General features: G+C 42.5%; 3 protein-coding genes across 14 annotated transcripts in view; 1 reads left to right on the top strand and 2 right to left on the bottom strand.

Annotated features, from left to right (window-relative positions):
* jagn1a (jagunal homolog 1a) overlaps nt 1–2,871 on the bottom strand; it is a 6,692-nt gene extending 3,821 nt beyond the window's left edge. The window contains exons 1-2 of one of the 4 annotated variants that reach the window (XM_042334638.1): nt 2,764–2,871; nt 936–1,046 (exon numbers count right to left, since the gene is read on the bottom strand). In XM_042334638.1, the coding sequence (XP_042190572.1) occupies nt 936–1,024 (89 nt within the window). In that variant the 5' untranslated portion in view covers nt 1,025–1,046; nt 2,764–2,871. Of the gene's footprint in view, nt 1–935; nt 1,047–2,103; nt 2,166–2,691; nt 2,713–2,763 lie in introns of those variants that run through there. The other 3 variants (XM_042334637.1, XM_042334639.1, XM_042334640.1) reach the window with 3 other exon arrangements.
* Nucleotides 2,872–16,271: 13,400 nt separating this feature from the next.
* LOC103180110 (type 2 lactosamine alpha-2,3-sialyltransferase) lies at nt 16,272–48,744 on the top strand. 7 transcript variants are annotated; one of them, XM_042334477.1, is made up of 11 exons: nt 16,272–16,642; nt 17,591–17,697; nt 32,801–32,910; nt 37,999–38,107; nt 40,753–40,865; nt 41,617–41,680; nt 42,756–42,851; nt 44,371–44,557; nt 45,354–45,491; nt 46,562–46,714; nt 47,429–48,744. In XM_042334477.1, exons 3-11 carry the CDS (start codon nt 32,856–32,858, stop codon nt 47,516–47,518), a joined length of 1,005 nt encoding a protein of 334 aa, XP_042190411.1. In that variant the 5' UTR covers nt 16,272–16,642; nt 17,591–17,697; nt 32,801–32,855; the 3' UTR covers nt 47,519–48,744. The 7 variants fall into 7 exon arrangements, with proteins under 7 accessions (XP_042190411.1, XP_042190413.1, XP_042190412.1 ...); XM_042334479.1 differs by lacking the exon at nt 17,591–17,697 and having other exon boundaries at nt 32,804–32,910; XM_042334478.1 differs by lacking the exon at nt 17,591–17,697.
* A 4,371-nt stretch (nt 48,745–53,115) lies between these two features.
* Nucleotides 53,116–113,825, bottom strand: col8a1a (collagen, type VIII, alpha 1a). Of its 3 annotated transcripts, XM_042334452.1 has the most exons (6): nt 113,615–113,825; nt 88,550–88,687; nt 78,836–78,910; nt 69,112–69,207; nt 62,519–62,834; nt 53,116–57,083 (listed from the first exon to the last, which is right to left on the bottom strand). In XM_042334452.1, the coding sequence occupies exons 5-6, from the start codon at nt 62,829–62,831 to the stop codon at nt 55,147–55,149; spliced, it is 2,250 nt and encodes a 749-aa protein (XP_042190386.1). In that variant the 5' UTR covers nt 62,832–62,834; nt 69,112–69,207; nt 78,836–78,910; nt 88,550–88,687; nt 113,615–113,825; the 3' UTR covers nt 53,116–55,146. The 3 variants fall into 3 exon arrangements, with proteins under 3 accessions (XP_042190386.1, XP_042190385.1, XP_042190387.1); XM_042334451.1 differs by lacking the exon at nt 78,836–78,910; XM_042334453.1 differs by lacking the exons at nt 78,836–78,910; nt 88,550–88,687.
* Nucleotides 113,826–144,179: the final 30,354 nt, after the last annotated feature.

Here is a 144,179-nt window from a genome sequence, read left to right as displayed (position 1 = left end):
TCAATATATAAATTGATTTTGCAGTGTATCAGTACATGCCAATATCTGTGCTATTAAGTATTACCAAATTCAGTTTCAAGAATGACACTTCAGTGAACTCTGGGGATGGGTTGCACTGTTTTTCATTTCTAGACTGGCTGGAAGAAGTTGTAAACAACAATAACTTCTCCATAACTTTCCAAGCAAAAAGAGAAAATGATTTGGGATGGCACTGGGCTATTTTAGAAGGTGGGGCTCAAGGTTTCTAAATCATGTCAGATAGGTAGACACAAAGATAGACGTCATGCATATGTTAGTGTCTGGAAAGAAATCTGTGATATTCAAGAAATTTGCCTTTACGAAGAGGAAGTCAACCAGGAATACCAGTCTGATGTAACACTACTATTATGACATGTGGAAAACCTCACATGCTGAAGCAAACATATTAACTAAAATAAATATTTTGGACTATACCAAGTTACACCATTGAAGCTTTAATAAAGCTAATAAAAGGGAAACATTTCCAGGGAACAGTGCCTGAGAACAGGAGGCAACACATTAAGGTTACAGTATACACCAGGCCTTATATTCATAGATTGGGAAAGGTAACATAAACAAGTATAACAGAAACATCTCAATAAAGCTATGTATTAATCCACCTATATGTTATTTGTACTTGAAATTGGATTGATTACCTGATTGAATGGAGAAATAGTTATGTTCCAAAAGTAGATTTTGACTATCTCTGTCATTGTACTAACTCTGGGCATGGTTTAGAAATTCGGTTCTTAAATCCCAAATGGTCAAAAGAAACCTTTGGGTAATACTAAGTATGTATTTGATACGGAAAACTAACTACAATTGTTTTATTTTCTTAGGTCTTCAATCCAAACATGAGGCATGTTTTTGAGGGCTAATCTGGTTAGATACGTTAAAACAAAATCAATAAAACTTACCTCATTTGATAATGTGAAGCTACCCTCTCTCTGTGCTGGAAGTCACTGCCATCAGTTCCTGTTGCCCTGGGACCAGCACGGGATGCCATGGTGAATAATCTATTTCAGAACCTAAGGGATAATAAAGGAGCATTTGACAGGTGCTATGGTTCATAAGTATTAAAGTGAAAAAAAATGTTAAGTATGTTTTTGCGTTTACAGTGCACCTGCCTACTTATGGCAGTCCCACAAAATAAATTGACAAGGTGTTCTTTCTCTCTTTCTTCTCTTTACACCAGTGGCTGCTCTGTGGCTCTCTCATAGGACCTTCAGCTGCTATGAAGCAGCACCAATTTTACCTCGGGGTTGAGGGGGTTGTTAGCCAGGACACCAGGAGAAACTCCCTTCTTTTTTCGAATAATAATAATCCTTGCATTTGATATAGCATCTTTGAGATGTCTCAAAACACGGCAGCCAATTGCGCACAGCAGTGTCCCAAGAACAATCGTGTGACCAATTGATTTTTTTTTTTTTTTTGAACGAATTATTGCCCCTCCGGAAAAGCGATCCGCCAATCGTCCGAAAACCAGGTTCCTACTTACTGACGAGGTAAACAGAGACGTGTGGAGTAAGGAAACTTGCCCAACGTTTCGCCCTGACCTGCCCGGGAGTCGAACCCAAGTCTCTCGCTTCCGAGGCGAGTGCTCTAACCAATGAGCGACGGGACTCCGGGGAGTGCCACGGGATCTCTAACGTCTAACGCCCGCCCGAACTGGCAGGGGACGGGCTCTCCGTTCAGCATCCCACCCGAGGGATGGCGCCTCCGACAACGCGGCACGCCACGCGCTACCCTGTGGCCTGTGTGGGTCAGGCGAGGGAGAGGACGATAGAGATGGAAAGCCGCAAACGAGTGGGGGTGCGGGTGGCTGTGCGGGTGGGGGGTTCTTGACTGAACTCACAACCTGCCGACCCTGGAGGTCAGAGTACCCGCTTGCCCTCCCTCCCCCCCCCCCCCAAAAAAAAAAACATCCCTTTAAAATCCTGTCGAGTCCTTTCAAGGAGCCGAGGAACTACCGGCGAAACGGCGGCCGTCCCCTATTTCTGCCCGTCCTGCGAAGCGCTGCTGAGACTGGGGTCTAGACGGAAGACGTGAATGAGGCGCTACATCAAACGCAAGGATTATTATTACCATTATTATTAATGATTATTATTATTTTCCTTTCCAAATAAAACACCGGCAAAGAGAAGTCAAGAGGGCGGTTCCCGCTCTGGGTGGGGGGGGGGGGGGGAGGAGAGGGGGGGGGGGAGGGTGGGGAGGAGGAGTGGGGGGGGTGGGGAGGAGGAGTGGGGGGGTGGGGGAGGAGGAGTGGGGGGGGTGGGGGAGGAGGAGTGGGGGGGGGGGGTGGGGGAGGAGGAGTGGGGGGGTGGGGGAGGAGGAGTGGGGGAGTGGGGGAGGAGGAGGGAGGGAGGGAGGGAGGGGGTGGGGTGCAGTTTGAGGCGCCCGCCCGCCGCCGCCGCCAGATACTGCGCCGGGGTAGGAGAGAGGGGCGGAGGGCGGGCGGGCGGGCGGGGCCGGACCGGGCCTTGACGCAACGTCACCTCGCTGCCAAATAGTGCGCCGGGTGGGGTGGGGTGAGGTGAGTGGGCGGTTGGCGGAGAGCGAGAGAGACGACCGACCCACCCTCCCTCCCTCCCTCCCTCCTGAACACGAGAGTCCGGTGGGCGCTTCTTTCAGGAGGGAATTGATGGTCGAACAAATAACGGTCAATATCCTCACAGAAGTCGTCGTCGTCGTCGGAGAGAGAGAGAGACAGAGAGAGACAGAGGAGAGAGCGCGCGAGCGACCAACCGACTAACCGGCGTCCCCTCTCTGTCCTGATCGAGCAGCCGGGCGAGACCCAGCATGCTCCGCGCGAGACCAGCATGCTCCGCGCCGCCGCCGCCGCCGCGCGCCGCCCACTCCTCCCCCCCCACCTCCCTCCCGCGCAGGCGCATCAAATACACACGCGCGCGCACACTCTCTTCCCCCTCCCCGCTCCCTCCCTCCCTCCCCCCCCCCACCCGCCGCCACCCCCTTACACTCCCACAGCGCCACCTGCAGGCACCAGGTGTTAGCACTGAACCCAATGCGACCGTGTGTCCTCCCCACAGCCTTGACCATTGGGTTGCAGAGTAGGGTCGGGAGGAAGCGAGGTGCCAGGATTGGAGGAGGGGACAGGGGACTGGGACGCAAGGAGAGAGGGCCGGGTGTGAGGGCGGGGGGGCGGGGGGCCGGGCCTTCCACGGGTTACGGGCGTAGGGCCTGAGTCCCGTGGCTCGCTCGGCGGTCCTCGGGGCACTCGCCTGGCGAGCGAGAGGACCCGGGTTCCATTCCCGGCAGGGCAAAAGGTTGGGCGCGTCTCCTTGCTCCGCACGCCTCTGTTGACCGAGCGTAGCAGTAAGTGGGAACCCGGTTGTTAGTCGATTGGAGGATCGCTTGTCCGGGGGGGGGGGGTGGGTGGGTGGGGGGGAGGGGGGTAAACGGTTCCTTCCAAAAAAAAGAATAAATTGGTCGCTCAGTCCACGACTCTGTCTGGAACGCTGCTGTGCGCAATCGGCTGCTGCCGCTTTTCACCCACAAAATACGCGGTGTATTCACTCTGGTCTATCCTGCGAAGCGCTTTGAGACGTCTCGGAGACGCGGTAAATCGCGAGAGATCAAATGCAAGAATTTCTTTTTTTTGATGATGGAGAGGGTGGGAATTGCACAACAACCCCGAGTAAGGCGAATGGAGGAGGCGAGAGGAGGAGGAGCATTTGCAAACCTAAAAACAATATTTTTAGGTTTGCAAATGCAGATGGCAATTTCAGACAGACACGAGGAAACACTCCTTTACTCAGAGGGTAATTTACGACGAGTAGGTTACCGGAAGGGGTGGTTGAAGCCAGGATGCTGCATTCATTTAGAAAACAGCAGATGCTGTGATGAGAAGATGCAAGTTTGTAGGGTTTGACATAATAGAATCATAGAATCTTACAGCACAAAAAGAGGCCATTCGGCCCATCGAGTCTGTGCCGGCTCTTTGAAAAGAGCAATGCCATGTCAATCCCACTCCCCAGCCCTTTCCCATAACCCTGCAAACTCGTCCTCCTCAAATACCCATCCACTGCGTTTTTAAAAGTTGTTATCGAATCGGCCTCCACCACCCTTTCAGGCAATGCATTCCAGATTCGAACAACTCGCTGTATGAAAATATTTCTTCTCACCTCCCCTCTGCTTCTTTTAGAAACTATTTTAAATCTGTGACCTTGAGTCACCAACACATCCACCAGTGGAAACAGTTTTTCCCTTTCTAATCTATCAAATCTCCTCATGATTTTGAAAACCTCTATTAAGTCTTCTCGTAACCTTCTCTGCTCCAATGAGAATAATCCCAGCCTCTCTAGCCTTTCCTCATAATCAAGGTCCCTCATTCCTGGTACCAGCCTTGTAAATCTCCTCTGCACCCTTTCCAATGCCTTAACATCCTTCCTATAGTGTGGTGCCCAGAACTGGGCGCAGTATTCTCACTGAGGCATAACCAGTGTTTTATATAGGTTAATCATAACCTCTTGACTCTTGTACTCTATGCCCCTATTTATAAAGCCTAGTATCCCATATGCCCTTTTTCCAGCTTTATCTACCTGCCACCTTCAAGGATTCATTTACCTGAACCCCCAGGTCTCTCTGTTCCTTCACCCCCCTTAAGATTGTATTACCAGCCTGTATTGCCTCCCTTCATTCTTTCTTCCAAAATGCATTACCTCACATTTCTCCACATTGAAACTCATCTGCCATGTGTCCGCCCATTTTACCATTCTGTCTATATCTACCTGCAGTTGGCTGCTATCCTTCTCACTGTTTACTATCCTACCTAATTTTGTGTCGTCCACAAACTTGGAAATGGTACTTGCTATACCCAAGTCCAGACCATTTATATATCTTAAGAAGAGCAGTGGTCCCAATACCAATCCCTGGGGGACGCCACTGTACACTTCCCTCCAGTCAGAAAAGCAGCCGTTCACCACAACTCTCTGCTTTCTGGCTCCCAGCCAGTTCTGGATCCATGCTGCCACTCTCCCTTTTATACTATCTTTCTTACAAGTCTTTCATGTGGCACTTTGTCAAATGCCTTTTGAAAGTCCATATAAACTATATCTACTGCACTACCTTCACCCACCCTCTCCATTACCTCATCGAAAAATTCTATTAGATTTGTTAGACAAGATTTGCCTTTAACAAATCCGTGCTGGCTGCCCCTAATTAACCCATATTCTTCTAAGTGAAGATGTATTCTGTCCCAGATTATAGTCTCCAGGAGTTTCCCCACTACTGATGTTAGGCTGACTGGCCTGTAGTTCCCAGGTTTGTCCTTCTGCCCATTTTTGCACAGGGGAGTAACATTAGCCACTCTCCAGTCCTTTGGCACCACCCCTGTTTCCAACGAAGATTGAAAAATTTTAGCCAAAGCCTCCGCTATTTGTACCCGTGCCTCCCATAGTACCCTGGGCCGCATCCCGGCCGGACCGGGCGACTTATCTACCTTGAGCCCAGTCAACCTTTTCGTAATTGCTCTCTGTTTATACTTATCCTATCCATTTCCTCTACCCTCTCCTCCGTGGCATTTGGTGCATCCACTTCTTTTGTGAAGACAGATGCAAAGTACTCATTCAGTACATCAGCCATGCCCTCTGCCTCCACAATAAGATTTCCGCCTTGGTCCTTAATTGGCCCCACCCTACCTTTGACTAACCTTTTTTTCTTGATATGTTTGTAAAAAAAAATTAGGATTCCCTTTAATGTTACCTGCTAACCATTTTTTGTATATTCTTTTTTGCCCCTCTTATTTCCTTTTTCAGTTCTCTTCTGTACTTCCTATACTCTATTTGTTTGTCTTTTGTATCTTGTGTTTGACATTTGTCATATGCCTCCTTTTTTTGCTTCATTCTAGACACAATTACCTTCGTCATCCTGGGGTTATTGGAGGTATTTTCCCTTGAATGAGAGGACATTCCAGAGGTTTGGATGCCCTACTTTTCCCTTTTGTCGGAATGTATTTGTTCTGTCCCCGAGCTATCTCATCCTTGAAGACTTTCCACTGCTCTTTAGTTGTTTTACCTGCCAACCTTTCTTTCCAATTCACCTTGGCTAGGTCCCTTTTTAACTCACTGAAATTTGCCCTCTTCCAGTTGATATCTTCGTCTTTGATGGTTCCTTGTCCTTTTTCATATGCACTCTGAATCTAATGATATTGTGATCACTATTGCCTGGATGCTCTCCCACTAAAACCTGCTTCATTTGCCCTACTTCATTCCCTAGAACTAGATCCAGCACTGCTTCCTTCCTTGTTGGACTGGAAACGTACTGATCAAGAAAGTTGTCCTGTATGCACTTTAGGAATCTTTCCCCCTCCTTGCCCTTTGCGCTGTTGTTTTGCCAGTCTATGTTGGGATAATTGAAGTCCCCCATTATCATTAGACACTAACAGACATTGGGTGCAAATCTTGCTCTTCCCTCACCTTCACAGAGCTGTTGAAAGTTGAACAAATTCCAGGAATTAAATGAAATAAAAGTCTCTTTACGTTGCAAAGTGAGATGTTTCAAAATGTTAGACTATTTTCATTAAATACTGGTTATGATTGTATTTCACCGCAGAGGACTGAGGATTGATGCTTCGGCGTTCAGATTAACCAGCCTGTCATTAGCTGTTCCATCGACATATTTGTTCGCACATAAAGAGTAGAAAAACACTCCCTCTAGACTTCTGTTCTCAGACATCTACTATATCTGCTCATACATTCCAAATCCCGAAAGAAAAATGTTCGTAACTTACTGCACATGGTCAAGTGTATGGTTGTAGCCTTGCAGTGTTGAATGTTTGACAATAGAGGGCATTGCAGCACAAAAAATATTTTAGACCCGACAAGCTATTTTGGTTTTCTGTAGTCAAACAGAAATTGAATCATTTACTCCAAAATGACTACATTTCCGCATCCTAAATTGATGCCAGTATAAAGCAAACAGAAGTGAGCAACAGGTCTGATGATAGAATAATTGGCTCCCATTGCTATTTAGCTCAGTGGTAGTACCTTCATCCGAGTTAGAAGGTTGTGGATTCAAGCCCCGTGTCCGGATTTTGAACTCATATAGGCTGACACTCCAATAGAGTCCTGGGGGTATTGGAGGTATTTTTCCTTGAATGAGAGGACGTTCCCATTTGTGCCTGTTAAAGGTGGGCATTAAAGATCTGTGGCACTATGCAAAAAGAGAAGGGAGTTTCCTCCCGGTGTCCTAACAACACTGCCCCAAAATTGGCCATTCGCTTAATGGGTTGTTTGTTGAACATTGCTAGATTCAAATTGGCTGTTACGTTCACCTAGGGAATACATAGTCACTACATTTTACAGTAAAATCCTGTGAACAACAACAGCAAAATTATATTAAGTGCTTGAGACGTCTCAAAGGTGTTATATCAAATGTAATTATTTAGCGGTCTCAACATTCTATTCCTGTTTATGTATCAATCTGGCTCAAGTGGTAGGGTTCTCACCACTAGGTTAGATGGTTGCAGGTTTAAGTCCCACATTGGGACTTTGAGCTCACAGTCTAAGATCAAACTCAAACAATTCAGTACATTGAAGTGTCCAGAACTGGCGATGAGACAAGTAGTCGAAATGCTGCAGCCAATAGCGCACAGCAATGTCCCATAAAGTCATACATTAGAATACATTAGAATATACAGCACAGAAACAGGCCATTCGGCCCAACTGGTCTATGCTGGTGTTTATGTTCCACATGAGCCTCCACCTGCCCTTCCTCAACTAAGCTTTCAGGTAGGGGGGAGCAAGGCTGTGGAGGGCTACATCATTATGGCATAATTTATGGAATGCTGAATTCCTCCACACTATACCAAACTATCTTCCAATGTCATCCAAATAGAAGCAATTGCCTTTCTGTTTGAGAACAATTCAACTTAGGTCTTATCGCCAGATCCATTTAGGACTATATCTCCAGATATAATTTAGATTAGATCCAAAGTCCATTTACCCATCTGCACCTCAATACTATTTGAGGGCAGTGGGTAGGGTGAGTGGAGCCACCACCCATTGGCTTCTATTTTCTTCCATTGAGCGGTGAATTTTGCTTTGTATAACAACAACAACAACAAAATGACAATTGTATAGCGTCTTTCACATCAGGAGAATGTCCCAAGATGCTGGACAGACAGAATTAGGACCCGAGCTGGGGGTCGGGGTGGGGGAGGGTGGAGGGGAGGTGGGGAAGCAAGGAGATCGAAAGCACGGTCGAAGAGGAGGGTCTTGAGGAGGGTCTTGAAGATGACGAGGGAGGGCGAGATGGAGTTCCAGAGGGTGGGGACTGATAATGGGGTGAGCAAGGCGGGGGACGTGAAGCAGGCTGGAGCCAGCTGAGTGGAGGGAGCAAACAGGGTGGTAGGGGGTTAGGAGGATGGAGAGATAGGGGGGAGCAAGACTGTGGAGGGTTTTGAAGGTGAGGACCAGGATTTGAACTGTATCCTCTGTGTGACAGGAAGCCAGTGGAGTTGGCAAGGATGGGGGTTATAGGAGCCTAGTGTGGGAGGGATCATGGGCTGCAGAATTCTGGATGATCAGCAGCCTGTGAAGGGAGAAGTTCGGGAGGCCGACAAGCAGTGAGTTTGCATGGTCGAGCTTTGATGTAATGAAGGTGTGTATGAGGGTTTTGGCGGCCTGCAGTGTGAATGAGTGTCGGAGCCGGGCGACATTGCAGAGGTGCGGGAAGGCAGAACGGGTCATAGTGCAGATGTGGGGTAGAAAGGATAGTTGAGGATCAAATAAGGTTCTGGACTGGCTTAGCAAGGTGGAGTGTGCAACCATGGATGGTGATGCTGTCAGCGCTTAAGGTGAGGAGGCGCTGACAGGAGCCAATCAGGAGAGCCTCGGTCTTGTTGACGTTCAACTGAAGAAAGTTAACTTTCATCCAGGACTTGATGTCTGACAGAGGGGTAAAGTCAAGTGATAGAGACAGATGATTTGGTCGATGCAAAACCCTCATTGAATGACATTTACTCTTTACTCAATACAATTTGCTTGCTCATTTATTACTTTTCTACATTATTGTAATCAGTGGAAGCTCTGTGGGACACATCTTTCAGCGGAAAAAAATAGAACAACAGAAAAGGGCAGAAGAGACTAAACAAGTAGCTTTTTCATGGTCTCAGTCTGTGCTGTGCTTCCTATAAACTTTTTCAACTGTGACTGAGAGTCCTCTTGTCTCACTGTACACTAATATACTTTGTAATATACTAAGTGCCTTGGTCCTTTAAGACATGAAGTTTCTCACAGAGTTTATACCAGAGCTTTTTGAGTTGCAGTGGCAGCACAATAATAAATAATAATCCTTGTATTTGATATAGCGCCTTATCATGTTGTTGAGACTTCTCAAAGCGCTTCACAGAATATATTGTAAAATGGATTGACTGTGTATTTTATGGCTGTGGCAGCCAATAGCGCACAGCAATGTCCCACAAACAGTCATACATTAGAATACATTAGCATATACAGCACAGAAACAGCCCATTCGGCCCAACTGGTATACGCTGGTGTTTATGCTTCACATGAGCCTCCTCCTGCCCTTCCTCAACTAAGTCTTCTAGCATAACCTTCTATTCCTTTCTCCCTCATGTACCTATCTAGCTTTCCCTTAAATATATCTATGCTATTTGCCTCAACAACTCCTTGTGGTAGCATGTTCCACATTCCCACTTCTCTCTGTCTGAAGAAGAGTCAAAGCATGTTCAGCCTTTCCTGATAGGTATAACCTCTCAGTTCTGGGATCATCCTTGTCAATCTCCTTTCCACCTTCTCCAGTGCCTCCACATCTCTTCTATAATGTGGGGACCAGAACTGCATACAATATTGTAAGTGTGGTCTAACCAAGGTTCTATAGAGGTTTACTATAACTTCCCTGTTTTTCATTTCTATCCCTCCAGAAAGCTACAGTGGAGTCCTGTAGCTCAGTGGTTAGAGCACTCGCTTTGCAAGTGAGAGACCTGAGTTCAATTCCAGGCAGGGCGAAACCTTGGGCAAGTTTCCTTACTCCACACGCCTAATAATAATCCCTCCAAAAAACCAAAAACAATAATTAAATTGGTCATTTTCAATCTACGACTGTTTGTGGGACATTGCTGTGCGCAATTGGCTGCCGCGTTCGCCCACAAATATACAGTCAATTCACTTTACAGTGTGTTCTGTGAAGCGCTTTGGGACGTCCTCCTGACGTGAAAAGCGCTATATCAAATGCAAGGATTATTATTATTATTATTATTATAAACCCCAATGCCTTTTTTATGGCCTTATTAACCTGGGTTGCTACTTTTAATGAATTGTGTATGTGTACCCCTAGAACACTTTGCTCCTCTACTCTATTTAGGTTTTTATTTTCTAGGATTTTCATGGATTGAGTGACCATTGGATTGAGTGGATTGAATTTTTTCTGTGTTTTGTTTTGAGATTATTACCCACAGAAAGCGATTTACCAATTGACTAACAATCAGGTTCCTACTTACTGCTTGGAAAACAGAGTGTGTGGAGTGAGAAAACGTGTCTAAAGTTTTGTCCCGCCCAGGAATCAAATCCAGGTCCTCTCGCATGCGAGGTGAATTCTACGGGACTCCATCCACTATGCTACGGGGCTTCCCAATTGATATTACATTAATGCTGTCCTTTATGTACTGCCACAAACTCATGTACTGCGCAAACTCCCTGCTTGTCGGCCTCCCCAAATCCTCCCTCTATAGGCTGCATATTATCCAGAAATCTGCAGCCCGTATCCTCTCCACTGGCTTCCCATCACACAGAGGATACATCACAAAATCCTGGTCCTCACTTTCAAAGCCCTCCACCCCTTACTCTCCCCTACTTCTGTGACTTCCTAACCCCTTACCAACCTGCCCACTCCCTCTGCTCAGCGGGTTCCTGCCTGCTTCATGTCCCCCAACTCGCCTGCCCCACCATTGGTGGGTGGGCTTTCAGCCACTCTGCCTCCACCCTCTGGAACTCCATCCAGTGCCTCTGCCTCGCCCTCTCCCTTGCCTCCTTCAAGCCCCGTCTCAAGACCCTCCTCTTCGACTGTGCCTTCAGTCACCCTCCTTTCCCCCCCTGCCCTCCACCCTCCCCGATCCCAACCCTCAGTTCGGTTCCGAAACACTGATTGTCCAGCACCTTGGGGTGTCCTCCCAATGGGAAAGGCGCTATACAAATGTAATTTTGTTGTTGTTGTTGTTGCCACAGTTGCCACTTTCTTTGGATTTTGGAGGGGAGAGAGAAGCAGGCTGACTTCACCCATCAACAAAAGTACGTTGCCTCGATCAACCAGAATCTGAAATGACTTGGACAAAGTTGCTGCTAAATCACATGCCTTTAAAATTCCACATTCAATTATTCACAAACTTTGCTCAGTGGTTCATTAGTTGCTAGAGAAGCATGAAGTACTCATGGTTGCAGGTGTGTTGTCTTTGGCTCCCACATCTTGTTAATACAAGCAAGAATGCTGGGCACTATTGCAATTCTATGAACATTTTGTTAAAAAAAATAAAAAAAACTTTACTCCTAATTTTAGTTAAAATAGGAATTGTAGGTACATTTTTTAATCATACATTCTTGAAACCGTTGGTCTTGTTTTCATTCTTTTCAAATGTTGAAACAGAAGCTAACATGTTATGCAATATTTATGGAACTCCTTTCTGATGTTTCCACCCATTGTGCTTTAATACTGTAACACTAAACAGTGTTCTTAAGAAAATTTTAAAATATTAAATTTCTGGGTTATAAAGAGGATCTCTCAGGAGAAACTCTCTGTTCATTTAATGCCACTCACATAAAATAATGGTTCTATTGTGTGTTAACCTATTGAAACATTGTATTATCATGCAATATTGGTGGACATAGTGGAATTATATTTTAGCTTCAATGAAATAAGTGCTCACATCTGATAGCATAAGAACGGCTCTTGTTAGTTTGACAAGAAACCTGATGCTTTGAAAAATGCTTAACATTATCTGCAGTGTAGATTCCTAATTCAATCTGTCCTGAAGTCTTTTGAGCTCCATTTTACACCTGTTTTAATATAACTTTCTGCAAGCATCTTTTCAAATGTTCAAAACAGAAAGAGCTGGGAAAACTCAGCAGTTTAGGCAGCATCTATGGAGAAAGGAAAGTGAGTCAACGTTTCGGGTCCACGACCCTTCGTCAGAACACGCCTCTTGTTTTGTTTTGTTTATTCAAATGTTTAAATTGTTTCAGTGCCGTCCATTTTAATCTACAGACAAACATTGGATGAACACAAGAAAAAAGGATAGGAAGTATTGGTTAAAGTCTTGTTTGCACAATAGGCGAATCTCGCTTTAATAATAATAATAATAATAATCCTTGCATTTGATATAGCGCTTTTCACGTCGGGAGGACATCCCAAAGCGCTTCACAGAACACACTGTAAAGTGAATTGACTGTATATTTGTGGGCGAACGCGGCAGCCAATTGCGCACAGCAATGTCCCACAGACAGTCGTAGATTGAAAATGACCAATTTATTATTGTTTTGTTTTGGAGGGATTATTATTAGGCGTGTGGAGTAAGGAAACTTGCCCAAGGTTTCACCCTCTGCCTGGAATTGATATGATAAGTTGCTATATCCTGTAGCTTAGTGTTTAGAGCACTCGCTTTGCAAGCGAGAGACCAGAGTTCAATTCCAGGCAGGGCGAAACCTTGGGCAAGTTTCCTTACTCCACACAGAGCCTAATAATAATCCCTCCAAAAAAACAAAAACAATAATAAATTGGTCATTTTCAATCTACGACTGTTTGTGGGACATTGCTGTGCGCAATTGGCTGCCGCGTTCGCCCACAAATATACAGTCAATTCACTTTACAGTGTGTTCCGTGAAGCGCTTTGGGACGTCCTCCCGACGTGAAAAGCGCTATATCAAATACAAGGATTATTATTATTATTATTATTATTATTATTATCCTGTAGTTTCGGTGTGAATGTAAATTATCTGTAATATTAAAATTTGTATGTGTGATAAAAAGTTGGTTAAGTTAATTAATCACTTTCGCTTTCTCTCTCTATCTCTCTCACACATACACACACGTATGTTTCTATTAAATAGTTACTTATCTCTCTGACATGTCATTTTAGCTCAAACAGTATCATCATGGCACTGTTCGAAAGATAGGAGATTTTCAAAATGTGCTGGTTATCATTTCCTCAAAGAAATTAGTGGTGGCTATTTGTGAGATAGATTGAAAAAGAATTAGTCATGCCTTATGAATTTACCAGAATTCGTTGAGAAATTAAACTAGCGAAGGAGCAAATTGGGCAATTTGGTTGCAGCTTTTGTCCACAATTGCACAGTCACGTCTCTTGACAACGATTGCCTGTGAAGCGCTTTGAAATTTTTCAACATTATAGACACTACATCAAATGCATGGATTACTTATGTATTTCAGTGCCTTGAGATGATCTCCTAATGTGAAAGGCGTTATACAAAAATAATGTGATGTTGTTGTATTTAGAAAGCACATTTTGAAATCCTTCCGATGTGAAAGGCACTATATCAACGTAAATTGTATCGTATCTACAGGATAGCCCTCCATCCTGAGTTTATTTTCTCAATGAATTCCAGTAAATTCATGAGGCCTGACCGATTTTTTTCAGTCAATCCACATGGGCTGCACCTTTACACCATCTGTGCCTTAACATGAGCATCAATAGAATCTTGTAATATGTTCACAATCATTTCCCCATATTACAGTAGTTTTGATGGGGGATATGAGAGCATCATTGAAGTTGATCATTACTCTAAATTCTATTCTAAATGGTGTAAATTCTATCAGTAGCAGTTAAAAAGCAAAAATAGATTTAGAAATTTAGGTTATGCCTAATGAATCTGTTGGAATTTTTCTGTGGGTAATTGCATCTACCTTATTGCTTTTGGATTCCAAGCTGAAAAATGATTCTTTTAAAAAATATATAAAGAGGGTAAAGGATAGAGTAGTTTTGAATCTGGGGTGAAAGGATAGGGTAGTTTTTAATTCTGGGTTTCTAAAGGAAAATCAGGCATGGGGCATTTTTAGTGATGTTTTAGAATGCAGGAGTGAAGAGTGATTCTGGTTTCCATTACTCAATAAGATGGGCAGAAGCATATCCGTTAGGGATGTAATAATAATAATAATCCTTGCATTTGATATAGCGCTTTTCGCGTCGGGAGGACGTGCCAAAGCGCTTCACAGAATATACTGTAAAGTGAATTGACTGTATATTTGTGGGCGAATGCGGCAGCCAATTGCGCACAGCAATGTCCCACAAACAGTCGTGAATTGAAAATGACTAATTTTATTATTGTTTTTGGTTTTGGAGGGATTATTATTAGGCGTGTGGAGTAAGGAGTAAGGAAACTTGCCCAAGGTTTCGCCCTTCCTGGAATTGAACTCAGGTCTCTCGCTTACAAAGCGAGTGCTCTAACCACTGAGCTACAGGAAACCGCAGATAGCAAAATCGACCCCAAGTTACAGCTTCAATCTCCAACTGCTGTGTGCAATTGGTGCCACAGTTCACCCACAAATAAGTCAATCCACGTTACAATATATTCAGTGAAGTGGTTTGAGACATCTCAACAATGTGATAAGGTGTTATATCAAATGCAAGGATTATTATTATCACTGCCTGTGAGGGATGGTCCACTTCTAATATAGCCTATTAGCCTCTTATACGATCTGTTCGGGATGCTAACTGGAATGAACCAAAACACATTTCCAGGTGCCTCTGATATCTGTTATGTATCAACATAAGATTACCATTTAATGGATATATAGTCATTAGAATCAGTCCAGAGAATGTACACATCAGAGTCTTTAGATGCCTTTAGCATGTGAGCCATGTGCAAACTCTGCATGAATGCATGTCTGCGGTGTGCATTGGACAAACCATGTGCAAATTCACCAGAATGATACCAGGGCTTAAAGGGTTAAATTACAAGGACAGCTTGCGTTCACTTGGTCTCTATTTCCTTGAGTTTAGAAGGTTGAGGGGTGATCTGACTGAGGTTTTTAAAATAATAAAGGGATTTGATAGGGTAATATTAATAATCCTTACATTTGATATAGCACCTTATGCTGTCAAGGCATCTCAAAGTGTTTCAAAGAATATACTACAAAGTGAATTGCCTGTATATTTTGTGGGCATGCAGAAAAATGATTTCCTTTGATAACTGGAATCCAGAACAAGGGGGCATAATCTTAAAATTAGAGCTAGGTCTATTTAGGAGTGAAATTGAAACAGTTTTTCACCCAAAGAGTGGTGGAAATCTGAAACTCTCTCCCCCAAAAGGCTGCAAATGTTGGATCCATTACACATTTTCAAGACCGAGGTGGATAGATATTTGTTAGGTCAGGGTATTGAGGAATAATGGGGCAAGGGCGTGGAATTGGACTTGAGGTACAGACCAGCCCCCATCTCATGGCATGGCATGAGTCCTGTAGCTCAGTGGTTAGAGCACTCGCTTTGCAAGCGAGAGACCCGAGTTCAATTCCAAGCAGAGGGCGAAACCTTGGGCAAGTTTCCTTACTCCACACAGAGCCTAATAATAATCCCTCCAAAAACCAAAAACAATAATAAATTGGTCATTTTCAATCTACGACTGTTTGTGGGACATTGCTGCGCGCAATTGGCTGCCGCGTCCGCCCACGAATATACAGTCAATTCACTTTACAGCGCTTTGGGACGTCCTCCCGACGTGAAAAGCGCGATATCAAACGCAAGGATTATTATTATTATTATTATTATTATTATTATTATGGCATGGCGGAACAGGCTGGAGGGGCTGAACGACCTACTCCTGTTTCTACAACCCGTGCTTGTTCCAGAGGGAATAAGGGCAAGTGCTGTCCACTGCGCGCTCACCGATGTATTCCTTTCAATGATTAATGACACCGTTCAAAGGGCGCCTGGACTTGGACTGCAATAAAGAGCACAGGAGACCCTGGCGTGGGATGGATGGTATTGGGTTTACCAGCCCTGAAGGGTCTTCCTTGAGCTTTTATTGCATTGCACGACTTTTATATGTGCGTCGGTCTCCCCTCGTCCTTCCTTCCTCTCCAAAAAAAAAAGTGCACACACACACACACACACACACATACACTGACAAGGAAGCATTTTTGCCTTTATAAAAGGCTGGTCAACAGGTCAGTCAGTCAGTCAGCAGCTGTGTTAAATGATCTGTGGGGCAAACTGTTGAACGTCACACCTTTTCTCTCCCCCTCTCTCCCCCCCTCTCTCTCCCCATCTCCACCCCCTTTTTTTTCTCTCTCTCTCTCCTTTACAGAGCAACGTTTAGTGGTTCTGGAGACACACACACATACATATGTATACAGACGCACAGAGAGAGGTTGTTTCCTCCCCACACGCACACTTTTTACCAGGAACGCAGAAGAAAAAGCACAACTGTGTGTGTCTCTGTGTGTGTGTCATCTTTGGGGGAAAAACTGTTGAACGTCACACGTTTTCTCCCCCATCTCCATCCCCCCCCCTTTTTTTTTTCCCCCTCCTTCACAGAGCAACGTTTAGTGGGTCTGGACACACACACACGTACATATGTGTGTGTGTCTGTCTGTGTGTGTGGTCCAACCGTTATCACAGCGAGAGTCAAAGAATAAGGTGAGAAAATAATTATACGTATAATAAATTAAATAGTGTGGGGGGAGGAGGAAACTCCCCATCAGAAAGGGGGTTGCTTTTTAAATCCGTTTAAAGAAAGATTATGACTGTACTTGTGCTCTCTCTGCCCTCTCCCCTGCCATCCCCTGCCCTGCCCTCCTCTCCCTTCCCTCTCCCCTGCCATCTGCCCTCTCCTCTGCCCTCTCCCCTGCCCTCCCCTCTGCCCTCTCCCCTGCCATCTACCCTCTCCCCTGCCCTCCCCTCTGCCCCCCCCTGCCCTGCCCTCCCTCTCCCCCTCCCCTGCCCTCTCCCCTCCCCCTCTCCCCTCTCCCCTGCCCTCCCTCTCCTCTCCCCTCCCCCGCCCTCCCCTCTCCTCTCCCCCCCTCCCCTCTCTCCTGCCCTCCCCCTTCCCCTCTCCCCTGCCCTCTCCCCTCCCCCTCTCCCCTGCCCCTCTGCCCCCCCCCTGCCCTGCCCTCCCCCCTCTCTCCCCTGCCCTCTCCCCTGCCCTCCCTCTCCCCTCTCCCCCTCCCCCCTGCCCCCTCCCCTCTCCCCTCTCCCCTCCCCTGCCCTCCCCCTGCCCTCCCCCTCTCCCCTGCCCTCCCCTCCTCTGCCCTGTTTACTGTGTGATGCGTGTGTGCGCTTCCTCCAAAAGGCGCACAGACGCAACTCACTGCTCAATGTGTTAAACTTTCCCATATCTCTCTCTCTCTCTGTGTATTGTGTAACTCTTTAGGTTTAAAGTCAGTGAAAAGCAACGGGCGGATCTCTCTCTCTCTCTCTCTCTCTTGTGTGGGGTTTTTTTGTTGTTTGTTTGTTAGCCTCAGATTTGCTAATGGTTTGGACAGAAAACGAGCCCCTGCGTTAAAATGTGCTGAGAACTTGTTATCCTCCCCAGTAGCTCGAACTCACTCAGTGCAAGACTGCTGTCTATGATTTGCCTGTCTTCAGTTTTTATTCAGGAGAATGGGAAAACGACCCCCTACATGAACTGGTGTCCTTGGATGAAAATCTCTTGTAAGATCCTTGATCACTAATCCAGGGCTTTGGGGCTAAAGGTTAGTCCTTTTTCTCCCCACCCTCCACCCTCCTCCCATCCTCTGTTGCAATGTTTTCTTACACTCTAACTGACTGTTAGTGTCTGCTAAAGACAAGGAAGTGTCGAGAGGGCATTACCGTTTTAGAATTATACAGCACAGAAGGAGGCCATTTGGTCCATCCTATCTGCACCGGCTCTTTGAAAAGAGCTATCCAAATTCAATCCCACTCCCCCGCTCTCTCCCCATAGCCCCGCAAACTTGTCCTCCCCAAATAATTATTCGCCATCTTAACTCTGGAGTCGCTTCAAGCTGCGAGAGCTACGGTTGGCGGCCTTTTAATCCGTTGATTCACCTAGTTATAGGTTAATAGTTAATATATAGGTTCATTCGTCACTCATTTTGTGGTAGCTTGTGGGACCTTTCTGTAAGCAAATGTTTGATTACAAAAATGTCTCGACAATGGTTATTGTGATCAGTGGTGCGATGCTTTGATGTGATCAGCCACTGAACAATGCAACTTATTTTTTCCATTTAGCTCTATAGCAAAACTATTGGGGGTATTCCAATCTTTTGTATTCTAAAGTAGGTGGCAAGAGTGAACTTTTGCTATAGCTGTACCAAACATTTTAAGCAAAAAGTCGTAGAGGAACTTGCATTGCTCATCGTTTTGGATGTTATACGCCCATGCTGACATTTGCACTATACACTCCTCCCACTAGAATGTGGAAATTAGTTTAAAAAGACATAATCCTAACATGGAGATCAGTGTAAAAACCCTAAAGTGCCTTTTAACAAATTTTTGGCCATTGAGTTCCTAAATATTAGGAATGGTACTTGGTGCCTAGAAACCTCCTAAGTGCCATTAAAAATTGATCACAGAATCACTTATGGCACATTCTGTTTTTAGAACCCATTATCTAAAAATTTAAGCCGTGAAGGGAGATTTGAAAGCATTTTCTGGAGGACTACAATCGGAAAAGTTGCCTTTGAAACAAAATGTTTGTAGTTGGTTTGAGAGTGAGTATGCCTTCCTCATCTGAAAATGCCTTTTGGATGTGATGGAGTCAATGTGTCATGACCATTTCTCAGGCGCATTGTATCGTAGAGAGTGAACTACATCTGATAGAGAAATTACATTTCTGAAATTCACCTGAGGCTTTTGATCCATTTATGATTTTGAAATTGTTCACTGACATTGTTGCTTTTAAACCACTTGTTACATTTGCTTTCAGCTGCTGCAGTGCTCCTGTTTTGTAATCATTAAATGATGGGTGATATTTTTATTCACGGATTGCTTTTGAACTGTTTTGTGCAATATTATTACTACAGGTTAACAGAAATCTTATTCAGTTGTTTTCAAGAAACTACAGTATTCATCATAATAATAATCATCCTTGCATTTTATATAATGCCTTGTGTCTTCGAGATGACTTAAACCATTTCAGGGAATTTACTATAAAGTGAATTGACTCTATTTTGTGGGTGATTAGCACAACAGCGTTCAACAAACTTGCAAGGCAAGTGGTTTAACCAATATGCTACAGGTTCCACAAAATGTATTATTGCTTTACAAATGCACAGCTAAAGGCAATGACACTTCAAGAATTTATATTTAAAAGCATGAATGAATTAATGGTGATCTTGTCAATGATAGTGAAAACAGTTTAGTCATAAGCACAGTCTTGGAGAGTTTATAATGGAGTCTCCATGTCCATTGCATTAAAGATGCAAGTTATTGTACAGTTGAACAGTAGACTAGGTTTCTGTCTATTTGCTGCTTAAACTCCACACATCCAATTGGTGGAACCATCGCTCAATGGGAAGGGATGTGTGCCCGAGCTGCGGAAAGAAAGACGATGGCAATGCTCTCAACCATTTCAACAACAAGATTACATTTGTATAGCGCCTTTCACGTCAGGAGGACGGGCCAAGGCATTTCGTGCTGAGATGCATTGCCACTGGGAGTTCCTTGTATCTATCATCCACCTAGTCAGGGCTCAAACCGGTTCTTTTCAGATGTTGAATGACCAACTAGTGACTATCCTCCTTGAGAGGGAGGTAAGCGGGGTTTCCTTGGAGGTGAACTGGCTCCAAAATTCCATGCCTGGCAATGGAATATTGGAATCGAGCCAGCCCTCTGTGGCAGTCTCGGTAGTCCAGTTCCTGAGCCAGGTGGGTCCATAGTATTCCAGGCACTGCTAATGACAGCAGAGCTCATTGTCAGGACCTGGATGGGCAGACCAGTCACTGGGGGGCAGGGAGTCATTCCACTCAGCTCCTGTTAACCCTGCAAGCCAAAGTCCTAACGGGTAGGGTGGTCCAAGCAGCGGGAAAGCTTGCTGGACAGCAATATCAATGACAAGCTATGTGGTCTTAGCTGGGTAGACCCCAGCAGTACCCCAACGCGCACTCTGGGGTCACCGAGCCTTGGCTCGTGACAACCTGTGCCTAATATTTTCTGGAATTAGGTAAGCAGAACACATCCCCCCAGGAGAGAATGCGCATTCCATTTCAACAATATACCTCTGGGATTTCCATGTGTAGGTCGGATACATGGAAATCTCAGCTTGGTTTGGATACTTTGAAGCATGGTAATGGGTTTCTGCATGTGTCAGACATCGGCTGACCACAAAAAATTAATTCAATGTACTTCAGAATGTTTGTTTCCTGTTTTGCATGGTATTATATAAAATATCAAGCTCTGTGACAGACTGACTGATTGCTATCAGAGAGAAGTAAACTTTTCTCTGTGACTAAAAAAAGGAAGAGACAAAATGGTGGTATGTATATTGAATCATTTGCAATGAGATTTTGTAATAATTCAACCAGTATCCTGCAAGTTTTTTAATATAGATATAAATGTTTTGATAGGGTAGACATAGGGAAGATGTTTCCATTTGTGGGAGAGCGCAAAACCAGGGGCCATCAATATAAAATAGTCACAAATAGATCAAATAGGGAAGTGAGAAGAAATTTCTTCACATTAAAGTAATGAGGATGTGGAACATGCTACCACAAGGAGTTGTTGAAGCAAATAGCATAGATGTATTTAAGGGAAAGCTAGATAGGTACATGAGGGAGAAAGGAATAGAAGGTTAATCCTGAAGGCTTAGTTGAGGAAGGGCAAGATGAGGCTCATAGGGAGCATAAACACCGGCATAGACCAATTAGGCCGAATGGCCTGTTTCTGTGCTGTATATTCTAATGTATTCTAATGTATAAGGTATGGACTGCCAAGGACAACTGGTTCAGGATTAGGAAACAGACAGTACCTACAGGACATTGAAATCCTAGCTGGATTCCTGTGAAATTCAATCCAGGAGCATTTGTAAAGCAGCAGGAGGTTGTAGAAATAGATGACCAGTTTGAACAAATCTATGTGACATAGAAGCTGAAATCCAATAACTGACTGACCTTTTTTTCATAGGATGCAATGCAAAGTGCAATGATTGCATTTTGTAGCTGAAATTTGCAGTCAGTTTGCACACATCGTTTCCCCGCCAAAAATCTACAGTCAACTCACTATATTCAACTAGCTCAATGAAATGTATTTGAAACGGGTCAATCAGTTATTGAATTTCAGCTTCTATGTCACATAGATTTGTTTTAATTGGTCATCTATTTCTACAACTTCCTGCTGTTTTACAAATGCTCCTGAATTGACCTTTGCAAGAATCCAGCTAGGATTTCACTGTCCTGTGTCCACTGTCTGTTTCCTAATCCTGAACCAGTCAACTCATATTCTTTGAAGCCTTTTGAGATGTCTCGAAGATGTGATAAGGTGCTATATTAATTGCAAGAATTATTATTATGGATGCCCTACAAATAGCCATGAAGTGAATAACTACTTTTATTTGCAGAATTGCTGGCCAGGACACTGGGAGAAACTCCCTTCATTTTCCGAATAGTGTCATGGGATTTTTAATGCCTATCTGAACTGTCAGACAGGATCTCGGTTTAATATCTTGTGTATAAGTGTATATTTATAATAATGAATAATGTATTATATGTACCAGCACTATTAAACGCCTTGGGAAGTCCTCTTAATGTGGAAGGAGCTATGTACAATTGTATTGTGCCCCATAATCTCTACGGCTGACCTTTACAGAAATCTCTTCAACATGAAAAGGCATGAATTCATAGCCACCTCTTCCGTTATTGTGAAAACCTGATGCAAAACTGCCCAGACTAAATATGCAACCATATTACTAGATGGGAAAGTTGTAGAGTTGGTTCCTGGTTTCATTATCAACAACAGTTTCATATCTTTAGTCAGCCAGCTGTCTGACGCACTTAAAAAAAACATCAACATGCTTAAGAATATCCAAACAGACTGAGAATTCATGAAATGAAAATTTCCCTGTGTCTGAAAAGGAATGAACAATCTCTCTCAGCTCATCTAATTTGTGGACATGGTGCTCCAGATTATGTGTTGTGATCCAACTATGCAGTTTTAATCAGCTAAAACTGTATAGCTTGCCTTTGAAAGCACAGATTAGCAAACTTCCTGCTTCCTGTCCATTTTAGCAGAGCAGCATTCATACAGGCTGCAGCTACTGTTTTATCATTTAGCAAAGTGATAAAGTGAGAGGTCCGCTGCCTCCCAGCGGACTCGATCTTCTCAACCCCCTCTCACTGATTCTTCCACCCTCTATGCAGATGAATCTTTGCTACGACTACAGTAGAACCATCATGAACGTGTTTCTTTTTAATGCTGGCGTCAATAATTCTCCAGATAAATTCTACTTAAGTGTGGAATGCAACTCATTCACTTTACAAACTGAAGGATTGTGAATTCAGATGATTCTGTCCTTTTTTCTTAAAGGAGGAGGACTCATTCTCAGAGGTTTCACTTATGCAGGGCCCAACCACTCCACAGAGCACACAGTATTAATCCCCACTCCATTGATGCAGCGTTCAAGCCCTGTGTCAGATCTTTGAGATCACAATTTAGGCTAACACACGCAATGCAGTGCTGGGGAATCTCTGCTGCATTGTGTGCTCCTTCTGCTGAGATGTTAAATCGAGGTCCCATCTGTCTCCTCAGTAGGATGTTAAAAGATCCCAAGGCACAATTGGAAAAGATGAGGGAGTTTCTTCTGGTGTCCTGGCCAACAATCCTGCAGATAAAATTGGTCCTTTCCCTTATGGCTGTTTTTGGTACATTGATGTATGTACATTGTATGCTGTGTTGTAAATTGTGTGCTGTACTTTACAGTACATCCCGTGAAGCACTTTGAGGTGTCCTCCCAATCTGAAAAATGCGATACCAAAAGGAAGGATTATTTAAGAACAGGATGGGATTAAGATGTAAAATTTCAAAACTGTAAAAGCAACAGGATTGTTGGATTGTTCTCATCTTTAAAACTTCAAGCTGCGCAATCGAACAGGAACATCGTAGTGCAGTGAGCAGTATTTAGTGATCATTATTGGACGAATTCTATTCTGAATCGGATCTCTTTGTAATGCAGGTCCTTTGTGTGTTTACAATATATATCAGATAAGTGTGCAGGTCATTTTCAACCTGTTGAATGTTATGCTTATAACAGAATAGTAGTCCATAGTTACTGCTGTGTTAAGATTTATTAGTCTTTCTTTGTTTTCACAATAATATGATTAATGAGTTTCAGTTCCCAGTCATTAAGCATTGAGTGCAAGTTCATTTGGCCTGTATTTTTGTGTCCTGACACACTGTGTAGAAATAGGTCTGAGGAAGCACAGTATGCTTTTTTTTGGGGGGGGGGATTAATGTTTATTGACACAATGCTTCGTAAAGCATTTGCTAGTTGAAATGTTTGTACCAGGCACTGTGTTTTGAAATGGAGTATTTCCTTATCTTGTTGACAGGCAAATGTTTTAGTCCAAACCACAACACGAACAACAAGATTACATTTGTATAGTGGCTTTCACGTCGGGAGGACGTCCCAAGGTTCTGGACAGTGTACAGCATTTCAGACTTGAGCTGGGGTCAGGGGGGAGAAGGTTGAGGAGAGGAAGGGGGGTGACTGATGGCATGGTCGAAGAGGAGGATTTTAAAGCAGGACTTGAAGGAGGTTAAGAAGGGGACGAGGCGGAGTGATTGGGGGGTGGAATTCCAGAGGTTGGGGGCTCTCCCACCATTGGTGGGGTGGGTGGGTCGGGAGACGTGGAGCAGGCCGGAGCCGGCTGAGCGGATGGGTTGGTAGGGGATTAGGAGGTCACAGAGGTAAGGTTGGGCGAGGCCATTGAGGGCCTCGTAGGTGAGGACCAGGATTTTGAACTAGACCCTCTGAAGGATAGGGAGCCAATGGAGTCCGGCGAGAATGGGGGGGATGAGGTCACGGAGTTTGGTGCAGGAGAGGCCAGGGGCTGCAGAGTTTTGGATTATCTGCAGTCTGTAGAGGGAGGAGTTGGGAAGGCCGAAAAGCAGGGCGTTTGCATAGTTGACCCTGGAGGTGATGAAGGCATGAACAAGAGTTTCAGCGGCCTGAGGGGTGAGGTAGTGGCGGAGTCGGGCGATGTTATGGAGTTGAGGGAAGGCAGAGGGGGTCATGGCTTGGATGTGGGGAAGAAAAGACAGTTGAGGGTCGACCAAGACACCGAGGTTCCTGACTGGCTTGATGAGTTGTAGTGTGCAATCATGGAGGTTGATGCTGCCAGAGCCTGAGGTGCAGAGGCGCTGGCGCGAGCCAATCAGGGGGACTTCAGTCTTGTTCACATTCAACTGTAGGAAATTTGCCCTCATCCAGGACTTGATGTCCGACAGGCAGTCTGTCAGGACAGCAGTGGTCCCGGAATTGAGGGTGGAGGCAGAAAGATGGAGTTGAGTGTCATCCGCATACATGTGGAAGTTGACCCCATGTCTGCGGTTGATGTCACCAAGGGGGAGCATGTAGATATTAAAGAGGAGAGGGCCAAGGACAAAGCCCTGGGGGACACCAGACGTGACAGTGCGGGGACTGGAGGAGAAACCGTGAGAGGCTACAAAGTGGAGACAGTGAGAGAGATAGGAATCGAACTAGGCAAGGGCAGGTCTGCGAAGATTAAGTAAAGAGGAGAGGCGGTGTATGAGGATGGAGTGGTCGACAGTGTCGAATGTGGCAGAGAGGTTGAGGAGGACAAGGAGGCAGAGGGAGCCCTGATCACAGATGTTCAGAATGTCATTAGTGACTTTGACCGGGGCTGTTTCCGTGCTGTGGGCAGGTCGGAAGCTGGATTGGAGGGGTTCAAAGAGGGAATGGCGAGAAAGAAAGGAGCGGAGCTGGGACATGATGATTCTTTCCAGGACCTTGGAGAGGAATGGGAGATTAGAGATGGGGCGGTAGCTGGAGAGTAGGGATGGGTCCAGGGAAGGTTTTTTCAGGATGGGGGTGATGATGGCCATTTTTAGGGGGTGGGAACTGAACCGATGGACAAGGAGAGGTTGATGACATCGGACAGGAGAAGGGCCAGAAGGTGGAGCTGGGAGATGAGGAGAGAAGTGGGGATGGGATCGAGGGATCAGTTAGTGGGTTTGAGTTTGCGAACAATCGCGGTGAGGGAGGAGGGAGAGATAGGACCGAAGGAGTATTGTGGAGTGGGTCATGAGGGAGAGGTGATGTGGGGGTGGATGGAACATAGGTGGCTGAATGTATCCCCTTGATTTTGGTTTTGAGGAAGTCCAGCATCTCCTCACAGTTGGAGTTTGAGGAGAGGATGGGTGAGGCGTGGGAAGGTGGATGGAAGAGACGGTTTGTAGTGGAAAAGAGAAGCCTGGGGTTGTTCTTTGCCTCCAAGATAACCTTGGAGTAGAAGGCGGATTTGGCATCGGCAGGAGCACAGCGGTAGGTCTTGGTGTGGTGAAGCCAAATCTGCTGATGGACCAGTAGTTTGGATTTGGTCCAGATTTGGTCCAGCTCACACTTGTGCCTTGAGGGAACGGAGATTGCTGGTGTACCAGGGGGATTTATGGGAGTATGAGGCAATTTGGGAGGTGAGGGGGACAAGGGAGTCCAGAATGGAGGAGAGGGAGTTGTGGAGAAAAGAGAGTGAGGAGGGGAGATCGGTCAGGGAGGGCCAGAGGTGTAGGAGTTCAGATGACTCCAGGGTGAAGGAGAGGAAGGAAATTTTTTTCCACTAACCATATGTGATGGTGGAGGGTTGAGAAAGGGGAAGGGGTACTGAGATGTTGAGGGAGATGAAGTGGTGTTCCGAGATGGCTTTATCGATGATGGTGATGTCCGCGACGGTGAGGACCCTGGTGATCACCAGATCAAGGGGGTTGCCACGGTTATGTGTGGGAGGGTGGATGAGGAGAGAGAGGTTAAGGGAAGAGAGGAGGGAGGAGAAGTCGGCAGAGGTAGAGCAGGAGGGGGTGAAGTGGAGGTTGAAGTCACCTGAGATTGGAGGCATTCAGAGCAGAGGGATAGGGAAGATAGGAGGGAGGAGATGTCTGCGTTGAAGGTGGGGGAAGGCTTGGGGGGACGGTAAACAAGGAGGATTTTGAGGGAAAGCCTGGAAGGGTGGTAGAGGGTAAGGTGTTCAAAGCAGGGGAAGGTTCCGGAGGAGTGAGGGGAAAGGCCAAGGGGGGACTGGGAGATGAGAGCCACACCACCGCCACGGCAATTAGGCTGTGGGGTTTGGTGAAAGGTGTAACCTGGAGGTATGGCCTCAACAAGCGGGAAAGTGTTGCCTGGGGTGACCCAAGTTTCGGTGAGTATGTCAATGTTTTCCTGGACGGTGAGGTCATGGATTGTGAAGGACTTGTTGGTTAGTGAGTGGACGTTCTGCAGACCGATGGGGAGGGGACAGTTAGTGGTGGGAGTGTGGGGGAGATGAGTGTGGTGGGCACGCGGGTTGGATGGGGATGTGGGTGAGGAAGGAAAGGTTGGCTCCCATGGGTGAGGGCTGGTGGGCCTTGCAGTGAGAGTGGGGGAAGGGGCAGTCAGGGTGGGTGCTGTAGGACAGCCGACGGCGTCTACCATGGTTGGCACGACGGTGAATGTGAAGGGAGGAGCAGAGGGAGGCCGTGGGGGTGTCGAGGAGGGATAGGGGCAGGCAGAGGGAGAGGAGGGTTGAGTGGGAGTAGTGAAGGGAAGGGGACGGGGTCGCGAATATCTTGGGGAAACAGCTCGGTTCAACTGCAGTAACCAATGTGCGCACACTGAGACTTGGAGCGGACAGGAGTGTTCAGCGAGCCATGGTTAGCCCACTGGGCTGGTGAGGCTCAGTGAGGAGATGGGGGCAGTGATGTCTTCCCAGTGAGTCCTGGCCTGGAGATTCAACTAGGTCTGTGAGGATATTGCTCACTTTTGTTGCCTTTGCTTCAATTTGTCAAACGTCCTGTGGCCTTTTTTTGCACGTCTCCATATAATTTATCAGCTTGTAATTCTGTTTATCAAAGGTGTCCATGTGATTCTCATTGTAAGGCTCTCCATTTGCTGACTCAATGAGTTGTAGTTTCAAATTGTTTTTGCAATAAAATAATTTAGCTAGGTTATTGTCTAAATCACCAGTAACCCTTTATTTGTTTCCTTTAACGACGATTTTTGTTTGTATTCGCTTTCAATTTGAACTCAAATATTCTAGGCTGAAACTCCAAAGTAGTTGTGAGCGTCATTGTCGGAGGTACTGTCCTTCATTTAACATGTTACACACCTCAACAACTTGTACTTATATAGTGCCCTCCACGCAGGGTAGGGTCTCAGAGCGCTTAACCATGGTGATACCTGACTCCGAGCCGGGTGGGGAAGGGGGGCTGTAGGTGGGGAGGTGGCCATAATCACGATCGAAGAGGAAGGTTTTCAGGTGGGACTTGAAAAAGGTGAGAGAGGGCACAAGACTGAAGGTTTGAGGCAGAGTGTTCCAGAGTTTTGGGGTATAATGGCTAAAAGCCCGACCTCCAATGGTGGGAAAGAGGGTGCGAGTGATGAGAGGGAGGCTGGTGCCATTTGAGCAGAGGCGCTGGTGAAGAGAGTGAAGGGATTTGAACACAAGTGTGAGGATCAGGAAGATGATCCGTTTGGTGATGTGGAGCCTGGCCAGAACTGGTGAGATGTGGTACGGAGTTTGGTCTGGGTAAGACCTCTACAAGGTCTTTCAAGACCGAAGACCCACAATTTGTCTAATTGTTGCTCAGCTCATTCCTATAACACTGTAAATCATCCTTGATGTCTCCTCTGGACTGCCTTTGTGGCCTGGGCAGCGCAGTTATGTCATGGTGGCCAGAACGGAATAAAGTACTCTAGATGAGGCCTGACATCTAGGGATCTAAACTCAACTGATTTAGCCCTTTTTTGTTGTTAGCTGGGTGTCTGACTTGTGGAAATCCATCACCATGCTTAAGAGTATCCAAACCAAACAGAGTTCTATGGCCCTTTCCTGCCTGATTACACACGACTCCCTTCCTCTGTTATCTGTAAGTTTTCAACAAACTTGCTATTTAACCAGAGGAATAGGAGGCCCAGTACAAACCCTTGATATCCCATTTTGATTCATAGTCTTATCTTCACCACAACATCGCACTCACCACAATGTCTGGTATGGTTTACTGCTTCAATTCTGTTCACTTTGCCAATGTGGTTGGTGCATTTTTATCTTCATTGAGCAACTGTGTGGCATTTCTATTATTAAATGGTACTTTTTTCAAGGGGCTGCGGCATGTCTCAGCACAGCTATTGCAAAAATAATAATAATGGAAGATGAGTGCACTCTGGTTTTAAACATCAATAAAATGGCTGTGCCCAGAGGAAATAACAGGGAAGTGATGATGAAATACTATGCTGGTATGTTAAGCAGAAATATCCTGTGTAAGCTGAGATCAGTGTGATTATTCTTTGTGTCTATTTATATTTTGGCTGCTGTACTACATTGCTTTCTGCAGAGTTTGGGGGATGCAAGTGTAGCATTATGAGTTGATGGAGTGCCAGACAGAGGCAATTTATGTTTCTTTAATGTTTGTAAATGCATAAGATCTCAAAGAGCTTCACAGTAGCTATCAAGTGTAGGAAAGCTTGGCAGCAATTTTGTGCACAGCAAAATCCTACAAATGGTGATAAGGGCATTAACCAATTTAGCTGCCAGATTGATGGCCAGGACATTGCACTATGTTGAATAGTTTGTACCCTCTGGAACTCCATCCTGAAGTCCCTCCGCCTCGCCCCCTTCCTTGCCTCTTTCAGTACCCATCTCAAGACCCTCTTCTTCGACCGCGCTTTCGATCACCCTGCTTCCCCAATCCCGACCCCCAGCTTGGGTCTGAAACACTGACTGTCCAGCAACTTGGGACATCCTCTTGACGTGAAAGGCACTATACAAATATAATTGTGTTGTTGTAGAGAGAATTGCTTCCTCTTGTTCCTTCTCCTGGGTTTCCATCATGGCACCACTCTTGATACCATCTTAAACTTGGACGCACTACAATGGGAGCTACTCTTGGAATTCAGCATTGCGTGGAAACCAAACTAGTAAATTGTGTCTGACTTGCCAGGCATTGCATTGAGAATCGTTATTGTGAATCATTGCATTACAGACCATGTATAAATGAATAGGCATTACATTTCAGGTCCTATATAAATTACTGGCTGTTGCGTCGAGGGTTGTGTATAAATTCCTGGCTGTGACATTGAGCTGCCAAATGCACACAGGAAGAATGATTATTTGGATGAGATATTGCAAGGTGCTTATTGAGCCTTACCCCTTTAGAAAACTTTCAGGGAAAAGAGCCGGATTTTTTTTAACGTATTGATTTATAAAGAAAAATCTGTGCTTTTATACCAACAGCATATAAACCCTGGAATTGCCAGATAATTATAACTGAAACAAATCTGCAAACATCACTAAGAACAACGCCAACAACAAATTGTATTTATATAGCACCTTTCCCATCAGGAGGATGTCCTAACGTGTTGATATGTCCCAAGGTATAACCCCTACCCTTCACCCCTCCTGATCCCAACCACCAGCTCGGGTGTGGATCCCGACTGTCCAGCAGCTTGGAATGTCCTCCTGACGTGAAAGGTGTTATACAAATGCAATTTGTTGATAACGTCATTGCTTTTAGACTATAATTATTAACCAGCAGTACTTTGTGAAGATGTTAATCTACTGTATGTTTTCTGAAATAAAAACAATTTGCTGGGAACTATTGGCAGGTCAGGCAGCATCAATGGAGAGAGGAAAGGGAGTTAATGTTTCAGTTCATCAACCTAAAACGTTATGGAAAATGTATGCTCCAGTTGCTTTCAATGCAATTTTAATTGGGACACAGGATTGATGGTCAGGTTGGGTAACTTTACCAAGCAACCAAAGCAGCTGAATGTTGGCAAACTCAACAAATCTTGAATCCAAAGTCCTTTTCGAGCCAAATAAAAATAAGAGGTCAGGGCAGTTTAAGAATAGGTGCAACAAATTGTATCTCTCGCTCTCTCGCGCACACTCTCTCTTCCTGCTAGGTATTTGAAGTTCTGCTCGGATACAAACATTTGATATTGTTACATCTGTGGAAAAGCTCAACTGGACCTGGTCTTGATCTCTTCCAATAGGTTAATGGCAAGTAAGTGAAGCGATCACTTTGACTTTTTAAAAAAAAACATGGAGATGCAATTCAGATCCACCATAAAGAACAGCATTTGGGGAACAATCTGTTCTGTACAAACAGCGTGCATGGAGTGCACAGCCACCTTATTGTGTTCCAGCCTGCTTCATGTCCCCTGCCCCACTAGTCTGGCTTTCAACCCATCTCCACCCATTCCCTAGGATAACATCCTGGAGTCGCTCCCACCCGCCCCCTTCCTCGCCTCGTACAAGATCCGTTTCAAGATCTTCCACTTTGACCACTCCTTTGGTCATCTTCCCTTCCCACCCGCAGCTTGGGTACCAAGCCAGGACTGTGAGGGACCTTGAGATGTACGCCCAATGCGAAAGGCACTATATTAATGCAAATTTGTATAATATGTGACATTTGAATTTGTTTCTGAGGAAAACAAAATGGTTCAAATCCCTTTTTTTCATAGAATCATAGAATGTTACGGCACAGAAGGAGGCCATTCGGCCCATTGAGTCTGTGCCGGCTCTTTGATAGAGCAAGTCACTTTCACTAACCCCAATCACCAGCTTTCTCCCCATAACCCTGCAAACCTGTCTTCCCCAGATACCTACCTTTGAGTTACTTGGTGCCCAGATTAGCAGTCATAGAAAACTCGCAACACTAAAGAAGCATTCACTTCCCCAGCCAAAGAATGAACCAGCCAAAGTTTCTACCAACTTGTGTTTCTTTCACATTTTGTATTGATATCGGTTTACCATGCTTTCAATATTGAATAGATTAATACAGTATTGGGTTGCTTTCTTTTATTAAAAAAATTGTGTGTTCATTTTGCTGTACTGACTCAGAACTGCTCCACAACACAACCCATTGACTTTAATGAAGTGCTTGAACTTAAAATAGACTGACAAGGAATCAAATATTTATAAAGGCACTGTTACTTCCCTGGGCTTCCTCTGTTTCTTTTTCAGTAAGACCATGATCTTTCTAAAACTTTTGTTTAGACTTAGCAATGTTGGAGACCGTTAACATTAGAAATTAGTGTGCTCGCCTTGCAACTGAGAGGACCTGAGTTTGATTTACGGGGCGGGGCAAAACCTCAGATAAGTTTCCTTACTCCACACGCCTCTGTTTACCTAGCAGTAAGTAGGAGCCTGGTTATTAAGTCGATTGTAGGATCACTTTCCATGGGTAATAAGCCCTCCAAAAAAAATGGTCACTCAATCCACCACTGTTTGTGGTCACTGCTGTGCGCAATTGGCTGCCATGTTTCACCCACACAATGTACAGTCTCACATTGTATATTTATATATTTATATATATTTATATATTCCAGGCAGGGCGAAACCTTGGGCAAGTTTCCTTACTCCACACGCCTAATAATAATCCCTTCAAAAACCAAAAACAATAATTAATTGGTCATTTTCAATCTACGACTGTTTGTGGACATTGCTGTGCGCAATTGGCTGCCGCGTTCGCCCACAAATATACAGTCAATTCACTTTGCAGTATGTTCTGTGAAGCGCTTTGGGACGTCCTCCCGACGTAAAAAGCGCTATATCAAATGCAAGGATTATTATTATTATTATATGGCGAGCAATAAGTCCACTAACACTCCTCCCCTTTTGGCTCCCAACTTGGCAAGTTGCTAGAGTACATGCACCTCCTAATCTGACATCCTATGCCTGAAGGTTAATGGTGTTTATTGTGCAGATGGTATTTGTTCACTGTTCTGGCAATGTATTCCTCGCTCATGTTTTTCTACAGACTGAATACATATTAAATTCAATGCATGTATAGGTTGGGATGTGTGCAATTGGCTGCCCCACAAAATCAATTTGAAGTCAATTCATGTTACAATATATTCTGTGAAATGCTTTGAGACATTTCATTGTGATGAGGCATTATATCAAATGCAAGTATTATTATTATGTAATCCTGTTGTATTATGTTTGTGGATGGAAAGGACGCAGAATAGGCTTGTATCAGATTTCATCGTATGGCTTACCAGTGATACATTTCAATAAATTTTTTATCACATTTAAAAAAAATCTTTTAAAAGATCTCTCCCATTGAAGATATCAGCGCATGAGAGCTAATTGGCACCAGTGTCTGAAGTAAAAGGAAATTGGTGAACACACCTTTTGCCTGCTGTAACACTAGGGCATCCATGAAAGAGGCAGGGAGGTGTATTTGTAGTTCTCCGTAAACATTGAATAAGAACTGTAAATTTCCACACATTGTACTTCATTCAGTCTGTGGCATCACCAGATGCCTGGCCATTTCTAAAGTGTGAAATGTCTGCTTTAAAAATGAAGAGAAAACTCGGTTCTGTTTTATTTCAGAATTGTATTTGTCTGAGATCTCTCTCTCTCACACAGTGTATTTAAATTTCTTCTTGCCGTTATCACAATGATAGTTAAGAGTCACAGGTGCAGCAGGCTTTTTCTGACCCAAATAAGTTTGTAACTTGAGTATGCATGGCATTTGACTGGTTGAAGGAGCTCTTTCTAAAAGGTTGCCGAATATGTTTATAGTTCCATTTCCCTGGAGGCAGTAACTATGTGAGTCATTGCCAAAGGTATTAACTAACTGAATAAACCTATTTCATTAATTTAGAAGGATCCAGAGTTGAGTGAGCAGAAAGAAAACTGCGGATGTGTGTTTGCTAACCATGATGTATTCCTTGCATAACACCTGCAGACGAACAATTGGAAAAATAAAATCAAGTGAGTATTTTATTGAAAAAAAATGATTTGCAAATTAATCATTGTGATGTGATATGGAATTGAAATATAATTTTCCCCCAACAAATTAATAGCATTAACTATTTTATTGGCATAAGTATTGCAAGAAGTAAATGTGTTACGTACTCCTGAACCATTCAAAGGTTTTGGAGACATCTGGTTAGTTCACTTTTTAAGGGTTCGATTCCCACCAGGGCAAAACCTTGGGTAAGTTTCCTTACTCCACATGCCTGATACTGATCCCTCAAGAAAAAAACCCAATAATAAATTGGTCACTTCAATCCATGAGCATTTTGCCCACAAATATGCAGTCAATTCACTTTACAGTATATTCTGTGAAAAGCTTTGAGACGTCTAGAAGATGTGAAAAAGCGCTATAACGAATGCAAGGATTAAGTGAGATATTACATTATGAAAAGCTCTGGTGTGTGTGAGAGAAAAATCCGCTCCTTGGTTGAAAAACTTCATACAATTTACAGTAATTGCTATCGAGTGTTTTGAGGAGTTTCAATGTGATAAAGTGCCACAAAAAGATTTTTGTGTATATTATATATTACATTCAACAAGAAAACAGTACAGTACGTCTTATGAGGAATGAGCGGAGGCCTGAAATGCTCACAATCTTAGCTTGAAAAACATTGTCTTAAGGTCAAGCAGATGCTTGGATAATTCTTAAATCAGTAAGCCTGGCTCAATTGGTAGCACTCTCTCTTTTGAATTAGAAGGCTGTGGGTTCAAGCCTCACATCGGGACTTTGACTCAGTCTGGGTTGACACTCCAGTGCAGTGCTGGGGATGCGCTTCTTTGTTGGAGGTGCCTTCCTTTCATCACTTGCTTCATGGCTATTGCTGTCCGCAAAATTGGTTGCTATGTTTGCCTACGAATGCAAACTCACTACACTTCCCAGTAAAATCCTGTGAAGTGCTTTTTGGAAGTCTCAACAACCATGTTAAGGTGCTGTATCAAACGCAAGGATTGTTCATTTTGAAAGGCATTTCTGTGTGTTTTCTTTTTACAAAGAACCACGGAAGACATGGCTTCCAAACTGAATATCTATTAAGAATTTTCCGAAAGGCTGCAAGTATAATTCATTTCAAATATATTGTAATTCATTGTGTAGCAACCCAGAGAGTCTCCTCTGGTATTCTGCTCAACAATTTCTCAATAAAACTCGTTATTCACTTCATCGCTGGTTGTGGGATGTTGCTATGCTCAAATTGTCTACTGCATTCATTTGTAATAACAGAGTCACAGGATCGGGGATAAATTTAGATTTCTATGGTGAATCCGCGACCAGACAGCCTTGCTACTGGAGGAGGGCGAGCTTCAGTTGGTGAAGATGGGAGCAAGTTTCCTTTCACCTTTATCCGGATTTTGTTTTGTAAAATAGAATGGCCCTGATATTGTTCTTCCTTTGGGATGTCCTCCTGACGTGAAGGTGCAATACAAATGCTTATTGTTGTTTTCGATTTCAAGATCCTCACCCTCGTATTCAAGTCCCTGCACCCCTCTGCCTCTCTGACCTCCTCTCTCCTCAAAACAGTACCCATTGCCTTTGTTCCTCCGGGTCTGGCCTCCTCCTCGTCCCCCGAGTCCTTCGCTCCACCCTCGGCGGCCGTGCCTTCAGCCACTATGCCCCGAGGCTCTGGAACTGCCTTCCTCACTCCCTTCGTCTCGCTCCCTCCCTTCCCATTTTCAGGTCTCTGCTGAAGACCTTTCTTTTCGACCGCACCTTTGGTCACCTTCCTCCCCCTCCCCCTGGCTCGGTCCCGGGATCCGTTACTGTAAAGCGCTCTGAGACGCTGTCCGGTGTGGGGGGGGGCGCTATATAAATCCTTGTTGTTATTCCTGGACTGAATAGACTGGGCAAGTGGATATTTCTATAGAGGAAAAAAAAGTGTTGAATGTGGGGGGCAGTGGAGGGGGAATAGGTCCATCACAATTTGCGCATTGATTAACCAAGCAAACTTCTAATTATGTTAATTAATCCGGTAGCGTATTGGTTATCGTGTTCGCTTCGCAAGTGAGAGTACCTGGGTTTGATTACCAGGCAGAGCGAAACCTTAGGCAAGTTTCTTTACTCCGCATGTCTCTGTTTACCTAGCAGTAACTTGAAACCCGGTTGTTAGTCAATTGGCGGATCGCTTTGCCGGGGGTAAGAATCCCTTCAAAAAAAATAAATAATATGGTCACTCAATCCACAGTTATTTGAGGGACACTGCTGTGTGCAATTGGCTGTCGCGTTTCACCCACAAAAGATACATCAATTCACTTCACAGTGTATTCTGTGAAACGCTCTGAGACATCTCGAAGATGTGATACGGAGCAAAATCAAATGCAAGGATTATTAGTAGGATTCTCACCCATACCTGTTAATTCTCAATATCAGAAAAGTGTAGTGAACACTCTTCCAGTCCTGTAGAGGGCACAAGTGTTTGCACTCCCTGCAAAACAGAGCATCTCCAAGGGCTTGCCCAGCATCCTTGTGCATTTAGGGACCCAGCACCTTTTGTCCAGACCTTGGGCTAGTTGCAGGAGACAATTTATAACACGGACGCCAGCTCTCTAATAATGAAACTCAACAGCCTGCTTGGGAAGTTCACCTTTAAATGTTACGAGCCCTATACTGACCCTGCCTGCTCGAAGGCCGGCCCTGGCGTAGACTGGTAAAATATCGCCGTAAGTGAACTTTAGCACTGGCTTTGTCTGGGATATAAAATGCTATTCATGCAAGAAAAACGCTAGGATTGCAGTGGGTGTGTGCAGCCTGGCTCAGTCATTCATTGACCGACCGACCTACTTGCCTATCATCCAGTCATTGGGACTCTACGTTCGCCTAAAACACAGTCACTACCCGTTCAGGTAAATCCTGCGAAGCGCTTTGAGATACCTCTCCAGTATGAAAAGCGCTATGTCATATTATAAGGAATGTTGTTATTTATTGCAAGTATCGGTCCCTGGGTAAGGGTGTGTGTGTGTGTGTGTCCGAGCTGAGGGGCAGGAAGATGGGTGCCAATGCTCTCAGTGTGTTTCAGGCTGAGCTGTGCTGCTCACAGGCAGTTCCTGAGATCGGGTCGGCTGGACTTGGTGGGGTAGAACAATCACTGGGAGCAGGAATTCTTCCCACTCAGCTCCGGTTAAGCTTGCAAGCCCAAACTAACCAACCAGTACAAGGGTTGGTTCCAGCTGGACGAGCAGCGGGAAGCTCGCAGACAGTGGAATTGAGTAAACGCATCTCTCCGGGGGAAGAATCCACACACTATTCTAGACGCAGGGAAATGTCCGTGTGTGGGTGGCATACATATGTGGACCTCTCAGTCTGGTTTGGTTACTCTAAGCATTGTTATGGTTTCCACATGTGTCGGATACCCAGTTGATTTAAAAAAAAATCGGTCAGGGCAGGGGGAGGCCATTCAGCTCACTGAGCCTGTTTCACCAGTTTATTAGACTTTGGCAGATCTTTTAATCCCAGTATCTCACCCCATTTGCCATACCAGAGTCCTGTAGCTCAGTGGTTGGAGCACTCGCCTCGCAAGCCACAGAACCTGGGTCCATTTCCTGGCAGAGCAAAACGTAGGCCAAGTTTCCTTACTCCACACACCTCTGTTTACCTAGCAGTAAATAGGAACCCAGTTGTTAGTCGATTGATGGATTGCTTTCCCGGGGATAATAATCCCTCCAAAAAAAAAAAAAAAAATTTGCTCACTGAATCCACGACTATTTATGGGACACTGCTGTGCGCATTTGGCTGCCGGGTTTCACCCACAAAACAGACATCTTGAAGACGTGATGATGCGCTATATCAAATACAAGGATTATTATTATTACTTGTACCCCTGCGACTCAAAGTATTTGTTTATCTCTCTCGTTGAAACATCCCTACTGATTCTGCCTCAATATTTTGTTGAGGAAGAACATTTCATAACTTCACAAACCTTTGCGTGAAGAATTGCTTCCTGACCTCAGGTCTAACTGTCTTTAGTTCTGATTTTAAGAGTATGCCCCCTTTTTAATAGATCCCTCTACCTGAAGGTTGTAGGTTCAACCGTGGAGACTTTGAGCTCAGTCTAGGCTGATACTCCAATACAGTGCTGAGGATCCATTACAGTGATTGAAGGTCCTATGGGTCAACCGTCAGATACCGTCAGGCAGTGGAACAGCCATCTAGGTACTTTTAAAAGAGTACAATAGAATCTTTTGAGTGTTAGTGGATCATGGGCACCTTTGACTAAATGCATTGTGCATCTCGATCACGCCCTCAGGGTGCCGCCTTGTATTTGTTAAATAAACTGGTGTCATGATTTTCTTTGTTTCTCTGTTGTTAGCTTTAACAAACGGGGTGCAGGGCGGAGGTAACCACTTTCAGTGACACCCTCGGGCGTTCATCCCTACCTGAGCTTGGCAGGTTATAGCATTGCATTAACAGTGGTGGTATACAATTCTGTGCTAAGCTGTGCCCATAGTCCAACTGCCATGAATGGGCCAAGGAAGGGCGAATGAGCTGGGGAGACATTTTGCTCCTCCTTGGCAAACTGGTCCTGGAAAACAAATATTGTGCAAACAAAATGGGTTTGATATCCATTTACAGTAAATCCATGTAGCGCTTTGGGCAGTGCAAAACATTGTGTTAGTTTCCTTACTCAACACACGCCTCAATTTACCTAGCAGTAATTAGGAACCTGGTTGTTATTCAATTGGCAGATCGCTTTTCCGGGGATAATAATCCCTCAAAAAACATAATAATAATTTGGTCACTCAATCCACGACTGTTTGTGGTACGCTGCTGTGTGCAATTGGCTGCCGTGTTTTGCCCACAAATATACAGTCAATTCACTTTACAGTATTTCCTGTGAAGAGCTTTGAAACATCTAGATGTGATAAGGTGCTATATCAAATGCAAGTATTATTATGTTTCGTCTTATTATTATTGACAATTCTCTAATTATGTTTTCTGAAGCTCTCTGTGACACTACTCTGCATAAGGGGTGCTATATAGATGCAAATTGTTTTTTTTCCTCATAAAGAATAAGGAAATTTAAAAAGGCACTTTTCTTCCCTTTCCTCTTTCAGGGATGGGAAACCTGAAGAAACGGCGTTGTATTAAGCTGCTGCTGCCAGGGTTTCTCCTCACTTCATTCTGCTTTTACTTAATGTACTTCAGAACCACCATTGACCACAGGTACTTTGTAGGTTTCTTTTCTTTCTTCCTCTTCCCACGCCCCCCATGTAATTCTTCTGAACAAAAAAAAACTTGCAACAGCACTCCAGCAGTCAGTCCTGCCAGCAACAGTGTGTTGAATGTGTGCGGATGCTAAGGACACAGGATCTGCATGTTAACACCCACCTACGATGCAATTTAATTTTTGACTTTAACAATGGTCGATGCAATGGCAATATCTCTGCCCTCTATGGGTGTCAGCCTGCCTCAGTTGATAGCACTCTCCCCTCTGTGTCTGAAGCTTGTGCGTTCAAAACCCCACGTCAGGACTTTGAACTCAGTCTGTGCTGGGAATGTGCTGCATTGTGGTCATAGTCACTAATGACATTCTGAACATCTGTGATCAGGGCTCCCTCTGCCTCCTTGTCCTCCTCGACCTCTCTGCCGCTTTCGACACTGTCGACCACTCCATCCTCATACACCGCCTCTCCGCTTTACTCAATCTTCACGGACCTGGCCTTACCTGGTTCAATTCCTATTGGGCAAGTTTCCTTACTCCACACAGAGCCTAATAATAATCCCTCCAAAAAAAACCAAAACAATAAGAAATTGGTAATTTTCAATCTACGACTGTTTGTGGGACATTGCTGTGCGCAACTGGCTGCCGCGTTCGCCCACAAATATACAGTCAATTCACTTTACAGTGTGTTCTGTGAAGCGCTTTGGGACGTCCTCCCGACGTGAAAAGCGCTATATCAAATGCAAGGATTATTATTATTATTATTATCTCTCTCACCGTCTCCACTTTGTTGCCTCTAACGGTTTCTTCTCCAGCCACCGCACTGTCACATCTGGCGTCCCTCAGGGCTCTGTCCTTGGCCCTCTCCTCTTTAATATCTACATGCTCCCCCTTGGTGACATCATCTGCAGACATGGGGGTCAACTTCCACATGTATGCGAATGACACTCAACTCCATCTTTCTGCCTCCACCCTCAACTCGAGGACCACTGGTGTCCTGACAGACTGGCTGTCGGACATCAAGTCCTGGATGAGGGTAAATTTCCTATAGTTCAATGTGAACAGACTGAGGCCCTCCTGATTGGCTCGCGCCAGCGCCTCTGCACCTCAAGCTCTGGCAGCATCAACCTCCATGGTTGCACACTACAACTCATCACGTCAGTCAGGAACCTGGGTGTCTTGTTTGACCCTCAACTGTCTTTTCTCCCCCACATTCAAGCCATGACCCGCTCTGCCTTCCCTCACCTCCGAAATATTGCCCGACTCCGCCACTACCTCACCCCTCAGGCCGCTGAAATTCTTGTTCATGCCTTCATCACCTCCAGGCTCAACTATGCCAATGACCTGCTTGTTGGCCTTCCTAACTCCTCCCTCCACAGGCTGCAGATAATCTAGAACTCTGCAGCCCGTGTTCTCTCCCGCACCGAACTTTGTGACCCCATCTCCCCACTCTCGCCCGACTTCCTATCCTTCAGAGGATCCAGTTCAAGGTCCTGGTCCTCACAAACAAAGCCCTCCATGGCCTCGCCCCACCCTACCTCTGCGCCTTCCTAACCCCCTACCAACCCGCCCGTTCCCTCCACTCAGCCGGCTCTGGCCTGCTCCACGTCCCCCAACCCACCCACCCCACCATTGGCGGAAGAGCCTTCAGCCACTCTGCCCCCAACCTCTGGAATTCCATACCCCAGTCACTCCGCCTTGCCCCTTGTTGCATTGTCAGAGGTGCCTTCCTTCAGATGAGATGCTAAATTGAGATCCTGCCTATCCAGATGTTTGTTAAATATCCCGTTGCACTATTTCAAAAGAGATGGGAGTTTCTCCCAGTGTCCTGGCCAACAATCCCTCAAATAAAATCAGTCACTCACTTACATTAGAATATACAGCACGGAAAAAGGCCATTTGGCCCAACTGGTCTATGCCGGTGTTTCTGCTCCACATGAGCCTCCTCCTGCCCTTCCTCAACTAAGTCTTCTAGCATAACCTTCTATTCCTTTCTCCCTCGTGTACCTATCTAGTTTTCCCTTAAATACATCTATACTATTTGCCTCAACAACTCCTTGTGGTAGCATGTTCCACATTCCCACTACTCTCTGTGTGAAGAAATTTCTTCTAACTTCCCTATTTGATCAATTTGTGACTGTTATATTGATGGCCTTTGTTTTGGTCTCCCCGACCAATGGAAACATCTTCCCTATGTCTACCCTATCAAAACCTTTCATCATTTTAAAGACCTCTATCAGGTCACCCCTTACCCTTTCAAGAGAAAAAAGTCCAAGCGTGTTCAGCCTTTCCTGATAGGTATAACTTCTCAGTTTATGGTTAATCATGGGATATTGCTATGTGCAAATTGGCTATCAGCACAGCAATGTCCCCCAAACAGCCATGAAGTGAAATATAGTGCACACACAAACGCATGTTTTTAAAAATATACTGTATTATAATTTTTAATTTTTATACATTGACTGTTTGTGTGGCATTGCTGTGTGTGATTGACTGCTGGATTTCATCTGAAAGATATAGTCAATTCACTCTACAGCATATTCTGTGAAGTGCTTTGAGACGTCTTGACAACGTGATAAGGCACTAAATCAAGATTTATTATTATGTATAATTCTACTCTCCTTTCTTTACTCCTTTTGACTTTCAGAAGTCCCAAACATCAAAGCCCATTCTTGTGCCTTTCTGACATCAGCCACAGCAAGGTGCCTGTTAATGAGAAGACAATATTAAAAATTCTGCCATTCAGCTCATTGACCGCTGGTACGTACATCTCTTTTGACAAGTGATCCCTGCTGGAGTTCTCTGGGCACTGAAAGGAAAAGCTTTGAGACTGAGATGGACACATTGGGGAATTTAGGTATTGCCAACGTCTCCCACAAAGACATGCTGCAGATGAACATCAAGAGCTGTTAAATAGAAGCCCTGGTAGAATTGTAGTGAGCGGAACATACCACGTGTATTGTTTGGTTAAGGATGCAATAGGGTGTAGAGCTTTCAAAATAGTGACCATAGGGTTTGGTCTGTGAGTAAAATTCATCAGCTCCAGTTCTGTTCATTCGCCCACAAAATATACAGTCAATTCACTTGACTGCAGCGCTTTGAATGTCTCAAAGACGTGAAAAGGCGCTATATCAAATGCAAGGATTATTGTAATGCCAAAAAGTGGCTTCTGCAAATTCTGTATGGGATTGAATCCCTTGGCTTGTTGGAGCTTTCTTAATGAGAAATGTCCTGTTGTCAAATAACTAAAACGAGCCTCGGAATGAGCCTTTGGAGGGCAATTAACATTGAAAACGGTTGCCAGGAAGAGTGGTTGAGTCCAGGATGCTGAGACTATAATATAAACAGCTTGATGCTGTGATGGGAGGGTGGGTGTTCTGGAAGGATAAGATCAGATGGGCTGCTTTTCCATCCAATCTGATCTTGTGACCTTCTTATAGAGGAACAACACTTGGATTTTGACCAACATCAAATACTTTATGCCAGTCCTATACTTTCATTTATTTTGCAGAAAGGTACTTCCGAGCAACACTAAACAATTTGAAAAGCTGCGAACTGCCAGCTTCAATCAACAAGTGGGTGAATTAAACCTTTTAGCGCAGAATATTGTAAGCGTGACTGCTATTAAGTTGAGGTGTTGAGGCCCCAATGGACTGCCACGGAGTAGATGGCATATAGAGATGTCAGGCCTGATCCTACACACGCTGAGTTGCTGATCCGTGGACAAAACAACGAGTACAAATTGGGTCATTCTCCAAGGGTGGTGGGGAGGGGTTGGGAGGAAGAGTTGTCTTTTATTGGGTGGTTTCACAGCAGTGGTAGAGATCTGGGAGAACATCAACTGTCCTCATGCCCAGAAGTGGGATATAGAGGAGGCACCAAAATAACAGGATGGGGAGAAGATGGAAGAGAAGAAAGAGTAACTTTTTAAACAGTCTTTTATTGTTGGGTTTAAAAGCAAAAGTTTCATTTGTTCAGCCATGTTGGACAAGTATAATGTTGACCTTTTCCAAGGGGGTGATGAGGAGCAAGACTGGTCTTGTGTTACCTTAACATTAAGGCAGAGCAGACAGTGAGTCTGAGTAGCTTTGTTTCTTAGTTGGATGTTTGAGCCACAGGTACAGGCTGAGTGAGAACATCTCAGTGGCCAGATCCCAGGCTGGCCAGCAAACAAATCGGCCATCTATCCTCGATAATGTGCAGAACTTGAGAAAAAAAAGGGAAAGGAAAGTTTTTTTTTAAAAAAACTTAAGAAAACTGAAAGGGAATGCAAGGACACTTCTAGGTAGCAACATCAGAGACCTGAAACTTCTCCTATTAGCCTCATTGACCATTGTCTTTAACATATATTTTAAGGATCATGCAGAACTTTGGAACAATCAGCCTCCAGTCTGAAGAAGTTTCTATTCAAGCTACTATTCTTCATTTTAGGAACTGTGGTTTAAACTGGGGTGACAAATAAAGAAGGAATTTAAGAATATTCTAAAATTCTGCACGGTCTTAAATTTTAAGATGATGGCCTTAAGATTTAAAAGCATGAGAGATTGCTGGTCTCTAGACTGCTGATGGGGGGTCAGTTTTTTTTAAATGCTACTAATCTCTGATAATTTGTGATTTCTAGTGTTTGACGCTTGCCACTTTGATTGACAGAGTACCCTGCCTGAAATGCATTGTTGTTGGCAACGGAGCAGTCCTCCAAAATAAGTCGTTAGGGAAACAAATCGACTCCTATGATGTCGTTATCAGGTAGTTTCCCTTTGGTTTCTTTTGTTTCAACTCAACTCTTACACCATGGAGGTTGTCAGCTCAGGGAAGCAAAGCATTAAATCACTGATTGTATATTTTAGAATCTTTATCAGAGAAAGAGCAGAATCGTATTACTCACTCGTGTCTGCTGGCAGCCCCTCTTTGTTGATGTGTGACTTTAGATGATGCTATGGGGCATTACTGCTACATCTAATCTTGTCGTTGTCCAGTTTGCCAACAAGTACACGGTCACTACACTTGTCAGCAAGTTACACAATGTCTGCTTATGGAGTTCTGTAGCTCAGTGGTTAGAGCACTCGCCTCTCAAGCGAGAGGACCCAGGTTTAATTCCCGGGCAGGGCAAACCCTTGGGGAAGTTTCCTTATTTCACATGCCTCTGTTTACCTAGCAGTAAGTAGGAACACAGTTGTTAGTCGATTGGTGGATCGCTTTCTGGTAGAAATAAACCCTTTTTAAATAAATAAGTTTTTTAAAAAAAGTTTGTCCACTCAATCCACGATTGTTTGAGGGACATTTTTGTATGCAATTGGCAGCCACGTTTCACCCACAAAATATACAGTGAATTCATTTTACAGTACATTCTATGAAGCACTTTAAGAGTTCTCAATAGATAAGGCGCTATATCATATGCAAGAATCATTATTATTATTATTTCACAACAGCACTTCAGGGATCTGAATGTTACTGATATAGCAATTTATAGCCCATCTTCCAGTTTGCTTTCTTTATTGTCTCAAACTGTATATTGACATGGTGAGCAATAAGTCCACTAACACTCCTCTGTCTTTTTCTTCTCCTCCTCTGGCAAGTTGCTGGAGTACATGCACCTCCTAATCTGACATCCTATGCTTGAAGGTTAATAGTGTTTATTGTCTAGATGGTATTTGTATCTGGCAATGTATTCCTGGTTCATGTTTTTATACAGATCAGAATACATGTTAAATTAACCTTCAGTGTGTGCACTCAGTGGAGTCCTGTAGCTCAATGGTTAGAGCACTCGCATTGCAAGCGAGAGACCTGAGTTCAATTCAAGGCAGGGCGAAACCTTGGGCAAGTTTCCTTAATCCACACGCCTAATAATAATCCCTCCAAAAAAAAAACAATAATAAATTGGTCATTTTCAATCTACGACTGTTTGTGGGACATTGCTGTGTGCAATTGGCTGCCGCGTTCGCCCACAAATATACAGTCAATTAATTTTACAGTGTGTTCTGTGAAGCGCTTTGGGACGTCTTCCCGACGTGAAAAGCGCTATATCAAATGTAAGGATTATTATTATTAATGTTACTGAAGTAGAAATATCAGATTTTTTTACAAAACTGCACCCAGCATACAGGCAGCTACAGTGAGCCATTCTGTCTGTAGCAGAATGTTACTATGGGATATTTTACATGGTGATCGTTTGGTTGATTTAGGGGAGTCCCAAGTTTCGGGTGGATTTTCCTTTCAACTTAGTGTGGTGCTCTTCATTTAATTGTTTTGTTTCTCTTTCATTCAGATTAAATAGTGGCCCTGTGATTGGGTACGAAAATGATGTTGGTAATAAGACCACGTTTCGACTGTGTTACCCGGAGTCGATCATTTCAGACCCCAGTCAATATGACGCCAACACCATCCTGGTCTTTGTTCCCTTCAAGCCACTGGACTTGCGGTGGTTGGTGGACGTTATCGTGAAGAATAAAGTGGTGAGTTTACGGGAACAGCAGGAAATTGACCACAGCAGAGATTTTGCTGCTGTCTGTGGGCCATTGCTGTGTGCAAATTAGCTGCTATGGCACCTACAAAATACACAGGCACTTATTTTATACATTTAGCCAGGACATAGTGTTGCCACACTTTGCAGTAGCTCATGTGAAGTGATTTGAAACATCCTCCCGACATGAAGGTCACTATGTCAGATGCAAAGTTTTATTTAGTTAAGGGACTCTCTCTCCTGGCTCCACAGGTCCTGTGGCCAATTATTTGCACACAAGATAATGGGAGCCAAGGATATTGTTAAGAGTCTGGAGGTCAAAGCCCATAGGAGTGGACATATCTTCCTCTTTTGAAATTGTACTTGAGAGCATTAAATACAAGTTGCCTCGTCTCTCTCTTCATCGTGGGTGTGTTGTTTAACACTTTGTCCACTGACAATCAACTCAAACTAATTGTACTCCTAGTACAACTTGTATTAATATGTTCTGGTTACTAATTTTTTTCCAGCAATTTTTGTTTTGGGAAGGTTTGGACATGTGCAAAGTTCTCAAAGATGGACGATTGAAAATTCCTTACCCTCCTTCATGTGAATGTCAAGAGTTCTCAAAGATAATAATATTAATCCTTGCATTTGATACAGTGCCTTATCATGTCTTCGAGACGTCTCAAAGCGCTTCACAGGATATACTGTAAAGTGAATTAACTCTGCATTTTGTAGATCTCAATATATGTTTGACTGCAGCAGTAAATTACTGCCTTTAACCACTTATTATATTTTTATTCCAGTCTGATCGAGGTTTCTGGAAAAAGCCACCTGCAAGTATAATTTACAGAAATAATCAGATAAGGATATTAAACCCATCGATTGTAAAACGAGCGGCTTTTGATTTACTAAAACTACCCATGGATATCCCCATTGAAAAGGTGAGTGGCTTAATCCATTTCTGTTCCTGTTTGGATTCAAAGTAGGGAGTGGGTGGTAGAGGGACTCCTCTCACTTTGGAAAGATGCACCTATGTAATCCAAGGCATACCAGAAGCAAACTTGATGGGCATATAGGCCTATTTGCGCCCCTTTCTGTCTAATGATTAAGCCATGCGAACCAAATCCGTCACAGGTAGGGTGGTCCCAGTTGGATAAATTGTACGTTACTCATTTCATTTATATGATCAGTCCTTCCAGTGCTTAGAGCAACAAATTAAGCATTTGAAACATTTTTCTGATATGAAAGACAATATGTAAATTTGTATTGGAAATTCACTGCATAAAGTGAGAGGGGGGGAAATCTTTTTCTTTAAAAAAACAAAAATCTAGTTTAGCTGGTTATCCTTAGTGTTCCATAACACAAGGTAGATATTGAGTTTGCAATCCCGTGGCCCTTTCAATTCCCCTTTAGTTTTATGAATTAAATGGCATTTTATAGGGCAGGTTATTATCGATACGATTGCTATGTGAGTGGCTTTTGATCTGTCCAGGTGACTGAAACTGTGCAGGTGTAATGCAATCTCTGTTACCTAGTCTCTGATGTCACTTAATTAAATGAGGTCCTTTGAGATGGACTTCCTTATATGAAAGGCAATACACAATATATAATAAATGATATGGTATTGTAGGATTGGTTTGAATGACGAAGAGGCTTTGGCTCTTTGATCTCATCTTTCCAGAATACCTATCCTACCATCTTCTTATCACAGTGTCAAGCTGTTTCTTAAGGAGTCCAGTAGGTCCACCCTTCCTGTTAACCTGTTTCTGTCATTAATTATCCTTTGGGTTAAAAAAAAGTCTCCTGGCATCTGTCCTGAAATTGCCCTGTGTAAGGAAGACTGGGTTTGCTGCTTATTCAGCGCTCTACAAAACAGTGATTGGATACATAGTGCTTGATCTCCAAGAATATTTTTGCCACCTTGCTTAAATCTTTTTTCCTGCATTTCCACTCCCCTATGAATGATTTTTTTTGTTGTACCTTTTTTATTCCCCCCATCGATCCCCTACAGCCACCTCAGTACCCAACAACTGGAATAATTGCGATATCGATGGCACTTACCATGTGCAATGAAGTTCATGTAGCAGGCTTCAAATACGACTTCATTAACATGAATAGCACGTTGCATTACTACAGCAATGATACCATGTCAAGCATGGGCAAGGTAAAGTCCACCGAGAAAACATAAGTGTACTTGTGGCTTTAAACAATGAATTTTGTTTGGAGCAAAAGAGGCTGGGTTCGTCACTGTGAGAATTATTCTGCATGCAAAAAATTTCTAGCTGAATCCAGTGTGCGTTTCTGTAGCTGTTAATGGATAAAGCAGTGGCCGTCTTTAAATGAGTCTTGAAGCTAGATACACGTATGGAATTCTTACAGATTGCCTACATGGAGCATTTTTTAAAAAACCTGTCAGTTCTTACTTGTTAGTTGACATAACAGGATAGAAATTTCACCTGGATCTAGATTTAATCTTAGCATTTCAGAACACCCCAAATTCAGCAAATTCTTAAACTCGGGCCCAATTTCTGAAGCTATTTTTTTCGAAGCTTGGAGAACTGGCTTCAAAGTTAAGACTGAGTTTAACAATTTACTAAATTCCTCAAACCCTGAAACACTGATTAGAAGAATGAGGCTTGATACTTTTTAGAGATTTTGGGGGTCAAAGTTTTGGGGAATGCAAAACAGTGTATTTGCTGGTAATTCATGGGTTAATAGCAAGGCCCACATTTTTAAGTGCAGTTTTGCTCACGAGAAATCTATTTACAGAGCTTGGGTTTGTAGCAATAGGAATAAAGCTGATCTGAGATGTATTTTAGTGAGTAAGATTTCTAAGGTTATTTGAATTATTGATTTAATTTTGATGTTGCATTTTCAGATGCTGTACCACAATATTAGTGCTGAACAAATCCTTTTGAAGCAGTTGAAATCCTCGAACACTGTGTTTGATTTAACTGGAAACTTCTGAACCGAGCCTTGCTGTTGGAATGTTTACGCACCCTGCCTTGTACCAAACCCCTCTGGTACTGTGAACTGCTGGCCACAGTACCCTGTGCTATCCAGATACTGCATTAACGTCAGGGAAACAAACCATTAGTTGTGCTTAGCACAGGAGACCTCATAAATACTTGTGTGAAATAGCTTATGCAAGTCTGAGCTACGTCCTAGGAATGGAATATGCTCCAGATGGTTGGGGGGGTCACTCAAACACTGTCTTAACACTGGTTGAAGAGATAGCCCTTATCATGGAGACTATTCTATAAATTTATATAATATTTTGTATATTATATATTTGATCGACTTAGATGTTCCTTTATTTACTATTTACTGTCACCAACAAATGGTTAGTTTGGATGAGTTCCGAAGTTATAAAAGAGCAGAGTGAATGAATATATGGATATATATAAATATTATATACACACACACCTACACACACGTATGCACTTGAATTCATAATGACAGGTAAGCTTCAAATCTGTATTTTTCACGTGACAGGAAGCTTGAATGAACAGGCAAAGGTTATTGACAGCTATTGTTTTGATGTTGACTTTGTTCTTTTGCGCCGGTGAAACCATGAATTGTTGAAGCCAGTTCCCCCGAAGGGGTAGCTTCAGCAGACTAATAAAAGAAGCTACGATCACACAAATTGTCATTTAAGCAATGATTTAGTTTCTCCGCTGGTGCTGGCTCCTTTTGCATGTGCTGAAGTGGCTCTCACTCTGCCGAAACTCTCGCTTTCACGTGGATGTTCTGCGACAATCGGATAAGCTACTTTTCACCACTCCTGGTGGAACATGTAGATGACTTATTTATCTGAGGTGGGTGAGGCTCAGGGCCTGGCATGCAGTGGGATCGGAAATCCAAGCCGGACAAATGAGATTTCCTCCCAGCACCGTGATGTACACTAACTGCAGTCCAATGCAATCTGCAACCGAAATGGAGTTCCCGAAATGGTCACCCTATAGTGAGGATTTGCCCTTAGCTTTCCTTGTGCTCCTGTCACTTCGGAGGATGCAGAGAGAGGAACCCTTGTGTTGCCATTACTGTGGATTTTGTTGTAAATCAATTATGAACAGCATGTTTTCCTGCTGATTTAGATTGTCGAGGGATCCTTTTGATCCATAAATGATTTGGGGGGAAAACATGTTATTTTAAAAAAAACATGATTAAAAGTTTATTTACTGATGGAAAAAATCCTGTGTCATGCTCAGGAAATTTTTGTTTTCTGTGAAACTTGACCAACCTTTTGCCCTCTTGGTCTCTCTCTTGTGAGGCTAGTGCTCTAACCACTGAGCTACAGGACTCAGCAAGATATGACCAAGTAAATCATTAGCAATTGTTGATTTAAAAGATTTTATGCACAGCACATTGATAATCTTATTTATTAACAGTAATCCTCTGTGCCCTATATTTTTACATGTGGGCAGTGACTGCATACCACATTCATAGTGAAGTCCTGTAGCTCAGTGGTGAGAGCACTCGTTTTGCAAACAAGAGACTTGAGTTCAATTCCAGGCAGGGCGAAACCTTGGGCAAGTTTCCTTACTCCACACGACTAATAATCCTCCAAAAAACCAAAAACAATAATAAATTGGTCATTTTCAATCTACGACTGTTTGTGGGACATTGCTGCGCGCAATTGGCTGCCGCGTTCGCCCACAAATATACAGTCAATTCACTTTACAGTGTGTTTCGTGAAGCGCTTTGGGACTTTCCCCCGACGTGAAAAGCGCTATATCAAATACAAGGATTATTATTATTTTATAGATTCATAGAATGTTACGGCACAGAAGGAGGCCATTCGGCCCATCGAGTCTGTGCCGGCTCTTTGAAAGAGCAAGTCACTTTCACTAACCCCAATCACCAGTTTTCTCCCCATAACCCTGCAAACCCGTCTTCCCCAGATACCTATCCAGTTCTCCCTTAAAAGCTGTTATCGAATCGGACTTCACTATCCTTTCAAGCAGATCGTTCCAACTTCGAACAACTCGCTGAGTGAAAAAATTTCTTCTAACCTCTCCTCTGCTTCTTTTGATAGATATATTAAGACTGTGACCATGGGTATGTAATTCACTCTGGCAATAGTTTCGTGTATTCTGTAGAGACAAAGTGTACACAATTATATTACCATAACTTTACTTGATGCTATTTTCTGTGAAGGATTGGTCCATTGAGATTATGTGTACTCATTCTGGCTACTAGGGCACTTTTCCAATTTGAACACAAAATGTCAGCCAGTCTTCCTATGCCAGATGTTGTATGCTACTACTTTGCCTTGATAATAATCCTTGCATTTGATATAATAATAATAATTCTTGCGTTTGAAATAATAATAAGCCTTGGATTTGATATCACGTTTTTGAGACGTCTCAAAGTGCTTCACAGAATATACTGTAAAGTGAATTGACTATATTTTGTGAGCAATTTACTTATCAAAAGGAAAACAAAAACTCCACTCAAAGGAATGTTAAGATTATCCCAACCATACTTTGATACTTTTTTAGTGCAAGAGATGTGTAATGACCACTGCACTGGTGCACAAAATTAGGAGTGTAAAGTTATTTTTTGCTAGATATTTATGACCTCTAAGTGAAATTTGGACAAGTCATGGATCGTTTTGTGTTGTATAGGACCAGCACGTCACTTGCATTCTTTATGGCCAACAGCGAAGAGCCTTGAATCCGAGCGGTCTGAATTGAAATCTAAATTAATTTTCATGAAACGAACTTGTCACCAGTGGCATTTAATAGTTACCAATTAAAACTAACGTGGTCTGTTACAAAGTGTTCTCCAATAATAAATAATTATAATCCTTGTATTTGATATAGCTCCTTATCACGTCTTCGAGACGTCTCAAAGCGTTTCACAGAATATAATGTAAAGCAAATTTTGTGATTGCATATTTTGTGGGCAAAATGGGTCTGCCTATTCCACCCAACGGTGTCCCAGAAACAGTCTTGGATTGAGTTACCAATTTTTTTCAAAGGAATTATTAACCCCAGAAAAGCGATCTGCCAATTGACCAATATGCTATCTTTACATCTAACTAGATTCTGATCACACAAGGGTGTGATGTAGGTTTGCGCTTTGTGATTTTCAACTTGAAATTTGCTTTTAATTTTGGTGATTTGCTTTTAAATCTCCCCCGTATTGATAGGACTTACAGTGCTCACACCGAGCTACTCATATTTTGAAAGGGCAGCAGATCCTGCAGATTCTAAATCATCCAACACTGAAGACAGCAAAACACGGAAGTAAGAACATGCCTTCATTTTTGGGATGGAATTATAGAAATTTACGAACTATTAACAGCCCGAAAGTGACACACTCCTTCCCCCAAACCATTTTTTAAAATAAATATTGTACAAATCTGTTAAGAACTTTGGGATGTCCTCCTGACGTGAAAGGTGCTGTACAAATGTAAGTCATTTTATGGGCTCTGCCTCAGTCAGACGTTTAAAGCACAATGTTTACATGATAAACTTGGGAATGATAAACATGATACATGATAAACATTGGAATTCAAAGATCTGCTAAGATCTAATAAATTAGTCGAACAGGATCATGAGAAGATTAGCCTTTTTTTATTCCTGATTTGTATTCCCACGACTATATTTGGGAACATACTAAGCTTCTCGGGGAGGAAGTAAGCAGAGTCTCCTTGGAGCTGGACTGGCTTTCAAGTGACATGCTTGGCAATGGAATATCAATAACACCAACAAAATTACGTTTGTGTAGCGCCTTTCGTGTCAGGAGGACGTCCCAAGGTGCTGGACAGATAGAGTTACAAAGGGTGGGTGCATAGTGACGGAAGACCCGCCCGCCAATAGTGGGGTGAGCAAGGCGGGGGACGTGAAGCAGGCTGGAGCCCACTGAGTGGAGGGATCGATCAGGATGTTAGGAGGTTGGAGATAGGGGGGAGAAAGACTGGAGGACCAGGAACTTGAACTGTATCCTCTGTGTGATGGGAAGCCAGTGGATATCAGAATTGTGCCAGCCCTGTGTGGTGGTCTCGGTAGTCCAGTTCCTGGACTCTTCCCACTCAGCTCCCACTCCTGTTAACCTTGCAAGCCAAAATCCTAAATGGTAGAGTGGTCCTAGCTGGACAAGCAGTGGGAAAACTTGCCAGGCAGTGCTCTCAATGGCAAGTTACGTAGTTTTAGCTAATAAGATTCCAACAGTGGTCACAACTTTGACTGTTCTATACTTGGTGCTGAAGGACTTATTATTTTCCCTCAGTTTTCAATTGTACTTTCTTCTGCTGTTAATTTCCCAACATCTTGCATCACTGCCAGCGGACTTACTCCAAGGCTCTGGCTATGCCACCTGGCAGGCCCAAGCCTGGGCTCTTGCCAACCTGGTCTAATACTCTCTGGAATTAGGTAAGTAGGATGCGTCCCTCCAGGTAGAGAGTACACATTCCATTCCAATAAACATCTCTGGAGTTTCCATATGTGGTTGGTGTTGGAATATAACACATAGAATGTTTTAAGACAGGAATGTTGATTGGGGGAACTAAGGGGAAGAACCCTTAGGCAGCATGGCATAACTACCCTAGCATTAAGCAAGCTAGGCAGCAGATCCAGGCAAGTGAAGCCATGCAGGGGCTATTACTGCTGACTGCTCCAAAACCCTTAGTATATGTTTTATTACACTGTATAAGCATTAAACTATCTGTTGTATGTATTATCCTGAACAATAAATTTCTATTACACCGTAATTGGATTGTTGGGTCATTATTCGGACCTCGGGATTGGAAATCCCAACAGTGGGATGCATGGAACTTTCCGTTTGGTTTGGGTACTCACAGTTTGGTTTGGCTACTCTTAAGCATGGTGATGGGTTTCCAATTGTGTTGGACTCTCGGCTGACCCCCACAAATTGGTAGGATGTGAAATGACTTACCTAACACCCCTTTGTATTTGAATGGATGTCAGATCTAGAGTGCTGTAAACTGGGCTATTTACTACCATTTAAAAAAAAACTTCAAAGTCACATTCTGCAAAATAAGGAACAGAGTTTCTCAAAATGGAGCTGAAAATAAGTGTTTAAATATTTAATACAATAATTTCCAATTCAGTACAAAATAACTTTGATAATACAGAACAAGCACTAATTACCAGGACAAAGAAAATGTTTGTTTACATTACATTCAGGGTGTTACTACAAATTGATCAAAAATGAAACATTTTATTAAAAAAAGATACAGTAATAGATGGGACATTTCTGCTTATTTGGGTGAGTTTTGCTCAATCACTGTGAAAATTTATATTTTACACTTAGCGCAGAAGTACTTATTATTTTCCCTCAGTTTTCTTCCACTGTTATTTCCCCAAAACTGTGCATTAATGCCAGAGGGCTTACTCCTAGGCTCTGGCTATGCCTCCTTGAGGGGTATGGATGATACCCATTATTTTTCTTGCTTTAAGGAAGGACGAGCCCATAAGGAAGCGCAAGCTTACTGTTCAGTCTTTTCCTGGATTGTAAAGTTGCATCTGACAACTTGCCACGTGCAGAAATATTAATGGCTTCTGTATATATATAGATATAAATATATATATAGAAGTTTCTTTATATATATATAGAGTTTCTATATATATATATATATATATAGAAACTTGCATCCATGACCCACTGTGTTAGAGCAATTAACGCACCGTGTCAGCACTATTATTCTTTAACAAAGACTTTATGAAAAATGTTATCGCCCGAAAATTCGCCAAATCGAATTGCCGTGCTGTAGCAAAACAATTGAAGTCCAAAAAGATGATACAAGTAGAAATATGCTATCACTGACTCACAAATGCAGTAAAGCACTTGTCAAACTAATGGAAATATTGCTTGAAACAAAACAAATACATTTTGTCATTGCTATTTTGTGAGTGTGTATTGCTGGACTAGCGGGAGGCGACAAAAGCACAAGAACATTTATATCGGTCGTCATCGCCATTTAAGTTTTGGTTAAAGTCATCCTTTTGAACAATTCAACGTTTTCTTCACATTTTACAGAACATTTAATTGGATTTGCAGTTTATGGCACAGAACTTGTGAAGTGAGACAGTCAAAATAGAAAAGGTTTGAACCAACATTGAAGTCAAAGTTTTTGAGATTTCTTTGTGAATTAGCAAATCAGTTCGAGCATTTTATTTTGATCAGTTAGACCACATGAAACATTTTCAGTTGAATTTTGATGTAGTCCTTCTAGTCATATACAAGTTTAGATAAATCAGTAGTAAAACAAATAAATTATAGTTGAAAAGGTTGGAAATGTTTTATTAGTAGTTACAAACTGCTTGATGTTATCAGAACTGTAGTCACGTAACTTCCACAGTCGTACTGGTTTCCGGTTATCTTGGACTAAGCACAGACTTACTTCTTATATTTTGGTAGCCTATTGAAATGCTTCAACTTGTTTCTTAAAATCCCCAACTTTGATATTTTCTTTTTGTTAACTACATGCTATCTTTAAGTAGATGTTGCATGATTTGGTGGCATGTGTCCCACATTTGCATTGCTCATGTTTAAATTGATAAGTTCCTCTTGGTTTTAATGTCTTTTTCAATGGTATTCTGCATTTCGTAACATTCATAGGTGAGGCTCTACTCTCTTACATCAGCTGAAGAATTGCTTGATCCAAAATGGTCAGGATCATTAGGTGGAGAGACTTATGGATTTTCAAGGGCATTTGTCTCATATGAACAGATAATATTGTATTGGATTACATTTTCAAGTGTTTGATTGAGCAAAGATTGGAAAAAAACAGGCTCTATTTTGCCTCTAAAAGAAAGGTTCAGGGCTTCACCTCAGAGATTAGCAAGAAACCTTGGTTATTGCACTGTTTGCATTTTCACCCGATTACAGGTCACTCATAAAACCGTTTTTGTTCAGTACCAAGCAGGCTGCTGCCAAAACTCTTATTTTAACAAAGTGCGTTGGGTCGTATTCCACTTATGAATATCATCTTCCATTTCTTTTCACCCATTGCAGGCAGAAAAGGCTTACTAATGCAATATTGTTAACGTACGCCTTGTTTCAGCAGCCTTTTGTGAATGTAGACTTATCGAGATGTAGGATAATGCTGGGAAATGGAACACTTCATCCTTACCACACCCAGTAACAGTATCAAGTACTCACAGGTGAGGCACAGTAACATATAATCCAGTGTTTCCCTACATTAATCTTTAAATCTACCACAATCCCAGCACCTCAGATTGCAATGGTAAAACGAATCCCAAACATTCTTTGTTTCGCAAATCATTACTGCTGGGAAACTGGATCGAGACTGCAAAACGTATATAAATGGGACCTTAAACCACCTTAAGAGCAAGGAGACAGTCATCTCATCTGTTTAAGATGGGCTTGGAACTTGGGTTTCAAAGTCTTGCATTGTATCACCCAACCCACTCCCCTAACATATTTATAGCGTGTGAAACAGACCTGGTCTATTCTTTCTTTTTATTTACCGTACAGTAGCCTTAAATCAAAGAAAGCCAGATAGTTAATTACCTACACATTGTCAGTCATTGCTTAAGTAGTGAAAATGTAGTTTTCATAAAGTAACACAAATCATCCTTTAAGCCTTAAGTGTGTACATTTTTACATTGGGTAAAGTAAAAATCCAGAGAAGGATGAATGCACGTATTGTCCTGAATATAGTCCTGCTGCTTGCTCAGATGGAAGCTGTATCCAAACCTGGTCTCCGTACATTAGCTTAAGGACTGAACTCCCAGATGCCTGGTCAAGGATCCCTTTCTTATATTCATCGTAAGTGTACATCTGTGGTTCATTGTTCAGATATAATGCAACCCAAACATTGGAACCTTTGCAATGAACATGGTAGGAAAAATAATAAATTCCAGGTATCTCGCAAGTGAAAATGCCAGTTTGTGGATGATAATTGTTCCTGCCGTTATACAAGATTTTATCAAACTTGACAGGTGACCCAACCGGAGGGAAAGGTATCGTGAGTTTAACGGTAAATGCGGGCATCTCTGGACTAAGTCCCATGTGTTTTCCTTTTTTACTTGGTTGACTAATAAATCCTTCTGGTGTCTTAATTCCATCGATCCCTGGCCCCATGTGAGGCAGTTGGAATTGCCTCGCATCAGGCATTACGGCTGGTAGGCCTGGAAGCCCAGGCAGCCCAGGGGGCCCGCGAAGGCCTGGTTTTCCATTGAGTCCCTCAGGGCCTGGTTTTCCTGTTGGCCCAACGTGTCCTGGAACTCCAGGTTTCCCTAAGCCTGGCAATCCCGGTAGGCCCGGCTGCCCCTTATCTCCTTTAAGTCCTGATGGACCTGGCGGCCCGATTGGCCCTCCTGGACCTGAAATGCCTGGTATTCCAATAGGACCTTGACGGCCTTGCTCCCCAGGAAGCCCAGGTATCCCTTTTAATCCCGGTAACCCCTGTACTCCAGGCAAACCCGGGGGGCCTTTAGGTCCTGCCATTCCCTTCGGTCCCATTGGCCCCTGAAACCCTCTTTGACCAGGTTGTCCTACTTTACCGTGAAATCCCGATGGGCCTGGCAATCCCCCTGGACCAGGTTCACCTTTTGGACCTTGGTGACCGTGAGGTCCAGCTGGCCCTTGTTCCCCTTTTATTCCCGGGAAACCTAAGCCGCCCGATGGCCCAATCGGCCCTGGAAGCCCTGGCACTCCGGGTTCACCTTGCAGACCAGGAATTCCGGGAGGACCTGAGGGCCCCTGTGGCCCTTGAATTCCTTGTGCTCCTGGAGGGCCCCCATGACCGCGATCGCCTTTTAAGCCTGGAATCCCTGGTTTTGCCATCCCCAGCATTCCAGGTGGGCCTGGGAAACCCGGAAGCCCTTTGTGACCTTTTTCCCCTGGAAATCCAGGTTGACCGGGAAGTCCATCCACCCCTGGCTTTCCCATGCCCGGCATTCCTGGGGGCCCCTGAGCGCCTATTGGCCCTGGCATTCCTTGGGCCCCTGGTTCCCCTGGGAATCCTGCCTTACCTGGCATTCCTGGTCCTCCTGGGAATCCATTTAATCCAGGCTTGGATACACCAGGCAATCCTGCAGGACCTTGTGCTCCTTGCTGTCCCGGTGGACCCTTTATCCCTGGGAGACCACGTATACCTATTCCTACATCTCCCTTAGGTCCTGGGAGACCAGGAAGACCTGGCAATCCTTTGTGTCCCGGCTCTCCCTTTGGAGCTGGTTTTCCTGGTAATCCTGCTCCTCCTGGTTTTCCAAATCCAGGAAGTCCCGGAGGGCCTGGTTGCCCTTGCAATCCCGATGGTCCCATGGGTCCTCTTTCTCCCTTTGGCCCCAGGTCACCTTTGTATCCTGGCATTCCAATTCCTCCCGGTTTCCCCGGAATTCCTGGCAACCCGGGCTTCCCAATACTTGGAAATCCTGGTTGACCTGGGAGACCCGGTTTTCCTGGTGGTCCCTGAATCCCCTGGCCTGGCATTCCTGGTGCTCCTGGCGGCCCCATTGGCCCTATTGGGCCAGGCTGTCCCGACGGTCCTTTCTCACCTCTCATTCCATTCGGAAAAGATGGCACCATTTCACCTGTAGCAAAATAAAGCAAATGAAAAGTCACGGTGTAATCTCATTTTCAATCTGCAGTGAATTCACTTTACAGTGTGTTCTGTGAAGCGCTTTGGGACGTCCTCCCAACGTGAAAAGCGCTATATCAAATGCAAGGATTATTATTATTATATTTCACCTTTTTTACATGTACGCACCAAAATCAGAGTATATCTGTAACCTGTCAGTGAGAACAGTAACTGGAGTGGGTTCCCGCCTGCTCAACACCTCCCGCTCTGCCCGTCCCACCACTGGTGGTCGGGTCTTCAGCCTCTCTTGCCCCCACCCTTTGGAACTCCAACCCACAGTCCTTTCCCCTCACTGCTTCCCTTGCCTCCTTCAAGGCCCACCTCAAGATCTTCCTCTTTGATCGGACCCGTACCCTCCCTGTCCTCCACCCCTCTTGATCTCAATCCCAAGCTCGGGTTCAAATCCCTCATTGTCCAGGGCTTTGCGACATCCTCCCGAGGTGAAAGCCGCTTTACAAATGTAATATGCTGTTGTTGTAACACCTGTAACCTGCTATTAAGCACTAGCACTGTAACCTATTAGTGAGCACAGAAACACCTGTAATCCGTTAGTGAGCACGGAAACCTGTAACCTGTTAATATGAATGAGGCAGGACTCTAACCTGATTGATTCAATCTCTGAAAGTATTGCTCACAAATAGAACTGAAGTTCACAAGCCCAGTATTAGATTTTTAGATCTCAGCAAGATCCAATCTCCTCATCAATGTAATAATAATCCTTGCATTTGATATAGCACTTTTCACATCTTCTAGACATCTCAAAGCACTTCACAGAATATACTGTAAAGTGAATTGACTGTATATTTTGTGGGCAAAACATGGCAGCCAATTGCGCACAGCAGTGTCCCACAAACAGTCGCGGATTGAGTGACCAAATTATTATTTTTTTTCTTGAGGGATTATTATCAGGTGTGTTGAGTAAGGAAACTTGTCCAAGATTTCGCCCTGCCTGGAATCAAACCCAGGTCTCTCGCTTGTGAGGTGAGTGCTCTAACCACTGAGCTACAGGACTAATAATGAAACCAGGGCTCTCGTTGCAATCTAACAGATCCATCATTGTAAAGACACCCGAGCAACTAAAGGGTGTCTGAAATCATAAATTGAAGTTATAAATTGCAGGCAACGGTAAGTGATTTTTTTTCAGTAAGATTCATGCTATACAATGGCTCCCTCTCCTGGTTCAATTTCTTAATGTCAAGCACTGGTAAATCTTGTATTAGATTGAGATTACAGTAAATTTCAACAATGTATAAAGGTCGTGTAGGTTGTTTTTTAATGTTTTTCTTGTTTTTCAGGGTTTTAAACTTTCTCCTACTTTAGCAGACTAAACCCAGACTTTACAACTCTCTATATATCAAATAAAACAATTATATTATTATAAAAGAGCCAAGAAGCTTTCTCCTTCTAAAGCACACAAGTGATTTAGGGCCAATGCTGGGGAGAGTGCAGAAAGCGCCTCCTTGTGTTCTCAGATAAGGTTGCTCAAAAGCACGAAGCCTAAATGTACAGTCAGACATTTCTATCTCACGCCATTTCTTGTTTTCATTTACATTAACTCAAAACATAGCAATTAAAAAAGGATCGACATTACGCAGATAATTTTTAGACTATTTCTATCGGCAAAGTATGGAGTATTTTTTTTTCGGGTGTCTGAATATGCGGAAGCCCATCACCAAGCTTAAGAGTATCCAAACCAAGCTGAGATTTCCATGCATCCCACCTACATATGGAGATTCCAGAGATAAATTGTTGGAATGGAATGAGCACTCTCTCCCTGGAGGGATGCATCCTGCTTACCTAATTCTGGAAAGTATTAAGCGCAGGTTGGCAAGAGCCAAGGCTTGGGGACCCCTGAGTGTGCGCTGGGGTACTGCTGGAGTCTAACCAGCTAAAAATGCATAATTTGCCATTGATATAGCTGTGTGGCGAGCTTTCCCGCTGCTTGTCCAGCTAGGAACACCCTACCCATTAGGGCTTTGGCTTGCAGGGTTAACAGCATTACATCTTGATTGATGTGGTTCTTAATTTACCTCCAATTTCTACCATGCTTCTTCACATTTTGCTGTGCCCCTTAATTTGGTATCCAAATTTTTTCATATAATTTCTTCTATATCCATATCCAAAGCATTGAAACTCATGGAGAACAAGTGAGGTATCAGAATTTTTGTTTGCTCAGTTGGGTGTCTGACACATGGAAACCCAACATTATGCTTAAGAGTATCCAAACCAGATAGAGTTCTATATATGTGTGCCATTTGAACGTGGAAATTTCCCCCTATCTGAAATGGAATGCGTACTCTCTCCCTGGAGGCACACAGCCTGCTTACTTAATTCCCACCAGAGAGGCAAGGCTTGGGAGAACCAGAGTACATATTGGGGTACTGGAGAAGGTTAAGCAGCTAAAACCGCATAGTTTGCCATTGAAAGCACCGCCAGGCAAGCTTTCCCACCACTTTGTCCAAATAGGACCATACTATCCATTACCCGCTCCCAGTCTACCCCTCCAAGTCTTGCTGGTCCTGAGAGAGCCCTGCCATATATCACTAGTTATGTCTTCTTACCCATTCCTCAGTGGTGTGTATAAGCTTTTATTAGCTACGTATCCATCCCAACCTAGAGTACACTATAGATGGTTTTATTTGACACTGGTGCCAAAAAAATACATTTCAATCAGATATTTTTAATAACTGTTTTAAAAATGCATCACATTCCTTCCCTGCTTAACACGCTCAGCAGGTATTTTGGACAAATACACTTCTGCGTTGTTGTTAAGTAAGGCATTGAAACATCTTGAAAGTTACACATTTCAACTCCTCATTGTGTGAGTCCATCGAATGTTTACTTAATAAAGTGCTTTCATGAACATATATCTGTCTTGTTTGAGTTTTGGCTCCATTTCTTCAATAAAGGCACAAACTGTCTGCGGAAAGTTTAACAGAAAGTCAAACTGTTTGATTTAGCATTTTCATTGACAACCCTGTTGTTTTTAATAACATGAAGGAAAAAGCCTACGCATTCATTTTCTTCCAATCCATCTCCATCTCTGCTGTCTCACTCAAGTGCTTGATCTGGTGCCTGCATTTGTTCTCAGTTGAGGTTATGTGATTGTACGTATTTTGTCTACTGTACGTCCCTATGTTATACATGTGTCCATCGTCTGGTTTAGCTTACTAACAACAACTTGCACTTATATAGCGCCCTCCACGCAGGTAGCATCTCAGAGCACTTACTAGGCTCCATGCTGACATGGCTGAACTCGGGCCATATACTGTGGTTGTTGTTTGGTATTCTGAAAAGGTATTCAGGATGAATATAGATCCAGGCCAGAAATCTCCGGGATTAGCAGGGCCAAGTACCTCTGTAACCAATTTTATAACAGAGGCTTGAGGCAAATTATCTGTTTGTCCTTAAGGAAGCAACTGCACAAAGCAGTCACTAAGACAACAACAACAATAACAACAAACTTACATTTAAAGCGAGCCTTTCTTGTCAGGAGGATGTCCCAAGGTGCTGGATGCTAAGATAAATTGGATGCTGGCATTTATTCAAGTGGTCTAGAACACAAAAGCAAGGAGACCTTTGCCAGGAGGTGCTTCTCCATTATAGAGAGTGATGGCCATACCTCATTTGAGTTTAGCGTTGTTGAGGTTGGACACCCAATCTTAAGAAGGATATACCAGCCTGGAGGGTGCCCAGTGATGATTGAATAGATTAGAACCCAGGCTGAAAGGGTGTAGCTATGTTGAAAGGTTGGGTACATTGGGGTTATATTCTTCCGATTAGCAGAGGTTAACATATTATTAACCCTAATAATGATGATGATGAAATGAATTGATAGGTTAGACAGCGGGTACCTCTTCCCTTTGGTAGATTTGGGGATCCAATACAAGTGGTGGGGGCGGGTGGGGGCCATAGCCTTAAAATCAGAAGCAAGACAGTGAATTGACCAACTGTGATCAGGAAGCATTTCTTAACACAGAGGCTTGTGAACATGCTGAATGCTCTGCCTAGAAAGCTATAGAGGTGGAATCAATAGGGATGTTTAAAAGAGAGGTAGATAGCCTCTGGGAGATATAAGGGGAATAGCAAAAGACCAGGGAATTGGGACTAAAAGGTCTGCCAAAACCCTGAATAAACCGGTGGGACAGGCTCGATGTACTGAATAGCCTCCTGTTTTCCTATGTTCCTATGACTCACCTCTGTTCAGTACATCTCTGGTTGGGCTGAGATCACTGTGTGGCAGTGGGAGGGGATAATGAGTGTGCAACCATGGCCTGCCAGCCATTTCATGCTGCAGTAAGACCTGTTGCTCCAACAAATCATTCATTGATTCCAATGTTCAGTGTCTGCTAATGCTGAAACAGTACTACAAGCCTCCTTGTGGTATTATATGGATGTGAAATAATAATGTGTGTCTGATGGTGGTGATAATCACTGCTCCTAAACCACATCACATCTTGTCTGAATCCTATTTTACTTTGTAGCTCCCAATATTCAAAATAGGGAGGTAGTGCTTAAATTCAGCCTTCACTGGCAAGTCAAGTCTTCTTAAGAACTGTGGAAAAAACAGCTTCTAAATTAAGAAAAATTAAGAATTCTACACTGCCTTAAACTATAAGACAAAATGGCCTTTCAGGCTAGGGCTATTGGACTGCGGAGCAGGAACTCTGGCTGATTTTTCACCTCTCTTTCTCCAGGATACTGAGGTTAATTGTATCACAGAATAGATTGAAGATTCAACTCACGACCTTTCTTGCCCCCAATATTTTCCCTAAGTCCATGTTGGAAATTGAATGGGCTACGAAAAATGAATGAACCAAATATTGCCATAATAATCCTTGCATTTGATATAGCGCATTATCACATCTTTGAGACGTCTCAAAGCTCTTCAAATACTGTAAAGTGAATTGACTGTATATTTTGTGAGTGAAACACGGCAGCCAATTGAGCACAGTAGTGTCCCACAAACAGTCGTGGAATGAGTGACCAATTTATTATTATAGCAATTATAACAATTATTATTATAACCATGGTAACAATTGTCACCACCTCCCACCCTTTGCAGTCCCCCTGGATTGCATTCCCAGGCAACTCTATTAAGTGTTTTGAGTCGTCCTCCAATGTGAAAGGAGCTTTATAAACTATATTGTAAATTGTTAGCAATAGGCAAGCACAATTATTAGCCACTGCGCAAGAAGCAGAAGTCAGGCCCATAGCAGAAGGCATATTTCGCCTACAAAGTATACAGTCAATTCACTTTACAGTATATTCTGTGAAGCGTTTTTAGACGTCTCGAAGACATGATAAGGCGCTACATCAAATGCAAGGATTATTATTATTATTATTCCTCAGCCCAAATATAGAATATTAGACTCTGGTACAACTTACCCTTTCCCTCCTTCATTGGCATCACATGTTTTCCAAGCATGTGCCTTTGAGGAATATCTTTTCCATACTGAGGAATGTGCGCCAGGTCCTTGCCATACACTGGCACGTATGACATGTCCTTGCCCATGTGCTGCATGTGAGGCATCTCCTTGCCCATCGGCCTCATGTGAGGCATCTGCCCGTGCATCTGCACCTGTGGGAACTGCGGAGGAACCTGCTTCATTTGATAGTAGGCACCAGCATGAATAGTGCTGACCAGAGACAGGTGGAGAATCACTGTCAGCAGCTGCATGGGGAACAGTGGCACAGCCATGACCTGGAAGCAAACAAACAAAACAAATCCATGCTTCAATCATTTACTTTCTAGTTGCAGACCCATTCCCCTCATCCCCACCATCCACACACATGCACACATTTCTCTAACCTCTGGAATTCCCTCCACTTCCCATTCAGTCTCACCCCCTCCGCCCTCTCTCTTCCTCTGTGTTTGTCCCTACGTGTGAAATGGATTGATGTGGAAACGATATTTTTCATGGCCTGAACATTTTTCCCTAGGTCAGCGTTGGAAATGAAAATTGAAATGCTCCGGAACACTACCCCACATGAAGGGTATTACATAAATGCAAGTCGTCGTTGTTGGTTGAATGGATTACGCAAAATGAATGAACCAAAAGTTATCTTGGTTACAATTACAGTAGAACCTCACTAATCCGGGTCACTCAAGGGACTGGGCAAAAGTGACCTACTTAGCTGATTACTGAAAGAGGTCGGGTGATTCAGGTCACTGATGTAATGTTAAGGACATTGGTAATGGACGAGGGTGATGAACATTCAACAACCATAGTTTGCAATCTCATTAAAATAAAGGCATTGTCACATTTAAAACAAAAGCTGTCATGTATCCAACCTTCCTTTTGAGAATGCGTCCAACCTGAGGTGTGCCAGTGCCATAGATCACAGCTATGACGTTTGCCCTCAGTGTTTTTGATTAAGTCCACTCTCCCACGTAAGGACAACGCCTTCCGTGGTGGCATGTTTACAGCACTTACCAACAGTCACTAAGTCAAAACAAACAATGGACACACAAACCATTTGCTCTGAATACAGCACTGACCAAGAATTGGCGGCAGAAGCTCAGGTTAGGCCGTGGACGCCAGGCGGAATGGAATCGATTTTCAGCTTGCGCCGCTTCCCCCCCAGATCTTTAAGTCCCCCCCCTCAAATCCTATCTTTTTGAACATGCCTATGGTCACCTCCCTCTTCCTTGCTCCGTGTCCAACCCAGTCCCTCGCGAGGAGCTCCGAGACATTCCCCTACATGAAGCGCGTTATATAAATGCAAGTTGTAATTGTTCCTTTCCCATCCCCTTGACGATCTCCTTCATGGAGTAGGGGTAAGACTAGGTAACGAACTTAATGATACGTAAAATGTACTGCATTACACTCGGCTGGGTAGAAAGTCCACCTGGGCCTAGATTTACTCTGTTTTATTAGCATTACAGAGGTTTCTTAAGTTTAGTAGTGGGAATCTTTCATTTAAAGTGTGGAGATAACACTTTAAGGAACACTATCACTTGATCAGTTGAGATTCTGGAAATCAATTGGAGTCCCGTCAGCAACAACAACAGCATTCACTGATAGAGTGTGAAAGAGTGATATAAAAGGACAATGGTAAATGGGCACAGGATGTGCTGCCACGATAACGTTTAAATCTGTATGAATTAGTGAATAAACTCAACTGCACACCAGCAGTGAGTACGTTACAACAAAAACACAACAAAATTATTTAAGAAAAAAACTTGTTTGCTTTGGGAATTTCCAGCTGACAGGAAATTGATCCAATGGAAAACGTGTGTCAAGTTGCTTAACAAGTGAATGCTGCATCTGATTTAGTGTGAGACATCTGTCCATAGTTTGTTTTGTCCTGTCACCTTACCATATGACTTTTATGAAGTGTTGTCACATCAAACCGTTTTATAAGCCTTAAAAATGCTTTGCCTGTGCTGAAGGCAAATGCAGCGCTGATTTTGTTTGCTTGCAGCAAGCCAAAGGTTGCTATTTCATTTGGCACACCACTAGTCCTAAAGGTTAAATAAGTAGACTGTGCTGCATTCAATATAGTAGGCCTGACCATCAAATGTTCCCTGATTTTCCTTTGGCGATCAGAGCTACTTTGAAAAGCCCATTCGTAAATTATTGCCAAATCAGTACAGAGGTCCAGATGCTGTTATAAACTGATTTTATCACAATGGACAAATTAAAAGAAGATTAAGGGCACCAAAACTCATAAGAAGTTATTCATGGGGAAAATGGGAATTGAGCCAAGAGATGCAGTAATTGTGTTCAATGACCAGCAATTGCATACATCAGTAAGTACATTTTATACATCATTAAGTTCATTGCACAATAACCAAAGACTATTAAACACTTGCCTTTTGAACCACAGTGACCTCAAATAAGTTTGATCTGTTCAAATACAGTTTTGAGATGCGTTTTATGTCACAGTGATGCCTGGGCAGAAGGGCTATGCAAAAGGGGCAACAATACCACTGTCCAACCCACTCCTTCGGGTCAGCAGAGTGGCTTTGTGTGTCACCACCTAGCGACTTGGGAAGACCTACACCCACAACAAAAGCTAGTGTGATTAGGTAATCATCATAATAATAATCCTTACATTTCATATAGTGTCTTTCAACATCAGGAGGACATCCCAAAGTGCTAAATATGATATACTACTGTAAAGTGCAGTCATTGTTTTGTGGCTGAATCCGGCAGCCAATTTGTGCGTAGCAATGTCCTGCGAACAGCCATGGAATGAATGACAAAAACAACTTGCATTTATATAGAGCCCTTCAAGTTTTGGAGCACTTGACCAAGTTAATTTTGGGAATTGTTGACCAGGACACCAGGAAAAACTCCCTTCTCTTTTTGTGACTACATGCACAGTTGCTTCAAATTTGCAGCCATTGCAAGGTCATTATCTGTCCAGCTGATTCTGAAGTAAAATAAAACCAAATACTCTCATACCACTCGATCGATTTCCTTTGCCAAATATCTGTCCATTACTTATCTGCTTAACTTAATTGGTAGCAGCTCCTTGGGAAACCTATTGCATATATTGCATTCACTACTCTCTTTGTGAAGTACAGTAATTAAATCTGTAGTGTCTGTTCACTTTCCCATTTCTCAGCATGGGTCCAAGTCTTCTGGTTCCAGATTCTTGAGGTTTTAGGTATGTGCTGCACTAAAGAGAAGCTTATGATCTGAAAGCTATTGACTCCTACTCTCACTGTTCCCTCAGACTTGAGCCCTCAAAGAAATTGGCTTAAAAACGTAACTCTTAAGGACACTAATTCATGCATTTGATACGGTGCTTTATCACCTTCATTGAAATATCTCAAAGTGCTTCACGGTACTTACTTTAGTGCACAGAAATGTTCATTACACCGGATAAGCGATCCGCCAATCGACTAACAACTAACAGGCATGAATTGAATGATAAATTTTATCTGGGGGATTGTTATAATGCTACTGCCTCAGAGAGTGACTTACTTGGGATACCCGAGGCACCAAATTCCTCACGGTTTTAGCCTTAAGCCATTCCGTCTTAAATGTTTTTTTCCTGCAGTTCTTAAAAAGAACTGGAAAAACAAGGCAGTTTAACATTTTGTTTTTCTTCAGCTGCTACAATTGCAGACAAAATAAAGCCTTAAAATTATTTAGTCTTCATAGAATCAAAGAATCTTACAGCACAGATTCGACCATCATTCCTGTGCCGGCTCTTACCCCATAAACCTGCAATTTTTTTCTTATCAAGTACCTATCCAATTCCCTTTTGAAAATTACTATAGAAATTGTGTCCACCTCCCTTTCAAGTATTGCATTCCAGATTGTAACAACTCTCTGGGTACAAAAAAATCTCCTCGTCTCTCCTCTGGTTCTTTTTCCAGTTATCTTAAATCTGTGCCTTCTGGTTACCAACCCACCCACCAGAGGAAACAGCTTTTCCTTATTTACTCTATTAAAATCCCTCATAACTTTGAACACCTCTATTAAATCTCCCCTCAACCTTCTATGCTCTCAGGAGAATTCTTCCTGTAAATCTGTAAATGGAAACTTGGATTTTTTTTGCCATAAATGAGCAGTACTGTCTTATAAATAAATCTACAGCAGTGTGTGGCATCGTTTCCTCATTGTTCCTCATGCCACATTTTTTGGAATGTGAAGATCCAAATGAAAGATCTGCCCGAATGCCAACTTATCCACTTGGCAGAATTATTATTTTTTCCTCTCATTTTCTCTCTTTCCTCTCGAGGCCACTGACTCATGTTTGCTTAGGGCACCACAGGGAACCAGTCACCATCTGCTACTTTCCCCAAATGGCCAATCTTCATGTGTGAGTCCGGGTCTAGACAGTGGCTGCTGGCAGGCTGTAAAGCCCCAGGTGGTGGGGTGGGTATCACAACCAAGCCTCATCCTGTCTTTGTTTGATATCTGCACACATGTATTCATTTCAATAGAGGATATCTGGGCAATGATCACAAACCTTGGCTGATGTCCCCACCACCTCTTGCGTGGGGAGATGGTTTGGGTGGAGTGTGTATAAAGAGTGAGGGCATTCCTCTTTGACCTTGCCTTCGGTCATCTTTCTCCTCCCACCCACCTTGGCTCCGACCCCCAAGCTTGGATGCCAAGCCAGGACTGTTAAGTGCTTGGGAGGTCCTCCCAACGTGAAAGGCTACATAAATGTAAATTTGTATTGTATTTTCGGCACACCCTACTTGTTTACTCATGGTCTAGCTGATATCATCTAACTCAGCTCAGAACCACAGGATGAGGGTTGAACCTTTAGGATATATATGGGTCTCAGTTGTACAATAGACAGAGATTCCAAACCAGGGTTGTCCAAAAAGAACTTTAATCCTAACTCCCAACATAGTGGCTGACCCTGTTTAATAGTTTAGGTGCAGACGTAGGCTTTTGCTAAGAGTTGCAACAGATGCTGTTAGCATTCCTCACAACCATAGTCTGGGTATTGGTGGAAAATCAATTACACACCTACACTTACAGGGAGAGCACCATGCCAGGATGTGAATCATTTTGAACATGTTTTTGTGGGACTTATCCTGGATTTCTCTTCAGCTGCCCCCTGTTGGGATTTCTCTGCATAGCAGCTTTGAGCCCAGTCTCCAAGAAAAGCTAGACCGTCTCGTCTGAAAGTCTGCTTGGCATAAATCAACTGGTCTCAAGCCCTCAGTAGGTAATATTTTCCCACAAAATATACAGTCAATAAAACAGTGTTTTGCCACAAAATATACAGTCAATTCACTTTACAGTATATTCTATGAAGCACTTTGAGACGTCTCGAAGATGTGATAAGGCGCTATATCAAATGCAAGGATTATTATTATTACCGTAGACTAAAAACCCAAGCATGAGAATTCCTTTGCCACTATGTGTGATGACTTTGAGGACATGTTCTTAGATTGGGAAAACCAGAGGAGTTTCACTCACAGGGGTAGAATTTGTGGTCATTTTAGCATTTATTGTGCCAATTAAGAAGTGTTTGATAACTACCAATAAGTGGAGGTAAGTGGAATTTATCTGTTAATTAAAAAAAAGATTTATTTTTTGGCATTGATCAGCTGAAGGGGAGAGAAATAAGGTCTTCTCCCTGTCCCTGAAATAACATTTAGCCTTAAACAAGGATTGATTTAAAAAGATTATCCGGACTGGTGTTTTTAGTCTTGCCAGGCTGCACTGGCTCCCAATTACCAAATGGATCGACTTCAAGATCTTTTCACTCGTTTTCAAATCCCTTCATACCCTCGCACCTCCCAACCTATCCGATTTGCTTACCCTCCCACACTCCACCACCAGCTGCCTCCACTCAGCCGGCTCCAGCCTCCTGTTCGTCCCTCGCCCCCTCCGCTCCACCATCAGCGTCTGTACTTTCAGCCACTATGCCCCAAAGCTATGGAACTTTCTCCCTCAATCCCTCTACCTTGCCCCCTCCCTCCCCACTTTCAAATTCCGCCTAAAGACATTATTTCTTGATTGTGCTTACGGTCACCTCCTCCCTCTTCCCCTGGCTCGGGGGTCAGACTCCGCCACTGTCAAGCACTCCGGTAAGCTACCCCGTGTGAAGGGCGCAAGATGGGGAAGGAAGGGGCAAGGTGGAGGGGTAGAGGAAGAGTGTTCCAGAGAAGACCAGGGACCACTAGAGCGGAGGTAGCAGATAGTGGGATGGGGGGTAAGCAGGTCAGAGAGGTAGTTAAAAACATGATGTTTGAAGCTTGTTTGAAGCTTTGGAAATTCCTCTAAATCTAAGGATGAGGCAACAATATAATAACCATTGCATTTTACATAGCATCTATAACATCCCAAAATATCAAATTGACTTGCAGATGATCCCAGCTGAGTGTAGTAACTGATTTTGTAAGCATATGTGCCAGCCGGTTCACACGCAGCAATAACCCACAAAGGATCTTTGGCCAGGACATGGGGAGAAACTCATCATGGAATCTTTAGCATCCACCTTAGAACAGGTGACAGGACCTCGGTACATCTGACAACGCAGAGCTCCCGACCCACCTCAGCACTGCATTGGAGTGTCTGCCAACTCCCCAGTAGAATCCACAACCTTCTGGCCCAGAGGTTTCAGTACTACCTACTGAGCCTGGCCGACACCTAAATAAAAAAAATCAGAGTTAGATGTATGTTCGTGGTAGAGTAAGGTCGAAAAGAATTGCTGAAAGATGTAAAGTTCCCCTGGAAAGCCAAAGGATTGTGTGGGTTTCAGACACAGCATATTTTCGCTCCTTTCTCGCAGACGGCATGCTCCCAGACCTCCTGTGATCAAACCACAAGCATTTCTGAAAATCTGCTCTTAAGTGCGTCAGTGAGCAATGTCTACACAGCCTCTTAATGAAAACGGCAACGCTGTCTTTTGTGGGGGGAGAGGGATGGAGGGTTCCTGCAAGATGACCCACCAGATGACCCACTGGTTGCAGTGTGTTATTGTTTATAATATCAAAAGGTGCGATTTGATAATATTAATTTGTTACTAAAAGAATACACTGTATCTTGTTTGGCAATTCTTTTCCCAACTTTCACCTCCTTCTAACGGCTCTGCTGCCATTTCCCGATGACTGTGCTCACGCCCGGTGTTAGACAAAGGAGAGCTTATATTTACTGGCTGTGAACTTACAGTGGGAGCTTGAAAAGCTATTTCTGCCTGAGTGTACTTCATGTCAAGCCTCCCTTATGTCATCCTCTGCTCATTATACAACATAAAATGCGAGGTTCATCATTAGTGCGGCTTTCACATTCGGAGGATGTCTCAACAACCACAACTTGCATTTATGTAGCACCCTTCATAAGGGGTAGCGTCTCGGAGAGCTTGTCTCAAAGCTCTTCACACTGTTGCCTGGGCACCTGAGCGGGGAGGGGGATTGGGATTCAGGTGAAGAGGGTAGGGAGGGGAAAGATGACTGAAAGAACGGACAAAGAGGTACGACTTGAGGCCGGCTTTGAATGTGGGTAGGAAGGGAAGCGAGTCAGAAGAACTCCGGGATGAAGTTAAGATTGTGGGCCGAATGGTTGAAAAAGTTTCTCAATCACCCACCTGAGTTATAGCTCAAACAAACTTTTGCCTACCAGATCTTGTATCCATTTAAAGATATTTCTTTTCAACTTGGATTATTTGTACTGATTAGGCTTAAGACCACTGTTTTAAGAATTTAAGATCCTGCAATACACATACACACACAGAAATGATCATTTAAACATTTATGGCTCGCAAAGCTAATTTATTACATAAAGTATCACACTGAATAAATCTTTTTTCATTACATCTGCATCGGGAAGTCTTAATTAAATTCACTTCCATTGCTGAAGATTCCAAGGCTGTTCAAACCAACAAACCTGCAGGTGGGAGTTTGCTCATCAGAGGGCACCTTTGAGTCATAGAATCATAGAATTATACAGCACCGAAGGAGGCCATTCGGCCCATTGTGTCTGTGCCGGCTCTTTGTAAAGAGCTATCCAAAACAATCCCGTTCTCTCCCCATAGCCCTGCAACCTTGTCCTCTTCAAATAATTATCTACTTCTCTCTTAAAAGTTGTTATCGAATCGGCTTCCACCATCCTTTCAGGCAATGCATTCCAGATCCAAACAACTCACTGTGTGAAAACATTTCTCCTCACCTTCCCTCTGTTTCTTTTAACAACTATTTTAAGTCGGTGTCCTCGGGTTACCAACCCACCTGCCAGTGGAAATCGTTTCTCCCTGTTCACCCTATTGAATCCCCTCATAATTTTGAAAACTTCTATTAAGTCTCCTCTTAACCTTCGCTGCTCCAAGGAGAATAATCCTAGCTTCTCTAGCCTCTCCTGATAAATGAAGTCCCTCATTCCTGGTACCATCCTGATAAATCTCCTTTGCACCCTCTCGAATGCCTTGATATCCTTCATAAAGTGTGGTGCCCAGAACTGAACACTGTACTCCAGCTGAGTGCTAACCAATACTTTATAAAGGTTCATCATAACATCCTGACTTTTGTATTTTATGCTCCTATTTATAAAGCCTAGTATCCCGTATTTTTTTTTAACAGCTTTATCTTCCTGTCCTGCCACCTTCAAAGATTTACTTATATGAAGCCCCAGGTCTCTCTGTTCCTTCGCCCTCTTTAAGATTCTACCATCTAGCTTATTCCTGCTTCCAAAATGCATCACTTTGCATTTTTCCGCATTAAACTTCATCTGCCACGTGTCTGCCCATTTTCCCAGTCTGTCTATGTCCAATTGCAGTCCGCTACTATTCTCCTCACTGTTTACTACTTTTCCTAGCTTAGTATCATCTGTGAAACTTGGAATTTGTACTCCCTATACCCAAGGCCAGGTCATTTATATAGATCAAAAACAGCAGCGGTACCAATACTGATCTCTGAGGGACACCATTGCACACTTTCCTCTGGTCAGAAAAACAACCATTCTCCACCACTCTCTGCATTCTGTCTCCCAGCCAGTTCTGTATCCATGCTGCCACTGTCCTTTGGACTTCTATTTTGCTTACAACATTCTTATGTTGCACTTTATCAAATGCCTTTTGAAAATCCATATAAACGACATCAACTGCACTACCTTCATCCACCCTATCCGTTACTTCATCAAAAAACTCTCTCAGGTTTTTTTGACATGATTTGTGACAAAGCCCGTTTTCATTTCAATGACTTGTCAAAATCAAATTGTACTTCAGGTGCTTGTGAGATTACACGGACCCCATCAGAGGAGAGATGGCGGTGAGATGGCTTCGATATCAACTACAGTAATTTGATTGAGACTTTTGGGGCTTTAAGTTCAATTGTTATTGAGATGATTGAGAGGAGATCTGACAGAGGTGTTTTAAAAAAGGGGTTCGACAAAGTGAACATAGATAGACAATTTCCTATTTGTTGAGTACATGACACGAGGGGTCCAAACATAAGAGAGCCACAAACAGATCTAAAAGAAAGTTTAGGAGTGACTGTTTTTAACACAGAGAGTGGTGAGAATGTGGAACTCACTGTCAGAAGATGCAGTTGAAGCAAAAAGCATCAACGGATTTAAGAGGAAACTCAACGTATACACGAGGGGGTCGGGTATGAGAAAGGTATGGGAGGGGGCTGGGGTGGGGGTGATGATTAGGATATGGGTAGAGAATCATGTGGAGTACAAACACCAGCATGAACTAGACTAGAGCTGTTTTATATAGGACTTTGGTGTATGAAGCCAGCCAGCTTCTCGCCTGTGGGAGGCTGCCGCGTTTCGCCCACAAACATAGTCAATTCACTTTACAGTCTATTCTGTGAAGCGCTTTGAGATGTTGAGAAGATGTGAAAAGCACTATATCAAATGCAAAGATTATCATATTATTATTATTAATATTATAACTGTTCCCACACAGACGTGAAAGACGTAGGAAGTACGGATATGCAGGGTGTACAGATTTCAGCTGGGGCAGAATCTGGCTACAATTGGTTAGACTAGGAAGAAACCAGCCCGGATTTTCCAATCGTGCAGCTTGAAACCTCTCATAGACTTAGTCCTAAAAAAACTGTTGTCTTAGAATTTAAGATTCTGGAAAAATCTTTAACTCAGTCGTAATTTGGAAGCACGTTTCCGAAGGCAGAAAATCAGCTTCCGAAACTGAGACTGAACTTAAAATCACGACTTCTTTTTTCCAAAATTCACATAATCTTATTTTGAAAACGGTTCTGAGGTTATGAGGAATACCTCGTCTCTGATCGCTATTAAGTCATCCACAAGATTGCACAATTACTCTGGATGAAGACGACGCTTTGGTCCATCCAATCATCTCCTTCCACAACACCCAATCTATCATTCCCCCCACCCCGTCCAGTCTCTGATGATAAACGTGTGTGTGTTCTTGGAGCATTTACCATTGGTGGGGAAAGGGGAGAGGTGACTAGGTACAGTCGAATAGGAAGATTTTCAGGTGTGATCTGAAGACTGGCAAGGAGGAAATTGAGGCAGAGTGTTCCATAGTTTGGGATTCGGGTGCTTGGGCAGATGAGGTACCAGAGGGTGCTGGGCGCCTGTTGAACTGTATGCCAATGCTTCAGGATGAAGATGGAGGCAGAAAACAAGACCATCTCCCCTAAGCAGAGGTCAGTGTATTTTCACTTTTACTCAGCCAGCTCAGAATTTCACAGCCCGGCGACACTTGGCTCTATAGTCACAGTTTCTGGATGAAAGAAGACTTGTCTATTAATTCTGGTGTTGTCCTTGCATTCCAGCCACCTCACTGCTGTGCTAGTGATACCCTCTGGTTCCCACCACAAGCATTGCAGAATCATAGGTCTCAAAGTGACCGTATTCCTAAACGCATTCTTTCCTTTTCAAAGCAAAATAATAATAATAATTAATTATTATTAATTTTAATAATATAATAATCCTTGCATTTGATAAAGTGCATTTGATAAAAGACTTGTGGCCAAACTACACAAGATTCACTACAAAGATTGTGTACATTGTAGGTGAACACGGCAGTCAATTTAGACGCAGCAGTGTTCCAATAAACTGGAGAGACCTTTTTCTGAACTCGCATTAAGGCAATGGAGGCCTTGCTGGGAATCGTTAGACACTTTGGAGAAGTTACCAGCAGAGAACAAAGGCAGTGAGACAATAAAACAGTCGGTCTGATGTTCTTCCAAGTGTGCAGTGCACTCCTGAATCAGCCCCGACTTCACCACTTGTTCTTTAATCCGAAAAGGGTTTAGGACTGGCTAGGGAGTTGAAGCGGCTTTATCAAGATTCAAGTTGAATCCCACGAGCCTTCAAAATGTTAGCGATTTCCAAAATTAATGAAATCATCATTACCATGTTGTCTGAAATCAAATCCAGAACAAACATTTCCACTGCAAATTCCATGCTACGGAAGCTGCCAACACTGTCTACTTCTGAACAGGCACAGTTTGGCACTTCCACTGTCTAGAGATGGGTATCCAACAACTGTACAATTCAATGCGGTTTTTTTACATAACGGAGGCTCTAGACATTGTGGCTGAGCACGACCCAATTGTCTGATTTGCAGCCAAATTAAATAAGCACCTCTGTGGCGTGCGGGAGGCACGTATGTTGGATGTGTGGTGCATGGCAAAGGTTTCATAGGTCTGGCTGGCAATATAATAACAATCCTTGCATTTGATATTGGTTGTTGATGTCTCACAGTGCTTCACAGGATTTTACTGCAAAGTGTAGTGACTGTGCATTTGGTAGGCAAATGCAGTAGCCAATTTGTGCAAAACCGCATCTCACAAAGAGCCTTGAAATGAATGTCCAAAACAGATACGTCAGGCAGGAAGATAAAAGCCAGCAGAGTAGTTTAGTCTGGGAGTTGGAGGAGTGAGTTGGTGAATAGGAAACTGTGTTTGGAGATCGAGCTAAACTGAATAAGATTGAAAAGACTGACTTGCAATTTGTGTCCGTTTTGAGATTATTTATGTCATGCACCGTTGTGGAGATTATTCAAGAGTTGGCAGTATGAGGTTCTTTTTGGCGAAATGAATAAGTTGACTGTGATTTTCATTGTTAATGAGAGTTTTTTTGATATCTGTTACATCTGTCCTAACAGATGACACAGCCACTTGGGAGTGTCTTTGTATTTAAGTAAAGCTACTCTTGGTCTAATGCAAGTTGATTGCTTAAAAAAAAACAACCTTTTAGTGATCATCCTAAATTACACCCCATTTATTTGAAGCACATGGAGATGTTTTGACCTAAATAGAGAATGAGGCTAGAATAAATAGTTCCAGGGGTGGGGGGAACTAACCACAGCACATGGGATCAATATCTATTGAATCTATAAAGTTGCTACTGGAAGTAGAATAATTATTTATTTTGAGAGCTGTGTCTACAGAAGGGGATAGCTGCTGGTAGGTGTGTGCTTTATCTGTTCAGGAGGTCATCCAGCCCATGATGTCTGTGTTGTTGCTAATCCCATTCTCTGACCTAGTGAAACCATCTCAAAGTGCTTTGCACAATACAACATGATTTAGAATATCAGTTGAATCTCAAGCTGCTATTTGTAGGAATCAAAGAACACTTATGCATGGCGTACTAGACTGTAACCTGGCTTTTCCAATATGTTTGTTATCTAATGCACCATGACAGAGGAAAGTGTAGCAGAGATTTTTTTATTGTTTGACGTTACCTCTTGTTTTGTATAGCTGAATCCTCAAACTGACAACTAGTTTGCCAAGAAGTTGTGCGGTTGGATCAGGATTATACAAATAAGTTAAAAAATTCTACTTGGCAAATTTCTGAACCACAGCCTAAGAGCTGTGTTCCTGAGCAATTTAGTCTCAGTAAAAGCAAGACAGATGTATTGTAATGATCGGCTTTTAAAATGCTCTGTTGCGTGCAAATGGAGTTTGCCAGTAGATTAACGGTCTTCAGCAGGCTTCAGTCTGTGCATACTCAAAGCAGTGAATCCAAGGGGGTTATTTCTCATCATGTTGATACGTTTTACTCCCTTTAGCAAGAGAATGAACTTGTACTTTTGCTGGTGGCCCTGGACCTGAAGCCATTTCTTTGTCAACTTGGCTTAGTCGGTAGCAGGTTCGCCTCAAAACCAGAAGGTTGTGGGTTCAAACCCATATTACATCTTTGACCTCGGGCTAGCCAATGCAGTACTGGGGAAATGCTGCATTGTTGGAACTGCTGTCTTTCACTGATAGGATATCAAACTGATGTTCTGTCTGCCTTTTCAGGTGAATGCTAAAAATTCCATGGGACTATTTGAAACGAGAAGGGAATTTCTCCTGGTACCCAAGTTAATGTTCCCCGAGATTATTTTAAAACATCATTCACTTCATGGCAATTTATGGGCCATTTCTATGCATACATTGGCTGTTGCATTCAACCACAAATACAACCTCTACAGTAGATCTTGTGAAGTGCTTTGAGATGTCCTCCTGACCATCTAAGGTGTTGCATTGGTGTATTTTATTACATTATTACTGATGTTTGAAGCGGTCTTAATTCCAGCACATTTACTATTGAGCTCAAGGCTAATTCTAGTCTGATAATCTGCTGCTTGTTTTGTTTGAAGTAAGAACTTGGGAATTTCTGTTCATATTATAGTACAGCAACATTTAGCCCAGTGTTTTGCCCACAAAATATACAGTCAATTCACTTTCCAATATATTCTGTGAAGCGCTTTAATACATCTTGAAGACGTGATAAAGTGCTATATAAAATGCAAGGATTATTATTATCACTTTGCAAATTCTGAGCTTTGCTCCCGGGAAAACTCACGTGTAATCTGTCTGTGTACATCAAACCTCTTGCACCCTCCTGTCACCAGTTGTTTACCCAAGTCAAGTTATTTTCATGTTTAATTTGGAACAGTCAGTGTTGGCAACTTGTTTGACCTGGGGCAGGAACGCTACGATCTAGCCATATCCAAATACTTGGGTTTCAAGGGCTTTTAAGAGGATCCCATAAGTACTTTTGACAAATGTGTGGTTAAGATTCTCACCACAGATGCCGAACAACAGAACATAAACACAATGGCTTAGCCATTAAAATGACATTAAAATTAGGCTGAGCCATTGTGTGGAGTCTGTAACTTAGTGGTTAGAGCACTCGGCTCACAAGCAGAGGATCCGGGTTCGATTCCCTGGCAGGGCGAAACCTCAGGCAAGTTTCCTTACTCCACGGGCCTCTGTTTACCAAGTAGTAAGTAGGAACCCGGTTGCTAGTTGATACCAGATCACTTACTGAGGGTAATAATCATTTTTTTAAAAAAAGAATAAAATTAATTTAATCAATTCATGACTGTTTGTGGGACACTGCTGTGTGCAATTGGCTGCCGCATTACCCCTACAAAATATACAGTCATCCACTTTACAATATATTCTGTGAAGCGCTTTGAGACATCTCAACCATGTGATAAGGCGCTATATCAAATGCAAAGGTTATTAATAATTATTGTAATAATAATGGCTCAGCCTGGCATTAAAATCTAGCCATTCTTTCACTTCCAAATCGTGGACATTTCATGCTGTGCTACAGAGTCAACCTCAAAGGTCTTCTGGCCAACAGCCTCGGCTTTCGTCTGCACTGCTCCATTATTGGTGCATACCATGTGCACGTATGTGCCTATTCATTCCATCACTCTGTTGATATTTTCCAAAGGAATGTCGCATCTGCTGGTTTGATGTGAATGGGACCATTCAGATCAAACTTTCCCCTGTGTCAGATTCTGTGTCAGCATAATATCTATGACACTGGCCCGTGAGCAAGACTGACATGTCCATAAACATTTCTAAACTGAACACTAGCCTGACTGGACTGTAAACCAGAGGAAGTGCGAGACACGTAGGTTATGTGGTGCATTCAATCACCACCACAATGGCAGAACCAACTGTTTGGTCTAAAATGCTGCCAACACACCACTGTCTCAGCACTCTGAGATGTTATTCTGCATGAAGTGCACTATATAGATGCAAGTTGTTGTTGCACTGAAAAAAAAGGCATCCTGTTTTAATTATTATAAAAAGTTAATATAATAATCTTTGCAATTGATCTAGTGCCTCATCACATTGTCCAGATGCATCAAAGCACTTCACAGGATATACTATTAAGTGGATTTGACTGTGTACCTCGTGAGCAAAACATGGCAGCCTGTTTAATTTGGGGTGGATTGTTTGCCAGGAGAAACTCCCTTCTCTTTTTTTTCCGAATAGTGTCATGGGTTCTTTAACATCCACCTGAACAGGCAGATGGAACCGTGGTTTAACGTCTCATCGAAAGGTCAGCGTCTCTGACAATTCAACCGCCCCCCACCGCCCAGCACCATATTGGAATATCAGCTTAGACTATGTGATTCTAAGTCCCAACATGGGGCTTGAACCCATAATCTTCTGACTCCGAGGCGAGAGTTCTATCACTGCGCCAGGCTGGCTCGTGTTGTTTAAATGATGATACGACAACAGCTTGCATTTATATAGCACCCTTCACGTGGGGTAGCGTCCCATAGCGCTTAAACAAGGCTGGCATAGTTCACATGAAGCTTTAATTTTGCTTTACAATGATGCCACAGTTTATAAGGTGAAGGCTTTGGGGGGTGGGGTGGGAGTGAAATCAAAGGTAAAGTTACAACACTAGATTTGCTTACAATTGCATCTTGCATTTTTGACCACTGTACATTAATTCCTGAGTTTGAACATTATGTATTTGTAAAAGTGAAGGATCCCTGGAGAACTCGGGCCATTGTTAGATTACAATTTGACAGCTGTAATAACTAATACTCGGGTTTTGAGTAATTCAACATCCTGCCCAGTTTTATAACTGGCTTTGTAAGAGTCAAATAGAAAGCTTTGTAAATACCATTGATTAAAAACAGCTTGTTTCACAGACAGTTGCTGAAAGCTAAACGTCTCCAGCAGCATTGAATATTTGGTCCAATATCCTGTCTTTGTTAAAAAAGGGAATAGGAGCAAAAATCTGCTTGAGTGTTTAATATCCAAACTGTCAATGCTCGCCCTGTTGAGGTAACGTATTGTATGCTGTGACTCTATGAAGAATAGTCCTATCTTAATATACCTCCTTAGAGCACCTTTTACTGGTCAAGATACAGTACTTTACAAATTTGATTCGCCTGTCCAAATGGACTCCTTGAAGACTTTGCTAATGTTTCTCCATCTCATCCAAGAACTGAGTATAAGCTATTATGATTTTTTGGGGGGACGGGGAGAATGTGGATGGGAAAAATTACAGTTCTGTGTGGTTCAGTCGATAGCAAGTTTACCTTTGGGTTCAAGCTTCTTGTCTAGTCTTGAGATGATGATCGAACTTGACATCCCAGGTCAGTACTGAGGGAGGGCTGTATTGGCAAAGATGCTATCATTTGGATGGAACTTTGAAAGTTTTCATCTGCTTCTTCAAAAAACATCCCACAAGAAAAATAAGTTTCTACTGGAGTCATGGCTAAGAATCCTTCAAATACATTAGACATTTCACCAATGGCTGCTGGGTTTGCAAACAACAGTCAATACTGGACAGTGAAAAACTAGAGAAGTGATTTGAGATTTCGCTATGTGATTTTTGGTGCTCATAGATTTTTTTCTTAGTTAACTATTTGAAATGCTTTTCTTTAAGCTGGAAAATAACTCAAAATTAACTTGAAGTTTGTATCAGTCTTTAACATCATTCACAACACATTACAGAGTCCTTTTAAAAGAACTGAATGTGCTTTTGGTAGCAAAAAAAATAATAATCCTTGCATTTGATATATCATCTTTCACATCAGAAAGACAACTCGGGCCATAAGCGCTCTAAGCGCTTTATACTTTAAAGTGTAGTGACTGTCTATTTTGGAGCCGAACAAATGAATAATACAAAGGTGACCATATCGCCTCACTGAGTATTGACCGGCTATATGCAACTTAGTATCAATTCCTATAGGTGTATATTGTGCTTGCTAAGTTGTACCATAGATCCTGATCCAGTGGACAACTACATAATGAGAGCAACGCATTATTCAGCCACTCTTTCATAGTGTTTTGTTTTCTTATTTGAAATTGATGGTGAACCAAATTCATCAAAGACTGCACCTCACCAAAAGGAGCAAAATGGACCAGTTTAACAGCAGACTTTAACAATAAACTTTTACTGAATTCAACCAGAAAGGAGAAGCAAATGTTTAACGCGGGGAAGTGGAGGGAAAAGGGTATCTAAAGAAATGTGCGAATCGTTCAACAGCAACTTGTATTTATATAGTGCCCCTCATGCAGGGTAACGTTCCAGAGATACATACTGGATCCAGGACTTTAATTTCATTGCAGTAAACTGCTTATCCACTTGCATTGCAATTGTTTCTGATCTGAGCAACATAAAATCCTAACCCAGGGAGCAAGTGTTGTTCCCTCATCCAATGATGTAATTCTTGATTCATAATGCACTAAGTCAAACCATCTCCAACCGAAACCCTAGGTAAGTTTCTTTACTCCACACATCTCTGTTTGCCGAGCAGTAAGTGGGAACCTAGTTAATAATAATAATAATCCTCGCATTTGATATAGCGCTTTTCACGTCGGGAGGACGTCCCAAAGCGCTTCACAGAACACACTGTAAAGTGAATTGACTGTATATTTGTGGGCGAACGCGGCAGCCAATTGCGCACAGCAATGTCCCACAAACAGTCTTAGATTGAAAATGACCAATTTATTATTGGTTTTTTTGGGGTTTTTTTGGAGGGATTATTATTAGGCTCTGTGTGGAGTAAGGAAACTTGCCCAAGGTTTCGCCCTCTGCCTGGAATTGAACTCAGGTCTCTCACTTGCAAAGCGAGTGCTCTAACCACTGAGCTACAGGACTCCACATTGTCGATTGGCAGATCTCTTTCAGGGAATAATAATCCCTCCTCCTCCTCCACCCACCCCCCAAAAAAATTTGGTCACTCAATGCACAACTGTTTGTGGGACACTGCTGTGCGAATTGGTTGCTGTGTTTCTCCCACAAAATAAAAATATTCAGTTTACAGTATATTCTATGAAGCGACTGGTAAGGCACTATATCATATGCAAGGATTATTATTATCTCCATATTTTATTTTACTGTTACCATTCCGCTTAATTTCTCTTACACAGAAGATGTGTCATTGTTACAGATCTTTTGTTGGTTTGGATTAGTTTGGATGACTGACTGGATGATTCAATGAATCACAGTGCAAACATTTCAAAATTGGTTATTGCTATTTCCAATTTATGCAAATCCTGACCCCCAAGGAGAATCCTGATCCAAACGTAACATTTTTGGCAAACAAGCTAAGCATTATTAGTGCTCAGCTGAAGGAAACTGGTGAGTGTTATCTTTAAATGTCATTCCAAATGTCTCATAATAGAATGAGTTCTGGACACATAGAAGCTGGTGCAACACATGAGTCCCCTTCCCTATTTTTACCCTTTTATTTCTCTCTCTCTCTCTCGTATGCAAGGAAACTGAAAATGATAGCAAATAATCCTGACTGTGTTAAAGCTGAAATATCCACTTGAACAGATCGGGAAAATTACAGTGAGGCACAAGACTGACTGGGAGAAATTCCACCTGAGTCTAAAGGTGCATTAATTTCTTAGCAATTCAAAGAGTGGAGAATTTCACAAACTTTTAAATGTAGACTTGATTTTAAGCCAGTTGTTTCGTGAGGGTTTCTTTATGAACAATAGAAAAGCAGGTACAAATTGAGGAATGATTTTAAGAATTTGTGAGATCCAACACTCTCTGAAATGCTAAGAAATTAGTGTAAATTCAACCAAGGTGGAATTTCTTCCCACACCTCACCCCACCCTCAATCCTTTGCAGGTCTCAATACTGTTTTCTTTTTAACATTACTAGTTTTCCAGAGTCTGACCAGTCATCAGAAGCAACTGGTAATGTGCAACGCTGACTCGAACTGGCAAGATCCAAAGATTATAGGAATTCTCCCAGTCAGTCTTGCATCTCCTTGTAATCCACTTGATCTGTTCACGTGGAAGAATCTCGAAGTGCTTTACAGGATGCACTGCAAAATGGTATGACTGTGTGTTTTGGGGGGCAAACTCTGCTCTCTGTATCTCCAGACTCAATCTCTAATTATAATGGGTATTCTAACCTCTTGAAAGGTAATGTTGTTCAATTTCATCCCCAATCCATTTGTTTTGTAAGAGGAGAATCATCTTCAACTTAATTAGCAAAGTCGAGTCTGAAGAACTTTAAAGCTTCTCGGAAAAAGCCAGCACTGCAGGTGCAAAGTGTAAAGGAAACTACATTTATACGGGGGCGGGGGGGGGAGAGAGAGAAGTGTTTTCAATGTAACACCCTGGTTTATGGAGGTTTAGGCTTCAGATTAAATTTTTACTTCCAGCCAGGATGTCCTGTTTATGAGTTTATCTATCTTTGGCCTGTGGCCAAGGTTTGTCCAGGAGAAGTGATTTCAGCTTGTGCAATTGTATGGTTGTTTTTGTCGACATGTCCTGTTTGAGATTTGCTGTTGGGTTAGCAGAGAACCAAGGAAATGCAGCTCCTATATCAGGCTGACCTTTCGCTTCCAAACGCTAGGGGCACAGATACCAATGTTGAAGTAACAACTGCTTCTCTGGCTGAGGTGACTTAACTGGGTTTTAAACATGTGACCTTCTGGCCTACTTGACCCAATGTAAAAATGTTAAAGAGCAACTGTACATATTCAGAACAGTAAAACAGGGGAGTGATTTGTCAAATGTACAAGCGGCACAATAAATCTAAATTATATAGCACATTCTCCATCTTGGAGTGACATGTAGCTCGGTTCTTTTTGTTGTCTTCTTGTTTGGACAGGTTTGTCAAACACTGAGCCTCTCTTTCCAATCCCAGAGCATTGGGAGACTTTGCAAAGGGTTCCTTGTGTTCCAAGATAACTAACATATATCATCGTCACAGACACGGATTTTTTTTATATATAGATTTTTTTAAAGTTGGCTCATAGTGACTTCCCCCCCCACCGGCCCCACTCTGAAAACTCACTTGGCCGTGTTCTTATACGTGGATTAAAACTCTGTGTTCAAACATCTGTTGGAGATGTAGAAATATATCGACCACAAATCTACGAGGTGCACAGAAAACTGTCACCACTGCACACAACCCTCGACGATGGATTTTAAGTGCTTCTCCGACTGAATGGAATTCATGGGCCGACCACTTGGGTTAAAGCGGTCTTCATGTTGCAACGGACAGTTTTATAAACACTGCTTTATTAAGGGTGCTTGTGAATTTTTTTTTGCAGTGGTAAAACACATTTAACTTCTTAAAAATGTGTGAATTTCTTTAGAATGGACAATAATTGAATGTGATGTGTATTAATCACAATAGCCTGCAATTTAGATGGTGCTGTTCATGGACACCTAAACTTTGACCTGTTTTTCCAATGCCATATCATTCTCCGTAAAATGTCTTAGCCTGTAAGGCCATTTTGTCTTCAAGATTTAAGTTCGCACAGAATTGTGTAAAATCTTTAACAATTTCTGGTCTTCAAAAAGTAGAGAACATAGGATATTGGAAAAGGTGTTGACCATCAAACCTGGGGAGACTCCAAAACCCAGTCACAGCCTGAAATGAATTCCAGAGGGTTCACTTGGATTGTTTATATACTTCAACAGTGTTGACTAAAATAAAGTCACCTCTTTGTGAAAATCTGTGGCTCCATTGGTCCTGAGAAATCTCTTATCTGTGTTTCAGCACATTATTAAATAAAAGGCTATTTTCGCAGAGTCCAAATAAATCCCAGTATTGCTTTCTAGTCCTGTTTAAATTTAATTTTCTCCTATTTTCTTGCTACTCTACATTTTTTCTCCTAATAATCCTTACATTTGCTATTGCGATAAAGCTGAGAAAGTCTCAATGTGTTTCGCAAATAATAATAATAATAATCCTTGCATTTGATATAGCACTTTTCACGTCGGGAGGATGTCCCAAAGCGCTTCACAGAACACACTGTAAAGTGAATTGACTGTATATTTGTGGGCGAACGCAGCAGCCAATTGCGCTCAGCAATGTCCCACAAACAGTCGGTGGATTGAAAATGACCAATTTATTATTGTTTTTTGGAGGGATTATTATTAGGCTCTGTGTGGAGTAAGGAAACTTGCCCAAGGTTTCGCCCTGACCTGCCTGGAATTGAACTCAGGTCTCTCGCTTGCCAAGCGAGTGCTCTAACCACTGAGCTACAGGACTCCACAAATCTTCGGTCAGGAAAAGCTGTTGTATTTGTAAGCAACTACTGCAGCCAAGTTACGCTCAACAATATTCCACAAAAAGCCATGAAGTTAATAACCAATTGTAGCAGGACAGTGGCAGACCATCCTTTCTCTTTCCAAACTGTGCCACCCAATGTTTAACATCCGCCTGAACAGGCAGTCAGGACTTCTTGTGTTTACAGCTCATTTAATGCATGGCACCTCTGGCATTGCAGCCATCCCCAAACACTGCATTGGAGTGTTAGTCCTGTTTTAGTGTTAGTCTAAACTATGAGCATTGGAGTGTTAGCCTAAACTATGAGCTCCCTTCATGGGCAATGCACCAATAAAGGTATTCAAGGATTGAAACTGTTCTGAGATTTTGCTAAATACCTTAGCAAATAAATGCAATACCTCTGTCAAGGTGACATTGCTGTCACTTCTCAACATCCAATTTTACCTGCAGCCATTTGGCTGTTTGCGCCATTATTTGGCATCATCTCAAGGCTCGCCTACGGACACTCTTTTCTTGTTGGTCTCCCCAACTCTTCCCGCCACAAGCTGCAGATGATCCAGAACTCTGCAGCTCGTGTCCTCTCCTGCACCAGGATCCGTGACCCCATCAACCCCACCCTCATCCTCGCCGGGCTTCAGTGGCTCCCCTTTCCCTCAGAAGATAAAATTCAAAATCCGCATCCTCACCTTCAAGGCCCTCCATGGCCTTGCCCCTCCTACATCTCTGACTTACTGACCCATTATCAACCTGTCTGCTGCCTCCATTTGGTAGCCTGCTCCAGGTCTCCCACCGGACCCGCCCTACCATTGGCGGCTGGGTTTTCACCCTCTCTGCCCCCATTCTTTGGAACTCCATCCCACAATCCTTTTGTCTTGCTCCCTCTCCTGCCTCCTTCAAGGTGCGATTCAAGATCCTCCTTTTTAATCATGCCTTCAACCGCTCTCCTACCCTCTCTGCCCTCCCTCATCCCAACCCTGCCCACCCCCCACGCTCGGGTCCTGATCCCTGACTATTCAGTACCTTGGTACGTCCTCCTGACTTGAAAGGCTCTTTACAAATGTAATTTTGTTGCTGGTGTTTGCTCCTCTGAGTGCTATAATGGATTTCTGCATGTGTCAGACACCTGGCTAACTCGATAAAGTGACATTGATTTGTGTTGATTGCCTTTGGTTAATAACTTTGTATTTTTTAATGTCGCAGTTATCGTTGGTAAGATTTTTGAGAAAATTTCATTCTCAATTTGAGGAAAACAACCACCAGAGGGCATTCCTCATACATGCCTTCATTACATCCAGGCTTGACTATACCAACTCCCTGCTTGTCGGCCTTCTCAACTCTTCCCTCCGCAAGCTGCAGATGAACCTGAACTCTGCAGCTCATGTCCTCTCCCGCACCAAGCTCCGTGACCCCATCCCTCAGAGGATCAAGTTCAAAATTCTCGTCCTCAATTTCAAGGCACTCCACTTTATTTATACTTCACAGTATGTCCTGTGAAGCACTTTCGAGGTCTCGATGATGTGATAATGCGCTATATCAAATGCAAGAAATATTATGATTATTATAAGTTAGTGCAGCTGCAATGAAAGCTGCATTTTATCTTGTCCTGTGAACCCACATTGTAGAATATGAAGTGCCCAAATAATAATAAAAATAATCCCTGCATTTAATATAGAGCCTTAACATATCGTTGAGATAGCTGAAAGTGCTTCACAGAATATACTGTAAGGTGAATTGACTCTATATTTTGTGGGTGAAAAATGGCAGCCATCGCGCACAGCAGTGTCCCACAGTCAGTCATGGATTGAATAATATGTGCATGAAAGATCATGGTCCACACTAGATGGCGTATCATTATGATCATGGATTGGAAGGTTTAGCAGTCCCATATCTTGGGATGGGATGCTCTCTCTATTAAATGTGGCTTCTTGGCATGGTATGTCCTGTGCTTGTGTTTGTTAATAAAACATTGACCTTCATAACGCAGACCACGAATAGTTATGCTTTCATTGGTTTACAGCTACATGTGTTTGATTGACAGAGTATCTGGTGATGGCTGAATACCTCCAGGCCCAAACTGCTTGTGGCGCACACAGGTGGTCACTGGGGTGTGAGGATTGCCTCTGGGGAGGTTAAAGTGAGGACCTCCATAGAAACCCCTCTCTTCCTTCTATTCCCAAGAATGTTGCTACGAAAAGCAAACATATGAGCAGTCAAACTTTTCAGCTTTGTGGTGCCCCTGTTTTTGAGATGATGTGCGATGGCATAGATCTGTTTGAAAAGGGTTCTGTCTTCAGCATTGTGCTGTATTGGTCTTACTTTTGCACTTGCCTTCATCTGTTCTCACCTGGCAAACGGGCATCTTACTTTGGCTGGTACTGTTGACCACTGGGTGGAGTGTGACCTGGAGCCAGCCCATGGCCCCTGAACGATGCTAGTGGTGTACGCTAGTGTGGAGTCCTGTAACGTAGTGGTTAGAGCACTCACCTCCTAAGTGAGTGGAACTGGGTTTGATTCCCAGACAGGGCGAAACTTTGGGCAAGTTTCCTTACTCCACACACCTCTGTTCACCTGTAGTAAGTAGGAACCCGGTTGTAAGACGATTGGTGGATCGCTTTTCCGGGGGTAATAATCCCTTCCAAAAAATAAATAAATCATAATAATTTGGTCACTTAATCCATGGGACACTGCTGTGTGCGCAACTGGCTGCTACATTTCGCCCACAAAATATACAGTCAATTCACTTTACAGTATATTCTGTGAAGTGCTTTGAGACGTCTCGAAGGTATGATAAAGTGCTATATCAAATGCCAAGAATATTATTAGTATAATCCCAAAGTCTTGTGGCCAGAGCGACAAAGGTTTGTGACTCAGGTCCTGCCCCTCTGCCTCCTCAGTTTCCTTGGCCATATCCTGGTTACACAAATATAATCCTTTTGTGTGAGGCTATCTCCTGTTGCACTGGACATGTACATGAGGCAGAGCATCAGGCACCAAAGTCTTTATGTGGAAATGGCTTCTGAATGCCTAGGATGCTGCTGTAATTCTCAGAAACTTCCAGAGACTAACACTCATAAAATGCAATACATTAAATTCTCGGTAACTCGCCACTCCACAGGGAAAGGGATCAGAAAGCGAATTATCAGGAGAGCACATAAATAAACACAGCTGGAACATTGACCGCATGATGCCTGAATTGGTATTGATAAGTTAAGCCAGGGTCGAGTTATCAGGAGTTTACTGTATTCCTTCATTAAAGTTCTGACAAATCTCTCCCTACACCCCCCCGTACCCCCAAAACTCCTGCCTCCCCTCCTGTGATACTATTAATCACGCTTGGTTTCATTTGAAGTACATATACAAGCGTTGTATTAAAACTACACATAAATATGACCACAAAGTGCATTGGGGGCATTACGCAGAGTGAATGGAATGACAGGAAATTCCACAGTCTGCATCAGTATGCAAGTAGTATAAAGAAATAATGATGTGGCTTTGAGAAGCCAGTGTTTGGTACTTGCAACTGAGTATGATGATATTCACGCTCACGAGAACTCACTCAAAAGTTAGTGATTGGCTTGATACCGTAGGCTATTTGCAAAAGTAAATAGCAAGTAGAAACCACAAACTACTTACAAAGCAATTCTTATACAGTATGTTCAGAGAAATCACTGCTGTGGTTGCTGTTATTAAACTGATATTAAAATGATTAATAAACCAGTATATAATAATAAATTTACCCCCAACTTCAAACATATTTTTATTGGGACTTGCTTGGCATAGACTAGTATGTTGTCTATGTTTGACTAATACAGTATGTATAGACAAACATTCACTTTCGCCTCAAATCGATTTTTGCTTTGTAAAATGCTTTTAGGTTTTTTTTTACATGGAAAACACTTTGTATAAATGCATATTATCTAATGCATATGTCTCTAGACACTGTATCACAAATAATCCATTGCAGTAATAATGTACAGTATGAAAAATGCCTTAGGCCTTCTATATTACCGCTGATTATAATTTAACCTGTTACCACATCTTCCAAATGCCGGTGCATTGCAGGAAGTCGTTCAACAGTTTCCTTGCCAGCATTAAAACAGCATGAATAAATTACTGACTTCTAAATCATTTTTCCAGATATCAAGTACCAAATATGGAACCAGATACAAGCTACAGTATATACTTCCATAGTTCCTGTCTTTCCAAGTAGACGTTCAAAATTCCATGGCACTATTTGAAAATAGAAGGGAATTTATCCCAATGTCCCGGCCAACAATTCCACAGATAAAATTGTTCACTCACTTCCTGGCTGTTTGTGGGTCTGTGAACATATTGGCTACATTCACCTACAAAATACACAGTCATTGGAATTTACCGTAAATCCTGTAAAGTGCTTTGAGATGTCTCGATAATATGATAAGGCACTAAATCAACTGCAAGGATTATTATTAAGTAACAAACCTTCACTTACATTTTAGTGTCTTTCATATTTAAAACTTCCCAAGTACAATTATATTTTGTATTGGAAATTAAGTGAATGTTCTACAGGCAAATGTGGCAGCTAATATGTGTCAAAGGTGTCTCAAGTTATGAGATGAGTAGCCAATTCACTGTTATTTACACTGTATTTTACAGACTTCTACCTTTCTTTTGAACATTTAAGTTTTAGTGTAGTCTTTGCTGCACTCCAGGAGGACTTTTAACATTTGAGACCATTTTGCCCATTGAATAGATTACATTTTAAAGTGTTTCTGCTTACCAGCCCTTCTCCCAAGTTACTAGTTTTTCTTCTATTCCCTGTGGATTTCTGCTACTGGCGATTTTGGGGAATTAGATTCTGGTTCATGGGATCCAAATCTCTGGGTTTCTGATGATTTCAAACTTGAGATTCAGAGAACTGGAAAAATAGAAAAAAAAGACTGAAATCAAATTACACCCATCTCAGCTGTGTCAAAGATAAATTCAAAGACCTGATGCTTGTTATTTCTCATATAATAATGAGCTGTAAATCTCCTCCTTCAAAGGATTCTAAAACACCTGTTATCCAGTTGAACTGGATTGTTGAAGCTGTTGAAATCTTGTATGTTTCTTTGGAAAATATTGGACCAGAACTTTTTATCCTTTCCTTCCGCAACCTTAGGAAGAGGTTCACGAACTCTTCAGATTCTTCAGATGTTAAACTGAGGTCCTGTCTGCTTGTTCAGGTCGACATTAAAAATTCCTTGGGACATCCTTCCAACGTGAAAGACACTATGCAAGTGCAATTTGTTGTTGGTGGTGGTGGTCCTATGGCACTATTCGAGAAGGGAGTTTCTCCTGGTGTCTTGGTCAACAATCCTCTATATACAAGAAATGGTCATTCACTTCCTGGCTATTTGAGGGATATTGCTTTGCACAAATAATAATAATAATAATTGCTGCATTTGATATATCACCTTATCACGTCTTTGAGACGTCTCAAATTGGCTGATGTGTTTGCCTGCAAATACACATCCCGAGAAAGCACATTGAGACTTTGTTCCATAGATAGTCACGAAATGAACGATGAACTTATCTGGGGGATTGTTGGCTAGGACACTATTTATTGTAAACACCCTTTTCTTTTTGATAGTACCTTTGGAAGTTTTAATCCACTTGAACCGGCACATTGGACCTCATTTTAATGTCTCTTTCGAAGGATAGCACCTCTGATAATGCAACACCCTCCCAGCTTTGCACCGAAATGTCAGCCGAAACAAGGGACTGAGCTCAAAGTCACACTGTTTGATCTCACAAACGTCTGACTCAAAGGTGAGAGTGCTAACCACTGAGCCAGACTGACACAAGCCTGACAAACATCAGCACAATGTGGACCAGTAATTCCTTTCAGATGACATCATCTTATATGGGCATAACCAAAATGCTTCTATTTCTCAAGATCACTTAAAAAAAACTTATTTACGAACCTCACAGCATCTTTGTATTAAACAAGAACAACAACAACAAAATTATATTTGTAAAGCGCCTTTCACGTCAGGAGGACGTCCCAAGGCGCTGGACAGAGTACAGCATTTCAGACCTGAGCTGGGTTCAGTGGGGGGTAAGGGAGGGGAGGGGAAGGGGGGTGACCGATGGCGTGGTCGAAGAGGAGGATTTTGAGGCGGGACTTGAAGGAGGCTAAGGAGGAGGCGAGGCGGAGTGACTGGGGATGGAATTCCAGAGGTTGACAGCAGGGTGGCTGAAGGCTCTCCCACCAATGGTGGGGCCGGTGGGTCAGGGGACGTGGAGCAGGTCAGAGCCGGCTGAGCGGAGGAAACGGACGGGTTGGTAGGGGGTTAGGAAGTCGCAGAGGTAGAGTGGGGCGAGGCCATGGAGGGCTTTGTATGTGAGGACCAGGATCTTGAACTGGATCCTCTGAAGGATAGGGAGCCAATGAAGTTGGGTGAGAGTGGGGGAGATGGGGTCACGGAGTTTGGTGCGGGAGAGGACATGGGCTGCAGAGTTCTGGATTATCTGCAGCCTGTGGAAGGAGGAGTTGAGAAGGCCGACAAACAGGGCGTTTTCATAGTCGAGCCTGGAGGTGATGAAGGCATGAACAGGAGTTTCAGTGGCCTGAGGGGTGAGGTAGTGACAGAGTCAGGCAATGTTACGGAGGTGAGGGAAGGCAGAACGGGTCATGGCTTGAATGTGGGGGAGAAAAGACAGTTGAGGGTCGAACAAGACACCGAGGTTCCTGACTGGCTTGCTGAGTTAAAATGTGCAACCATGGAGGTTGATGTTGATGTTGCCAGAGCCTGAGATGCTAATGCCAATCAGGGGGACTTCAGTCTTGTTCACATTCAACTGTAGAAAATTTACCCTCATCCAGGACTTGATGTCCGACAGGCAGTCTGTCAGGACAGCAGTGGTCCTGGAGTTGGGGGTGGAGGCAGAAAGATAGAGTTGGGTGTCATCCGCATACATATGGAAGTTGACCCCATGTCTGTGGCTGATGTCACCAAGGGGGAGCATGTAGATATTAAAGAGGAGAGGGCCAAGGACAGAGCTCTGGGGGACACAGACGTGACAGTGCGGGGACTGGAGGAGAAACCGTTAGAGGCAACAAAGTGGAGACAGTGAGAGAAATAGGAATCGAAAGGGCAGGTCCACAAAGATCGAGTAAAGCGGAGAGGTGGTGTATGAGGATGGAGTGGTCGACAGTGTCAAAGGCGGCAGAGAGGTCGAGGAGGACAAAGAGGCAGAGGGAACCCTGATCACAGATGTTCAGAATGTCATTAGTGACTTTGACCGGGGCTGTTTCCGTGCTGTGGGCAGCGCGGAAGCCGGATCGGAGGGGTTCAAAGAGGGAATAACGAGAGAGAAAGGAGCGAAGCATTCTAATTTCAAGATTTTTCATGTGTTCTTTAACGGAGCCAGGAATGCATTTTATAGCAGTATAGAAATAATTAAATTTCTTTCATAATTAAATTTGTCTTACTTAACACACAAGGGTAAAAAGTAAGTTTCAGGAAGCATCTATACACGTTTTATAAAATCCTTGTATAGAGAACCTGCTGAGCAAGGGATGTTGACGTTTAAACAAAAATGTGCTTGAAATACCAGTTAAGAATGATCATCAATTTCTGCCACATATTTACACATTGAATGAATGTCGCATAATCTGCTCCACATGTCTTAAATAAGCATCATAAAATGTTGGCTCAGAGTGCTTAGAAATAAGTTTTTCTCTCTGCCTCTGCCTCTCCCCAATTCAATCCATTGTTCCTGTATTAAATCAAATGTTATTTTGGCAAGAATGAGTTTATCTTGCTTAAAAAGGTCAACCTTTTTAACATGAAGAGTTATAGTTGGTGTACCCTAGACAAATGGATTATTTAGTGCTTTTGCTTCTGAAATGAAAGCAAATGCTTTTTCTGTCAGTCAGAAATTTTACAACAATATTTCAAATATCCGGGGTAGTTTTGGAACCATTGAGTAGTTTTGGAATAGCTATTGGAACCCCATCTTTCTGTGTTGAACCCGGAATCTAACCCTGTGTAAAAATGATGAAGTCACTGTCAGATCGTTTAAAAGACTATGATTGTCTTGGAATATTTCTTGTGAGGAATCTGCATTAATTCAAGCTGGATTTGGACACTAAGGTACAGTGTTTACAGTGGCTCAACTTTAAATACTGTCACTTTCTCCTCCGAGTCAAAAGATCGGGGGTTCAAGCCCCACGTCAGGACTTTGAACTAAATTGACACTCCAATGTGTTGCTGAAGGGAGTCTATACTTTGCCGCCATGTAGATGAGATGTGAAACCAAGTTCATGTTTGCCTGTTTAGTTGGACGTTAAAGATTCCATGGCACTATTTGAAAGCAGAAAGAAGTTTCTCTCTGGTATCCTGGCCAAAATTGGTCATTCACCCCATGGCTGTTTGTGGGAATTGCAATTGACTGCCAATTTCACCCACAAAAACACAGTCACACTACTTTACAGCAAATCCTGTGAAATGCTTTGATACGTCCTGCCAATGTGAAAGGCGCTATATCAAATGCAAGTAACTGAGATTTGTGGAGACGTTATTATTTATTCACATTATGCTTATTATTCTTCTCCCCAGGTAGTTCTCTCTATCGGCTTTTGTTTTGCAAAGCTAGATTTCATTCTCTTCCAATAACCTCTTCAGTATGTTCAATTTTCCACCCATAGGGAATAACAGATTCATCTAATTGCCCCAAACAAGCAGGTTTTCCATTTTCACTCAACAGGAAACTGCAATCTTTCCCTAAAATTAAGTTCTCTATTCTGAGTATCTTTGACTGGTATGTAGGGTATTCTGCTTGTTTTAAGATGAATCAATAGTTAAGGCTTTGATGTGTTTCTTGGAACTTACTCCCTCCTTTTTTCACCCCCCTGATTTCTCAGTAAAGTTCAGTTGGTTCCCAGACTACATGATGAGCTCAGTCCTTATTGGTTTGGCATTACTGTTTACAACAAGAGTGCAATAAAAACTCTGAAATAGCTAGGTTCACTAATTCAGCTGGGGTGTCATGCACAGTTAGTGAGAAAGGTTGAAGACAGTTCAGTTAACACGTTGGCTGTTAGTTAATAGCCAATCTGTCACAGCTCTTGTGAGTTGGAAATTGAGATTGGGATTGGTATAAATTTAGAAACCTATTGCAGTCCTGTTACCTTGGCTTGGAGCAGTGCTTGTCAGTGGCACATGAAACCTTTACTTTGCAACATTATAATAATCCTTGCATTTGATGTGGCACCATTCACATTGGGAACATGTCTCAAAACACTTCACTATCTTTTACTTTAAGTTATAAAGTTTAGGCAATAAAACTGATGTGACTATCAATACTTACTGCAGTAATAATTTCGCTATTTCCTCTGCCCACCCTCTTCATGACCCCACCCAGCTAGGGTGCCCAACCACCAATGTGAAGTGTTTTAAGACATCCTCATGATGAGAAAGGAGCTGTATGAATGTATACTGTATAAATAATAATCCTTGCATTTGATATAGCACCCTTGGGATACTGCTATGCGCAATTGGCTGTTGTGTTTCGCCCACAAAATACAGTCAATTCATTTTGTTATATCAAATGCAAGGATTATTATTATTATTAATATAACTATTATTAATACCTGCCATTATTGGTTAAAACATTTAGTTTTCATATATTTTTCAGGCTGGAGGTTTTTCCAATTTTTTTCTTCCAAGTAGTAATATTAATAATTCCTACTTTTTTTTATAACACCTTTCATGTCAGGAGGACATCTCAAAGTGACTCACAGGATATACTGTAAAGTGTAGTGACTGCATTTTGCAGCCACTTTGAACATAACATTGTCACCCCAAACAGCCATCAAATGAATGACCAATTCTATTTGGCAGATTCTTGGCCAGAACACTGTGAGAAACTCACTTCTCTTTTTGAATAGTGCCATGAGATCTTTAATGTCCACCTGAACAGGCAGATGTGGTCTTGGTTCAACATCTCACCTGAATAATAGCACCTCCGCCAATGCAGCATATACGCTGCACTGTATTGGTGTGTCAGCTTAGACGAGTTGAGTTAACAATAAATATGGAAAACCAGCAGTACATTGAAAACATATTTGAATTTAGTTTCTTTCACTTGAATATTATTTTCCCCACATCTTCTTCACATTGACACCCACTGGGCACTTGGCTCGTTGCATCTCCTTGCAAGTGGCAGTGACAGAATTGGTTGCTTGCCAGCGAGGGAGTAACACACACATTAAAAGTCTCCCTGGTATCACAACGCAAACCGAGAGTTAAAGATCAATTGTCAACTTTAAACTGGAAAACAAACCAAAGAGGAAATTACAAAGAGCTAGAAATATTTTTTAAAAATCTTGAACCTCGTTTTTTCTATTAGTGAACCCTTGCATACTGGAACTTGACCAGTTGCTGCAGATGGTATTGGGAAGAACAAGTAAATTCTCTAATCCCCAAAATCCATCCAAAACTATGAAAGAATTGTGAGTGTCGGAAATTTGTTCAAGCCTCCGATGCTAGATGGGAATTATTATTTGCCGTATAGCTCTGTTGGTAGCACTCTCATCTCTCGAGTCAGAAGGCTGTGGGTTCAAGCCCCATGTCAGGTGTCTGAATTTCCACAGTCTAGGCTGACATTCAAGTGCAATGCTGGGTGTGTGCTGCATTGTTGGTGGCACCATCCTTTAGATGAGATATGGAATTGAGGTCCCCTCTGTCTGTTCAAGGCTTTAAAGATGCCGCATTTGTCAAAGATACTGTCACTACTCTTTGCAGTAAAATCCCGTGAAACACTTTGAGATGTCCTCCTGAAGTGAAAGGAGTTGTACAAAATGAAAGGAATATTAACTTACTAAAACAAACTTTTTTTAGTGGGAAATAAGTCAGAAAGTATGAAAACATAATTACTCCATTTGTTATAATGAATTCAATATGTCAGGGTTTTGATTCTTAACTAAACTAATCTGTTTGGCAAAATCTCCATACAGAGCACAGCAGGGAGGAATACAAATATCACCATAATCAGATATCTCTCCTGTCTAGCTTAATGCTGGCTTCAGAGTAGAGCTGCTTAACTGCAAACATAAAGCATTTCAGTTTCCAGTCTTGGCTTTGACATTCGGTGTATCTACTCACACTTTCCATTCATTCTGTATGTGGCCTCTTGATTAAGTGTGACAATGTCATTCAAAAACTGGGATTACACGAAAATGTATTTAATAACCGTAATTACATAGTAACTGAAAGGCTTTGCAAACTTCCCAGCTGAATGGAAGAGTTGGTCTGTGTTCAGAAACTATGTGAAATGCATACATTACTCAGTAATGTACACTTAAAACAAATTCCCCACCTAAAAGAGGGTTTCCCTGGCAACGTCTGCCCCAGATCAGCTGGGAGTTCTGTGGTGACACAGGACAAAATCCTTTTTTTAAAAAAAAAACTGCAATACTCTCCCAATTAACACTCAGTCAAGTAGGTTCACATCAAGACCTTGATTAAATATGAATGACACAAGACTACAAAGAGTAATAAGTTGAAAGAGAGCTTACAAAATCAACAATGTATCACCTTAGCTCAGTGCCAGTCTAGTCTTTTGGACGAAAACTTTAAACCAAGGTCCCATCTGCCTGCCCCTTCACGTGGATGTTAAGGATCTCACAGCATTATTCAAAAGGAGAGGGAGTTTCTCCCAGTGGCCTGGATAACAGTCCTCCAGATAGAATTAGACATTCACTCCATGGCTGTTTGTGGGAAATAGCTGTGTGAAAATTGACCTAATACACAGTCTCCTACACTTTACAGTATATCCTGGGCTATGAGATTTCCTCCTGATGTAACAGGTGCTATATGAAATGCACCAATTATTATCATTGCACTAACTGAATCAGTCCATTGCTGCAAGATTTTTTAATTAATTACATTTTAATAATTCTTAAAATATATTTTTAATTTTGCCCATAAAATATAGTCAATTCACTTTACAGCATATTCTGTGAAGCACTTAAGACGTCCCAAAGACATGATAAGGCGTTATCTCAAATAAAAGGATTATTATTATAAATGAACCCTGTGAGAAGCAGAGCAGTGCTCATTAAATAATTTGAAATGCATGAATCCCTGAACCCACACACTACTACAGGTACAATTATGTGTATTTTGGTAAACTATTTTAAAGTAAATGTCTTCACCCTTTTATTTGGCTTGAAGCTTTTATGGAATTAAGGCATTTTACAAATTCTATTTTTCTCAATTTGATTCAAATCAGCTTTAAAAATGAACACAGTAAAATTTTCTGCAGATGGTTTATCGTACAATAAACAGCCCATGAAGTTTTTGACGATGGCAAATGGATTTGTAATATAATCTGCTGCTGGAGGTGCCTGGTAGCTACTGGTGCCAATACTGATCCCTGTCAAGCCAATGGAAGAATGGACTATTTAGAGGCTAAGATAAAGGTAACATTTGTTGACTTAAACATTGGGGTTGAAGAAGCATTCATTGGGAAATCAGCAGCATAAATCGGATGTTGGCTTGGGGTCACAGAGTCACATCCAGCAAAGTATAGTCGCTGGGCATTTAACAGTATTGCTCGGGATTTTAACAGAATTTGCCAGAATCTGCTCATTGTTCCCTTGATGTTGGATTAACTTTTAACAACAGCTGTTGGTATCCTCAGCTAACACAGAGTATACAGCTGACCCAGCACTGTCGTTGTTTCTTGCCTCTGAGCATTGGCATTTAAAGTTGTCTCGGGTCTCTCACCACTCAGCAAGTTTGCAAAGAGACAAAGGAGGCTGTAAATAAAAACACATGCAAGAAAGTGATGTTTCTCGCATTACACACGTGGAGGCAGGTAAAATGCAAGTGGCTAGGAGGGTCGAACTTGCTTTCAAAAGCTCCTCTTTGTCATGCATTTTGTACTCAACCCTTAGGATAAGACTGTCTTTTGTTGGAGTCTTTTGGCACCTGACGTGCAGAGCTACTGGATCTGGGATTTTCTTATGCTTCACAAACCCGTGGAATGTAGTAACAGAATCCAGGTTATTGTGCTGTTGTTCGCTCACTGGCTTCAAGCACAAGAACCTCAACTTTAAAGAAGCTTCATCGGGCAGAATACATTGAACGGACAAATTTATTGAAAGAACAAGTGCACTCTCAAATGTTAAATGCAACTAATTTTGAGAGGGGTGGGTGAGAGTGGGGGTGGGGGGGAGTGTTGAATACATGTGTTCAGAAAAAGCCAACAACTCTTATACAGTGTTCAGCCCACAGTTTAAATATGAGGCAAACCCAGGTTAAGTTTAACATGGGTTCAGTTGCACAATAAGGCTCTCTTCTGTACTATGATTAGCCTGGTCCCCAACTTCAGAACAGCCTCTGCTTAAAACAATACAACAACATTACATTTGTATAGCGCCTTTCATGTCGGGAGCACGTCCCAAGGCGCTGCATAGTAATTCTTGCATTTGAAATAGCGCCTTATCACATCTTCAATGTTTCAAAGTGCTTCACAGAATATACTGTAAAGTGAATTGACTGTATATTTTGTCGGTGAAATGCAACAGCCAATTGCACACAGCAATGTCCCACAAATAGTAGTGGATCAAGTGACGAAATGATTATTATCATTTAAAACATTTTTTTTTAATGGATCATTACCCCCAGAAAAGTAATTTGCCAATCAACTAACAACCAGATTCTTACTTACTGATAGGTAAACAGGCCTGTGGAGTAGGGAAACTTGCCCAGAGTTTCACCCTGATCGGGAATCGAACCCAGCTCCTCTTGCTTGCGAGGCAAGTGCTCTAACCACTGAGCTACACTGATTGGAGTAATGTAAATGTAAATAAAAATATATTTTTTATAAAAATATAAACAAAAATATAATTTTTATTTACAAATATGATTTTTATTTAAATTTTTCACCCCAGCCATCCTTAAGACTGATCTCTTGAATTAATTTTGTTATTTAGGCATGCGTTTTGTGGGGAACCCACATTGACTAGGCTCTCAACCGAAGCATATAAATAGGCTTTGCTTAAGAGTTGGTTCAACTGGGTTGAATTGGAATCCAGATACCAGAGGTAAAAGAGCAGTGTGCTGGCCCAAAACCTGAACTGTAAGAGTTGAAGGTTTTTCTCAAGTGAAATGACTAATGATATTTGGGGCACTGTCCTGTCAAACAGTCCCGAGATCAAACTGATCATTCACTTTGTGGCTATTTGTGGTACATTGCTGGGCATAAATTGGCTGCTGGTTTTGCCTTAAAAATATACAGTCACTGCGCTTTACAGTAATTCCCATGAAGCGCTGAGGCATCTTCCTGACGTGAAAGGTGCAATATCAAATGCTAGGATTATCAGCATTATTATTTTTATTACTGCAGTATTAGGATTCAGTCCATGCCTACACCTTTTACAATTTTGAATGCTTTAATAAGATCTCCCATGAGGCTTCCATTCTCTGGTGTGAACATTTCCTTCTACCTTAGCTTCTCCTCGTGACTTAGATGCCTAATTCGAGCCGTAGGTTGCTGCCCTTGCACTCTCTCCAATACCAAGACGTTCCTGCCATAATACGGCAACCAGAACTGTAGCAGACGTGTCACATTTTTGCAGCATGTGAACTGCAGCTTTCCACAGTCCTGCCATTCTTTACCTTAATGTTTTAGTAACGTGATTAGTAGAGGGGGAAACCAAAGCACACTCTGGAAAAATCTTTCACCCACATAAACACAGACATGCACACCGTTGTCTAAATAAACATCCGTGACTGAAAATGAAAAAGACTCACAATAAAAAGACAGTTTATTCTGTTCGTTTAATAAATACAATCCGTCAAACAGGAAAACAGCATTCTGTAATACAGTAACTGGCACTAGAAAGTTCACATGGGAACTGTTTAACCTTACTGTCGATTCATCCCATTTCAGGAAATACATTTTTCCGTTTAATTAACGGAACAGATCCCTTTTAAAACCTGGGCAAACATACATTTTGCAGCTATTTGAACCATTCTGTTCTACATTAAGTTTTAAAAATGTTCTATTAAGGAGTTAGGAATCAAGAGGGCAATGAGTGGCCTCAGTGACCTGGGTTCCAAGCCAGCCCATGATGATGAAATTAAAGTCTGCCCTTCCCTTGTGCTGGCTGACAGAGCTGCACATGTAATGAAGTTAAACTATCTCTGTGGGTGAGATCCCAGTGGATGGAGCACACAAAAAATAAAGGCTCATGATTTGACTCGTATTGATACAAAATTGGAATCGAAACAGATGTTCTGAAAATATTTTATATTTTTGCATTATTATGCTAAAGAAAACATGGTTTGATGCTAATTAAAGATGCTCAGAGTTTCAAAATACCACTTTTAACTATCTAATAGAATATCAGAAGTAACATCATAGGCTTGGAGTATAATTTATTACAGTGCATATCACACAGCACAATTCTTTGGATTAGACAAAATGTACAGTATATTCTGTAAAGCGCTTTGAGATGTCTCGAAGACGTGATAAGGCCCTATATCAAACACAAGGATTATTATTATTATCTACTGCATATTGGATAGTTTTTGCTTTCTAATATTCCATATGTCTAGAGTTGAAACCTATTGCGTAATGACCCCAAGGGTATCTAGAGGCTTGGGATTTGTTCAATATGCTTTGAGATAGAAGAGGTTTAGGAAAGCCACCTATATAACACAACCTTGTAGAGATTATTGCTAGAGTTTACTATTAATCATCCTATTAATCAATTGTACCTTACATTTTTGGCCCCTGAATGGACAGTATATCTGTTGTCATATCTCCTTCCAGGCTCCTGATATTGGGTGGAATCAATCTCCTTATACTTCTCTTCTAATATTGAGCTAACAACAAATAGCTTGTCACATTTTTAACCAGAGAGGATGACATGGGTGATTCATCCACGGAGATATAATCGGAATCTGGGAGATCATTTCGAACTATCAATGAAAACCGTGCAGAATATTAGAAAGCAACATAATTTTTTGTATACTTGGGAGTATATGTTATTGCAGTGTATATTTCATAGCATAATTCTTCAGATGAGACGCTAAACCAATATCTCGTCTGCTTCTTCAGTTGGACGTTAAAGACCCCATGGCACTACTCATAAATAGGAAGGGGTTTCTCCTAGTTTCCTGGCTAGCAATCCATTCGTTTCATGGCTGTTTCTGGGAAATTGCTGTGCACAAATTGGGCTGCCGTGTTCACCTACAAATGCACAGTCACTGCACTTCACAGTAAATTCTGTGCAGCGCTTTGGGACGTCCTCCTGATGTGAATAGTGCCAAACTAAATGCGAGGATTATTATTATTACAAATACAACAGGACATTTGCTTTTATAAAACTATTTATTTGACCAGATTAGGCAGAGACAGGCACTTGTTCTTTATTTACGCCTTTTCCCTTCTTCGATTACATCTAGTCTTTGCAAACAAGTCTTTTGTTAAACTCGCTTCTTTTTGTGGCTGTTCCAACAATGGTCATCCGTATGATCCCTGAGATTTGATGGGATTCCTCTAACTTTAGAACCATTGTTAACTTTCTCTGTAATAACACCCTTCAATGTTGCCATTGTGATTTGTTTTTTGCCCAGAAATAAATCATTGTATTTAATGGACTATTTTATGAGTGTTCCAAGTGAGACACTGGAAATCTTTGGTTTCTGCTTTTTGTCTGCTGCCAATGCAATGTGTGTGCGTTTAAAACAAAAGTCCCTGATTCTCTCAGGCCAAAGAGCTCACTCTGGTACTAAAGTTAAGCCTGTTGAATCCACTTAACAATTAGATTGAAATCTTACCTCTCCGTTGGTGGAAACATTGATCTACCTGCACAATGTTTTGTACCATCATGGGGGACAATAGAGCGGGCAATGGCGAACATATTTTCCTTCACAAAATGAGCCAAAAACAATTTTCCCATGCATTATATCTATCTATAGCGAAGACAATTCCCTACCTTGTTTTGACAGCACAGAGAGAGCTTTGATTTTGCATTTGGCTCTGCTGTCCCTACCCTGGGAGCGCTTAATGCTGGCATGAGGATTGCAGAATGTCAAAACACTGCATAATCCAAGTGTTTGATCAGGCTCCTGTCCCAGTTGTAGGGACAGAAGAAAGAGAGGTGTAAAACAGTTTGAAGAATGAACTAGCCGAGGTAGACTGGAAGGTAAAATTGGCCCAAACAAAGATGTTGAGCAACAATGGAAGATTTTTAAGCATGATATAGAAATATATTTAATTAATAAATCAGGAAAAATTAACTAATAATGGGATGTCATGGATGAATAAGGAGGTGAATGCAAAACTGAAGCTGAGCAAAAACGCATTTGAAAAGTTCAGACTAGTTAACTCTAGTCAGGAGAGGTAAACAGAAAACTTAGGAAAGAGGTTAAAAGATGATTAGGAAGACAAAGAGGAACCATCAGGAAAACATAGCAAAAAGTATAAAAAGATACAGCAAAGTGTTTTATGGGTATATTATCAATCAAAGGATGGTTAAAGTAGGGATAGGGGAGAATATTAATAATAATAATAATAATCATAATAATAATCCTTGCATTTGATGTAGCAACTTATCATGTCATTGAGATGTCTCAAAGCGCTTCACAGAATATACTGTAAGTGGATTGACTGTATTTTGTGGGCGAAACGTGGCAGTAGTGTCCCACAAATAGTCATGGATTGAGTGACCACATTTTTATTTTATTTTTTTGGAGGGATTACTAGCTCCGGAAAGTGATCCGCCAATTGACTAACGACACGGTTCCGACTTACTGCTAGGTAAACAGAGGCCTGTGGAGTAAGGAAACTTGCCTTATATTTTGCCCTGCCGGGATATTAAGGGGAAAGGTTACAGCAGATAATAAGGAAATGGCGGAAATACTAAATGAATATATTGCCTCAATTTTCACAAGGGAAAATGGTAAAGAAAATTCTGTAAGAACAGAGGGAGCAGGGTATAATATCACAACAGTTAAGATAGGAAGAAGGGAAGCATTAAATACATTACACAAGCTTAACGAGACCTAGATGGACTGTACCCAAAGATCCTTCGAGAAGCGAGGGAGTAGATAGCTGAGGCTCTAGTATATATATTCAAGAACTCTGAAGAGAAAGCAATCGTGCCAGAGGACTGGAAAATGTCATACCCATTTTGAAGGAAAGGTAGAGCTAATCTAGGAACTACAGGCCAGTCATCGTAACGTAGGTTGTGGGAACGGTATTAGAATCTATAATTAGAGATGAAGCAATTAGCCATAATAATAATCATTGCAATTGATATATTTCCTTATCACGTCATTGAGAAGTCTCAAAGAGGTTCATGGAATATACTGTAAAAAGTGAATTGATTGTGTATTTTGTGGGCGAAATGCGGCTACCAATTGCACACAGCAGTGTCCCACAAACAGTCGTGGATTGAATGACCAAATCTTTTTTAGATGGGAACCAAAATGTGCCTGCATGTCTCAGGGTGCTGAGGGTTGCGTTATGTATGTTTGGGGATGAGTTTTGTAGGATTACTGGGCTCAATAATTGACACGCCAAATTTTATCAAGGGTCAACTATTGGTAGTTGTATTCAATAATGGCATTTAACATTTTCATTTTAGATGATATTAAACCGAGGTTTAAAAGAACAATCCAAACTGCAGATACTTATGCAAATCTGATTCAAAGAAAATTCCTGCCAGATTGCCAATGTTACACAATGTTGCGTCTAAAACAATTGTCATTGATGTTTGTCAGGGAATATGGATCTCAACCCTCAAAGAGCTTCTGCAGTTTAGTTCCACTTTAGAACAATGGTCACATCAATTCCCACAGCTTAGCATTGTTTCCATTTTTAAAATGTTTGTGGTCTTTTGTTGGGGCACGTTTATATCTCCGTGTAGTAGTCCAACTTCTTTGCTTCAAATATTTGCAGTAGGGAAGAAATGTGAGGGTCAAATGGGTTCACGGTATTATTTACTATTCCCTAGCTGACATTATTATATCTCTGTAAGAGCTTTCAAGTTCGCATGCCCTTCTTAAGCAGAGAATTTCACATATTCATTAAATACTGCTTGTGCATTCGAGTTCTATCAATCTGCCAATCGNTTTTTTTGCCTTCCTGTTGTTTTCTCTAATGCAAATGGCCATGAGGTTTTGTGGTTAGGAACTGTTCTTCTGTGGCCTGAAGTGTAGTAAAGAAAGCTCTGGTCACTGCATGAAAAAGTTTGTAATGCTTCTGGAGTTTCACCTACTGTTCAGAGCTACTATACTGGAGATTGCCGGGACTGGTAGAAGCTTGGCGATGCAGGAGTAGCATTAAGAGGCACAGCCGGAGAACATGAACTCTGAATGGACTGTGCGTGTGATCGAGCTGCTAGAATACTGGTTCCCGGGCAAGGTTCTGTGCTCCAGCCTTGGGAAACTCTTGTTTCGTTGTTAGGTGTCACAGCCATGTTCAGCTCCCTAACTAGGCTCTCAGGGACCCCCACCCCTCACATACCAGGTTATGTTTACCTCTGGCACTTCCTTCTTGATGGACTACTCCGTGCACCTCTCAGGAAATATCTGAGTGCAGCTCAACTGGCCCTAGAAGAAGGCGGGTGGGTTGGTAACCAGAGAAGACAGATGTAAGATATTGGCTAAAGAACCAGAGAGGAGGAGTTTTTTTTTTAACCAGTGAGTTGGTACGATCTGGAATGCACTGCCTGAAAGGGTGGTGGAGACAGATTTAATAATAACTTTCAAAAGGGAATTGGATAGGTACTTGAAAAGAAAAAAATTGTAAGGCTATGGGGAAAGTAGGCAGGTGCTGCCGACGAGTTGGGAGAGGGGCAAGAGGGGGCTCGGAGGTGCTGCTCAGAGGATTGGCTGTGGTCTTCCTCAGGGCTCGAGGTTTCCCCTCCCATTTCCCCTTAAAGAAATGACCGTAGATAGATGGAATTATTTAAGGAATCATTACCTGCGGAAAGCGATCCGCCAACCAACTAACAACTGGGTTCCTACTTACTGCTAGGTACACCCAGGCATGTGGAGTAAGGAAGCTTACCCAACATGTTGCCCTGCCGGGAATTGAACGCAGGTCCTTTGCTTGCGAGGGAAGGGCTCTAACCACTAAGCTACAGGACTCCCAGTCAAACCGTCCCAGATTCCAACAGATGACCATAATTGTTTAACAGTTACTGCTGTGGAAAGTGAAGAAGGGAAGTTGTTTCTCTTCAAATAATAAAGTGTAAGCAATAAATGCTGTAGCTCATGAAACATACTGATTGAAACCATAAAATGACCACAAAAACTTAACCCGATCAATTGGCCTGATTGCACTTGTCAGAACTCTACAACAACATCAAGATTACATTTGTATAGCGCCTTTCACGTCGGGAGGACATCCCAAAGCGCTGACTCTAGGCTTGAAGCTGCAGTCAATATAACAAGTAGTTTAAAAAAATTAGGCTGTATCGGCACTTAGTCCAGCGGTGTTTTCATGATGGAGTGAAAATTGACATTTCTCTCTAGAAAACACTGGCTGTACAGTGCTGGTGCAGTTAATCACCACTTTCTAACAGATCCCTGTAAAAGCCTAAACATCGCCCACAGTGCAATATAATATTACTTCCATAGCTGCCAAGCTTGTCAAGGTGTCAGTACAGCGGGGCAGAATATTCGCAGACGATGCCAAGGTTTTAGAAAATAACCGCCCTGGGATAGAAAGATTATAGTGATCATTTGGCAAACTGAGTTCTTCATTCCGCTAGGCTGGAAACAGAATTCAACATTTAAGCAATGCACGGCAAAACCGTTGTAACACCCCCACCCTGCCCTCACCTCCCTCAGTTCAGCGTGGGTTTGCTTATAGTGAGGTTGGGTCCACGTGGACTCGCAATACCCATAAGGACGGTCTCCAGCTCTGACCAGGCAACTAAGAACGGCCGAATTCTGGGCCGTCAAGTTGCCAAGGGACATTACGTCCTGTGCGCAAGAACTTTCACTGGTACCACTTCCTGAATGCTGCCGTGTGCATTGTGCACAGGAAGCGATGCTATTGTCACTTGCTGCACGCTGTGAATGTACACTATGTGCAGGAAGTGCCCCTAACATCAATGAGGTGACGTCTTGAGATTGCACACGTGCACAGGAAGGAGGAAGTGAGGTTAGGAGAATTTGACGTGCAGGTAGTGACGTCAACAGTGGCCTGACGACACAGAAGTCCCACATTTTTTTCGTCCCTTCTTTATAATACGGGGCCCACTAACTGGGTTCTAACAGTGTGTCCCTGTATTAGGGTTAAACCTGTCGTGTTATAATTGACAAGAGCATCCAAGGTGTTGTCAAATGTCTGTAGCTGCCTGCAGTTACTTGCTGGCATCTGAGAGCTTGGACCCAGCTGTCTGATGGGCGTGACCCCCTGACTTTTTCGAAATAGTTGTGCCAAGCCTGACATTCTCAATAGGCATAACCATTTTGACAAAGTTGGAGAGTTGGGGGGGGGGGGGGGGGGTGGGCAAAGGTGGGGAGTGGGCACGCACGACAGACAGCAACCAATTTTCATCCCATCATGCAATCACTGTCTGATTGAGTATTACTGGTTATTAATTATTACTTGTTATATGTTGCAAAGAGTGACACAGAATGGAAAGAGCTCGTTCAAGGTCCGTACCCATGTTTATACTCCATTTGAGCCCCCTCCCCTCCTAAGTCCCCTCTCTTGTATCTCACCATTCCCTTTCCCTCATTTGTATATTCACAGCAGCACCAAAACCTACGCTGACATTTCTGACAAGTGTTATTATTTCCCTATGCTGTTGGTCGTAATTTGGTTCATCGGTAAGTTTCATGAGCTAATTGGTCTGTGTACCTTTTTTTTACAAAACCTCCTTCTTTACTTTTTATAGCAGTAATTTCTGTTAAACAGCGAATCCATTATTTTGCCCTAAAAGGAATGATTTCTCCAAAGAAACTGGCCCGAGTCCTTGTATGCAATTTTTTTGGGTTCTGCTAGAAAAAGAGAGCTCATAAAGTTTATAATAGCCCTAGGAGGTATTTAGTTCAATTTCGAGAGTATAGTTTCAAGGCAGTTTCCAAGCGTCACACATCTGGCATGAGATTCAAGCATTTTTGTACAGTGCACTCCATTCACACAGATGGGCAAAATTCAAGACTTGCGAATCGCAGTCCTTGGAACTCTGTGTTTCTGACATGAATCGTGAGAGTTTTACACTACACCTCTATTCAATTTAGAGCCGAGGGAAAAGCTAAGGAAATGCGCTCTCACCGAAAACCAAGCGAGTTTTAGGAATAATAATAAAATAAGCCTTGTGTTTGATATAGAGCCTTATCACGCCATCGAGCCTTCATAAAACACTTCACAGGATATTACTGCAAAGTGTACACACGGTGCACTTTGCAGAAGAACACAGCAGCAAATTTGCGCAGTGCAACGGTCCATGAAATGAGCGATCAATTTTATCTGGGAAATTGTTGGCCATGGCACCGGGAGAAACTACCTTCTCTTTTCGAATAGCGCCGTGAGATCTTTAATGTCCACCTGAACAGGCGGGCAGAACCTGTTTAATTTTACATCTGAAGGACGGTAACCTCTGACAATGCAGCACACCCCCAGCATTGTACAAGAGTGTGGAATGTTATAATATTATTATACATTGGAACTCCTTGTAAATCAGTCCAAGTAGCCAGCCTGGCTTAGCGGGTAACACTCTCGTCTGTGGGTCAGAAGGTTGTGGGCTCACATCTGGAGTTTGAGCTCACCCCCTAGGCTGACACTCTAGTTCAGTGCTGGGGAGTGCCTCACTGTTGGAGGTTCTCTCCTTGGGATGAGATGCCGACTGCCTTGTGGAGTGAACAAAGATTTTGTGGCACGAGGCAAAAACAGTTTCTTGCCTTGTCTTGGGCAACAATCCCCAGAGGAAACGCTGTTTGCTTTACAAATGTAATTTTGTTGTTGTTGTTGTTGTTTGTGGGACATTGCTGTTTACAAATCGACGTTATAAGAATTTTATCAAATGCAAAGGTGAATATATTTTTTAATTTTGAAAATGCAAGGATCGTTATATGTCTAGATTCTAAGATGCAAGCTAACAGCAGCTGTCGGTTTTAATAAGGGTTTCGCAGGGAATGAGATGTTCCTCCTGATTTGTTGAAATGACTACAGAACAATTCTGACACAGTATTTGTGATTTATTTTAAACCTGGGCTCTGCGTCAGACAATCGAAATACAATAACTAGAGTGTTTGCTCGGTGCTCACAATCTAATGACAAACCTGCATCAAATGAAGAAAATAAAAAAAATCTTTAGCATTCCTCAGCTAGAATCTGGAAGTAGGAAAATCTGAATCATGCCAATTTTTTTTATTTTGTTTTGGTCAGCGGGTGTCTGACAATGCGGAAACCCACCACCACGCTTAAGGGTATCCAAACCAATTTGAGATTTCCATGCATCCCACCTACACATGCAAATCCCGGAGTTAGATCGTTGGAATGGAATGCACAATTAAAGTAGCCAAAGGAATAATGAGAGCAGGAATAATACTAGAAAAGGCTGGGAATACAGTAAGCAGCAGATATGCTCACTGGATATACAGCCCACTTTCTGAGCAGGAAAATTGAAATTTGAACAGCAGAAGCTTAAATAGTGTTACGGCCGGCTCGACCACGAGACGCTCAAGATGTAGGGATCAGAGGCTTGCAAATTTGCACAGACTTAGCCTTGAAACCATTGTCTTCATTTGAGATTGTGGGGAACTGTAGCTCAGTGGTTAGAGCACTCGCCTCGCAAGCGAGGGACTTGGGTTCGATTCCTGGCAGGGCAAAACCTTGGGCAAAAGCTTCCTTACTCCACACCCATAATAATAATCTTCAAGNAAAAAAACAATAATAAATTGGTCATTTTCGATCCACGACTCTTTGTGGGACACTGCTGTGCGCAATTGGCTGCCACGTTTCGCCCACAAATATACAGTCAATTCACTTTACAGTATACTGTGTGAAGCGCTTTGAGACGTGTAGAAGACGTGATAAGGTGCTATATCAAATGCAAGTAGTGTTATTTATTATTATTATGGGGAACTTTAAAAGAAAAAATACATTTTAGTCTTAAGTTGCAAGCCAGTTTTCCGCAGCTGATAAATTTTATGATAATTGGTTTGACATTACTGCCACGAGAAATGTTGGGCCTTGATTTAGAATCCGATTGAATTTGGTAAATCAGTTTATTTTTGGCGGTAATTTTCCAGATACAATCAGCCATTCGCTTCACCTGTTTGTCAAACATTATTGCAAATTACCACAAATTGGCTGTCACATTCGCCCATAAAACACATAGACACTAATCTTGTGAAGCGCTTTGAGATGTCCTCCGGATGTGAAAGGCCCTGTATCAAATGTAAGAATTATTTCTGATCTAATTTGGACCAGTATAGCTTCAGAATCTGCACTCACTCCTGACACAATCTACCCATCCTCAAAAAATACACATCCACATGTGACAATGGGTTGTTCTCCTTTTTCATACCATTCAAGATCAATAATAATAATAATAATTACCCTCACATTCGATATAGCGCCAAATCACATTCAGCCATCTCAAAGTGCTTCATAGAATATACTGTGAACTTAACTGACTGTATATTTTGTGGGTGAAATGTGTTCAATTAACCTGCCATACAAGTCAATGTGAAGCAGGCAGGATACCTTCCCCCTGGTTAATGTCATTCCCGTCAATAAATCCTCTCATTCCTCGGATCAGTTGATTCACGTGCAACTTATTAAGTTTGTATTTTCAAGCTTTTTCACATGTATTTCTGGAAAAAGACAGACATCAGCCACCTTTCCTTTGTCCTTGGGAATTTTTTTCCCCAACCACTTTGGCTCACCACCTTTCTCCCTCTTCCTAAATACCTATCTCTTTGACCTCTGTATTCATTCACTCATTCATTCATTCATTCATTCATCTTGAAATGATTGAAAGGGGACCTGATATGAGTGTTTACGATTTGAGATAAAACAGGATAGGCTGTTTTCACTTACAGATGAGTCCAAAATAGTAGACATTTAAATATGACAGAACGCAGCAGAACTAAAAGTCAGAATGTGGAACTCAACTCTTGGAAGCTGTGGTCGAAGCAAAAGGGTATCAAGGAAACTAAACTTAACATACACAAGGGAGAAGGATATAGTGGTGCACAGGAGAGGGGATCAGGAATATAGACTGGCCTGGACTATTTAGCCAGAATGCCCTGTTTCCGTGCTGTGTGATTCTATGTGATTCCACTTATCTCTTGCTTGGTGATCATTGCTCCGCTCCCTATTGCTTTGGGACATTCTTTCACACGAAAAAGCAACATAATAGGCATTGTATAATATACATGTGTCACCAAGTTATTGCACAGGGGAATGTTCATCCCATCTTTACACATTCAAGATTGAGTGTGAAGGTAAAATTCCGGAGGTTTTAAAAAAAGCCAACATTTACCAATATATACCACAGTGATCCTGTGATTTGTTATATACAAATATATTTCTAAAATCCTCACAGCTGTGACATTTTTAAAAGGATCATTGAGGAGCAAACACCTTGTTTGTTTAGTATTTATAGTCATTTCACCAAAATCAAACCATTTATTTGAATATTGTCTGACAAGTTCAAATCAACCGCACAATACACTAACTTAAACAGGCGTTCTACACACAGGTTTCCTGCCATAAATAAAAAGATTGTTTTAAACAACAAAATAGTCATAACTTGATTACAACGTCACCTTCTTGAGATAATGTGATTGTGTCGGACATGACATTTAAGCATTTTGAGACTTCCTCCCAAGGCTACACAAAAGGGAAAATTGTAAAAATTGTATGGTATTGTTAGCTACTTTTCAAAGGGGTCATTGTTAACAAAAATAAATCAGTTACTATCACAGAGGCAAGTTATTGAAAGGAATGGAATTGACTGTCTCGGCACTTTGGCAGTTTCAACAAGGGCAGTTAGTATTTTCTGCCAACATTACAATACTATCCAAATAAATTTTACATTTATATAGCATTTTGCACATCGGGAGGATATCCCAAGGCGCTGGACAGTCCAGGGTTTGCACTCGAGCTGGGGATAGGGGGTGGGGTTGGGGGGGAGGCAGGGTAAGTTGGCCGAAAGCATGGTCAAAGGGGAAGTTCTTGACACAGACCATGAAGGAGGCAAAGAAAGGGGCGAGTCGAAGAGATTACAGGATGGAATTCCAAAGGGTAGGGGCAGATAGGCTGAAAGCCAGACCGCTGATGGTGGGACAGGGTACGTGAAGCAGGCTGGTGCCCGTTGAGCAGAGGGAGCAGGCGGGTTGGTAGCATTTGAACGTTGCATGGAGTCTGGGAATCGCGAGCAGCTTGTTCCATCCCTTTTGCAACTATTGCAAATTACACGCAATGCGGGTGTGGGGGGATGGGGGGAGAGATTAAATGCGGATTTCTCTTTCCGATGAAGCCTCTGGTTTCAATTTTTCCGCTGGAGAATTTCAGAGGAAATTAATATCTCGGGATACAGTGTATAGTTTGAGACACAACATTGTCAAGTGGAGTCCTGTAGCTCAGTGGTTAGAGCACTCGCTTTGCAAGTGAGAGACCTGAGTTCAATTCCAGGCAGAGGGCGAAACCTTGGGCAAGTTTCCTTACTCCACACACCTAATAATAAACCCTCCAAAACAAAACAATAATAAATTGATTATATTCAATCCATGACTGTTTGTGGGACACTGCTGTGCGCAATTGGCTGCGATGTTTCGTTCACAAAAATTTGGTCAATTCACTTAGGCATATTCTGTGAAGCGCTTTGAGACGTCTAGAAGACATGAAATGCTCTGTATCAAATGCAAGGATTATTATTATTATTAAGTGACTGCCAGGATGGTGGAAGGCGAACCAGTTGGATCCTGGTCTTCTTTCACCCAGCAAATTCTTATGTTCTTAAGAAAAGGAAAGGTGGATCTGATGGGGGAATTTATGCGACTACCGACCTGGTCACCAGAGGGAGCACTTTCACAGTAGCTCTGGCCATCGGAGGTTGGGAAAGGAGACAGATACTGCTGGGACCAAGCCCACCTTGTTGAAGCTGAAGCCCAGTATCTGTCCCAGAGAGGGATTGATTGTGACCATAGCGGAGCCTGCAGTACAGAGCGTTCTCAACTTGGCTGAAAGAGGCAGCGTAGCAGAGGATGTGAAGATAAGATCTAACGGCTTAGTTATGGAGCGAGGTGGGAAGCGGGAGTGGGTAACTAAAAGTATTAATAGTAGTAATAATAATAATCCTTGCATTTGATATAGCACCTTATTACTTCTTTGAGACGTCTTAAAGCGCTTCACAAAATTTACTGTAATGTGAATTGACCGTGTATTTTGTGGGCGAAACATGGTAGCCAATTTCACACAGCAATGTCCCACAAATAGTCGTAGATTGAGTGACCAAATAATAATTATTATTACTATTGATTTTTTGAAGGGATTATTACCCCTGGAAAAGCGATCCGCCAATCGACTAACAACCGGGTTCCTACTTACTGCTCGGTGAACAGTCTGGAGAAAACTTACCTAAGGTTTCGCCCTGCCCGGGAATCAAACCCAGGTCCTCTCATTTGCGAGGCGAGTGTTCTAACCATTAACGCTACAGGAGTCCGCAAACGAATATACTTTAAAGGTTCTTTGTGAAAAAGCCATGAAATAGGATTTTTCACCAGAGCGGGAATAAATCCTTCGCGAGAATCCTGTTCCATCGATAACTCACGACAACATGTGAAAAAAAGTCTGGCAATTCAACTCTACTTTATAGCTTTCACCTTGTCACTGCGAGCTGCTGGTGAGTATGAGTTCACACACTGCAGATGCTATGGCTTAGTCAGAAAATTCCTGAGGAAATTGACTCTTTCCCCCGCCAACCCCCCACCCACCCACCCACCCACCCATCCATCCATCCATCCCCAGAAGTACAGCTCAGGAGAGACCACACCAAAGTTTCAAATTCTGCACCTTCATAAAGGGCTTTTTGTTGAAACGCTTATCAAGAGGCAGCAAAGGGAGGGAAGGGGCTGGGAAGTGCGCGTTGAGAGGGGGGGGGGGGGGGGAGTGGGGTGGGGAAGAGAAAGGAGAAGGTTCTCCCAGACTAAATCGAAAAGTCCAAGGTTGCTGGACCTCGCTCGTGTCCAGGTCAAGTTTGCGGAGGACAAGTTCGCAGGGCTATGGGGAGAGAGCCAGTGGGTGTGTGTGTGGGGGGGGGGGAAGAGGGATTGAATTTGGATAGCTCTTTTCAAAGAGACACGATGTGTGCTGTGCAATTCTATTGCTGCTCAGTGTGGGGGGGGGGGAAGAAAGTGCCTGGTTTCTGGGGTTGTGTTGAGTTTGTGCACCAGTCAGAGCCGATAAGACACTGTCAGGGACAACCTTCCTCCCTGCGCAGCAGATGATAACACATGCAAACATCTGGATCGGAGGGCACAGGACCGACTAAAAACACACTGTTGCACAAATGCAGGATACACGGCAAAAAAAAACATTGCAAAAACCATAGTGAAGACAAGGCAGACAGACGCGCTGCACGGTTTTTGCCCACTATCTGCCTTGTGGTTTGGCTGCAGCACAAAGGCTTTCACGTGGACGTGAAACCAAGAGGTTCCCAACTCTTTATACCGCACTTCTCTCCCCCCATCTCTGAACTGGAATCATTCAACGCGTTTCCCAGATCTCAAGGAGATCTCTGTCGTGCGTCTGTCTCTGTCTGTCTGTCTGTCTGTCTGTCTGGGTGTGTGTCTGTGTCTGTTTCTGTCTGTGTGTCTGTCTGTGTGTCTATGTGTGTCTCTGTCTGTCTATGTGTCTCTCTGTCTGTCTGTCTGTGTGTGTGACTATGTGTGTCTCTGTCTGTCTGTGTGTGTGACTATGTGTATCTCTGTCTGTCTGTGTGTGTGACTATGTGTATCTCTGTCTGTCTGTGTGTGTGTCTGTGCGTGTCTCTGTCTGTCTGTCTGTCTGTCTGTCTATCTGTACGTCTGTCTGTCTGTGTGTGTGTGTGTGTGTGTGTGTGTGTCCATGTGTGCCTGTGTCTGTGTCTGTGTGTCTCTGTCTGTCGGTCTGTGTGGGTATCTCTGTGTGTGTGTGTGTGTGTGTGCAACAATCTGACAGATGCAGAGCCTGAGCTCAGTTGAAATGACACCACTTTTACCTTCGTTTAAGACAAGAAACAAACCGATCCGACACACACACACACACACCAACACACACACACCGCACGCAGGACCTCCCCTCCTGTTCTTTGGGGTGTGAAATCTTTACAGCTAAAGACAGAGAGGAAAAAGCAGAGCTGCAAAATATAGAACACCCCCAGAAAAAGCTCTAACCTGTGCACAAAGTCACCCACCTATATATATATATATACATATATATATATATATATATAATTTTTTTTTTGGGGGGGGGTGGGGGAGGATGGATGGTGGTGTGTGATGGTAAGATGCAGACAACAGCAACTCAGCAAAAATCAGATCAGGTTAATGTCAGCACAAGATGCCTTTTGCAAATGAGGTCTGTTTCTGTGTGTGTGTGTGTGTGTGTGTGTGCATCTGTGTGTGTGTGTGTGTGTGCATCTGTGTGTGTGTGTGCATCTGTGTGTGTGTGTGTGTAGTGTGTGTGTGTAACCAGGTGTGTGGGGGTTTTGGTGACTGGCTGTCCCCCCTGCCTTAAAAAAAAGCAGCTTGGAAAAGCAGTTGGGGATGTTTTTTTTTGTTGTTTTTTTTTTTTTTGGTGGCTTTAGCAGAACTTCTCTTACCTTGGGCTATGCGTGATGCGAGGAAAGATGTTCACTGGCCCTCAACACAGCAGCCGACTGGGGAAAAAATGTTCTCTGATCAGCCCCAGCCAAGCAAAGCCCTGTGTTGGCTTATATGTGTGAATGGGAGGAGCTGTTCACCAACAGGAGGTGAGCAGTCAAGAAGGCAGTCTGACAGGCACAGTGGTCGATGATAACCTCTGCTATTTTTTCTTTGGGGTGGGGTGGGGGGAGAGATTAAAGCAATGCAAGAGAAGGCAACTTGAGTTATTCCAGAAGCACTGTTATTCGCACAGACTGCTTTTTTTTTTCTCTCTCTCTCTCTCTCCCCTCCCTCCTGCACACTGCAACCAATTCAAAGCAGCCCCCACTACTTTTTTTTTTGACAGCTCTGGCTTCAGGAAGCAGCTGTGAGTTTTGCTTGTGTGTGTGTGTATGTGTGTGTGTGTGTGTGTATGTGTGTGTGTGTGTGTTTTTTTCTCTGTTTGCATAAGTAGAACTGGTTGGAAAGAAAACGACATTCTATTGAATGGAAATAAAATAAATGCGAAGGAAGTATTTCCAAAAAAACAACAGCAAAAGGAGGAGGCAGCATCAAGCCGGCCACGATTTCGGAATAAGAATCGATGGGAACGGCGGAGTTTTAACTGGAACATGCATTAATTAACCTATGGCTGCATTAACTAACGGGCATTTCTAATCATGACAATCCTTGCATTTGATATAGCGCCTTATCACGTCTTGGAGATGACTCAAAGCGCTTCACAGGATATGCTGCAAAGTGTATATTTTGTGGGCGAAACGTGGCAGCCAATTGCGCACAGCAGTTTAGGTTTCTCGCCGCCAGAACAGCAATTTCTTGCGATGTTCCAATGAAACAAACCACTTACATGGGAGGACGACTCAAAGCACTTCATAGCATATGCTGTAAAGTGTAGCGACTGTGTATTTTGTAGGCAAACGTGCAGCCAATCTGCGCAGACCAATGCCCCACAAACAGCCATGAAGTGAAGTGAAAAATTAACTTTACCTGGGGGATTGTCGGACAGGACACTGGGAGAAACCCACCTTCTTTTTTGAACAGTACCATATTTCGCCCACAAAAAATGCAGTCAATTCACTTTGCAGTATATTCTATGAAGTGCTTTTAGACGTCTCGAAGACGTGATAAGGCACTATATCAAATGCAAGAATTATTATTGTTATTATTTTTTGGATTGAATATTAATTCTAGTTTTTTTTGGAATCTCCACTTTTATTAGTTTTGAAAATATCCAGATGGTTTTCATCATCAAAAATCTGGAGAAATTTTCTGCTGGTTCTGATGGACGACTTGTTGTGGAACAGAATAAGAGGAGCCTGTAGAAAGCAAACCTTTATCCGTAGTGGTGCTTGAGTCAGCCTTTATCACGATCACCTTTCAGTGCAAGTGTCTGCGAGTCAGTATGTGCTGAAATGCTAAGATCATGACTATGCAGTGCCGAAAAGTATTATAAATAGTCACTGCATGAGTAATCTTTCCCCTTTATTGCAATCTATGTAGAAGGCACAATTTATTATATGCTACAGTATTTTATAAAAATAATAATGATTTAGTGCTGTATCAGGTTGTTGAAATGTCTCAAAGCCCTTCCCAGGATTTACTGTGTAGTGATTGTGCACTGGGGCAGCTAATTCTCATAGTACAATGCGCTACAAACAGCCATAGAATCATTGAACTTAACAGTGCAGAAGAAGGCCATTTGGCCCATCGTGTCTGTGCTGGGTTGAAGCGAATGTCTATAGAGAACATATAATGTATAAATATATAGAAGATACAAAATATCACTGTGTTCTAGCAGTTTTATTGGGGTCAAACTCCTAAAAATCATTAAGGGCCATTGGGGAAAGCTGCCTTGTTGGAGGCCTATGTCCAGGAGTTAAACCGAGTTCCTGTCTACCTACTACTTGAAAAGAGAAGGGATCCAACAATCCCCAAGATAAATTGGTCAGTCACTTCCTGGCTATTTGTAGGACAAGACTGTGCACATAGTGGCTGCTGCATTTGCCTACAAAATACCCAGTTACTGCATTTTACATTAAAATCCTGTGAAGCACATCCTCTTGATGTGAAGGTCGCTATATCAAATGCCAGGAATATTTTGTTATAAGGCTACATTTTCCATCTGTCATCTGATTTCATTTATCTCAGCAGATGTACTACACTTAAGGCATCTTTATTATTTGCTTGATCAAAAACTGATGATCTACATTTCCTTACATTACAGAAAGCATGAAATAAAACGAGAAGGACTTAATTCTTCAATTAGGTGATCTTTGCTGTTCTTTTAATGTTCTTCAAGGGGAGCAAAAAGGGTGATATCAATACTGATCAGAATTCAGAATGCATTTGACAGATATCACTTGACATGTCTCGAAGATGTGATAGTGCACTATATCAAAGGCAAGGATTATTATTATTATAGAATTCCATCCAAAGGGCCAGCATCCTCCACTTAGTTGGCATTTCTTTCCCTCAGAGAACTAGTTACGTTGGCCAGAGTCTCGCCCAGTTGCCAAGGTAAGCCTAAAGTATCCAACACTAACTCTTAACTCATTCTTCGTGCTTTTTTTTATAGGTATATAAAAAAACTGGAATCTTAAATATCTATTACAGAGTCTCCTGTGTTGGCAGACTTGGAGCACTTTTGAACCCTGGATCCTGATGTGACCCATTATCAGTGTGTTGTCTACTGTGGAAGCTAGTGCCAGGCATTTGGAGGCATTCAGCCCCTCAAGTCTATTCTGCCAATTTATTAAACCTTGGCAGATCTTTTACTGTTATTTTCCCACCTTTTCTCCTTTATAACCCTTTTTCCCCAACTCTTTTTAACTGTATAATGATAAACCTAGCAATTTATGTAGAGCTTTATGGCTTTGTCAAAACATCTCAAAGCTCTTCACAAAATATACTGCAAAGTGTAGTGACTGTGCATTTGTAGGTGAACGCAGGAGAAATTTTGTGCAATACAATGTTCCTCAACAACAACAACAACTTGCACTTATATAGCACCCTCCACACAAGGTAGGGTCTCAAAAGGCCTAACAGTGACGGAGCCTGACTCCGAGCCAGGAAGGGCAGCGTATTTTGTAGGTGACCGTTTACAAAAGCGTGTACATCCAGCAAGGAATCAACAGCAATAATTTACAACACTCCCTTTTAAACATCTTTTAAACATCCTTGGACCCAGATATGCTCTATACAACTCCAGTGAATGCATTGTATTGTGCGCTTACAGGGAGCTTTTGGTCTCATTTAAGAAACCTCCTTGATGGATGGATATTCTGGAGGGATGACACCAAATGGGCTGAAGAGCTTTCTTCATCCAAACCACTCTTCTGAGCTTGTGAATAAACTTTACAGAGGAGTGTGCATCCAGTGAGGAAACAACAGCAACCATTATATTTATATAGTGTCCTTCACATCGCAAGGACCTCTCACAGTGCTTCACACTGCTGACTCGGTGACCAAGTTGGAGTGGGGGCGGGAGGGGGGGCTGAGCGGGTGCAGTGGTGGTCTAAGGAGGGTGGGGAGAAAGAGCAGTCGAAAAAGTACATCTTATGGCAAGCTTTAAAAATGGGGAGAGAGGGGGATGAGGCAGAGAGACTCATTGGGACTAAAAAAAAACGAAAAAGCCATGAATCCTCAGCCGCTAGGTCCTGGGTGAAGCTGTCCAAATCCATTTTATTAATCCCCTCACAACCGGTAGACAAGGAAACACATTCATCCAGTTGAGCTGGGCAGGATAGGTTCCCGCTCTCGCTGTGACACTCAATCATCTGGTGTTGGTCTTCAATGAACCGGTCCACAGATGACATGTAGACCCATTTCTGTACTAGACTGTTGGGAAATTCTTGTGCGTTGGCCAAATCCTTAAACATACCCTATGTTGCTTAGAAAAATCAATTTTGAGAAAGGAGTGCAGTTATTTCAACTGACTTCCATGTGTCTCCACTGCAAACTAAATTATGAAAGGATTTGATCGGGTGAATATTAATGAGCTGTTTTCACTTGTTGGTGAGTCCAAAACATGAGGGTATGAATGTAAGATAGTCTGCGGTAGATCAAATGGGGTGCTTAGGAGGATCTTCAGGCGGTGGGATGGCAGGATGCAGAATTCATTGCCCGAACCTGAAAGCATCGGTGAATTTCAGAGAGACCGTGAGGCATACATGAACGAGAAGTGAATAAGAGGTATATAGGAGAGGCAAAAGTTGGAGGCTTGTGTGGAGTATAAATGCCTTCGTGGACCAGTTAGGCCAAACTGTCCTAACTGGTTCACTATGCAACCAATGCTGGGCACGTAGTTTACCGCAGACTGATCAACAATGAGACATCCCAGCACCCAATTGACAATGAGGGTGCGGTGGACAGGTGAGATGCTACTTTGAGGTTCGGATTTTAGTACAAAGCAGGCTCATAAAACAGCGAGCACCACAATGCATGTAATTTACTAAACATGCATCAGAAATGCACTATGTTGGGTGCAAAGAGAAAAAAAATCAATGTTTTTTCAAAATATTGAATGCATTGCTCACCACCTTGAAATGGTGTGAGGTACCAATAAGCAAAGCAAACAGGATCAAGGGCGGTATTGCCCGTTCACAGTGCAGATCCTCAGAGTCCAGAAGTAAATGACTTGAGACGTCCTCCCTCTATAGTACTCACTTAATGTGTGATGGTCTATGTGTAATGATGGAATTGGGAAGCACTATATTTTTGAATGTACCTTGACCTTTAGTTAAAGGGGCTCCAACTTGTAGCTCTAAATAAATGTAATAATCCCTTAAAAAAAAAACAATTTGGTCACTCAATCTCCGACTGTTTGTGGGACACTGCTGTGCGCAATTGGCTGCTGAGTTTCGCCCACAAAATATACAGTCAATTCACTTTACAGTGTATTGTGTGAAGCGCGTTGAGACATCTCAAAGATGCGATAAGGCGCTAGATCAAATGCAAGGATTATTATTATTATTAGGTCATGTTGAAGCTGGACAGTGCTCTTCTCAGGGCAAACCTAGAGTATTATACAGAAGAGGAAGGCAACAAGAATGATGATTCCATTGTTAGTTGGATGAGGAATGATAAGCTGGAGCTCTAGACTGAAAAGCAGAGACTTTATAGGCGTGTTTTTTTATGCTAATTAGAATTGAAAAAGTAAACCCAGAACAATACTTTCAAACGCGCCAAGGTAGCAGGACACCAGGGCACAGGTTCCTGGTTGCGAAGGACAATTTTAGAAAGTTTGCAAGTATTTATTTACACAGGGGCTATTAGCAGCTGGAATGGGTTGACAGAAAAGTTGAGAGAGGCTGGGCCACTGGACTGATTCAAGAAACAGCTTTACGCTGTGATGGGAAGAAGATTTTGTGGAAGGATATCTTTATCCGTACCTCTCATGTGATTTTCAGTGTCTACCTTGATAATGGTGAACAATCTGTCACGCTTGTACAGATATCAACGAATCCACCAACGCCTCTCCAGACTGGCAGTCTGACACGTCACTGCAGTGCTGGGGGTGCGCTTCATTGTTGAAGGTGCTGTCCTTTGAAACCATTTGCCTATTCAAGTGAACGTTGAATGTCCCCACGGCATTTCTCGAAACGAGATGGGAATTTCATTACATGCCTGTTTGTGGGACATTGCTGTATGAAAATGGGCAGCCACGTTCGCCCACAAATATACAGTCACTCTACTTTATAGTATATCCTGTGAAGTGTTTTGTGACGTCCTCCTAACACGATAGGCAGTATAGCAAATGCAAGGATTATCACTACTCAGAACCATATAAGTTAAACTGAGCTCCCAACTCTGATACAGGAAGGCTGAAGACAGCCACAGGGAGCTGTTCTGAAAGCTGCCTCCTTGTAAATAACTGGCCTGCGATTCGAGAGTATATAAAATAAGAGTAGCACAGTATTTACATATGCACCCCCTGCCTGTTCAACAGGCTCCAAGCAGTTGATTTAATGTATTGAACTATACTGAAACAAGATGTACTCTTTCCACGGATGTGAAAAAACTTTTGGGAACCAAAACGTTAGAAAATGTTTAAGTTCTGCCAAAATGCAAACTGCTGTGATCGTGACGTTTTAATTCAAATTCATTTGATTTAAGTTCAAGAGAAAAAAACTTTTAGAAAGGTAAATGTTCAAGATTCTGGGGCTAGCTTAAGAAGGCGCAGTAAATGTAAACCTCCAAAGGTGGTTGAGGCCAGAACGCAGCTGTGCGTGGAGTCATATCATTCAGCGGTTAGAGCACTCGCCTCACAAACTAGAGACGTGGGTTCGATTCCCAGCAGGGCGAAACGTTGGGCACGTCCCCTTACTCCCCACGCCTCTGTTTACCTAACAGTAAGTAGGAACCCGGTTGTTAATCGATTGGCGGATCGTTTTTCTGGGGTAATAATTCCATCAAAAAAAATAATAAATTGGTCATTCACTCAAGACTGTTTGTGGGACACTGCTGTGCGCAATTGGCTGCCGGGTTTCGCCCACAAAATATACTGTCAATTCACTTTACAGCATATTCGGTGAAGCACTTTGAGACATCTCGAAGACGTGATAAAGCGCTATATCAAATGCAAAGATTATTATTATTTAAAAAGCGGCTTGAAGATCTGATGAGTGTGCTCTGGAAAGATGCGATTGGATGGGCCAAACAGACCTTCATCATCCAAACTGAACATTTTTGACGAGAGACTTCAATCTATGTTGCCCTCTCTTTAAAGTCAAAGATTTGTGTTCATCGATGGAGAGGAGGGAGAAGATAAATCCTAGCGATAAGAAATAATAAAAATAATCCTTGCATTTGATATTTGCATTATCATGTCTTTGAGACGTCTCAAAGCTCTTCACAGAAACTACTGTTAAGTGAATTGACTATATTTTTATGGGCGACACGTGGCAGCACAGCAGTGTCCCACTGCTCAATCATGGATAGAGTGACCAAATTATTATTATTTTTTTGAAGGGATTATTACCCCCAGAAATGTGATCTGCCAGTCGAATAACAACAGGGTTTCTAATTACTGCTAGGTAAACAGAGTTGTGTGGAGTAAGGAATCTTGCCTACAGTTTCGCCCCATCCGGAATTGAACCTGGGTCCTCTCGTTTGCAAGACGAGAGCTCCAACCACCACACTACAGGGCTCCACAATGTGACGTACCTCAGATCTGGACACTTGAAAACAGATGTGACTGCTCAATCTTATACATTCTGGGACATTTCCAACCTACTAAGAGAGGAGACTGGACAATTTACTAATATAACATTTTATAATAATAATAATCTTTACATTTGATATAGAAGCTTCCCAAGTCACCCAAAACATCTGAAAGTGCTTCACATGATGTGCCGTAAAGTCGCTCCAGGAAGCTACTATATGAAGGGCACTATATAAATGCAAGATGTTGTTGCAAAGTGTAGTGACTCTGTATTGTGCAGGCCAATTTGCGCACTATAATAATAATAATCCTTGCATTTGATAGAGCGCTTTTCACTTCTGGAGGACGTCCCAAAGCGCTTCACAGAACATACTGTAAAGTGAATTGACTGTATATTTGTGGGCGAACGAGGCAGCCAATTGCGCACAGCAATGTCCCACAAACAGTTCGTAGATTGAAAATGACCAATTTAATTATTGTTTTTGGTTTTTGGAGGGATTATTATTAGGCTCTGTGTGGAGTAAGGAAACTTGCCCAAGGTCTCGCCCTGCCTGGAATTGAACTCAGATCTCTCATTTGCAAAGCGAGTGCTCTAACCACTGAGCTACAGGACTCCACGAATGCTGTGTCCCACGCACAGCTATGAAGTGAATGACTGAGTGTGTAGTGGGGGCTACTTTGCCAGGGTCACAAATAGTTTTGTCACTTGGGAATTCTGAATGTACGGGGGACGACCCACTGGAACGCCCCTTGGATACTGATCTCATTCCCGACTTAAGATTGCGGTCAAAGGAGGCTTCTGACATCTGTCAGGAGATCAGCATTAATCACCTTTGGAGCAAGGTTGCAGTGGGTCTAATATACATAACACAGAGAGAAATACTTCCCCCACTTTGATCCATCTATAGGAAGAACAAGATCACAATCTTGGCCTGAAACATGAGAGTGCCCATCATGTACTGCACGTCCTTACATATCCCTTCATCTGTATCATGGTCCACTGAACAATTTGCCAGATTTGTGGACTGAAAGCTTAGAAAGCAAAGTATCTGAACATGTAGATGTCAGCTCCGTGACCTCCTGCCCTGTATCACATCAGGGCATTAGCACAGCAGTGTTAAAGTGAAAAGGGCTCAGATTTATTCTCAAGTGCTCTGTTTGTCCAGGTACTCACACCCTGTGAGCTGTTAAAATGAAGCATTAAGTAAGCCCCCATGGTGGAGATCATACAGTTCCTCGGGTTAAAATACTGTGTATACCATTAAAGGCTTAAACAACAACATTCAGCAACTTGCGGTTGTACAATGGCCTTTCTCCCAGGATAACATCTAGGAGCGCTGCACAGTGGCGGAGTTGGACACCGAGCAAGGGAGGCGGAAGTGACCATAGAGGCAGTCGAAGAAATAGATTTCAGGTGGAATTTAAAGATGAATAAAGAGGAGGGGGTTATGATGTGGAGGGATAAAGGCAGGAAAGTCCAGAGGTTAGGGACGCTGAAGGCATGGCCACTGATGGCGGCGCAGAAGGATTGGTAGAGAAACTGTTGCCAAGATTTAGAAAAAAATTGTTATTATCCTCTGATGGACACTGTAGTGTTTGGATTTGCAAAACTGAATGAAACTGCACAGAAGAGCAACAATTCCGCAGTCTGAGACTTGTCCGGGACATGGCGGTGGAGATAAATTAACAGCTCTGTCCAATAATAAACAGAGGTTGATTTAAAATAATCCTTTCCTGACAGATCTTAGTGACCCAAAGCTCTCATAAACACCAAAGACCTCACATGCTGAGAGTTTTGTGATCTGGAACTTCGTGCCTGTGTACCAGAGATTCACGATAACAGAAGGATTTAGAAGTAGAAAGCGAAGAAGGCAATAACACGATTCAGATGTTCTTGTGATCTTGAAGGTTTGTGCAAATAGACGAGGTTGATTCAGGGAGGTCAGTCCCAGGATCGACTTGTGTTAAAAGAGCAGGCAGAGGGAAAGAGAATGTCTGGGAGTCTGCAACCTTGTTTAAACTGCAGTGTTTACTCCAAGGATGGTTTTCCCCTGGTTTACTCCACATAAAGGAACCTATGTAGAGAAGCACAGTTTTTTCTCACTCTGCTGTCAGATAGAACCAAGGGAACTAATGAGCAAGTATCCCACAAGTTGCTGTGACAATACATATTAAGACATTCCAAGCTCCCCGCACCCCTTTCTGTTATTGTTGGATGACTCCAACCACCCCGCCTTCCCCTCCCATCCCCTCCCCCAAGCAACCTGCTTCTACCTAATTCCAGTAAGTATTAAGGTTGGCAAGAGCCAAAGTTTGTGGATCCAGAGGTGCTGTACACAGATGAATCGTTAAACCGAAGCCCTTTCCTACCTGTTTACATGGACGTTACAGAAGCCTTGACCAACAACCCCACCACACCCCCAGTTACTGTGGGACATGTGTTTGCCTATAAAACACATAGTCAGGACACTTTACAGCCAATCCTGTAAAGCACGTTGAAAGGTTTCAACAATGTAATGACGCACTACATCAAATACTAAAATTATGATAATTATTATTATGGTCTTTTACAGCAAAGAGAACATAAAACAACTTACAAAATATACACAGTTCTTGATCTGTCATTGTGTGTGTGAAGGTGTGTGTTTGTGAGGGTGTGCGTGTGAGGTTGCGTGTGGGTGTGTGTAACGGTATGCATTTGCGGGTGTATGTGTGTGGTGGGGTGGGGAAGGGTACTTGAATACTTGGATATCAGATAGTGTAAAATGGTAGATTTTAGAGGACTGGGAATGATAGCACACGCAAAGCAAACGTTTGGTTTGTCATACAATTTGCTATAACTATCAATAACCATTTAGTCCTGTAGTTTAGTGGTTAGAGCCTTCGCCTTGCAAGCGAGAGGACCTGGGTTCAATGCCCGGTAGGGCGAAACGTTGGGCACGCTTCCTTACTCGACATGCCTCTGTTCACTGTAAGTAGGAACCCAGTCATTAGTCAATTGGCGGATCACTTTTCCGGGGGTAATAGTCCCTTCTCAAAAAAATAAATAAAATAAATAATAATAATAATTTGGTCGCTTAATTCTCAACTGTTTGTGGGACACTGCTGTGCGCAACTAGCTGCCACGTTCCGCCCACAAAACATACAGTCAATTCACTTTACAGTATATTCTGTGAAGCGGTTTGAGACATCTCGAAGACATGATAAGGCGCTATGTCAAATGCAAGGATTATTATTATGACTTACTCACTGCAACTTTTTAAAGCGGAATTTCTTCTCGTAAAGACGTAATGAAACAAATGCAATGTGTAGCAGTGGGCATCTGGTGGAACCCTGTATTCTATGTATTCGAGTTTTGAGCCGGCGGCACTGTCCAATGTGAGGAATGGACCAGCGTTTGAGTAACCCACTGTCCACAAGTTGTTTATTAGGTTCTTTCATCCGTTAGTGTGCTTTAGCAATGCCCCCACTGAATTGGTGACCTCCATTGGACTGAGGTCATATGACATCATGGCTTATGATGTGGATGGTAAATAAACACCCAAGTATAAAGGTTTGACTGCAGACCACACATGAGGCACCTACAGAAAGTAACTACAGAAGGATTCTCCCTCCCGACCCACCCCCCCCCCTCACACACACTCATACGCACGCACGCACGTACACACACACAGACTTCCCACGAGAAATCAAAATGCAATCGGGCTGCTTTACAAGGATTAAGCTAAGGCTATGCCTTGTGTAATTGTACTTATATATAACGAGTAATCCTTGCATTCGATACAGCGTCTATAAACGTTAAAATGTTCCATAGTGTTTTCTTTAAAGGTAATTACTGTCAAATACAATGACTTCTTTTACAATAAAGAGCAGTGTACAGGGTGACCAAAAAGTGATGATAGCTACCCTATCACCTAAAAATAACAAAAATATCAGCTCTGTCCAATAACAAACAGTGGTTTAATTCCTTAAGACTTATTAGACATTGCAAATGCTATCAGGACCTTTTTGTTCACCCTGTACATTTATACAACCTCTTTCAAGTTGGGAGGACATCTCAAAGCGCCTTACGCTGCTGTCAAACACAGCATCTAGTTTCCGCACAAGAAGTCCTTGAGAACAACAACAACTTGCACTTATATAGCGCCCGTCACACGGGATAGGATCCCGGAGCGCTTTCTCTGTGAAGATCCAGCAGGTGAATGGCCAATTATTCCGGAGGTCAATTAATTGGCCAGAGATTCCTAGAAGAAAATCCCTCTTTGTTTTTTTTTGAATATCGACATGGGATCTTCAACATCCACCTTGCAGATGGGCAGATGGGATCGCAGTGTCTTAATGTCTCGCACAAAGATCACCAAAGTGCAAATGCTGGTTGCAGCTCCGATTGTGGAGTGACTAGAGCTGCAATCGGGTGTAGAGTGGGGTGAACTGCACCCTAACAGGAGCAGAGGAGGTTGCCCACGGGGAGAAAATCAGAAAAATATTTAGACGCACCAAAATGTGGATGATAATAATAATAATCCTTGCATTTGATGTAGTGCCTTATCGCGTCTTTGAGACGCTTCACAGAATAAATTGGAAAATGAATCGACTGTATATTTTGTGGGCAAAACGCGGCAGCTAATTGCACACAGCAGTGTCCCACAAACAGTCGTGGATTGAAGTAACCAATTTTTTTTGAAGGAATTATTACTCCTTGAAAAGCGATCCACCAATCGACTAACAACAGGGTTCCTACTTACTGCTTGGTAAACAGAGGTGTTTGGAGTAAGGAAACTAGCCCAACGTTTCGCCCTGCCAGGTATCGAACCCAGGTTTCTCGAGGTGAGTGCTCTAACCACTGAGCTACAGGACTCCAGGATGCTACAGGATTCTCTTGAGGCCTCTGTTAAACCTTCCAGTTTGATGGGAAACATCCTAATCTGGAGGAACTCAGTGAAAGGGAAGACGATTGATTCAGAAGATATGACCTGGCTCCACAGCCGATATACTAAACGTGCTGTTGTTTGGTCATGAGGCTTTTTATTTTCTCAGCTGCTCAGGCAACAAAAAAATAAGAGAAGTCGTCCTTTGTGAAGAGGCTCTTGTACTCTGGGCAGACGACCAACAGTAACTAAGAGGGAGTGAAAGCTACGCCCCACTTGCTGGTCGGTATGTGTGGTTTTCATCGGAAAACCTGGTTTGACTTCAATCGATTTATTAAGATCACCCAAAGTCTCGCAAGTGGTGAGATATAAGGATAGAGTTTCTACTTCAGTGGAAACATTCAGTTGACCAGAATCATTTTGTATCATTATGGTGAGATTTTCCTTTATCGGATTTATATTTCACTTGTTTTTAAAAACATGTCCCACGATAGCTGTGGTTTGTTTTTGGAGCAGGATTACTGTTACATATGTAGGATGTGATGGTGCTCTGGAAGGAACCAGCTTTGCAAGGAACATGTTGAACGTGCTGCCCTTCAGCGGCATTAGTGGGTCATTTCTGTGTGTAACTTGGCTCCCGTGTTCAATTGCAAAATACACACAGGACACCATTTTATGAAGCGCTTTGAGACGTCTCAACGACATGATGAGGTGCTATATCAAATACTAGGATTATTCTATAGGATTATTATTAGTGGTGACCTTAAAAGGGTCAGATGTTGTATGGAGCAAACACTGTTAATGTCCATCTCAAAGTAAAGATATGTTGACAGATATTATTTATATAACAAATGTCTCCTTTGTCATTATCTGGGCTTTCTATGTTCTCAGCAGTTACTGAGGGTCAAACTTTGAGAAATATCTGTCCTGTTAATTGTCCCGTCGACCTTCCAACAGACCATTATCGTCTTGATGCTCAGGATAAACAGAAAAATGAATTAAACGAAACAAAAGCACACCTGGAACTGGGTTTGCAAAATATCGTGACAGCTCTTGGTTGCTCTGAAAACTGACCAATTAGACTGACCGCAGTGCTGGCTGGCAACCAGGCTCGATGGGAGTCCTTTTGGCTGATACCAGTGAAAGCTGACATCCTCTTCACGTCCTTCATACAGGAAACGAATGTCTTCCAAACACAACAAACTCTACAATCCTATGAGCTTCCCGCTCAACCGCACCCTCCCTCCCCGCCCCCCTCCACACACACACCAACCCACACACTCCCAATACCCCCCAACACCCCTAAACACACACATGCACCCCAACAACCCACCCCCACACACAAAAGCCCCTCACATCACCAGCCCCGCACATCCCCTCACCCTCATACACCACCCCTCTCACGCACTCTCACACACCCAACACCCCTATCCCCCCACATACACCATCATACGCTCTCACACACTCAATATTTGCCCCTCATATATATACACCATCATACAATAGCTTAGTGGTTAGAGCACACCTTGCAAGCGAGAGACCTGGGTTTGATTCCTGGCAGGGCGAAACGTTTTTTGGGGACATTGCTGCATGCAATTTAGCTGCCATGTTTGCCAACAAATAATACATTTCACTTTATATCCTGTGAAACATTTGGTGGTGGCTGGCTCCCACTCCGGTACCCAACCTGACCCGGGTTAAAAACAACAACATGCATTTTTGTACGCTATATAAATCGTATAGGATAAGAGCTTGGGCTACTGCTCACTGGGTGGTTTCGATAGTGAGGAAGGGGAGGGGGAGGTGACCGTGGGTTGGGCTAAAGAGGTAGGTTCAGAAATGGGATTTAAAGACAGATAGAGAATGCTGGGGTAGAGAGGGGGTAGTGAGGCAAAAGGGTAGAGACAGAGCGTTTCAGAGACTAGGAGTGTGGTGATTGTCCACTTTGAGAGTGAGTGACTTGCAAACTTTGTCCTACATGTAAATTAACGCCGGTTTAAAACGCCTTGTGAAACAATTAAATCTAAGTGCAACACTGCTTTTTTTTCGGGGGGTGGGGGGGTGGTGGTCAGCCTGGTGTCTGACACATGCGGTAACCTATCACCACGCTTAAGAGTATCCAAACCAAACTGAGAATTCCATGCATACCGCTTACACACATGCAAATTCCTTTGTTTAACACTGCAGTTCCCTTAACAATAAATAAATACCTGATGAACAATATCCACTAAGTTATAGATTTCCAGATGATACAAATCCAGCTTCATATGGTCTGCACTTGTGTCGTCAGCCACTTGTTATAGAATTCCAACACAAATAAACCATCTTCTTTTCCGCTATAATTTTAGCTTGTGTTTGTTGTTCTAATGGAGACCTCTTAATGCTATTTGAGCACAGATTGTGATTTAAGTTCACTAATATGGCATCAGTTCAAGGTTCTGATTCCTGCGGCACAAACTGTCTTCTTTTTCATTCGAAGTGGCCAGATAATTAATTTGGGTTTAAAAAGGTAGGAATGCTTGTTTGTTTGTAAATCACTTACAGTTCATTCTACCATCAATACGCTTTTTTTAACATTAATTTGGACACTTTACAGTGTATCCTGAGACCTTTACAGTGTATCCACTTTGAGAGTTCCTCCTGATGTGAAAGGCGCTATATCAAATGCAAGATTTATTATTATAATTTGACCCAACCAGATAAACTAGGCTGAAGAATCCTATCTGCAGTTAAGGCAAGTGAAGGGTTCTTTTCCTCTTTTAGAGTCCTGTAGCTCAGTGGTTAGAGCACTCGCTTTGCAAGCGAGAGACCCGAGTTCAATTCCAGGCAGAGCGAAACCTTGGGCAAGTTTCCTTACTCCACACACCTAATAATAATCCCTCCAAAACCAAAAACAATAATAAATTGGTCATTTTCAATCTACGACTGTTTGTGGGACATTGCTGTGCGCAATTGGCTGCCGCGTTCGCCCACAAATATACAGTCAATTCACTTTACAGTGTGTTCTGTGAAGCGCTTTGGGACGTCCTCCCGACGTGAAAAGCGCTATATCAAATGCAAGGATTATTATTATTATTATTGCCCCAACCCGGGCATCATTCTCAGGCTTCTGCGCTCTGCCTCCTATCATTCTGGGAGGCGTTTTGCTATTTGTGGCACCCAGATGGATAGAGACACAAGTGTGTCAGCCTGGCTCAGTTGGTAGCATTCTTGCCTCTGAGAAAGAAGGTTGTGGGATTGTGAACTCACGAAGTCCAGTCTTAACAGTGACTCCTGAATATTATTTTGATACAATGGGCCAAATGCTCCTGCTAAATTTCTAAGGAACTGTCTCTTACATACCAGCTTCCTCCCTTCCTGCTGTGTTTGGGTGGGTGGGTGGGGGGAAATGGAGCCTGTTTCTATGACAACAGATTGAGTTGGGGGGCGTTCAGGCCTCACATTTCTGATATAGGGAAAACCTCAATTCTTGCTTTAATAATAATAATCCTTGCATTTGATATAGTGCCTTATCATGTCGCTGAAACGTCTCGAAGCGCTTCACAGGATATACTGTAAAGTGAATTACTGTTTATTTTGTGGCCGAAACGAGATTCAGGATGTCTCCTCCCCCGATCCCCTACTCTCTCCCCCTCCCCTTCCCCCCTTTCCCCTCTGGCTTTGCTCTTTGTCTAACCAAAGCAAAGCAAGGCCTCCGAACCAATGGCTGCTTCTTCTAGGCTTCAATAGGTTAACTTTTTGGGCTGATATTTCAAAGAGGAAACTCAGTTAATCATTTCCCCACTGGGCACCCTCCCTCCCAGGGTTTCTGTCAGGGTTCCTTTCACAGCTGCCTTCTCGGTTACAGGAATCTCACATTGTTTCCTCCAAAAGCTTTTATTGTCATGGAGTCTGTTTGGAAGAGAGATCACAGGGAAATAGGACACATCAAAGCAATGCCATAGAGTCCATCTGGCCTGTACCATACACTGGCTGCGGATTCCTGATACACAAATAAAATTTCGCTCTGCATGGTTGTCACTCAACTTGATGAGCGCACACGCATTACACCCAGACACGCAACGAGACAAAGCAATGTTCTGTCTAACCCCATCCGCTACGCCGCATGTTGTTATTTTCACACGTTTTCTTCTCTCTCCAGGAGATGATCGTGCAAGTGTCTGATGATGTTGGGTATTAATACTTTTACTGACTAAGTCCTGTTTTTGCAGATAAGAATGTTTAATCCTTGCGTTTGATATTGTGCTTTTCAAGTCTCAAAGCACTTCACAGGACCCACTGTAACTTATACAAACTGGTATATTTTGTAGAGAAAGATGTGTTCAATACAAGACTAAGGCCTGATGCCTGGAAACTATTTTTTGTCTTTTGCTCTCTGATTATTTTTGCTCTCTGAAGTGTTTATTGAAATGCAGTCATTTCATTAACAAAGTTGCAGAAGACTGGAATAATATCTCTGAGATGAAGCCTAATGCAACAACTTAGGTGTGTCTGTCAGGGACTCAATGGGTAGCACTCTCGTCTCTGCAACAGAAGGTTGTGGGTTCAAGTTCATGTTGACACTTCAGTGCACTGATCATGGAGTGCCGCATTGTCAGAGGTACCACCCTTCAGATCATGTATTTAAACCATGGTCCTGTTTGCCTGTTCAGTTGGATGTTAAAGATCCCGTGGCACTATTCTAAAAGAAAGGGGAATTTCTTCTGATGTCCAGATAAATTAGTCATTTGCTTCATAGATGTTTGTGGGAAATTGCTGTGTGCAAATTGGCTGTCATGTTCACATACAAATGTATGTATGTGACTTACCTGTGAAGAGATGTTTGGATATTATCAGGATTATATCAAATGCAAGGATTATTCATTTACTAATACATTAGTAATCCTTGCATTTGATATAGCGTTTTATCAAGTCTTCAAGATGTATCAAAGCGCTTCAAAGAATATACGGTAAAGTGAATCGACTGTATATTTGTGGGCAAAATGCAGCAGCCATGTGTGATCAGCAGTGTCCTGCAAACAGTTGTGGTTTGATTGACCAATATTTAAAAACATTTTTGGAAGGAATTATTACCCCCAGAAAAGCGATCTGCCATGTAACTAACAACTGGGTTCCTACTTACTGCTAGGTAAAGAGAGGCATGTGGAATAAAGAAACTTGCCCAACGTTTTGCCCTGCCGGGAATACAACCGAGGTCTCCTGCTTGCGAAGCAAGTGCTCTAACCACTCAGTTACAGGACTCCACAGGGATTCGAATATGAAGATGAGGATCTTGAATTCAGTCGACTGGGGGACGGGGAGCGAGAGTGGGGGTGATTTGGTCAACGGAGGCTGGTTTGGGGGAGGACATTGGCTGCAGAGTTCTGGACATCAAAGAGCTCTTGCCTTGCAGAAAACAATCAAATTCCTCAACAACGCTAATAAACTCAACAAAATGCCTGTTGCATTACTCAAAATGTGCTTGGCCTGCCTGAACAATGATCGCAGACTACAAGCTCTAACTCCCTATGGGTTCATTGAGGCCATGTCAAATAGCATGAGTCAAGTCTCAAAAAGGAATGCCTTATAAAACTTCTGCCATTCAGTGGTATTCCCAAATATGCACATTATTGTTTCCTTATGCTTTTCTATCATTGATAGAAACAGATTTTTTCCTAAGGTACTTATTAATAAAATTACAGGGGCAAATGTCTGACAGATTTCCCGCAAGCAAGCAATATATAAAAAAAACTACAGTTTTGTCAAAATTATTCCCAGAATTCTGTTGCCCCTGCATGTGAACAGTAAATTGGAATTAATACTCGATTGGCTATTGCTAAAACAACAACTTGCATTTGCATAGCGCCCTTCATGCAGGGTCGTGTCTCGGAGCGAATGCAGTCCTACACAATTGCCGCCTTCTGGCTCCAGCCTTCTGCTTGTTCCCCATGTCCTCCGTTTCACCATCAGTGGCCCCATTTTCAACCACTACAGCCTGAAATTCTCGAACACTTTCCCTCAATCCCCCCTGCCTCGCCCCCTTCCTCCCCCATCTTCAGGTTGTGCCTGAAGACCTTCCTCTTTGACCGTGCCTACGGTCATCTACTCCCGCCCCGCCGCTACGGTCATCTACTCCCACCCTCGCTTAGTGTCGTGCTCCGCCATCGTGAAGCACTCTGGGATGTTGCCTTGCATTAGCCTTGCCTTAAATGCAAGTTGTTGTTGTTGTTTTGCAAGGGATGGTGCTGAACACTCCTTCACCACACCTTACACGTTGCAGGATTTCCTGTTGCCTAACCGTTTGCTGTGTCTTGTGTTTTTCTCTGTTGTTCTGCTGGGAGTGCAGCCTGACAGGCCTATTAGTCTGTGTTGGTTGGGGAACTAGGCAGTGGAAGATGCCATGTGGTCTGTTCTACATTAGTTCCACCCTTCACAAAGAGATGTTTCATTGTGGTTATTTACCGATGCACTGGAATGGTTTGTGTGTTTTGTTTCCCCCAGTGTTGCTAAAAATGGAATCAAATACCCTGTAAAATAAGTTAAGACAAGGATTCAGTTACTGCGAAAGTGATAGCCCCCTTCGTGAACGTATTCCGAAAATCCAGGTGTTTATTTTATCCAGTCAGTGAGACAATAGTAACAATCGACCTGCAATTATATTGCACGGGAATTGACCGATGACTGGGAAAATCTGCTCTTAAATAAACATTTCCAATGGTTTGTAGCATAGAGAAACAGCTTACAGACCAGGGAGCTTGCTGGTTCAACTCCCGGTCTACGCTGAAATGTACTGACTGGCTGCGTAGACAGCTTCAATCGATCGATCCCAGCCTTCCCATGGTTAGGGAAGGAAAAAGCAGCTAGGTTTTTCTTGCTTCTGATTCCTCCACCATCCTCTGATGGTTGTGTGCAGTTGTGGCAGCTGTGTGGGGAGAGGTCAGGCTTAGCTGTGATGTTCCCTACAGTTGAGTAGCCTCTCGATACTCACTACCCAAATAACAACAACAACTTGAATTTATATCGCTTTTCACGCGGGGTAGCTTCTCAGAGCGTTTGACAGTTGCGGAGCACGATGCTGAGGGAGGTAGTGATCGTAGGCACAGTCGAATAGGAAGGTCTTCAAGCACGACCTGAAGATGGGGAAGGAAGGGACAAGGCGGAGGGATAGAGGAAGAGTGTTGCAGAGTTTCGGAGCGTAGTGGCTGAAAGCCCTGCCACCAATAGTGGAAGGGAGGGCCACCAAACTCACACTTGAACAAAGGACACTTGGGCGGGGTGACTGGAGGGCAGCCAGTGACCATGGAGCCAACATGCCAACCAGAGGAGGCCAGAACTGCACGTCAATGGGGAGTAAAAAGAAACAAAAAACAAAGAAAAATAATTGAAAGCACTAAAATACCCCCCAAAATGCATTATTCAGTGCTTTGGGACGTCCTCTCGACGTGAAAAGTGCTATACAAATGTAATTTGTTGTTGTAATCAATAGCTGCCATTGAACTATGCGTTCAATGCTAATCTAATTTATGAGCTTTTGATTTTATTAACCCAGTTAAATTAAAATGAATTGAAAATTCACCTTGCCACATATTTTGCCATTAGTTTAACTGTATTAGAAACATATGGGCTAAGAAGGATTCCAAGTGATCCTATAATTGTTTGCATTGGTTGTTAATTGGACAATTCAGGGCGAGTCTGTGTGGATGCGCGTGGGTGCATTTAAACAAGGTTCACCCAATCCGCAAATTTTGCACATGGAGTGTTCAGCTGTAAATCAGACCCTGCTCTGTCTACTCCGGGTTCCTCCAGCATCCAGTTACCTTTCAACATTATGATTTTCTTCTGGTTACTGGTCAAAAGTCTTGGTTCATCAGATGGGAGGACAGTGATGCTTGTTAGGGAAGTTGAAATGTGGCTCTCGAGCATCAGAATGCACAGTGCATCTTACCCTCATCACTAAAAATAGCAACCTTTTCACTACATCTTTGTGCTGGTCAGTTGCTTCTGTTCCTATTGACTCTCGCAGCTGGGCTGAAGCACTCCGAATGAATTTGCTTCAAGTGCTCACAGTTGCCTGACCTCAGCCCACTTACATAAGAGTAGACTTAAAATCACATGGGGCAGCTTCTCGTCAGTTAAAATCTGGTAAAAAGGCAAGCAAAGTGTCTGACAACTTGCCTGTGCCTGCTTGCAGGTATCCCATGTTGTACAGTAGTTAAAGCATAGTTGACCTTTATGGTATTCACGCATGTTATGCACATCACTATGTTTTATTGGGATGTGATTAATGTCTCGCCCCTTGTCTCTCTGCCTGTCTGTCAACTTTAGAGACTGCTGTATTAAAGAATTTCTGGTGTAACTGTGGACTGAATATTACCAATGTTCAGGGTGGAATTTCATTCCACATTTGCTCAAAATGTGCTTATCCTGCACTAAAATCCTTCTTTCTTTATCCGCTGCTTGGGATTTGATTTCACTTGATACTTGAGTTTAAATGAGAAACTCCATTTGTGTTTAAGATGAAAGCTCTATCAAATCAGGCACGTTAAACGGTCCTGACTTGTGGATTAGTTACTGGGATATTTTCTGAAAAGTGACTGATTGCTCTTGCCATTGCCACTAAGCATGAACTGGAAGATATCATGGTTTTGCGTTATTTTGGATAACTTGCCTTGCTTGTACATTTTCCACTCTTGAGCAATTTTGGCTTCGTGCGGAATTCTTGAAGAAGAGCTCAGGAACAATTTCACAAGATTGGTTTGGATGAAGAAGGCCCTTCAGCCCATCCGATCTCATTGTTCCAGAACATCCACCCTACCGTCCCTCCCATCAAACCATCAAACTGCTTTTTAAATGAGTCCAGCATCCCGGCCTCTCCCATCTTTCCTGGCAACCTGTTATAGTTGTTGATTTTAGACCCTATAATTGCATTGGGTGTTCTGTTTCCAACAAACCCACAGAAGGCATTAAGGATGACAGGCACCGATGCAATATTTTTAAAACAGAAATTCTATAAAACTTTATGCCTTCGCCCCTAATTACATTTTGTATTTTTTTTTGCCCCTAATTTTTTCCAAATGACGGAATGTCGAGTCCTAAATTCTTCACATCACACGTTGAGTCAAAATGAACATTGAAGCCACATGGCAAGAAAATGCCACTGTGTCGAGCGCAGGACAAGCTTGTTGCATTTGCCAATATGGTAGTGTTTAAAGTGCATTCGTATAGCAAGATATTTCTGGCTGATTGAAGGACTGAGCCTGCCCAAACATTCCCCAATGTGCGAGTCCTTTAAACTGGAGAAAGAAAAATGTTACATATCACAGCACCACGTCTCGACAAAAACCCTTCATCTTCAAAACGAATAAACTTTGAAAAACAGAAGTTCAACAGAACGGGCAGGATTATATAAGGGTTGTGATATAGCTATTAGTTACAGTCACAGTGTGTTCCGGAAATATGGATCGCATAGTATCTTGCTTCTGCACAATGGCCCAGGGTGAAGCTGTTAGGTTAGACAGGTTTATTGGACTGTCGAGCGTGAGTTATTATTTAAAGTTTGACTCCAGTCTGTCTCCCTGCAAGACAAACATTAGTTCAGTTGCCAATTTCTCCTATTGATTCAAATTATACCTTCAAATTTCAGAACACTTTAAGCAAGTATTTAAAGATTACTCCCTTCACCACTCTCTCTTTTAAGCAGCGATGATAGACATACAATAGGTAAGGCGGTAGGAAAATCCGACGCATTGATTTTGCAGACAAACGCGGCAGCCAATTTGCACACAGTAATCTCCCATAAACAGCCATGAAGTGAGTGTTTTGTTTTTTTTGGGGGGAATCTTGGCCAGAAAATCCCTACTCTTTTCAAATCGTGCTATAGGATCTTCCACATCCACCCAAACAGGCAGATAGGACTTTGGTTTAATGTCTCATCTAAAGGACGGCACCTCCAACAATGCAGCCCAGCACTATATTGGAGAGTCATGAGTTCAAAGTCCCGACATGTGCCTCAAACCCACAATAAGTTTTCTACTGTTTAGATAGTGAGTACCTTTTAACAAATTGCTTACAAATAATTCTTTAAAAATTATTTAAGTTCCTAATTTAACTTACTAAGCTAAAACAATATCTTATTATAAACATGGAATGAAAGTTAATCCTTTCCATTTTATCATTGAACTTCCAATACTCTTCCTCTGCAAGATGCTTGTCCAATTCTTTCATAAATGCCCCCGTGCATAAAGGTAATCTCTCTCTCGCCAAAAGTCTAGACCATCTAGAAAAGGCTACAAAAAGTGCAAGGAGAAAAGCTTTGCATTCATATTTTGGATCCAAACAACAGCAACAACAGCAGCAATAAAATTACATTTATATACCTTTCACGTCAGGAGGACGTCCCAAGGCGCTGGAACATTTCAAAAGTGACTCATGGAGTAAGCATGAATATCTAGTTTCATGATCCCATAAAGCTAGAATTTTCAGTATATTCCCAAATTTTCTATTGTTAACAGTTGCCAGTCTTGCCACCTCCGATCTCTATAAGAGGTTCTGCTTACAAAAGGTAGTGATCATCTACTTAATTCAGACACAATGTTACAATGCAGGTTTCCTTACTCCTCACACATCTGTTTACCGAGCAGTAAGTAGGAACCAGGCTGTTGTCGATTGGTGGATCGTTCTTTGGGAATAATAATCCCTCCCCACTNAAAAAAAATTGGGTCACTCAATCCATGACTGTTTGTGGGATACTGCTAAGTGCAATTGGCTGCCAAATTTTTCCCATAAAATACACAGCAAATCCATTTTACAATATGAAACAAAAACAAAAATCGCTGAGCAGACTCAGCAGGTCAGGCAGCATCTATGGAGAAAGAAAAGTGAGTCAACATTTCAGGCCCACGACACTTCGTCAGAATTCAAACCAGTTCTGATGAAGGGTCGTGGACCCGAAACGTTGACTCACTTTCCTTTCCCCATAGATGCTGCCTGACCTGCTGAGTGTTCCCAACAACTTCTGTTTTTGTTTCAGATTCCCAGCATCTGCAGTATTTTGCGTTCCATTTTACAATATATTCTGTGAAGCACTTTGTGATATGTCAATGACGTGATAAGGTGCTATATCAAATGCAAGGATTATTTTCATCACAGTATTATTATTACTGTAACTTTTATATGGGAAATCTTATTGGAACAGAATATCCTTAATCTAATTAGATTCAAACTGTTTTACAAGAATGTCTCAGTATATTTGGCTAAGACCATGTGGAATTTCATTTCCTGAGTGCCGCATTGTTTCGGAGGTGCCAACCTGCTGACATGAAAGGCGCTATACCAAATGTAAGGATTATTATTCTTATTAAATTGCTGGTCGCATTTGCCTACTAAATGGACATTCACTACACTGTACAGTAAATCCTGAGTAGTGTTTTGCAATGTCCTCCTGACGTGATAAGATGCTATTTCAAATACAAGAAGATAAAGGTGTTTGTACAAGGGACCTCAGATCTATTAGTGGTGAAAACTCTTCTATGGAATTGGCTGAAGTCTATTACAGTTTGTGAAAGGATTCACCGCTGGCATTTATAAACCTGAAACAGCACCCTCTTAAGGATAGTTGAATAAACATCAACATCACTTAAATCCAGCTGTTATTTCACCTCTAATGAAATGTTTTACTAAGGTGCAAGTGAAGCAATGTTATAATAAATATTAATAATAATCCTTGCATTTGATGTAGCACTTTATCACATCGTCGAGACGTCTCAAAGTCCTTCACAGGATACACTGTAAAATGGACTGACTGTGTATTTTGTAGGCAAATCGCGGCAGCCAACTTACACTCAGCGAGTAATGTTGATGTAATGTTGATTGATTCTACTATTTATGGTTATTAATGGGGACTGCTGAGCACTCTTCTCCATTTAGGGCAGCTTTGGACTCAGCTGGTGTAAATTTCACCATTAGTCTTCATTCCTCCTCCACTTTCAAAAGCATTTTAATAGCATTTAATAGCACGAAGGGATTTGGAATCACCTAGTCTAAGCTGACACTCCAATGCTGGGGGGATTGTGGCATTGTCGGAGGTGCAAGCCTTCAGATGAGACATTAAACCGACATCCCATCTCTCTTTTCAGATGGATGTTAAAGATCCCATGGCACTATTTGAAAAGAGAAGGGGGTTTCTCTCTCCTGGTGTCCTGGCCAACAATCCCCCCAATTAAAATGTGGTCACTCACTCCATGGCTGTTTGTTAGACCTTGCTGTGCGCAACTGGCTGCTGTGTTTCACCCACAAAATGCACAGTCAATCCACTTGACAGTGTACCTTGTGAGGCGTTTTGAGGCATCTCAACAACATGATAAGGCACTATATCAAATGCAAGGATTATTATTATTTTCTACGTTAGCCACTCCTACAGCCCCACAGCCTTGCCAGGATTCTGGTGGTAACCTGTAGAATTCCAGACAAGCTGAGAGAAACTGAAAATAGCTTGGCAAACCAGTCTGCATTTACTAAATATTTAGCCATGCTGTGTTTGTCATTAACAGTGATTTACCTGCCAATTGTTGTAAAAAAAATCTGTAATAGCCATAAATCTTGAAAGAAACACCCACTTACCACAAATATCTTGAACCAACATCCAGAATATGTTTTCAGGTGTTCACAATTGTTTTCAGAGTATCTGCACGCAAACGAATGAAGAAAGAAAGAAAGAAAGAGACGCATGCATGCAGCTGTTTCACAGAATAAAGTGAATTGACTGTATATTTTGCGGGCAAAGGATGGCAGCCGATTACGCACAGCAGTGTCCCACAAACAGTATGGTTTCAGTGACCAAATTATTATTATTTTTTTGAACGGTTTACTAGCAGGCAATTTGCCCACAAACAGCCACAAAGAGTGAAAGACCAATTTTAACTGGCGGATTGTTGTCCAGGAAACACCCTACTCTTCAAATTCTGTCGTGGATTGATGGCATCTTTAAATCCACTTGCAGTCCAGTGCTGGGGAATTTCACCTGGTGTTCCTGTTCAATGACCCTCCAGATCAATTGTTCATGGTGGTTGTCAATCGCAAAATGGCTATTATGTGTTGTTTATAAATACAGAATCACTGCACAAATCAAGGCTTGTGCAGAATACAGAGTCGCAAGCAAATCCTTCGTGAAGTGGTTTGTAATGTGAAGAGGTTATGGTCACTATACAGAAATGCAGGGATTATTATTATAATTATTATTATCTTTATAAATCCAAGCAGTTATGGAATATTGAGTTTTATTTGAGTTTTAGGATGCAAATTTCTCAAGTATTACAGTATTAAGTAATTACAGCATCTCTTGGCAAATTGTATAGTCTTCAGACATCCAACCCTAGAGTGATATTTTGGACAAGAAGAAAAGAAATGCAGGAGAAATAAATACCCCGGGTTTTTTCTCCCAGTATGTGGATTTGACTGCAATCCATGTCATTTTGTATGCATAACCTGCACTTGTCATGTGGAGATAAAAAAAAACAGGGCTCTATAAACAGACAAACTCATCAGAGCTTACAATTGTTTTTTTCAAAATTTCCTTTTCTGTGTTATGATATAACAATAATCCTTGGATCTAACATGGCACCTTATCATGTCATTAAGACTCCTCAAAGAGTTTTACACGATTTTGCTGTGAACAACAACTTGCATTTATATAACGCCCTTTACTGGGGTAGGATCTCAAAGCGCTTATGTGTGAAGTGTAGTGACCGTGTATTTGCAGGCAACCATTCTTTCGTTCTGTTTCATTCTTTTTACATGTTTTAAAAATGTTTTCTAAAATGTGCATTAACCACAATTTCAATCAACTGCTTAAACCTTGTGATAACATTCAGTAACCATTCAGTAACCATAAGTCTGTACATAATATGACCTCTGGCTCTCTTTCGAAAAACAAAGAGGCTGGAAAACATTCAGGTAAGAATAGCTTGCTCTCAGATGTTTCGGATATTTCAGACTTAAACGAAAGTTTAAATCTGTAAATAATCTTTACATTTGATATAACGCCTTTCAAGTCAGGAAGACATCTTAAATCGCTTCACACGATTTATTGTATATTACCTTGACTGTTTATTTTGTAGGTGAACGCGGCAGCCAGTTTGCATACGTATAGCGATGTCTGCATCCGGCCGTTATTTCAGTCACTACGCCCCGAAGCTCTGGAACTCTCTCCTCCAATCCCTCCGCCTTGCCACCTCGTTCCCCACTTTCAAATCCCGCCTAAAGACCTTCCTTTTTGATCGTGCTTACGGTCACCTCCCCTCTCCCTCTCCCTTTGGCTCGGGGTCAGACTCCTCCACTGTTAAGCGCTCCAGGATGCTAGCTGGTGTGAAGGATACTATATAAATGCAAGTTATTGTTGTTGCTGTTGCCTGCAGCCATGAAGTGAATGACCAATCTCATCTTAAGTTAATGTTCCCGTTAGATGAAACCAAGTTGAAGTCACATCAGAATAAATGTTAGGTGTGAGGCTTGTCTTGCTCGATTTTATTGTCTTGAAATATTTTAACAAAACACAACAGGTCTCATCAGACTTTGTAATACGTGGAGCAAACCATTTGCTCGATTTTGGGCTTTTTAATGAGGTTCCCTTGTTTTGTTGGTTTAAAAAAAAATGACTATTACCCCCACATGGTGATTGGGGACTCACACGTAAATTATAGCAGGTACAGGTTGCAATGTTGCATTCTGAGTGACAGGACTGAAGCTCAATATCCTTATCTCTGTAGAGTTGCTCACCTCAGCTGCCCTGCTGTGGAAAGTTTCCAAATGGAGAGCAGTGGGTAACACCTGGCAGTCAATGGATAGGAAACATCCAGTGGACCTGTTTTGAAGTGCTTTCTGGCCCTCTATCAAGAGCAGCAATGGCAAGTGAACAGAGAAGCAAAAGCATATTAAAAAAAAGTGTGTTTGCTTTATAAAATGGATTTTTTAAAAAACAATACTGGGGTGAAGATTGTGATCCAGTGATTGTCATATCGAATCTGCTGTGGAACATTGCAAATTTCATCTGATTTCTGCCGATATAATGCTTTCACCTTAAGGAACCTTTACAGTGTTCACACAAGTTACATTATTGTAGAATATTTAAAAGGAATGGGCTCCTAAAGTACAACAGCGACAACAACTTGCCGTTATATAGCACACGTCAAGTGGGATAGTATCTTGGAGCGTTTATACTGCCTGATCTGAACCGGTTAGATCTTGTCAGCATTTTCCGTTATTTTTTGCGTTAAAGACAAAAAAAGACATTTAATTTACAAGCAATGGATGTGCAGATTTGAGAATGGAAGAACTGCTCAATTCATATGCATCAAAGAGAAGAAAATAATCAGTGTATTAAACAGTGCTCTTTTTATACTAATTAAAACCCTCAAAGCTTTGTTTTTGCAATAAATCTATCAGATCATCTGGATTTTGGGGGGAGCTGAGATGATACTAATAACAATCCTTGCATTTGGTATAGTACCTTATCACGTCTTTGAGATGTCTCAAACGCTTCACAGACTATACTGTAAAGTTGAGTGACTGTATATTTTGTGGGTGAAATGCGGCAGCCAATTGCGTCCCACAAACAACGTGGATTGAATGACAAAATTATTTTGTGGGCGAAACGATATCTAAAATGTTGAGCTGGTCAAAAGAATCAGCGTAATTAGCACCTTAGCATACAGTTGATGACAGACTGAGCTGCCAAATGTTCTTTAATTATTTTTGTCTGCTGGTTAAGGACCTTAACTGCTTAAGGACCACCAGTGAATGTTTAGAAGGCAATGAGAAAATGATTTGAATGCATTGGCGGGAAAGCACAGAGCGAGCACAGTGGTGAATAATGGCAGAGGACTGTTTCTATTGACAGCCAGGAGCAATTATCGGAAGCTCTGTTCCAGCACATCAACGTTTGGAGATGTGCCACCCAATAATAACATTTACAATTAGGAACTGCCAGCTCTTTAGGAAGCTGAGAATGCCAAAGTGAAACTTGGTATTTTACCAGTCCATTAAAATGTCATGGGAGCGTTGGCTAGATTGAGTGGTGGGATTTTTAAATGTGCAACGTTTAAAAAACATCTAAAAGTCTAGACAGCGTATTCATTTCACTGCACTGTTCAAGGGAACAACAAGAGTGAGATCCACCCTTGTTCTGTTCTTGTTTGTTGTTCTATGTAGTTTATGACAGTTGGCACAATGCTTACACAAGGCAGATGATGTTACCATCCAAATTGGTGGACAGGGCTTCATATCGTCAGGACAATGGTACTTGTTGCAGATCAACCATGATCTAATAAAACAATGCAAGAGGCTCAACTGCCTGAATGGCCAACTGCCAACCCTACTGTCTGATGTTCTTAAATCCTCAAATGGGAGCTCGACCTACAACGGCAACAACATATACTTACATTGGGTCTTTCACAGAAAACACCTCAAAGCATTTCACATGGACTGTGTGGGGCACTGAGACTTGTAGGAAGGTGGGAAGGCAGGGAAAGATGGCACGTTGATTGTGTATCAAAAACTGTCAAGTTTTGTCACCCAACTTTTACCATGGACGATTGAGGAATTCGGCTAATAGCTTGATACCGTTTTACAGCTTTTACTGTTCAAGTGAGTAAAGGTGCAAGTGCAGAGTCATAAGAAATGCAAGGATTATTATTATTCAATCAGAACAATCAAACAGTTTAAACAATCATGAGGCCCAAAGACGAGATTCAGAAAGATTATTAAACTTGCCCCTTGGTTGCCCTCGTCACTTTATCTAAACTAGACAATCATTCTATGTCGAATTATAACATTAACCCATGCATTTGATACAGTGCCTGCCTTTCCATTTGAGGAGTTCTGTAGCTCAGTGGTTAGAGCACTCACCTCGCAAGCGAGAGACCTGGGTTCGATTCCCGGCAGGGCAAAACCCTGGGCAAGTTTCCTTACTCCACACGCCTGATAATAATCCCTCAAGAAAAAAAAACAATAATAAATTGGTCACTTCAATCCATGACTCTTTGAGGGACACTGCTGTGCGCATTTGGCTGCCGCGTTTTCCCCACAAAAATATACAGTCAATTCACTTTACAGTATATTCTGTGAAGCACTTTGAGACATCTAGAAGACGTGCAAAGCGTTATATCAAATGCAAGGATTATTATTATTTATTATTCCAGCTTCCACACAATATTCACCTACACTTCTCTCCTGATGCCAGTCCCTTGATCTCCTCAGGGATTTTAATAATTAAAATTAATTAGGATTTTTGTTTTCATGAACAAATGCTTCAAACCATCTGAAATTAATATTGTATGAAAATTTTTTAATAATAATAATCCTTGCTTTGATATAGCGCCTCATCACATCTTTGAGACGTCTCAAAATGCTTCACAGGATATACTGTTATGTGAATTGACTATATTTTGTGGGCGAAATGTCCCAGAAACAGTCGTGGATTGAGTGACCAAATTATTATGATTTTTTTTAAGGGATTATTACCCCCGGAAAAGCAATCCACCAATCAACTAACAACCAGGTTCCTACTTATTGCTAGGTGAACAGAGGCGTGTAGAAACTTGCCCAGTGTTTCGCCTTGCCCGAGAATCGAACCCAGGTCCTCTCGCTTGCAGGCTGAGTGCTCCAACCACTAATCTACAAGACTCCACATTGCCTGTGAAAAGAAATAACTGAAAACTCCTTTGACTAATGCGACAAGGAGCAGAGTACCATTTTTGTGTTTTGTTCATTGCTTTAAGCGGACTTGAATCTCACAGTTTCCAAAGTTGCCAGACAGTCCAGGTGCTCCTGGTTATACAACAGTTACGCTTGTTCTTGCTATGTTGGAACAATGAGATTACTGGATTTTCCCCAAGAAGTAAATTTAGTTGACACTATGCAAACTGTCACTATAGATGCAATGACTTCAGTTAGTCCTGCACTGTAGACATGTGCAGCTTGTAATGATGTCCAGTGAATTAAAGCACAGAGTACAATTCCATTCCCATTGCTGTTTCCCTGCCACTGCTGGTGTAGACTCCATTAATACATTGAACTAGGACTTCTGGACAAGGCCAAGCAGCCATGTTTGTTTCTGTCCTTTATTCCCCATCTTATCTGAGCTTATTTGATTTCTTCTTTTATCATTTCCCATTGTCTATCTTTTACATCCATTGTAATAATGCAAGGATTATTATAACTATTAAACATCTTTTTTTTGCCTTGGTAAGAATATGCTGACATTCTTTGATCTCGATTTACTGCCTTTGATTCTCGTTGGCTTAATAGGTTGTACGTTTATTTCCTTTCTGGTCTGAATCCTGTCCTTATTCATATGTTTTCACTTAGTGTTATGGCTGGTTATTGTTTTCACCGAGCTCCGAAAATATTCAAGAAATGTGAGACACACGATAACTTTTTCAGATCCTATTATATGTTTGAGATTATGTTTTTCCTCACTTTTTAATGCACCATTATCTTAATAATTGTGCTCCGTTTTGT

Source organism: Callorhinchus milii, unplaced genomic scaffold (assembly GCF_018977255.1).
Source record: "Callorhinchus milii isolate IMCB2004 unplaced genomic scaffold, IMCB_Cmil_1.0 Scaffold4, whole genome shotgun sequence".
In the NCBI taxonomy this organism is placed as follows: domain Eukaryota; kingdom Metazoa; phylum Chordata; class Chondrichthyes; order Chimaeriformes; family Callorhinchidae; genus Callorhinchus; species Callorhinchus milii.
Note: the sequence above shows the minus strand (reverse complement) of the source record. Positions and strands in the feature narration are given on the sequence as shown.

Excerpts from the sequence above, each read along its gene's own strand:
- LOC103180110 (XM_042334479.1), top strand. The coding sequence starts at position 32,856 with ATGATGTATTCCTTGCATAACACCTGCAGACGAACAATTGGAAAAATA. Across the intron at positions 38,108-40,752 it reads AGAACCACCATTGACCACAG|AAGTCCCAAACATCAAAGCC; the intron begins GTACTTTGTAGG and ends TTTGACTTTCAG. Across the intron at positions 41,681-42,755 it reads CTGCCAGCTTCAATCAACAA|AGTACCCTGCCTGAAATGCA; the intron begins GTGGGTGAATTA and ends TTTGATTGACAG.
- col8a1a (XM_042334452.1), bottom strand. The coding sequence starts at position 62,831 with ATGGCTGTGCCACTGTTCCCCATGCAGCTGCTGACAGTGATTCTCCAC. Across the intron at positions 57,084-62,518 it reads GCCAATGAAGGAGGGAAAGG|GTGAAATGGTGCCATCTTTT; the intron begins GTAAGTTGTACC and ends ATTTTGCTACAG.